Source organism: Salmo salar, chromosome 06, assembly GCF_965601325.2.
Source record: "Salmo salar chromosome 06, fSalSal1, whole genome shotgun sequence".
NCBI lineage: Eukaryota > Metazoa > Chordata > Actinopteri > Salmoniformes > Salmonidae > Salmo > Salmo salar.
In genome coordinates this window covers 92,227,200-92,371,378 of record NC_138296.1, presented here as the reverse complement: position 1 = coordinate 92,371,378, position 144,179 = coordinate 92,227,200, and the positions used below count along the sequence as shown (strand labels likewise).

The window sequence follows — 144,179 nt, the reverse complement described above, 5'->3', positions numbered from 1 at the left end:
CAAGCCCTCTCGGAAGGTTGTTTCGGTGGGCTCTCCCGTGGTTGAAAGGCTCTGATTGTCCACCAGAGGTCACAATGTCCTTCTTCTTAGTTGTCTGTGCTTGTAGTGGAGTGTTTTCACAGCAGATATTCAGACGCACCAATGATTATCTGAGATGGGATTTTATCCTTCCCACCTTGTGTCTTTAGTCTGAGTTTAAAGCACTTTACACGCACAGCTGCAGACTGGCAATGTTCAGGTCTACTCTGGGTCTTATCTTCTTCACCTCGGGATGAGGTTAAGTTGTAACCATTTTCAACATGTAGCTAACGCTCCACGCATTTCTGGTCTGGTATGTTAATTCTTAGCGTGTCCTTTTAGGCACTCAGGCCAAAGGGGGTGTTCCGTCATGCTGACATGAACTCTGAACTCACTTGGGGCGTGGCTAGTCACTGTGCATAGTTTATATGAAGAACAATTATCTCATTAGGAACTAAAATCTCATTCCTATCTTAACAAAAATAGTTTCATCCATTTTCATATCACACAGACAGCGTATTGGATGGAAACTGGACAGATAAAACATGTACACTTTCCGAGTTACAGTATTTTCTTGATAGCATTCTTAACCTGTTATGGCTAGGGGGCAGTATTTTCACGGCTGGATAAAAAACATACCCGATTTAATCTGGTTACCACTCCTACCCAGTAACTAGAATATGGATATACTTATTACATATGGATAGAAAACACCCTAAAGTTTCTAAAACTGTTTGAATGGTGTCTGTGAGTATAACAGAACTCAAATGGCAGGTCAAAACCTGAGAGATTCCTTTACAGGAAGTGGCCTGTCTGACCATTTCTTGAACTTCTTTTCCATCTCTATCTTTTACTAAGGATCTCTGCTCTAACGTGACACTTCCTACGTCGTCCATAGGCGCTCAGAGCCCGGGAAAAAAACAGAATGTCGTCATCCCAGCCCCAGGCTGAAACACATTATCGCCTTTCTCAAGTGGCCGATCAAGGGACTCTGGGCTTAGGCGCGTGACCCGACCGCCCCCGCCTTTGTGATTTTTTCTTCTGTTTGCCAAAAAGGAGATTCCCTGTCAGAATATTATCGCTTTTCTACGAGAAAAATTGCGTATAAATTGATTTTAAACAGCGGTTGACATGCTTCGAAGTAAGGTAATGGAATATTTCGAATTTCTTTGTCACGAATTGCGCCATGCGCACGACCCTTCTTTACCATTTCGGATAGTGTCTGGAACGCACGAACAAAACGCCGCTATTCGGATATAACGATGGATTATTTTGGACCAAACCAACATTTGTTATTGAAGTAGCAGTCCTGGGAGTGCATTCTGACGAAGACAACAAAAGGTAATGAAACTTTTATAATAGTAAAGCTGATATTGGTGAATGCTAAACTTGCCGGGTGTCTAAATAGCTAGCCCGTGATGCCTGGGCTATGTACTTAGAATATTGCAAAATGTGCTTTCACCAAAAAGCTATTTTAAAATCGGACATATCGAGTGCATAGAGGAGGTCTGTATCTATAATTCTTAAAATAATTGTTATGCTTTTTGTGAACGTTTATCGTGAGTAATTTAGTAAAATGTTAGCGAATTCCCCGGAAGTTTGCGGGGGGTATGCTAGTTCTGAACGTCACATGCTAATGTAAAAAGCTGGTTTTTGATATAAATATGAACTTGATTGAACAAAACATGCATGTATTGTATAACATAATGTCCTAGGGTTGTCATCTGATCAAGATCATAAAAGGTTAGTGCTGCATTTAGCTGTCTTCTGGGTTTTTGTGACATTATATGCTAGCTTGAAAAATGGGTGTCTGATTATTTCTGGCTTGGTACTCTGCTGACATAATCTAATGTTTTGCTTTCGTTGTAAAGCCTTTTTGAAATCGGACAGTGTGGTTAGATAAAGGAGAGTCTTATCTTTAAAATGCTGTGAAATAGTCATATGTTTGAAAAATTGAAGTTTTTGTATTTTAGAGGAGTTTGTATTTTGCGCCACGCCCATCATTGGATATTGGAGCAGGTGTTCCGCTAGCGGAACGTCTAGATGTAAGAGGTTAATGACATCACAAAATAATAAACAACGTGGCATGATTATTCTTTAGATCCCCATTGACCATTCCAAAAAGACGGATGTTAGAAATATTGTTCCAGTGTTTACTTTTTGGACGTTATAGTCTTAGCGGCAAAGGTCTTCCGTAGACAAAGGAACATTTCTTTCCCAATACTGAAGAGCAAGCGGGAGATTTCCCTCGAATTTTTGACAGAGTTTTAAGGTGTCAAAACCGGCCCAGCCCCCCCTCTCTTCTCTTATGTGGGTGAGATGGGTCTGGTCATCGTCAGCCATTTGCCAAGCTGATATGAGGCCTTGGATCCTCAGCCAGGAGAGTCATGACACCTTAAAGCTATATACTGGATTCTGTCCAGCTTCTAAAGCCAAGTCGTTGCCGCTTTTCCATAAACTATTTACCCGTAATCAATTGTCATCCTGATTCGAACTCTATAAATATCTTTCAACGATTGTCTGTCAGCACCCCATTCATAACCAGAGACCGAGCTCATAAGATTCAGCACCTTCTTACACTTTATTTCAACATTTATGACATGATCTTTCCATTTCCATTTCAATTGGTTCAATTTCCCTATTGGATTAGGTGCTCTGGATTTCATTCAGCTGGTGTACACTGGTGTGCTGGAGGGTGGAGTTTGCACATTGATATTGTTTTTTCATCTTTATTTAACCAAGTAGGCTAGGTGAGAACAAGTTCTCATTTACAACTGCGACCTGGCAAAGATAAAACAAAGCAGTGAGACACAAACAACAGAGTTACACATGGAATAAACAAACATGCAGTCGATAATACAATAGAGAAAAAGTCTATATACAGTGAGTGCAAATGAGGTAAGATAAATGAGGTAGACAATAAATAGGCCATAGTGGCGAAATAATTACAATTTAGCAATTAAACACTGGAGTGATAGATGTGCAAAAGATGAATGTGCAAGTAGAGATAGGTACTGGGGTGCAAAGGAGCAAAAAAATGAATAATAAATTATTTTATGGGGATGAGGTAGTTGGATGGGCTATTTACAGATGGGCTATGTACAGGTGCAGTGATCTGTGAGCTGCTCTGACAGCTGGTGCTTAAAGTTATTGAGGGAGAAATGGGTCTCCAGCTTCAGTGATTTTTGCAATTCGTTCCAGTCATTGGCAGCAGAGAACTGGAAGGAAAGGCGGCCAAACGAAGAATTGGCATTGGGGGTGACCAGTGAAATATACGTGCTGGAGCGCGTGCTACGGGTGGGTGCTGCTATGGTGACCAGTGAGCTGAGATAAAGCGGGGCTTTACCTAGCAAAGACTTATAGATGACCTGGAGCCAGTGGGTTTGGCGATGAATATGTAGCGAGGGCCAGCCAACGAGAGCATACAGGTCGCAGTGGTGGGAAGTATATGGGGCTTTGGTGACAAAACTGATTGCACTGTCATAGACTGCATCCAGTTTGCTTAGTAGAGTGTTGGAGGGTATTTTGTAAATGACATCGCCGAAGTCAAGGATCGGCAGAAAAGTCAGTTTTACGAGGGTATGTTCGGCAGCATGAGTGAAGGATGCTTTGTTGCAAAATAGGAAGCCGATTCTAGATTTAATTTTGGATTGGAGATGCTTCATGTGAGTCTGGAAGGAGAGTTTACAGTCTAACCAGATGCCTAGGTATTTGTAGTTGTGGACATATTCTAAGTCGGAACCGTCCAGAGTAGTGATACTGGACGGGCGGGCAGGTGCGGGCAGCGATCGGTTGAAGAGCATGCATTTAGTTTTACTTGCATTTAAGAGCAGTTGGAGGCCACAGAAGGAGAGTTGTATGGCATTGAAGCTCGTCTGGAGGTTAGTTAACAGTGTCCAAAGAAGAGCCAGAAGTGTACGGAATGGTGTCGTGTGCGTAGAGGTGGATCCGAGAATCACCAGCAGCAAGAGCGACATGATTGATGTATACAGAGAAAAGAGTCGGCTGGAGAATTGAACCCTGTGGCACCCCCATAGAGACTGCCAAAGGTCCGGACAACAGGCCCTCCGATTTGACACACTGAACTCTGTCTGAGAAGTAGTTGGTGAACCAGGCAATGCAGTCATTTGAGAAACCAAGGCTATTGAGTCTGCCGACAAGAATGTGGTGATTGACAGAGTCGAAAGCCTTGGCCAGGTCGATGAATACTGCTGCCCAGTATTGTCTCTTATCGATGGTGGTTATGATATCGTTTAGGACCTTGAGCGTGGCTGAGGTGCACTCATGACCAGCTCGGAAACCAGATTGCATAGCAGAGAAGGTACGGTGGGATTCGAAATGGTCGGTGATCTGTTTGTTAACTTGGCTTTCGAAGACCTTAGAAAGGCAGGGTAGGATAGATATAGGTCTGTAGCAGTTTAGGTCTAGAGTGTCTCCCCCTGTGAACAGGGGTATGACTGCGGCAGCTTTCCAATCTTTGGGGAACTCAGACGCTACGAAAGAGAGGTTGAACAGGTCTGGAGTTAACCACGGGATATATCTGTTCCTGGTTCAACATTTTTTGAATGGGGCATGCTTATTTGAGATTGTGAGGAAAGCACTTTTAAAGAATAACCAGGCATCTTCTACTGACGGAATGAGGTCAATATCCTTCCAGGATACCCGGGCCAGGTAGATTAGAAAGGCCTGCTCGCTGAGGTGTTTTAGGGAGCGTTTGACAGTGATGAGGGGTGGTCGTTTGACCGCAGACCCATTACGGACGCAATGAATGAGGCAGTGATCGCTGAGATCCTGGTTGAAGACAGCAGAGGTGTATTTGGAGGGAAGGTTGGTTAGGATGATATCTATGAGGGTGCCTGTGTTTACGGATTTGGGGTTGTACCTGGTAGGTTCATTGATAATTTGGGTGAGATTGAGGGCATCAAGCTTAGATTGTAGGATGGCCGGGGTGTTAAGCATGTCCCAGTTTAGGTCACCTAACAGCACGAGCTCTGAAGATAGATGGGGGGCAATCAGGTCACATATGGTGTCCAGGGCACAGCTGGGGGCAGTAGGTGGTCTATAGCAAGCGGCAATGGTTAGAGACTTGTTTCTGGAAAGGTGGATTTTTAAAAGTAGAAACTCAAATTGTTTGGGCACAGACCTGGATAGTAAGACAGAACTATGCATCACATCATGGACCAATCCGACAGGTTTTAAAAGGGTGAACTCTACCCACCCATTCTGGATTGAGCCAATTGTTTTTCAACAAGAGTCAACCGTTGACGTATGGTGAACAACAGAGATGATTGTATGACAAAAGAAACACCAAATTCAGTTCAACATTTTACAGAAAAACAGTCCGTTTAACATTCATCAATCCGTTACAGCTCAGACACACCGGTAGGATTGTCAAATGTTTGCCTGCCGATTAGTATTTAACACCTCCAATTATTGTCGGCAGTCAATCTCTTTTATGTTCACACAGAAAAGATAGTGAAGTCGTCAACCACTCAGCCTTGTTAAAATATTCCAAACCAGAAGCTTGCGTTTTTTGGTAATGCATGTCCGTGTGTGTTGCTTTATGTTCTAGTCAATGTTAGCTAGCTGTGCTGGTGTTGTAGAAAGACCTTGTTGATACTAGTCAGATGCCCACAGCTAGATAACTAGCTAGCAAGATGACAAAGAAACAATTTTATCCACTCTCCATAATTGCATACAGCCAAAATATACATTTTTTTAGCTACCTGGCTAAAGTTAGCTAAATGGTTACCATGATTCGCTAGCTAGCTAGCTGTTGTGCTAGCATTATGCTGCACTCACCACACCATTCGTTTCATATGAAGTGTGTGTGACTGCCTTGCTCAGTAGCTAACTAATAATCTAGTGTACATTATCAAACCTAACAAAAAATCCTTCTTCAAACACAAAACTCTTAGCTAGACATAAAATATATAAAGACTTGATATAGAAAAAAAAGTTGTATTATGCAGCATTATTGTTTTAGGTACAACAATTCTGATGAAAATTGCCTTCTTTTTTTCCTTTTTCTTGTCGCTTCCCCATATGGAGGTTCCTGCTCTCTGATTGGCTCAAAGTCAAGTTGTCAGCCAAAGTTAGGTTCATCCACACACAGCAAGTATGTCTTCTGTTCTAGCATGATAAGGAACGGCCTCCTACCGTGATAAGTACCAATCCGCACTCTGTCGACAGTCAGACAGTGAATGCTAGACATTAAAAGAAAGTTGATTTGAACAACTAGAGAGCACATATGAGTTTATAAAATATTTCCCTCAACATTTCTATGGTAGTATTTTGGCTTGGCTACCTTGAAGCAAGGTAAGACATGCCTCATAATATGAAGAACAAAGGTCCAGGTTTCAAACAATTAAGGAACGAATAAAATATAGAGATGGTAATGATAGACCTAACTGTCTTCTGGTAGATGGAAAGGCTTTCCCTAAAACCTTCTCTATTAAATGTTGACCAGCTACAAAGCTACAAAGTAGCCTATACCTACCTGTCAGAATGATATCATGTCTACTTGCATCAATCCAGTGGCCTTTTGTTCGGCAAACTCCATCTCATGTCTTCTACAGAAACACAGCTAACCCAACAACAGTGCTAGGTGCCTGTACTACAGAAACACTGCTAACCCAACAACAGTGCTAGGTGCCTGTACTACAGAAACACTGCTAACCCAACAACAGTGCTAGCTGCCTGTACTACAGAAACACAGCTAACCCAACAACAGTGCTAGGTGCCTGTTCTTCAGAAACACAGCTAACCCAACAACAGTGCTCGGTGACAGTACTACAGAAACACAGCTAACCCAACAACAGTGCTAGGTACCTGTACTAAAGAAACACAGCTAACCCAACAACAGTGCTAGGTGCCTGTTCTTCAGAAACACAGCTAACCCAACAACAGTGCTCGGTGCCTGTACTAAAGAAACACAGCTAACCCAACAACAGTGCTCGAGTACCTGTACTAAAGAAACACAGCTAACCCAACAACAGTGCTAGGTGCCTGTACTAAAGAAACACAGCTAACCCTAACCCAACAACAGTGCTAGCTGCCTGTACTACAGAAACACAGCTAACCCAACAACAGTACTCTGTGCCTGCTCACTTGAATTAATGGATAACTACACAAAAGAACAAATCTAAATTTCATAGGATTTTCCCAGACCTTAAAGGTGGTCTCCTGATTTTCTTTTTACTTTTTTGTGTACATCCAATGTTATTGTTTTTATATTAACAAAGGTTGATTTTGAAAGCAAAAACACGAAAATAAAAAAAATGTCAATAGTAGGCCTACCAACAGCCTACTTGCACAGTATAGAATGCTCACCCACTCTACCCATTGTGAGTGAAAATGCGCTTTGGTGATACAATTTTACTTTTAAATACATTTTTACCAAGACAGATATGAGTCTTCATGTTCTAAATCGTTCAGTGGGGTGTTTCTTTAGCATATCATTATACACAAATAGTCGGATTTCATCACCTTCTGTTGACAGAGCCACGCAGCTTTCTCTAATCATTTTTGTTTTGTTTTACACGTTGTGGTGATTGTCTTCAAAGTTGCTTCCGTGGGTCTCAAAAAGCAAAATGAACATGACAAGACCTGAATTAAATGTAAAAGGCCTTGAAAATAAAAAGCTTGTGGTACGCTCAGTGCTCCATTGACATTTCACAGAGATACGCTTGTTTTTGTGACAAATATTTTTAAAAGAACAGTAATTTTGCATTAATATGAAAAGCATATATTAAAATATTTACATGTCGTTAAATCGATATCCATCTTGCCTCTATACTGTTTTATGTCCTCTGGATTCTAGAAGAAAGATGACGAGTTCAACAGTAGCCTTAATTCTGACACGGCATCCAGTTTAGCTGACACGATGACATAGACAAGAGTTTCAGTAGTAGCGGTAATATTTAATTTGTGGATATAAACATAGTTGTAATACATTTAATTGCTATTAATGATTAAGACACATGCGTCCTCCGAAACACGACCCCGCCAAGCCGCGCTACTTTCTTGACACCTGCCCTCTTAACCCGGAAGCCAACTGCACCAATGTGTTGGATGAAACACAGTTCAACTGACGACTGAAGTCAGCCTGCAGGTGCCCGGCCAACCACAAGGAGTCGCTAGAGCGCAATGAGCCAAGTAAAGACATAGATCAATGTAATTGTCAACCAGTTTCACTGACTTCTGAACCAATATTTCCTTTTCTCTACCAAAGTTAGATCAACAACAGGATCTGGGAGTAACCATGGAGGAACATCCCCTATGACCACAGACGGGTCAACCTCCGACTCCCTCAAACCACTCACATCAGCAAGCTTTCCAACAGTCCAACCAAAACCACTACCTTGTCTACTAGTATATTCCCAACATTCATCTAGAACAGTAGCAGTGGTATGCTAAACCTCACAGCCTTTCAACCCAATAAGCTACTGACAATTTTTTGTATATCCAAAGGCATCTCACCTGCCTCCACTAGTAGACACATACAGATGTTGATTTAAATGCACCAATACATATCCTTTGTCGTGACGTGACTTTCATTAATGTGATGACTGTTATTTATTTAATCCACTAACTATGTTTAATTGTTAACCCGTTTAAATGAACTAATTAGGAATTTGGGGCAAAACGGAAGAAGTTGTTTAACAAGTTACCATCGCCCAAATTAAATTCTTGAAGAAATTATTTTTCGATAACAATCGCTTATTAATCATTGCCTCAAATCAGTCTCATTCTGAGCAGTCGTAACCTTCTTGGATCTGCAAGAACGCCAGCTTTACTGATTATTCAGTACTACACATTGATTTAATTATTTCTTTTCTAACTAACTAAATAATAACACAGACTACACATACACACTTACATGAGACAAAAGTCCCTAGTGGACTGACAAGATATGACGTCTTATTACACAGAGATAGAGAACGGGGTTGAGAAAACACAGAAAGAAAAAGTGGGAATTAATCGTGGATACATTCTATAACTATTCCCACAATAATCATATACCTTGCACATGAACCACCGCCCGTTTGGGGTAAGAAAATAACGAATGTATTTACGTGTTGAATGCTTTCATTAGTCGTCTATCTCGTTCAGAACCAAGCCCTCTCGTAAGGTTGTTTCGGTGGGCTCTCACGTGGTTGAAAGGCTCTGATTGTCCACCAGAGGTCACAACGTCCTTCTTCTTAGTTGTCTGTGCTTGTAGTGGAGTGTTTTCACAGCAGATATTCAGACACACCAATGATTACCTGAGATGGGATTTTATCCTTCCCACCTTGTGTCTTTAGTTTGAGTTTGAAGCACTTTACACACACAGCTGCAGGCTGGCAATGTTCAGGTCTAGTCTGGGCGTTATCTTCTTCACCTCGGGTTGAGGTTAAGTTGTAACCATTTTCAACATGTAGCTAACGCTCCACGCTTTTCTGGTCTGATATGTTAATTCTTAGCGTGTCCTTTTAGGCACTCTGGCCAAAGTGGGTGTTCCGGCATGCTGACACGTACTCTGAACTCACTTGGGGCGTGGCTAGTCACTGTACATAGTTTATATGAAGAACAATTATCTCATTAGGAACTACAATCTCATTCCTATTCTTAACAAAGAAAGAAATATAGATATATTGTTCCAGTGTTTACTTTTTGGACGTTATATACTGCTCAAAAAAATAAAGGGAACACTTAAACAACACATCCTAGATCTGAATGAAAGAAATAATCTTAATAAATACTTTTTTCTTTACATAGTTGAATGTGCTGACAACAAAATCACACAAAAATAATCAATGGAAATCCAATTTATCAACCCATGGAGGTCTGGATTTGGAGTCACACTCAAAATTAAAGTGGAAAACCACACTACAGGCTGATCCAACTTTGATGTAATGTCCTTAAAACAAGTCAAAATGAGGCTCAGTAGTGTGTGTGGCCTCCACGTGCCTGTATGACCTCCCTACAACGCCTGGGCATGCTCCTGATGAGGTGGCGGATGGTCTCCTGAGGGATCTCCTCCCAGACCTGGACTAAAGCATCCACCAACTCCTGGACAGTCTGTGGTGCAACGTGGCGTTGGTGGATGGAGCGAGACATGATGTCCCAGATGTGCTCAATTGGATTCAGGTCTGGGGAACGGGCGGCCAGTCCATAGCATCAATGCCTTCCTCTTGCAGGAACTGCTGACACACTCCAGCCACATGAGGTCTAGCATTGTCTTGCATTAGGAGGAACCCAGGGCCAACCGCACCAGCATATGGTCTCACAAGGGGTCTGAGGATCTCATCTCGGTACCTAATGGCAGTCAGGCTACCTCTGGCGAGCACATGGAGGGCTGTGCGGCCCACCAAAGAAATGCCACCCCACACCATGACTGACCCACTGCCAAACCGGTCATGCTGGAGGATGTTGCAGGCAGCAGAACGTTCTCCACGGCGTCTCCAGACTCTGTCACGTCTGTCACATGCTCAGTGTGAACCTGCTTTCATCTGTGAAGAGCACAGGGCGCCAGTGGCGAATTTGCCAATCTTGGTGTTCTCTGGCAAATGCCAAACGTCCTGCACGGTGTTGGGCTGTAAGCACAACCCCCACATGTGGACATCGGGCCCTCATAACACCCTCATGGAGTCTTTTTCTGACCGTTTGAGCAGACACATGCACATTTGTGGGCTGCTGGAGGTCATTTTGCAGGGCTCTGGCAGTGCTTCTCCTGCTCCTCCTTGCACAAAGGCGGAGGTAGCGGTCCTGCTGCTGGGTTGTTGCCCTCCTACGGCCTCCTCCACGTCTCCTGATGTACTGGCCTGTCTCCTGGTAGCGCCTCCATGCTCTGGACACTACGCTGACAGACACAGCAAACCTTCTTGCCACAGCTCGCATTGATGTGCCATCCTGGATGAGCTGCACTACCTGAGCCACTTGTGTGGGTTGTAGACTCCGTCTCATGCTACCACTAGAGTGAAAGCACCGCCAGCACTCTATAGTGATCAAAACATCAGCCAGGAAGCATAGGAACTGAGAAGTGGTCTGTGGTTACCACCTGCAGAACCACTCCTTTATTGGGGGTGTCTTGCTAATTGCCTATAATTTCCACCTGTTGTCTATTCCATTTGCACAACAGCATGTGAAATTTATTGTCAATCAGTGTTGCTTCCTAAGTGAACAGTTTGATTTCACAGAAGTGTGATTGACTTGGAGTTACATTGTGTTGTTTAAGTGTTCCCTTTATTTTTTTGAGCAGTGTAGTTTTAGCGGCAAATGTCTTCTGTAGACAAAGGAACATTCCTTTCCCAATACTGAAGAATTTTTTTTATGTGGGTGAGATGGGTCTGGTCATCGTCAGCCATTTGCCAAGCTGATATGAGGCCTTGGATCCTCAGCCTGGAGAGGCATGACACCTTTAAGCTATTTACTGGATTCAGCTTCTGAAGCCAAGTCTTTGCCGCTTTTCCATAAACTATTTACCCGTAATCAATTGTCGTCCTGATTCGAACTCTATAAATATCTTTCAACGATTGTCTGTCAGCACCCCATTCATAACCAGAGGCCGAGCTCATAAGATTCAGCACCTTCTTACACTTTATTTCAACATTTATGACATGATCTTTCCATTTACAGTACCAGTCAAAAGTTTAGACGCACCGACTCATTCCAAGGTTTTTCTTTATTTATACAACGTTCTACCTTGTAGAATAATATTGAAGTCATCAAAATTATTAAATAACACATACGGAATAATTTAGTAACCAAAAAGGTTTCAAACAAATCAAAATATATTTGAGATTGTTCTAAGTAGCCACCCTTTGCCTTGGTTGGCATTCTCTCAACCAGCTTCATGAGGTAGTCACCTGGAATGCATTTCAATTAACAGGTGTGCCTTGTTAAAAGTCCATTTGTGGAATTTCTTTCCTTCTTATTACTGAGTTTGAGTCAATCATTTGTATTGTGACAAGGTAGGGGTGGCATACAGAAGATAGCCTCATTTGGTAAAAGACCAAGTCCATATTATGGCAAGAACAGCTCAAATAAGAACATGAAGGTCAGTCAATCCAGAAAATGTCAAGAACTTTCAAAGTTTCTTCAATTGCAGTCGCAAAACCATCTAGCGCTATGATGAAACTAGCGCTATGATGAAACTAGGTCTCATGAAGACGGCCACAGGAAAGGAAAACCCCAAAATACCTCTGCTGCAGAGGATAAGTTCATTAGAGATACCAGCCTCAGAAATTGCTTCCTGATTAAATGCTTCATAAAGTTCAAGTAACAGACACATCTCAGACTGCGTGAATCAGGCCTTCATAGTTGAATTTCTTTAAAAAAACTACTAAGGACACCAATAATAAGAAGAGACTTGCTTGGGCCAAGAAACACGAGCAATGGACATTAGACCGGTGGAAATCTGTCCTTTGGTTTGATGAGTCCACAGCATTCTGCAGCGATACGGCATCCCATCTGGTTTGCGCTTAGTGGGACTATCATTTGTTTTTCAACAGGACAATGACCCAAAATACACCTCCAGGCTGTGAAAGGGCTATTTGACCAAGGAGAATGATGGAGTGCTGCACTACCCGACCTCTACCCAATTGAGATGGTTTGGGATGAGTTGGACCGCAGAGTGAAGGAATAGCAGCCAACAAGTGCTCAGCATATGAGGGAACTCCTTCAAAACTGTTGGAAAAGCATTCCAGGTGAAGCTGGTTGAGAGAATGCCAAGAGTGTGCAAAGCTGTCATCAAGGCAAAGGGTGGCAACTTTCAAGAATCTCATATAAAATATATTTTGATTTGATTAACACTGTTTTGGTTACTACATGATTCCATATGTGTTATTTCATAGTGTTGATGTCTTCTATTATTCTACAATGTAGAAAACAGTAAAAATAAAGAAAAACGCTTCAATGAGTAGGTTTGACCAAACTTTTGACTGGTACTGTACACTGAAAAAATATAAACACATATAAACACATTTAGAAGGTTGTAATCTATGGATTTCATAGGACTGGGCAGGGGCACAGCCGTGGGTGGGCCTGGCCCACTTGAGAGCCAAGCCCAGCCAATCAGTGACTTTTCAATGAGTTTTCCCCACAAAAGGGCTTTATTACAGACAGAAATACCCCTTCGTTTCATCAGCTGTCCGGATGGCTGGTCTCAGACGATCCCACAGGTAAAGAAGCCGGTTGTGGATGTCCTTGGTTGGCGTGGTTACACGTGGTCTATGATTGTGAGGCCGGTTGGACGTGCTGTTCTCTAAATCGAAGTTGGAGGCGGCTTATGGTAAAAAACTGAACATTAAATCCTCTGGCAACAGATCTTTTATTTTAGCTCATGAAACATGGGACCAACACTTTACAAGTTGCGTTTATTTTTGTTCACTACAGTTTACTCATGTCTCCCTATGAAAGTGTAGAAGTAGTACTGCAACCTGTCCAGTAGATGGCAAGGTGTAGGCCTGTTCATAGCACTCAAACTGGATTCTGTGACATGTGGATCAGATTGATGCCATCAGATTATTTTCTGAAAAAAATGTTTATAAACTCAGATCGATCTGATCATGGATAAATGATCACAGAATCCAAATCATTCAGACCCCCCCACCACCAAAAAAAAGTTTCAAAGCAGCGCCAGAGGACATGTACCTCTACCACAAATGTGGTGCTTTAATCAAACATTTTATTAGAGTCCACACTTGCAGCTTTAGATTTAATTCCTCTATGAACAAATTGTCAGTAACTAAACGTCCCTTTTTCAGGATCCTGTCTTTCAAAGATGAATTGTAAAAATCCAAATAACTTCACAGATCTTCATTGTAAAGGGTTTAAACATTGTTTCCCATGCTTGTTCAATGAACCATAAACAATTAATGAACATGCACCTGTCGAACGGTCGTTAAGACACTAACAGCTTACTGACGGTAGGCAATTAAGGTCACAGTTATGAAAACTTAAAACACAAAAGAGGCCTTTCTACTGACTCTGAAAAACACAAAAAGAAAGATGCCCAGGGTCCCAGCTCATCTGCATGAACGTGCCTTAGGTATGCTGCAAGGAGGCATGAGGACTGCAGATGTGGCCAGGGCAATAAATTGCAATGTTCGTACTGTGAGACGCCTAAGACAGCGCTACGGGGAGACAGGATGGACAGCTGATCGTCCTCGCAGTGGCAGACCACGTGTGACAACACCTGCACAGGATCGGGACATGGGAACATCACACCTGCGGGACAGGTACAGGAAGGCAACAACTGCTCGAGTTGCACCAGGTACGCACAATTTCTCCATCAGTGCTCAGCCTGTCCACAATAGGCTGAGAGAGGCTGGACTGAAGGCAGGTCCTCACCGATGTCGCCTATGGGCACAAACTCACCGTCGCTGGACAAGACAGGACTGGCAAAAAGTGCTCTTCACTGACGAGTCGCGGTTTTGTCTCACCAGGGGTGATGGTCGGATTCGCGTTTGAGCGTTACACCGAGGCCTGTACTCTGGAGCGGGATCGATTTGGAGGTGGAGGGTCCGTCGTGGTCTGGGGCGGTGTGTCACAGCATCATCGGACGGAGCTTATTGTCATTGCAGGCAATCTCAACGCTGCGTTACAGGGAGGACATCCTCCTCCCTCATGTGGTACCCTTCCTGCAGACTCATCCTGACATGACCCTCCAGCATGACAATGCCACCAGCCATACTGCTCGTTCTGTGCGTGATTTCCTGCAAGACAGGAATGTCAGTGTTCTGCCATTGCCAGCGAAGAGCCCGGACCTCAATCCCATTGAGCACGTCTAGGACCTGTTGGATCGGAGGGTGAGGGCTAGGGCCATTCCCCCCAGAAATGTCCGGGAACTTGCAGGTGCCTTGGTGGAAGAGTGGGGTAACATCTCACAAGAAAGAACTGGCAAATCTGGTGCAGTTCTTAATGCATCTGGTGTCCACAACACATTATTCCATTTGTTAGTCACATCTGTGGAACTTGTTCAGTTTGTCTCAGTTGTTGAATCTTATGTTCATACAAATCTTTGTATGTTAAGTTTGATGAAAATTAACACCTGACAGTGAGAATTCCCCCCCCCCAGTATAGTTGCTTGAAAATCCTAAAATATAAGAACGCTAAGTGTTTTTTGAAATTGTTTGAAGCCTTGATAACAAAAAAGCTAAAGTAGTTAGTCACCAGCCAGGCTTAAAGCTATATACTGGATTCTGTCCAGCTTCTGAAGCCAAGTCGTTGCCGCTTTTCCATAAACTATTTACCCGTAATCAATTGTCATCCTGATTCGAACTCTATAAATATCTTTCAACGATTGTCTGTCAGCACCCCATTCATAACCAGAGACCGAGCTCATAAGATTCAGCACCTTCTTACACTTTATTTCAACATTTATGACATGATCTTTCCATTTACAGTACCAGTCAAAAGTTTAGACGCACCGATTCATTCCAATGTTTTTCTTTATTTATACAACTTTCTACCTTGTAGAATAATATTGAAGACATCAAAATTATTAAATAACACATATGGAATAATTTAGTAACCAAAAAAGTTTCAAACAAATCAAAATATATTTGAGATTGTTCTAAGTAGCCACCCTTTGCCTTGGTTGGCATTATCTCAACCAGCTTCATGAGGTAGTCACCTGGAATGCATTTCAACCTGTTGGGGCTTCTGGTTAGCAATGAACCCCGAGCCGGGATTGCTAACAAGGCTGGAAATTCAAAACATCAAAAATCTAATAATTTCAATTTCTCAAACAATCAACTGTTTTACACAATTTAAATGATAAACATCTCCTTAATCTAACCACATTGTTCGATTTTCAAAGAGGCTTTACGGCAAAAGCATAAAGTTAGATTATGTTAGGACAGTACATAGCCACAAAAGTACAAACATCCATTTTCAATTCAAGGTCAGGCGTCACCAAAAGCAGAAACCAGCTTGAATTATGCACTAACTTTTGTCAATCTCCATCAGATGACACTCCTAGGACATTATGTTATACAATACATGCATTTTTTGTTCCATCAAGTTCATATTTATATCCAAAAACAGCATTTTACAGTAGCGTGAAATTCAGATTTTTTTCTTCTCTGAAATGCTTCCGGTGAACATAACAAAATTACTATTCGAAAACATTGGTAAATTATAATATTGTCATTCAAAGAATAATATATTATCATCTCGTAATTGCTACCGAATGGCCAGATCTCAAAATAACTTTACTGGGAAATCACATTTTGCAATAAACGGGGTGCTATGCTAAGAACAACAGGCTATGCTATACAGTTAGCATCATCTAAAATCGATAATAACATTGTAAATACCCCCTTACCTTTGATTATCTCCATCAGAAGGCAGGATCCCAGGTCCGGAAGGCATTCCAGGTCCGGAACAAATGTGGTTTCTTTTGACAAAGTTCATAATTTATGTCCAAATAACACCAAGTACTTAGCGTTCATTATGCTCCCACAAAACGTGGTGGGGGGCTGGTAAAATAACGCCGAAAAGCTAAAAAAACCTAGTAAATAATCTATTTATGTTCGTTCAAACATGTCAAATGTTGTTTAGCATTAATCTTTTGGTCCATTTTTAACGTTAAACATCAGTAATATTTTCACACAACCTATCCTATGTCTAGATAAAAAATGATGACAAACTCACGTTTCTCAGATTTATGAGCAGGCGCAAAAAAATGAACTGATGACATGTCAACTTCCTTGGATTCTAATTTGCTCTCTGTTTATCATAGACGCTTCAAACAACTTTATAAAGATCGTTGACATCTAGTGGAAGCCGTAGGTGTTGCGAAATGAATCCTTTCTCACTATGGTATCTATAAAACAATGACACTAAATAGTACAGTCACAAAATTCACATTTTTTTAAATCTATTTTTCACAGGTTTTTGCCTGCAATATGAGTTTTGTTATACTTACAGACACCATTCAAACTGTTTTAGAAAATTCAGAGTGTTTTCTATCCGAATGTGTTAATAATATGCATATCCTAGCTTCTGAGTTGGTGTAGGAGGCAGTTAAAAATGGGCACATATTTTTTTCAAAATGTCTCAATACTGCCCCCGAGCCCCAACAGGTTAAGGTGTCATGACTCTCCTGGCTGAGGATCCAAGGCCTCATATCAGCTTGGCAAATGGCTGACGATGACCAGACCCATCTCACCCACATAAGAGAAGAGAGGGGGGGCTGGGCCGGTTTTGACACCTTAACCTCTATGGGCTAGTTGGGACGCTAGCGTCCCCCCCGTGTTGCACTCCATCAACAGCAGGTGCATTTCAAGAGCGGCAAATTTGAAACCAAATAAATGTCAAAATTCAAATTTTTCAAACATACAACTATCTTACACCCTTTGAAAGATAAACATCTCCTTAATCTAACCACGTTGTCCGTTTTCAAAAAGGTTTTACGGCGAAAGCATAAAGTTAGATTATGTTAGGAGAGTACATTGACAATAGCTGTGTGTAATGTTTTGTCAATTCAAAGACAGGGTCACCAAAACCATAAAACCAGCTAAAATGATGCACTAACCTTTTACAATCTCCATCAGATGACACTCCTAGGACATTATGTTAGACAATGCATGCATTTTTAGTTCTATCAAGTTCATATTCATATCCAAAAACAGCGTTTTACTATGGCATTGATGTTGAGGAAATCGTTTCCCTCCAATAACCGGCAGTCAAGTCAGCACCACAAATTAAATAATTAAAATTAGAAAACATTGGTAAAATATTATATTGTCATTTAAAGAATTATAGATTTACATCTCTTGAACGCAATCAACTTGCCAGATTTAAAAATAACCTTACTAGGAAATCACACTTTGCAATAATCTGAGCACTGCGCCCAGAAAAATACGCGTTGCGATACAGACTAGCCGCCATGTTGGGGAGATCTAAAATCGAAAATACTATGTAAATAATCCATTACCTTTGATTCTCTTCATCAGATGTCACTTCCAGGTATCACAGGTCCATAACGAATGTAGTTTTGTTCAAAAAAGCTCATCATTTATGTCCAAAAATCTCCGTCTTGTTAGCACATGATCTAAGCCCGCCGGACTTCACTTCATGAACGAGGGGAAAAAATATATTTACGTTCGTTCAAACATGTCAAACGTTGTATAGCATAAATCATTAGGGCCTTTTTTAACCTGTTAGGGCTAGGGGGCAGCATTGACACGGCTGGATAAAAAACATACCCGATTTAATCTGGTTACCACTCCTACTCAGTAACTAGAATATGCATATACTTATTACATATGGATAGAAAACACCCTAAATTTTCTAAAACTGTTTGAATGGTGTCTGTGAGTATAACAGAACTCAAATGGCAGGTCAAAACCTGAGAGATTCCTTTACAGGAAGTGGCCTGTCTGACCATTTCTGGAACTTCTTTGCCATCTCTATCATTTACTAAGGATCTCTGCTCTAACGTGACACTTCCCACGTCGTCCATAGGCTCTCATAGCCCGGGAAAAAAGAGAATGTCGTCATTCCAGCCCCAGGCTGAAACACATTATCGCCTTTCTCAAGTGGCCCATCAAGAGACACTAGCTTATGCGCGTGACCCCGACCGCCCCCGCCTTTGGGATTTTTTCCTCTGTTTGCCGAAAAGGAGATTCCCTGTCGGAATTTTACCGCTTTTCTACGAGAAAAATGACGTAAAAATTGATTTTAAACAGCGGTTGACATGCTTCGACGTACGGCAATTGAATACTTTGAATTTTATTGTCAGGAATTGCGCCAAGCGCGCGACACTTCTTTACTATTTCGGATAGTGTCTGGAACGCACGAACAAAACGCCGCTATTCGGATATAACGATGGATTATTTTGGACCAAACCAACATTTGTTATTGAAGTAGACGTCCTGGGTGTGCATTCTGACGAAGACAACAAAAGGTAATGACATTTTTATAATAGTAAATATGATTATGGTGAGTGCTAAACTTGCCGGATGTCTAAATAGCGAGCCCGTGATGCCTGGGCTATATACTTAGAATATTGCAAAATGTGCTTTCACCAAAAAGCTATTTTAAAATCGGACATATCGAGTGCATAGAGGAGGTCTGTATCTATAATTCTTAAAATAATTGTTATGCTTTTTGTGAACGTTTATCGTGAGTAATTTAGTAAAATGTTAGCGAATTCCCCGTAAGTTTGCGGGGGGTATGCTAGTTCTGAACGTCACATGCTAATGTAAAAAGCTGGTTTTTGATATAAATATGAACTTGATTGAACAAAACATGCATGTATTGTATAACATAATGTCCTAGGGTTGTCATCTGATGAAGATCATCAAAGGTGAGTGCTGCATTTAGCTGTCTTCTGGGTTTTGGTGACATTATATGCTGGCTTGAAAAATGGGTGTCTGATTATTTCTGGCTTGGTACTCTGCTGACATAATCTAATGTTTTGCTTTCGTTGTAAAGCCTTTTTGAAATCGGACAGTGTGGTTAGATTAACGAGAGTCTTATCTTTAAATGGCTGTAAAATAGTCATATGTTTGAGAAATTGAAGTAATAGGATTTTGAAGATTTTGAAAATCGCGCCACAGGCTGGCAGTGGATGTTACGTAGGTGGGACGAATTCGTCCCGCCGGTCCCATAGAGGTTAACCAGAACATGAATAATATTCAAGGTGGACGAATGCATTCTCTTTTATAACGTATTGGAACGAGGGTACCCAACATGAACTCGCGCGCCAGAGTCTAATCGGCCATCACCGTTCCATGGCTCTTGTTCGGTCAGATCTCACAGTAAAAGACTCAAAATAGTTTGTAAAGGCTGGTGACATCTAGTGGAAGCAATAGGAAGTGCCAAAACATTAATCAACCCCTGTGTGTTTCAATGGCATAGGCTTAAAGGTAATTCAACACATCAGGTATCCACTTCCTGTCAGAAAATGTCTCAGGGTTTTGCCTGCCAAATGAGTTCTGTTATACTCACAGACACCATTCAAACAGTTTTAGAAACTTTAGGGTGTTTTCTATCCATATATAATAAGTATATGCATATTCTAGTTACTGGGTAGGATTAGTAACCAGATTAAATCGGGTACGTTTTTTTATCCAGCCGTGAAAATACTGCCCCCTAGCCCCAACAGGTTAAAACTCTGTCAAAAATTAGAGGGAAATCTCCCTCTTGCTCTTCAGTATTGGGAAAGAAATGTTCCTTTGTCTACGGAAGACCTTTGCCGCTAAGACTATAACGTCCAAAAAGTAAACACTGGAACAATATTTCTAACATCCGTCTTTTTGGAATGGTCAATGGGGATCTAAAGAATAATCATGCCACGTTGTTTATTATTTTGTGATGTCATTAAGAATGGTATCAAGAAAATACTGTAACTCGGAAAGTGTACATGTTTTATCTGTCCAGTTTCCATCCAATACGCTGTCTGTGTGATATGAAAATGGATGAAACTATTTTTGTTAAGATAGGAATGAGATTTTAGTTCCTAATGAGATAATTGTTCTTCATATAAACTATGCACAGTGACTAGCCACGCCCCAAGTGAGTTCAGAGTTCATGTCAGCATGACGGAACACCCCCTTTGGCCTGAGTGCCTAAAAGGACACGCTAAGAATTAACATACCAGACCAGAAATGCGTGGAGCGTTAGCTACATGTTGAAAATGGTTACAACTTAACCTCATCCCGAGGTGAAGAAGATAAGACCCAGAGTAGACCTGAACATTGCCAGTCTGCAGCTGTGCGTGTAAAGTGCTTCAAACTCAGACTAAAGACACAAGGTGGGAAGGATAAAATCCCATCTCAGATAATCATTGGTGCGTCTGAATATCTGCTGTGAAAACACTCCACTACAAGCACAGACAACTAAGAAGAAGGACATTGTGACCTCTGGTGGACAATCAGAGCCTTTCAACCACGGGAGAGCCCACCGAAACAACCTTCCGAGAGGGCTTGGTTCTGACCGAGATAGACGACTAATGAAGGCATTCAACACGTAAATACATTCGTTTTTTTCTTACCCCAAACGGGCGGTGGTTCATGTGCAAGGTATATGAATATTGTGGGAATAGGCATAGAATGTATCCACGATTAATTCCCTTTTTTTCTGTGTTTTCTCAACCCCCTTCTCTATCTCTGTGTAATAAGACGTCATATCTTGTCAGTCCACTAGGGACTTTTGTCTCATGTAAGTGTGTATGTGTAGTCTGTGTTATTATTTAGTTAGTTAGAAAATAAATAATTAAATCAATGTGTAGTACTGAATAATCAGTAAAGCTGGGGTTCTTGCAGATCCAAGAAGGTTACGACTGCTCAGAATGAGACTGATTTGAGGCAATGATTAATAAGCGATTGTTATCGAAAAATAATTTCTTCAAGAATTTAATTTGGGAGATGGTAACTTGTTAAACAACTTCTTCCGTTTTGCCCCAAATTCCTAATTAGTTCATTTAACCTCTTAGGGCTAGGGGCAGTATTTACAACGCCGGATAAAAAACGTACCCGATTTAATCTGGTTACTACTCCTACCCAGTAACTAGAATATGCATATACTTATTAGATATGGATAGAAAACACCCTAAAGTTTCTAAAACTGTTTGAATGGTGTCTGTGAGTATAACAGAACTCATATGGCAGGCAAAAACCTGAGAGATTCCTTTACAGGAAGTGGCCTGTCTGACCATTTATTTGCTTTCTTTGACATCTCTTTCCAAAACAAAGGATCTCTGCGGTAATGTGACACTTCCCACGGCTCCCATAGGCTCTCAGAGCCCGGGAAAAAGCTGAATGTCGTCATTCCAGCCCCAGGCTGAAACACATTATCGCCTTTGTCAAGTGGCCGATCAGGGGACAGTGGGCTTAGGCGCGTGCACTGGTCGCCCCCGTCTTTCTTTTTTTTCCTCTGTTTACCGAAACGCAGATTCCCGGTCGGAATATTATCGCTTTTTTACGAGATAAATTGCATAAAAATTGATTTTAAACAGCGGTTGACATGCTTCGAAGTACGGTAATGGAATATTTAGAATTTTTTTGTGACGAAATGCGCCTTGCTCGTAACCCTGATTTACCATTTCGGATAGTGTCTAGAACGCACGAACAAAACGCCGCTGTTTGGATATAACGATGGATTATTTGGGACCAAACCAACATTTGTTATTGAAGTAGAAGTCCTGGGAGTGCATTCTGACGAAGAACACCAAAGGTAATAACATTTTTGTTATAGTAAATCTGATTTTGGTGAAGGCTAAACTTGCTGGGTGTCTAAATAGCTAGCCCGTGATGGCTGGGCTATGTACTGAGAATATTGCAAAATGTGCTTTCACCAAAAAGCTATTTTAAAATCGGACATATCGAGTGCATAGAGGAGTTCTGTATCTATAATTCTTAAAATAATTGTTATGCTTTTTGTGAACGTTTATCGTGAGTAATTTAGTAAATTGTTAGTAAATTCCCCGGAAGTTTGCGGGGGGTATGCTAGTTCTGAACGTCACATGCTAATGTAAAAAGCTGTTTTTTGATATAAATATGAACTTGATTGAACAAAACATGCATGTATTGTCTAACATAATGTCCTAGGGTTGTCATCTGATGAAGATCATCAAAGGTTAGTGCTGCATTTAGCTGTGGTTTGGGTTTATGTGACATTATATGCTAGCTTGAAAAATGGGTGTCTGATTATTTCTGGCTGGGTACTCTGCTGACATAATCTAATGTTTTGCTTTCGTTGTAAAGCCTTTTTGAAATCGGACAGTGTGGTTAGATAAAGGAGAGTCTTGTCTTTAAAATGCTGTAAAATAGTTACATGTTTGAGAAATTGAAGTAATAGCATTTTTAAGGTATTTGAATATCGCGCCACGGGATTAGACTGGCTGTTGCGTAGGTGGGACGATTTGGTGCCACCTACCCTAGAGAGGTTAAACGGGTTAACAATTAAACATAGTTAGTGGATTAAATAAATAACAGTCATCACATTAATGAAAGTCACGCACGACAAGGATATGCATTGGTGCATTTAAATCAACATCTGTATGTGTCTACTAGTGGAGGCAGGTGAGATGCCTTTGGATATACAAAAAATTGTCAGTAGCTTATTGGGTTGAAAGGCTGTGAGGTTTAGCATACCACTGCTACTGTTCTAGATGAATGTTGGGAATATACTAGTAGACAAGGTAGTGGTTTTGGTTGGACTGTTGGAAAGCTTGCTGATGTGAGTGGTTTGAGGGACGTCGGAGGTTGACCCGTCTGTGGTCATAGGGGATGTTCCTCCATGGTTACTCCCAGATCCTGTTGTTGATCTAACTTTGGTAGAGAAAAGGAAATATTGGTTCAGAAGTCAGTGAAACTGGTTGACAATTACATTGATCTATGTCTTTACTTGGCTCATTGCGCTCTAGCGACTCCTTGTGGTTGGCCGGGCACCTGCAGGCTGACCTCAGTCGTCAGTTGAACTGTGTTTCATCCAACACATTGGTGCAGCTGGCTTCCGGGTTAAGAGGGCAGGTGTCAAGAAAGTAGCGCGGCTTGGCGGGGTCGTGTTTCGGAGGACGCATGTGTCTTAATCATTAATAGCAATTAAATGTATTACAACTATGTTTATATCCACAATTAAATATTACCGCTACTACTGAAACTCTTGTCTATGTCATCGTGTCAGCTAAACTGGATGCCGTGTCAGAATTAAGGCTACTGTTGAACTCGTCATCTTTCTTCTAGAATCCAGAGGACATAAAACAGTATAGAGGCAAGATGGATATCGATTTAACGACATGTAAATATTTTAATATATGCTTTTCATATTAATGCAAAATTACTGTTCTTTTAAAAATATTTGTCACAAAAACAAGCGTATCTCTGTGAAATGTCAATGGAGCACTGAGCGTACCACAAGCTTTTTATTTTCAAGGCCTTTTACATTTAATTCAGGTCTTGTCATGTTCATTTTGCTTTTTGAGACCCACGGAAGCAACTTTGAAGACAATCACCACAACGTGTAAAACAAAACAAAAATGATTAGAGAAAGCTGCGTGGCTCTGTCAACAGAAGGTGATGAAATCTGACTTTTTGTGTATAATGATATGCTAAAGAAACACCCCACTGAACGATTTAGAACATGAAGACTCATATCTGTCTTGGTAAAAATGTATTTAAAAGTAAAATTGTATCACCAAAGCGCATTTTCACTCACAATGGGTAGAGTGGGTGAGCATTCTATACTGTGCAAGTAGGCTGTTGGTAGGCCTACTATTGAAATTTTTTTTATTTTCGTGTTTTTGCTTTCAAAATCAACCTTTGTTAATATAAAAACAATAACATTGGATGTACACAAAAAAGTAAAAAGAAAATCAGGAGACCACCTTTAAGGTCTGGGAAAATCCTATGAAATTTAGATTTGTTATTTTGTGTAGTTATCCATTAATTCAAGTGAGCAGGCACAGAGTACTGTTGTTGGGTTAGCTGTGTTTCTGTAGTACAGGCAGCTAGCACTGTTGTTGGGTTAGCTGTGTTTCTTTAGTACAGGCACCTAGCACTGTTGTTGGGTTAGCTGTGTTTCTTTAGTACAGGTACCGAGCACTGTTGTTGGGTTAGCTGTGTTTCTGTAGTACAGGCACCGAGCACTGTTGTTGGGTTAGCTGTGTTTCTGAAGAACAGGCACCTAGCACTGTTGTTGGGTTAGTTGTGTTTCTGTAGTACAGGCAGCTAGCACTGTTGTTGGGTTAGCTGTGTTTCTTTAGTACAGGCACCGAGCACTGTTGTTGGGTTAGCTGTGTTTCTGAAGAACAGGCACCTAGCACTGTTGTTGGGTTAGTTGTGTTTCTGTAGTACAGGCAGCTAGCACTGTTGTTGGGTTAGCAGTGTTTCTGTAGTACAGGCACCTAGCACTGTTGTTGGGTTAGCAGTGTTTCTATAGTACAGGCACCTATCGCTGTTGTTGGGTTAGCTGTGTTTCTGTAGAAGACATGAGATGGAGTTTGCCGAACAAAAGGCCACTGGATTGATGCAAGTAGTCATGATATCATTCTGACAGGTAGGTATAGGCTACTTTGTAGCTTTGTAGCTGGTCAACATTTAATAGAGAAGGTTTTAGGGAAAGCCTTTCCATCTACCAGAAGACAGTTAGGTCTATCATTACCATCTCTATATTTTATTCGTTCCTTAATTGTTTGAAACCTGGACCTTTGTTCTTCATATTATGAGGCATGTCTTACCTTGCTTCAAGGTAGCCAAGCCAAAATACTACCATAAAAATGTTGAGGGAAATATTTTATAAACTCATATGTGCTCTCTAGTTGTTCAAATCAACTTTCTTTTAATGTCTAGCATTCATTGTCTGACTGTCGACAGAGTGCGGATTGGTACTTATCACGGTAGGAGGCCGTTCCTTATCATGCTAGAACAGAAGACATACTTGCTGTGTGTGGATGAACCTGACTTTGGCTGACAACTTGACTTTGAGCCAATCAGAGAGCAGGAACCTCCATATGGGGAAGCGACAAGAAAAAGGAAAAAAAGCATGCCATTTTCATCAGAATTGTTGTACCTAAAACAATAATGCTGCATAATACAACTTTTTTTTCTATATCAAGTCTTTCTATATTTTATGTCTAGCTAAGAGTTTTGTGTTTGAAGAAGGATTTTTTGTTAGGTTTGATAATGTACACTAGATTATTAGTTAGCTACTGAGCAAGGCAGTCACACACACTTCATATGAAACGAATGGTGTGGTGAGTGCAGCATAATGCTAGCACAACAGCTAGCTAGCTAGCGAATCATGGTAACCATTTAGCTAACTTTAGCCAGGTAGCTAAAAAAATGTATATTTTGGCTGTATGCAATTATGGAGAGTGGATAAAATTGTTTCTTTGTCATCTTGCTAGCTAGTTATCTAGCTGTGGGCATCTGACTAGTATCAACAAGGTCTTTCTACAACACCAGCACAGCTGGCTAACATTGACCAGAACATAAAGCAACACACACGGACATGCATTGCCAACAAACGCAAGCTTCTGGTTTGGAATATTTTAACAAGGCTGAGTGGTTGACGACTTCACAATCTTTTCTGTGTGAACATAAAAGAGATTGACTGCCGACAATAATTGGAGGTGTTAAATACTAATCGGCAGGCAAACATTTGACAATCCTACCGGTGTGTCTGAGCTGAAACGGATTGATGAATTTTAAACGGACTGTTTTTCTGTAAAATGTTGAACTGAATTTGGTGTTTCTGTTGTCATACAATCATCTCTGTTGTTCACCATATGTCAACGGTTGACTCTTGTTGAAAAACAATTGGCTCAATCCAGAATGGGTGGGTAGAGTTCACCCTTTTAAAACCTGTCGGATTGGTCCATGATGTGATGCAGAGTTCTGTCTTACTATCCAGGTCTGTGCCCAAACAATTTGAGTTTCTACTTTTAAAAATCCACCTTTCCAGAAACAAGTCTCTAACCATTGCCGCTTGCTATAGACCACCTACTGCCCCCAGCTGTGCCCTGGACACCATATGTGAATTGATTGCCCCCCATCTATCTTCAGAGCTCGTGCTGTTAGGTGACCTAAACTGGGACATGCTTAACACCCCGGCCATGCTACAATCTAAGCTTGATGCCCTCAATCTCACCCAAATTATCAATGAACCTACCAGGTACAACCCCAAATCCGTAAACACATGCACCCTCATAGATATCATCCTAACCAACCTTCCCTCCAAATACACCTCTGCTGTCTTCAACCAGGATCTCAGCGATCACTGCCTCATTCATTGCGTCCGTAATGGGTCTGCGGTCAAACGACCACCCCTCATCACTGTCAAACGCTCCCTAAAACACTTCAGCGAGCAGGCCTTTCTAATCTACCTGGCCCGGGTATCCTGGAAGGATATTGACATCATTCCGTCAGTAGAAGATGCCTGGTTATTCTTTAAAAGTGCTTTCCTCACAATCTCAAATAAGCATGCCCCATTCAAAAAATGTTGAACCAGGAACAGATATATCCCGTGGTTAACTCCAGACCTGTTCAACCTCTCTTTCGTAGCGTCTGAGTTCCCCAAAGATTGGAAAGCTGCCGCAGTCATACCCCTGTTCACAGGGGGAGACACTCTAGACCCAAACTACTACAGACCTATATCTATCCTACCCTGCCTTTCTAAGGTCTTCGAAAGCCAAGTTAACAAACAGATCACCGACCATTTCAAATCCCACCGTACCTTCTCTGCTATGCAATCTGGTTTCTGAGCTGGTCATGAGTGCACCTCAGCCACGCTCAAGGTCCTAAACGATATCATAACCACCATCGATAAGAGACAATACTGGGCAGCAGTATTCATCGACCTGGCCAAGGCTTTCGACTCTGTCAATCACCACATTCTTGTCGGCAGACTCAATAGCCTTGGTTTCTCAAATGACTGCCTCGCCTGGTTCACCAACTACTTCTCAGACAGAGTTCAGTGTGTCAAATCGGAGAGCCTGTTGTCCGGACCTTTGGCAGTCTCTATGGGGGTGCCACAGGGTTCAATTCTCCAGCCGACTCTTTTCTCTGTATACATCAATCATGTCGCTCTTGCTGCTGGTGATTCTCGGATCCACCTCTACGCACACGACACCATTCCGTATACTTCTGGCTCTTCTTTGGACACTGTGTTAACTAACCTCCAGACGAGCTTCAATGCCATACAACTCTCCTTCTGTGGCCTCCAACTGCTCTTAAATGCAAGTAAAACTAAATGCATGCTCTTCAACCGATCGCTGCCCGCACCTGCCCGCCCGTCCAGTATCACTTCTCTGGACGGTTCCGACTTAGAATATGTCGACAACTACAAATACCTAGGCATCTGGTTAGACTGTAAACTCTCCTTCCAGACTCACATGAAGCATCTCCAATCTAAAATTAAATCTAGAATCGGCTTCCTATTTTGCAACAAAGCATCCTTCACTCATGCTGCCGAACATACCCTCGTAAAACTGACTTTTCTGCCGATCCTTGACTTCGGCGATGTCATTTACAAAATAGCCTCCAACACTCTACTAAGCAAATTGGATGCAGTCTATCACAGTGCAGTCAGTTTTGTCACCAAAGCCCCATATACTTCCCACCACTGCGACCTGTATGCTCTCGTTGGCTGGCCCTCGCTACATATTCATCGCCAAACCCACTGGCTCCAGGTCATCTATAAGTCTTTGCTAGGTAAAGCCCCGCCTTATCTCAGCTCACTGGTCACCATAGCAGCACCCACCCATAGCACGCGCTCCAGCAGGTATATTTCACTGGTCACCCCCAAAGCCAATTCTTCGTTTGGCCGCCTTTCCTTCCAGTTCTCTGCTGCCAATGACTGGAACGAATTGCAAAAATCACTGAAGCTGGAGACCCATTTCTCCCTCAATAACTTTAAGCACCAGCTGTCAGAGCAGCTCACAGATCACTGCACCTGTACATAGCCCATCTGTAAATAGCCCATCCAACTACCTCATCCCCATAAAATAATTTATTATTCATTTTTTTACTCCTTTGCACCCCAGTACCTATCTCTACTTGCACATTCATCTTTTGCACATCTATCACTCCAGTGTTTAATTGCTAAATTGTAATTATTTCGCCACTATGGCCTATTCATTGTCTACCTCATTTATCTTACCTCATTTGCACTCACTGTATATAGACTTTTTCTCTATTGTATTATTGACTGCATGTTTGTTTATTCCATGTGCAACTCTGTGTTGTTTGTGTCTCACTGATTTGTTTTATCTTTGCCAGGTCGCAGTTGTAAATGAGAACTTGTTCTCACCTAGCCTACTTGTTTAAATAAAGATGAAAAAAGAATATCAATGTGCAAACTCCACCCTCCAGCACACCAGTGTACACCAGCTGAATGAAATCCAGAGCACCTAATCCAATTGGGAAATTGAACCAATTGAAATGAAGTTCATTGGCTAACAGCTGAACATAATTAGCCATCCAGGATAGAAGGGTCTGGGATTCCTTTATGAGGTGCAACCAAAACAGCTGTTTGACATAGCAACAGGGATATTCTGTCAAGGTGTCTCTCTAGCATTTGTTCTTAATACCGTTGTGGTTTTGATCACTAAAATGGCTGTGACTTTTGGACTCTCGTTGAGGTTAGTTTTTCAATGTAGTCATCTGGTTGGTTTACCTTGTCTTAAAGTTTTCACTGGTTACTTGTGTTTAACTGTCTGAATGTTTTGTAGTGTTTCTTGGATTTGCTGTCTGCTAATTGGAGGGATAACTTGTTTTACACTTAAAGGTGTGTTTTGGTTTACACTACTTCAGTTCAAATCAGTCTAGTTCCGATAGCTTAAGACTGGCATTTTACCACAATGTTTATTTTGTTTTCTAGGTAATTCTAATGGGCATCATGCCTACACTGGACCTGAACCAACTGGATCCTATGCCAAAGCAAGTGTGGTGCCTAGTCCAAATGCTAAAGCTACTGGCCACAATGCCACGTCAGCAGAAGCTACTGGCCACAATGCCACGTCAGCAGAAGCTACTGGCCACAATGCCACGTCAGCAGAAGCTACTGGCCACAATGCCACGCCAGCAGAATCTACTGGCCACAATGCCCCGTCAAGTGTGAAGTCCGGCGCCTCAGCAGAAGCGTCCGGCCCCGGCGCCTCAGCAGAAGCGTCCGGCCCCGGCGCCTCAGCAGAAGCGTCCGGCCCCGGCGCCTCAGCAGAAGCGTCCGGCCCCGGCGCCTCAGCAGAAGCGTCCGGCCCCGGCGCCTCAGCAGAAGCGTCCGGCCCCGGCGCCTCAGCAGAAGCGTCCGGCGCCTCAGCAGAAGCCTCAGCAGAAGCGTCCGGCCCCGGCGCCTCAGCAATAGCGTCCGGCCCCGGCGCCTCAGCAATAGCGTCCGGCGCCTCAGCAGAAGCGTCCGGCCCCGGCACCTCAGCAGAAGCGTCAAGCCTTGAACAGACCGCCCGACCACTCAACTAGGGAGATCATAATTTGGTTTGCATAACTCCTTAATTGTCGTTCCCCTGTTACTGTGCCTCCCTTTAGAAGAAAAGGTAACTGAGGTGGGGAAATGTGCCAACTAATGCTCTTGTTTGAAATGAGGATCTCCTTCACTTGTCCAGCGTCATGCAAATTGTTTACAGGGGTGGACACTACAATGGTATAAATGGTTTTTATAACCATACGACTAAAATTGACTTCTGACTTGCCAATATTGCTGACACACTTTTAGGTTCTACGGTTATGCTTTTGATTTAGCCTGGTGTTCCTGCTACTCTTCCATGATATGCTCAATAAACAATTTGACTTTCAATATACCTTGTCCTTAAAATATAATATTCTCTTCTGCCTGCCATGTGCTTGCTGTTTGGGAACAGACTGTGGGTCTGGAGTAAAAGGGAATGTGGATCACAACACTTGTGTAAACAGGTATGTTTACCTTTGTTTCTGGTAGTTCAAATGCTCAAGTTCTCTAAATTGTCAGAGCTCCCTCATATGTTCATACTTTACCTGTCCCTTTGTGAAGGGTGTTTGATTTACTGTAATCTGCCTGTTACCATAGGTGCCTAAAGAATGCGAGTGCAGTTTACCTCATCGTCCCATTGCCTGTTACTAACCTGTCCCAGGGACGCTAAAGTTTCTCCTTGGCCTTATTCAGAAACATTAAATCAACTTGACTCATTTTGCCTGTTCTACAATGTTGGTCTGGCCAGACACATGGATGCGTTCATCGCTTTCAGCTGTAAAAAATATGTCAACTCTCAATGTGGTCTTCTGCACAATCCATTTCTACCTGACCACAATGAGGTTGCACTTGCAGAACCCCCTGGCAGAAACTTTAGATTTTAAAAGGTGCACTTAATTTTGTACAAAGTGAGAGCTTATCTAGAGATGTAAATATGAATTGTTTCTTAAGCCTGGCTGGTGACTAACTACTGTAGCTTTTTTGTTATCAAGTCTTCAAACAATTTCAAAAAACACTTAGCGTTCTGATATTTTAGGATTTTCAAGCAACTATACTGGGGGGGGAATTCTCACTGTCAGGTGTTAATTTTCAGCAAACTTAACATACAAAGATTTGTATGAACATAAGATTCAACAACTGAGACAAACTGAACAAGTTCCACAGATGTGACTAACAAATGGAATAATGTGTTGTGGACACCAGATGCATTAAGAACTGCACCAGATTTGCCAGTTCTTTCTTGTGAGATGTTACCCCACTCTTCCACCAAGGCACCTGCAAGTTCCCGGACATTTCTGGGGGGAATGGCCCTAGCCCTCACCCTCCGATCCAACAGGTCCTAGACGTGCTCAATGGGATTGAGGTCCGGGCTCTTCGCTGGCAATGGCAGAACACTGACATTCCTGTCTTGCAGGAAATCACGCACAGAACGAGCAGTATGGCTGGTGGCATTGTCATGCTGGAGGGTCATGTCAGGATGAGTCTGCAGGAAGGGTACCACATGAGGGAGGAGGATGTCCTCCCTGTAACGCAGCGTTGAGATTGCCTGCAATGACAATAAGCTCCGTCCGATGATGCTGTGACACACCGCCCCAGACCACGACGGACCCTCCACCTCCAAATCGATCCCGCTCCAGAGTACAGGCCTCGGTGTAACGCTCAAACGCGAATCCGACCATCACCCCTGGTGAGACAAAACCGCGACTCGTCAGTGAAGAGCACTTTTTGCCAGTCCTGTCTTGTCCAGCGACGGTGAGTTTGTGCCCATAGGCGACATCGGTGAGGACCTGCCTTCAGTCCAGCCTCTCTCAGCCTATTGTGGACAGGCTGAGCACTGATGGAGAAATTGTGCGTACCTGGTGCAACTCGAGCAGTTGTTGCCTTCCTGTACCTGTCCCGCAGGTGTGATGTTCCCATGTCCCGATCCTGTGCAGGTGTTGTCACACGTGGTCTGCCACTGCGAGGACGATCAGCTGTCCATCCTGTCTCCCCGTAGCGCTGTCTTAGGCGTCTCACAGTACGAACATTGCAATTTATTGCCCTGGCCACATCTGCAGTCCTCATGCCTCCTTGCAGCATACCTAAGGCACGTTCATGCAGATGAGCTGGGACCCTGGGCATCTTTCTTTTTGTGTTTTTCAGAGTCAGTAGAAAGGCCTCTTTTGTGTTTTAAGTTTTCATAACTGTGACCTTAATTGCCTACCGTCAGTAAGCTGTTAGTGTCTTAACGACCGTTCGACAGGTGCATGTTCATTAATTGTTTATGGTTCATTGAACAAGCATGGGAAACAATGTTTAAACCCTTTACAATGAAGATCTGTGAAGTTATTTGGATTTTTACAATTCATCTTTGAAAGACAGGATCCTGAAAAAGGGACGTTTAGTTACTGACAATTTGTTCATAGAGGAATTAAATCTAAAGCTGCAAGTGTGGACTCTAATAAAATGTTTGATTAAAGCACTAAATTTGTGACAGAGGTACATGTCCTCTGGCGCTGCTTTGAAACTTTTTTTTGGTGGTGGGGGGGTCTGAATGATTTGGATTCTGTGATCATTTATCCATGATCAGATTGATCTGAGTTTATAAACATTTTTTTCAGAAAATAATCTGATGGCATCAATCTGATCCACATGTCACAGAATCCAGTTTGAGTGCTATGAACAGGCCTACACCTTGCCATCTACTGGACAGGTTGCAGTACTACTTCTACACTTTCATAGGGAGACATGAGTAAACTGTAGTGAACAAAAATAAACGCAACTTGTAAAGTGTTGGTCCCATGTTTCATGAGCTAAAATAAAAGATCTGTTGCCAGAGGATTTAATGTTCAGTTTTTTACCATAAGCCGCCTCCAACTTCGATTTAGAGAACTTGGCAGCACGTCCAACCAGCCTCACAATCATAGACCACGTGTAACCACGCCAACCAAGGACATCCACAACCGGCTTCTTTACCTGTGGGATCGTCTGAGACCAGCCATCCGGACAGCTGATGAAACGAAGGGGTATTTCTGTCTGTAATAAAGCCCTTTTGTGGGGAAAACTCATTGAAAAGTCACTGATTGGCTGGGCTTGGCTCTCAAGTGGGCCAGGCCCACCCACGGCTGTGCCCCTGCCCAGTCCTATGAAATCCATAGATTACAACCTTCTAAATGTGTTTATATGTGTTTATATTTTTTCAGTGTACAGTACCAGTCAAAAGTTTGGTCAAACCTACTCATTGAAGCGTTTTTCTTTATTTTTACTGTTTTCTACATTGTAGAATAATAGAAGACATCAACACTATGAAATAACACATATGGAATCATGTAGTAACCAAAACAGTGTTAATCAAATCAAAATATATTTTATATGAGATTCTTGAAAGTTGCCACCCTTTGCCTTGATGACAGTTTTGCACACTCTTGGCATTCTCTCAACCAGCTTCACCTGGAATGCTTTTCCAACAGTTTTGAAGGAGTTCCCACATATGCTGAGCACTTGTTGGCTGCTATTCCTTCACTCTGCGGTCCAACTCATCCCAAACCATCTCAATTGGGTAGAGGTCGGGTAGTGCAGCACTCCATCATTCTCCTTGGTCAAATAGCCCTTTCACAGCCTGGAGGTGTATTTTGGGTCATTGTCCTGTTGAAAAACAAATGATAGTCCCACTAAGCGCAAACCAGATGCGATGGCGTATCGCTGCAGAATGCTGTGGACTCATCAAACCAAAGGACAGATTTCCACCGGTCTAATGTCCATTGCTCGTGTTTCTTGGCCCAAGCAAGTCTCTTCTTATTATTGGTGTCCTTAGTAGTTTTTTTTAAGCAATTCAACTATGAAGGCCTGATTCACGCAGTCTGAGATGTGTCTGTTACTTGAACTTTGTGAAGCATTTAATCAGGAAGCAATTTCTGAGGCTGGTATCTCTAATGAACTTATCCTCTGCAGCAGAGGTATTTTGGGGTTTTCCTTTCCTGTGGCCGTCTTCATGAGACCTAGTTTCATCATAGCGCTAGTTTCATCATAGCGCTAGATGGTTTTGCGACTGCAATTGAAGAAACTTTGAAAGTTCTTGACATTTTCTGGATTGACTGACCTTCATGTTCTTATTTGAGCTGTTCTTGCCATAATATGGACTTGGTCTTTTACCAAATGAGGCTATCTTCTGTATGCCACCCCTACCTTGTCACAATACAAATGATTGACTCAAACTCAGTAATAAGAAGGAAAGAAATTCCACAAATGGACTTTTAACAAGGCACACCTGTTAATTGAAATGCATTCCAGGTGACTACCTCATGAAGCTGGTTGAGAGAATGCCAACCAAGGCAAAGGGTGGCTACTTAGAACAATCTCAAATATATTTTGATTTGTTTGAAACTTTTTTGGTTACTAAATTATTCCGTATGTGTTATTTAATAATTTTGATGACTTCAATATTATTCTACAAGGTAGAAAGTTGTATAAATAAAGAAAAACCTTGGAATGAGTCGGTGCGTCTAAACTTTTGACTGGTACTGTAAATGGAAAGATCATGTCATAAATGTTGAAATAAAGTGTAAGAAGGTGCTGAATCTTATGAGCTCGGTCTCTGGTTATGAATGGGGTGCTGACAGACAATCGTTGAAAGATATTTATAGAGTTCGAATCAGGACGACAATTGATTACGGGTAAATAGTTTATGGAAAAGCGGCAAAGACTTGGCTTCAGAAGCTGAATCCAGTAAATAGTTTAAAGGTGTCATGCCTCTCCAGGCTGAGGATCCAAGGCCTCATATCAGCTTGGCAAATGGCTGACGATGACCAGACCCATCTCACCCACATAAAAAAAATTCTTCAGTATTGGGAAAGGAATGTTCCTTTGTCTACAGAAGACATTTGCCGCTAAAACTACACTGCTCAAAAAAATAAAGGGAACACTTAAACAACACAATGTAACTCCAAGTCAATCACACTTCTGTGAAATCAAACTGTTCACTTAGGAAGCAACACTGATTGACAATAAATTTCACATGCTGTTGTGCAAATGGAATAGACAACAGGTGGAAATTATAGGCAATTAGCAAGACACCCCCAATAAAGGAGTGGTTCTGCAGGTGGTAACCACAGACCACTTCTCAGTTCCTATGCTTCCTGGCTGATGTTTTGATCACTATAGAGTGCTGGCGGTGCTTTCACTCTAGTGGTAGCATGAGACGGAGTCTACAACCCACACAAGTGGCTCAGGTAGTGCAGCTCATCCAGGATGGCACATCAATGCGAGCTGTGGCAAGAAGGTTTGCTGTGTCTGTCAGCGTAGTGTCCAGAGCATGGAGGCGCTACCAGGAGACAGGCCAGTACATCAGGAGACGTGGAGGAGGCCGTAGGAGGGCAACAACCCAGCAGCAGGACCGCTACCTCCGCCTTTGTGCAAGGAGGAGCAGGAGAAGCACTGCCAGAGCCCTGCAAAATGACCTCCAGCAGCCCACAAATGTGCATGTGTCTGCTCAAACGGTCAGAAAAAGACTCCATGAGGGTGTTATGAGGGCCCGATGTCCACATGTGGGGGTTGTGCTTACAGCCCAACACCGTGCAGGACGTTTGGCATTTGCCAGAGAACACCAAGATTGGCAAATTCGCCACTGGCGCCCTATGCTCTTCACAGATGAAAGCAGGTTCACACTGAGCATGTGACAGACGTGACAGAGTCTGGAGACGCCGTGGAGAACGTTCTGCTGCCTGCAACATCCTCCAGCATGACCGGTTTGGCAGTGGGTCAGTCATGGTGTGGGGTGGCATTTCTTTGGTGGGCCGCACAGCCCTCCATGTGCTCGCCAGAGGTAGCCTGACTGCCATTAGGTACCGAGATGAGATCCTCAGACCCCTTGTGAGACCATATGCTGGTGCGGTTGGCCCTGGGTTCCTCCTAATGCAAGACAATGCTAGACCTCATGTGGCTGGAGTGTGTCAGCAGTTCCTGCAAGAGGAAGGCATTGATGCTATGGACTGGCCGCCCGTTCCCCAGACCTGAATCCAATTGAGCACATCTGGGACATCATGTCTCGCTCCATCCACCAACGCCACGTTGCACCACAGACTGTCCAGGAGTTGGTGGATGCTTTAGTCCAGGTCTGGGAGGAGATCCCTCAGGAGACCATCCGCCACCTCATCAGGAGCATGCCCAGGCGTTGTAGGGAGGTCATACAGGCACGTGGAGGCCACACACACTACTGAGCCTCATTTTGACTTGTTTTAAGGACATTACATCAAAGTTGGATCAGCCTGTAGTGTGGTTTTCCACTTTAATTTTGAGTGTGACTCCAAATCCAGACCTCCATGGGTTGATAAATTGGATTTCCATTGATTATTTTTGTGTGATTTTGTTGTCAGCACATTCAACTATGTAAAGAAAAAAGTATTTATTAAGATTATTTCTTTCATTCAGATCTAGGATGTGTTGTTTAAGTGTTCCCTTTATTTTTTTGAGCAGTATATAACGTCCAAAAAGTAAACACTGGAACAATATATCTATATTTCTTTCTTTGTTAAGAATAGGAATGAGATTGTAGTTCCTAATGAGATAATTGTTCTTCATATAAACTATGTACAGTGACTAGCCACGCCCCAAGTGAGTTCAGAGTACGTGTCAGCATGCCGGAACACCCACTTTGGCCAGAGTGCCTAAAAGGACACGCTAAGAATTAACATATCAGACCAGAAAAGCGTGGAGCGTTAGCTACATGTTGAAAATGGTTACAACTTAACCTCAACCCGAGGTGAAGAAGATAACGCCCAGACTAGACCTGAACATTGCCAGCCTGCAGCTGTGTGTGTAAAGTGCTTCAAACTCAAACTAAAGACACAAGGTGGGAAGGATAAAATCCCATCTCAGGTAATCATTGGTGTGTCTGAATATCTGCTGTGAAAACACTCCACTACAAGCACAGACAACTAAGAAGAAGGACGTTGTGACCTCTGGTGGACAATCAGAGCCTTTCAACCACGTGAGAGCCCACCGAAACAACCTTACGAGAGGGCTTGGTTCTGAACGAGATAGACGACTAATGAAAGCATTCAACACGTAAATACATTCGTTATTTTCTTACCCCAAACGGGCGGTGGTTCATGTGCAAGGTATATGATTATTGTGGGAATAGTTATAGAATGTATCCACGATTAATTCCCTTTTTCTTTCTGTGTTTTCTCAACCCCGTTCTCTATCTCTGTGTAATAAGACGTCATATCTTGTCAGTCCACTAGGGACTTTTGTCTCATGTAAGTGTGTATGTGTAGTCTGTGTTATTATTTAGTTAGTTAGAAAAGAAATAATTAAATCAATGTGTAGTACTGAATAATCAGTAAAGCTGGCGTTCTTGCAGATCCAAGAAGGTTACGACTGCTCAGAATGAGACTGATTTGAGGCAATGATTAATAAGCGATTGTTATCGAAAAATAATTTCTTCAAGAATTTAATTTGGGCGATGGTAACTTGTTAAACAACTTCTTCCGTTTTGCCCCAAATTCCTAATTAGTTCATTTAAACGGGTTAACAATTAAACATAGTTAGTGGATTAAATAAATAACAGTCATCACATTAATGAAAGTCACGTCACGACAAAGGATATGTATTGGTGCATTTAAATCAACATCTGTATGTGTCTACTAGTGGAGGCAGGTGAGATGCCTTTGGATATACAAAAAATTGTCAGTAGCTTATTGGGTTGAAAGGCTGTGAGGTTTAGCATACCACTGCTACTGTTCTAGATGAATGTTGGGAATATACTAGTAGACAAGGTAGTGGTTTTGGTTGGACTGTTGGAAAGCTTGCTGATGTGAGTGGTTTGAGGGAGTCGGAGGTTGACCCGTCTGTGGTCATAGGGGATGTTCCTCCATGGTTACTCCCAGATCCTGTTGTTGATCTAACTTTGGTAGAGAAAAGGAAATATTGGTTCAGAAGTCAGTGAAACTGGTTGACAATTACATTGATCTATGTCTTTACTTGGCTCATTGCGCTCTAGCGACTCCTTGTGGTTGGCCGGGCACCTGCAGGCTGACTTCAGTCGTCAGTTGAACTGTGTTTCATCCAACACATTGGTGCAGTTGGCTTCCGGGTTAAGAGGGCAGGTGTCAAGAAAGTAGCGCGGCTTGGCGGGGTCGTGTTTCGGAGGACGCATGTGTCTTAATCATTAATAGCAATTAAATGTATTACAACTATGTTTATATCCACAAATTAAATATTACCGCTACTACTGAAACTCTTGTCTATGTCATCGTGTCAGCTAAACTGGATGCCGTGTCAGAATTAAGGCTACTGTTGAACTCGTCATCTTTCTTCTAGAATCCAGAGGACATAAAACAGTATAGAGGCAAGATGGATATCGATTTAACGACATGTAAATATTTTAATATATGCTTTTCATATTAATGCAAAATTACTGTTCTTTTAAAAATATTTGTCACAAAAACAAGCGTATCTCTGTGAAATGTCAATGGAGCACTGAGCGTACCACAAGCTTTTTATTTTCAAGGCCTTTTACATTTAATTCAGGTCTTGTCATGTTCATTTTGCTTTTTGAGACCCACGGAAGCAACTTTGAAGACAATCACCACAACGTGTAAAACAAAACAAAAATGATTAGAGAAAGCTGCGTGGCTCTGTCAACAGAAGGTGATGAAATCTGACTTTTTGTGTATAATGATATGCTAAAGAAACACCCCACTGAACGACTTAGAACATGAAGACTCATATCTGTCTTGGTAAAAATGTATTTAAAAGTAAAATTGTATCACCAAAGCGCATTTTCACTCACAATGGGTAGAGTGGGTGAGCATTCTATACTGTGCAAGTAGGCTGTTGGTAGGCCTACTATTGACATTTTTTTTATTTTCGTGTTTTTGCTTTCAAAATCAACCTTTGTTAATATAAAAACAATAACATTGGATGTACACAAAAAAGTAAAAAGAAAATCAGGAGACCACCTTTAAGGTCTGGGAAAATCCTATGAAATTTAGATTTGTTCTTTTGTGTAGTTATCCATTAATTCAAGTGAGCAGGCACAGAGTACTGTTGTTGGGTTAGCTGTGTTTCTGTAGTACAGGCAGCTAGCACTGTTGTTGGGTTAGCTGTGTTTCTTTAGTACAGGCACCTAGCACTGTTGTTGGGTTAGCTGTGTTTCTTTAGTACAGGTACCGAGCACTGTTGTTGGGTTAGCTGTGTTTCTTTAGTACAGGCACCGAGCACTGTTGTTGGGTTAGCTGTGTTTCTGAAGAACAGGCACCTAGCACTGTTGTTGGGTTAGTTGTGTTTCTGTAGTACAGGCAGCTAGCACTGTTGTTGGGTTAGCAGTGTTTCTGTAGTACAGGCACCTAGCACTGTTGTTGGGTTAGCAGTGTTTCTATAGTACAGGCACCTATCACTGTTGTTGGGTTAGCTGTGTTTCTGTAGAAGACATGAGATGGAATTTGCCGAACAAAAGGCCACTGGATTGATGCAAGTAGACATGATATCATTCTGACAGGTAGGTATAGGCTACTTTGTAGCTTTGTAGCTAGTCAACATTTAATAGAGAAGGTTTTAGGGAAAGCCTTTCCATCTACCAGAAGACAGTTAGGTCTATCATTACCATCTCTATATTTTATTCGTTCCTTAATTGTTTGAAACCTGGACCTTTGTTCTTCATATTATGAGGCATGTCTTACCTTGCTTCAAGGTAGCCAAGCCAAAATACTACCATAAAAATGTTGAGGGAAATATTTTATAAACTCATATGTGCTCTCTAGTTGTTCAAATCAACTTTCTTTTAATGTCTAGCATTCATTGTCTGACTGTCGACAGAGTGCGGATTGGTACTTATCACGGTAGGAGGCCGTTCCTTATCATGCTAGAACAGAAGACATACTTGCTGTGTGTGGATGAACCTGACTTTGGCTGACAACTTGACTTTGAGCCAATCAGAGAGCAGGAACCTCCATATGGGGAAGCGACAAGAAAAAGGAAAAAAAGAATGCAATTTTCATCAGAATTGTTGTACCTAAAACAATAATGCTGCATAATACAACTTTTTTTTCTATATCAAGTCTTTATATATTTTATGTCTAGCTAAGAGTTTTGTGTTTGAAGAAGGATTTTTTGTTAGGTTTGATAATGTACACTAGATTATTAGTTAGCTACTGAGCAAGGCAGTCACACACACTTCATATGAAACGAATGGTGTGGTGAGTGCAGCATAATGCTAGCACAACAGCTAGCTAGCTAACGAATCATGGTAACCATTTAGCTAACTTTAGCCAGGTAGCTAAAAAAATGTATATTTTGGCTGTATGCAATTATGGAGAGTGGATAAAATTGTTTCTTTGTCATATAGCTAGCTAGTTATCTAGCTGTGGGCATCTGACTAGTATCAACAAGGTCTTTCTACAACACCAGCACAGCTGGCTAACATTGACCAGAACATAAAGCAACACACACGGACATGCATTGCCAACAAACGCAAGCTTCTGGTTTGGAATATTTTAACAAGGCTGAGTGGTTGACGACTTCACAATCTTTTCTATGTGAACATAAAAGAGATTGACTGCCGACAATAATTGGAGGTGTTAAATACTAATCGGCAGGCAAACATTTGACAATCCTACCGGTGTGTCTGAGCTGAAACGGATTGATGAATTTTAAACGGACTGTTTTTCTGTAAAATGTTGAACTGAATTTGGTGTTTCTTTTGTCATACAATCATCTCTGTTGTTCACCATACGTCAACGGTTGACTCTTGTTGAAAAACAATTGGCTCAATCCAGAATGGGTGGGTAGAGTTCACCCTTTTAAAACCTGTCGGATTGGTCCATGATGTGATGCAGAGTTCTGTCTTACTATCCAGGTCTGTGCCCAAACAATTTGAGTTTCTACTTTTAAAAATCCACCTTTCCAGAAACAAGTCTCTAACCATTGCCGCTTGCTATAGACCACCTACTGCCCCCAGCTGTGCCCTGGACACCATATGTGAATTGATTGCCCCCCATCTATCTTCAGAGCTCGTGCTGTTAGGTGACCTAAACTGGGACATGCTTAACACCCCGGCCATCCTACAATCTAAGCTTGATGCCCACAATCTCACCCAAATTATCAATGAACCTACCAGGTACAACCCCAAATCCGTAAACACAGGCACCCTCATAGATATCATCCTAACCAACCTTCCCTCCAAATACACCTCTGCTGTCTTCAACCAGGATCTCAGCGATCACTGCCTCATTCATTGCGTCCGTAATGGGTCTGCGGTCAAACGACCACCCCTCATCACTGTCAAACGCTCCCTAAAACACCTCAGCGAGCAGGCCTTTCTAATCTACCTGGCCCGGGTATCCTGGAAGGATATTGACCTCATTCCGTCAGTAGAAGATGCCTGGTTATTCTTTAAAAGTGCTTTCCTCACAATCTCAAATAAGCATGCCCCATTCAAAAAATGTTGAACCAGGAACAGATATATCCCGTGGTTAACTCCAGACCTGTTCAACCTCTCTTTCGTAGCGTCTGAGTTCCCCAAAGATTGGAAAGCTGCCGCAGTCATACCCCTGTTCACAGGGGGAGACACTCTAGACCCAAACTGCTACAGACCTATATCTATCCTACCCTGCCTTTCTAAGGTCTTCGAAAGCCAAGTTAACAAACAGATCACCGACCATTTCGAATCCCACCGTACCTTCTCTGCTATGCAATCTGGTTTCCGAGCTGGTCATGAGTGCACCTCAGCCACGCTCAAGGTCCTAAACGATATCATAAACACCATCGATAAGAGACAATACTGGGCAGCAGTATTCATCGACCTGGCCAAGGCTTTCGACTCTGTCAATCACCACATTCTTGTCGGCAGACTCAATAGCCTTCGTTTCTCAAATGACTGCCTCGCCTGGTTCACCAACTACTTCTCAGACAGAGTTCAGTGTGTCAAATCGAAGGGCCTGTTGTCCGGACCTTTGGCAGTCTCTATGGGGGTGCCACAGGGTTCAATTCTCCAGCCGACTCTTTTCTCTGTATACATCAATCATGTCGCTCTTGCTGCTGGTGATTCTCGGATCCACCTCTATACACACGACACCATTCCGTATACTTCTGTCTCTTCTTTGGACACTGTGTTAACTAACCTCCAGACGAGCTTCAATGCCATACAACTCTCCTTCTGTGGCCTCCAACTGCTCTTAAATGCAAGTAAAACTAAATGCATGCTCTTCAACCGATCGCTGCCCGCACCTGCCCGCCCGTCCAGTATCACTACTCTGGACGGTTCCGACTTAGAATATGTCGACAACTACAAATACCTAGGCATCTGGTTAGACTGTAAACTCTCCTTCCAGACTCACATGAAGCATCTCCAATCCAAAATGAAATCTAGAATCGGCTTCCTATTTTGCAACAAAGCATCCTTCACTCATGCTGCCGAACATACCCTCGTAAAACTGACTTTTCTGCCGATCCTTGACTTCGGCGATGTCATTTACAAAATAGCCTCCAACACTCTACTAAGCAAACTGGATGCCGTCTATCACAGTGCAATCAGTTTTGTCACCAAAGCCCCATATACTTCCCACCACTGCGACCTGTATGCTCTCGTTGGCTGGCCCTCGCTACATATTCATCGCCAAACCCACTGGCTCCAGGTCATCTATAAGTCTTTGCTAGGTAAAGCCCCGCCTTATCTCAGCTCACTGGTCACCATAGCAGCACCCACCCGTAGCACGCGCTCCAGCAGGTATATTTCACTGGTCACCCCCAAAGCCAATTCTTCGTTTGGCCGCCTTTCCTTCCAGTTCTCTGCTGCCAATGACTGGAACGAATTGCAAAAATCACTGAAGCTGGAGACCCATTTCTCCCTCAATAACTTTAAGCACCAGCTGTCAGAGCAGCTCACAGATCACTGCACCTGTACATAGCCCATCTGTAAATAGCCCATCCAACTACCTCATCCCCATAAAATAATTTATTATTCATTTTTTTACTCCTTTGCACCCCAGTACCTATCTCTACTTGCACATTCATCTTTTGCACATCTATCACTCCAGTGTTTAATTGCTAAATTGTAATTATTTCGCCACTATGGCCTATTCATTGTCTACCTCGTTTATCTTACCTCATTTGCACTCACTGTATATAGACTTTTTCTCTATTGTATTATTGACTGCATGTTTGTTTATTCCATGTGCAACTCTGTGTTGTTTGTGTCTCACTGATTTGTTTTATCTTTGCCAGGTCGCAGTTGTAAATGAGAACTTGTTCTCACCTAGCCTACTTGGTTAAATAAAGATGAAAAAAGAATATCAATGTGCAAACTCCACCCTCCAGCACACCAGTGTACACCAGCTGAATGAAATCCAGAGCACCTAATCCAATTGGGAAATTGAACCAATTGAAATGAAGTTCATTGGCTAACAGCTGAACATAATTAGCCATCCAGGATAGAAGGGTCTGGGATTCCTTTATGAGGTGCAACCAAAACAGCTGTTTGACATAGCAACGGATATTCTGTCAAGGTGTCTCTCTAGCATTTGTTCTTAATACCGTTGTGGTTTTGATCACTAAAATGGCTGTGACTTTTGGACTCTCGTTGAGGTTAGTTTTTCAATGTAGTCATCTGGTTGGTTTACCTTGTCTTAAAGTTTTCACTGGTTACTTGTGTTTAACTGTCTGAATGTTTTGTAGTGTTTCTTGGATTTGCTGTCTGCTAATTGGAGGGATAACTTGTTTTACACTTAAAGGTGTGTTTTGGTTTACACTACTTCAGTTCAAATCAGTCTAGTTCCGATAGCTTAAGGCTGGCATTTTACCACAATGTTTATTTTGTTTTCTAGGTAATTCTAATGGGCATCATGCCTACACTGGACCTGAACCAACTGGATCCTATGCCAAAGCAAGTGTGGTGCCTAGTCCAAATGCTAAAGCTACTGGCCACAATGCCACGTCAGCAGAAGCTACTGGCCACAATGCCACGTCAGCAGAAGCTACTGGCCACAATGCCACGTCAGCAGAAGCTACTGGCCACAATGCCACGTCAGCAGAAGCTACTGGCCACAATGCCACGTCAGCAGAAGCTACTGGCCACAATGCCACGTCAGCAGAAGCTACTGGCCACAATGCCACGTCAGCAGAAGCTACTGGCCACAATGCCACGTCAGCAGAAGCTACTGGCCACAATGCCACGCCAGCAGAATCTACTGGCCACAATGCCCCGTCAAGTGTGAAGTCCGGCCCCGGCGCCTCAGCAGAAGCGTCCGGCCCCGGCGCCTCAGCAGAAGCGTCCGGCCCCGGCGCCTCAGCAGAAGCGTCCGGCCCCGGCGCCTCAGCAGAAGCGTCCGGCCCCGGCGCCTCAGCAGAAGCGTCCGGCCCCGGCGCCTCAGCAGAAGCGTCCGGCCCCGGCGCCTCAGCAGAAGCGTCCGGCCCCGGCGCCTCAGCAGAAGCGTCCGGCCCCGGCGCCTCAGCAGAAGCCTCAGCAGAAGCGTCCGGCCCCGGCGCCTCAGCAATAGCGTCCGGCCCCGGCGCCTCAGCAATAGCGTCCGGCCCCGGCGCCTCAGCAATAGCGTCCGGCCCCGGCGCCTCAGCAATAGCGTCCGGCGCCTCAGCAGAAGCGTCCGGCCCCGGCACCTCAGCAGAAGCGTCAAGCCTTGAACAGACCGCCCGACCACTCAACTAGGGAGATCATAATTTGGTTTGCATAACTCCTTAATTGTCGTTCCCCTGTTACTGTGCCTCCCTTTAGAAGAAAAGGTAACTGAGGTGGGGAAATGTGCCAACTAATGCTCTTGTTTGAAATGAGGATCTCCTTCACTTGTCCAGCGTCATGCAAATTGTTTACAGGGGTGGACACTACAATGGTATAAATGGTTTTTATAACCATACGACTAAAATTGACTTCTGACTTGCCAATATTGCTGACACACTTTTAGGTTCTACGGTTATGCTTTTGATTTAGCCTGGTGTTCCTGCTACTCTTCCATGATATGCTCAATAAACAATTTGACTTTCAATATACCTTGTCCTTAAAATATAATATTCTCTTCTGCCTGCCATGTGCTTGCTGTTTGGGAACAGACTGTGGGTCTGGAGTAAAAGGGAATGTGGATCACAACACTTGTGTAAACAGGTATGTTTACCTTTGTTTCTGGTAGTTCAAATGCTCAAGTTCTCTAAATTGTCAGAGCTCCCTCATATGTTCATACTTTACCTGTCCCTTTGTGAAGGGTGTTTGATTTACTGTAATCTGCCTGTTACCATAGGTGCCTAAAGAATGCGAGTGCAGTTTACCTCATCGTCCCATTGCTTGTCACTAACCTGTCCCAGGGACGCTAAAGTTTCTCCTTGGCCTTATTCAGAAACAAATCAACTTGACTCATTTTGCCTGTTCTACAATGTTGGTCTGGCCAGACACATGGATGCAATCGTGTATATGCGTTCATCGCTTTCAGCTGTAAAAAATACTCCACTTGGAGTCGTTCAGACATTCCTTATTTCAACTCTCAATGTGGTCTTCTGCACAATCCATTTCTACCTGACCACAATGAGGTTGCACTTGCAGAACCCCCCTGGCAGGAACTTTAGATTTTAAAAGGTGCACTTAAGCTCTCACTTTGTACGAAATTATCTAGAGATGTAAATATGGCCTGGCTGGTGACTAACTTCTTTAGCTTTTTTGTTATCAAGGCTTCAAACAATTTCAAAAAACACTTAGCGTTCTTATATTTTAGGATTTTCAAGCAACTATACTGGGGGGGGAATTCTCACTGTCAGGCGTTAATTTTCGGCAAACTTAACATACAAAGATTTGTATGAACATAAGATTCAACAACTGAGACAAACTGAACAAGTTCCACAGATGTGACTAACAAATGGAATAATGTGTTGTGGACACCAGATGCATTAAGAACTGCACCAGATTTGCCAGTTCTTTCTTGTGAGATGTTACCCCACTCTTCCACCAAGGCACCTGCAAGTTCCCGGACATTTCTGGGGGGAATGGCCCTAGCCCTCACCCTCCGATCCAACAGGTCCTAGACGTGCTCAGTCTGCAGGAAGGGTACCACATGAGGGAGGAGGATGTCCTCCCTGTAACGCACAGCGTTGAGATTGCCTGCAATGACAACAAGCTCCGTCCGATGATGCTGTGACACACCGCCCCAGACCACGACGGACCCTCCACCTTGTAAAGTGTAGGTCCCATGTTTCATGAGCTAAAATAAAAGATCTGTTGCCAGAGGATTTAATGTTAGGTTTTTTACGATAAGCCGCCTCAACTTCGATTTAGAGAACTTGGCAGCACATCCAACCGGCCTCACAACCACAGACCACGTGTAACCACATCAACCAAGGACATCCACAACCGGCTTCTTTACCTGTGGGATCGTCTGAGACCAGCCATCCGGAGAGCTGATGAAACTAAGGGGTATTTCTGTCTGTAATAAAGCCCTTTTGTGGGGAAAACTCATTCTGATTGGCTGGGCCTGGCTCTCAAGTGGGCCAGGCCCACCCACGGCTGTGCCCCTGCCCAGTCCTGTGAAATCCATAGATTACAACCTTCTAAATATATGTCAATTGAGTAATTTCCTTATATGAACTGTACACTGAGTAAATTTGATAATTGTTGCATGTTGTGTTTATATTTTTTCAGTGTACAGTACCAGTCAAAAGTTTGGACACACCTACTCATTGAAGCATTTTTCTTTATTTTTACTGTTTTCTACATTGTAGAATAATAGAAGACATCACCACTATGAAATAACACATATGGAATCATATAGTAACCAAAACAGTGTTAATCAAATCATAATATATTTTATATGAGATTCATCAAAGTTGCAACCCTTTGCCTTGATGACAGCTTTGCACACTTTTGGCATTCTCTCAACCAGCTTCACCTGGAATGCTTTTCCAACAGTATTGAAGGAGTTCACACATATGCTGAGCACTTGTTGGCTGCTATTCCTTCACTCTGCGGTCCAACTCATCCCAAACCATCTCAATTGGGTTGAGGTCGGGTATTGCAGCACTCCATCACTCTCCTTGGTCAAATGGACCTTAGACAGCCTGGAGGTGTATTGTGGGTCATTGTCCTGTTGAAAAACAAATGATAGTCCCACTAAGCGCAAACCAGATGGGAAGGCGTATCGCTGCAGAAGGCTGTGGACTCATTTGGACTCATCAAACCAAAGGACAGATTTCCACCGGTCTAATATCCATTGCTCGTGTTTCTTGGCCCAAGCAAGTCTCTTCTTATTATTGATGTCCTTAATAGTTTTTTTAAGCAATTCAACTATGAAGGCCTGATTCACGCAGTCTCCTATGAACAGTTGAAGTTGAGATGTGTCTGTTACTTGAACTTTGTGAAGCATTTAATCAGGAAGCAATTTCTGAGGCTGATATCTCTAATGAAGTTATCCTTTGCAGCAGAGGTATTTTTTGATTTTCCTTTCCTGTGGCCGTCTTCATGAGATCCAGTTTCATCATAGCGCTAGATGGTTATGCGACTGCAATTGAAGAAACTTTGAAAGTTCTTGACATTTTCTGGATTGACTGACCTTCATTTTCTTATTTGAGCTGTTCTTGCCATAATATGGACTTGGTCTTTTACCAAATAAGGCTATCTTCTGTATGCCACCCCTACCTTGTCACAATACAAATGATTGACTCAAACTCAGTAATAAGAAGGAATGAAATTCCACAAATGGACTTTTAACAAGGCACACCTGTTAAGAAACAATTCATATTTACATCTCTAGATAATTTCGTACAAAGTGAGAGCTTAAGTGCACCTTTTAAAATCTAAAGTTCCTGCCAGGGGGTTCTGCAAGTGCAACCTCATTGTGGTCAGGTAGAAATGGATTGTGCAGAAGACCACATTGAGAGTTGACATAAGGAATGTCTGAACGACTCCAAGTGGAGTATTTTTTACAGCTGAAAGCGATGAACGCATATACACGATTGCATCCATGTGTCTGGCCAGACCAACATTGTAGAACAGGCAAAATGAGTCAAGTTGATTTAATGTTTCTGAATAAGGCCAAGGAGAAACTTTAGCGTCCCTGGGACAGGTTAGTGACAGGCAATGGGACGATGAGGTAAACTGCACTCGCATTCTTTAGGCACCTATGGTAACAGGCAGATTACAGTAAATCAAACACCCTTCACAAAGGGACAGGTAAAGTATGAACATATGAGGGAGCTCTGACAATTTAGAGAACTTGAGCATTTGAACTACCAGAAACAAAGGTAAACATACCTGTTTACACAAGTGTTGTGATCCACATTCCCTTTTACTCCAGACCCACAGTCTGTTCCCAAACAGCAAGCACATGGCAGGCAGAAGAGAATATTATATTTTAAGGACAAGGTATATTGAAAGTCAAATTGTTTATTGAGCATATCATGGAAGAGTAGCAGGAACACCAGGCTAAATCAAAAGCATAACCATAGAACCTAAAAGTGTGTCAGCAATATTGGCAAGTCAGAAGTCAATTTTAGTCGTATGGTTATAAAAACCATTTATACCATTGTAGCGTCCACCCCTGTAAACAATTTGCATGACGCTGGACAAGTGAAGGAGATCCTCATTTCAAACAAGAGCATTAGTTGGCACATTTCTCCACCTCAGTTACCTTTTCTTCTAAAGGGAGGCACAGTAACAGGGGAACGACGATTAAGGAGTTGGGCAAACCAAATTATGATCTCCCTAGTTGAGTGGTCGGGCCGTCTGTTCAAGGCTTGACGCTTCTGCTGAGGCGCCGGGGCCGGACGCTTCTGCTGAGGCGCCGGGGCCGGACGCTATTGCTGAGGCGCCGGGGCCGGACGCTATTGCTGAGGCGCCGGGGCCGGACGCTATTGCTGAGGCGCCGGGGCCGGACGCTATTGCTGAGGCGCCGGGGCCGGACGCTTCTGCTGAGGCGCCGGGGCCGGACGCGTCTGCTGAGGCGCCGGGGCCAGACTTCACACTTGACGGGGCATTGTGGCCAGTAGCTTCTGCTGACGTGGCATTGGGGCCAGTAACTGCTGACGTGGCATTGGGGCCAGTAACTTCTGCTGACGTGGCATTGTGGCCAGAAGCTTTAGCATTTGGACTAGGCACCACACTTGCTTGGGCATAGGATCCAGTTGGTTCAGGTCCAGTGTAGGCAGGATGCCCATAAGAATTACCTAGAAAACAAAATAAACATTGTGGTAAAATGCCAGCCTTAAACTATCGGAACTAGACTGATTTGAACTGAAGTAGTGTAAACCAAAACACACCTTTAAGTGTAAAACAAGTTATCCCTCCAATTAGCAGGCAGCAAATCCAAGAAACACTACAAAACATTCAGACAGTTAAACACAAGTAACCAGTGAAAACTTTAAGACAAGGTAAACCAACCAGATGACTACATTGAAAAACTAACCTCAACGAGAGTCCAAAAGTCACAGCCATTTTAGTGATCAAAACCACAACGGTATTAAGAACAAATGCTAGAGAGACACCTTGACCGAATATCCCTGTTGCTATGTCAAACAGCTGTTTTGGTTGCACCTCATAAAGGAATCCCAGACCCTTCTATCCTGGATGGCTAATTATGTACAGCTGTTAGCCAATGAACTTCATTTCAATTGGTTCAATTTCCCTATTGGATTAGGTGCTCTGGATTTCATTCAGCTGGTGTACACTGGTGTGCTGGAGGGTGGAGTTTGCATATCATGGACCAATCCGACGGTTTTAAAGAGTGAACTCTACCCACCCATTCCGGATTGAGCAAATTGTTTTTCAACAGGAGTCATCCGTTGACGTATGGTGAACAACAGAGATGATTGGACGACAAAAGAAAACCACCAAATTCAGCTCAACATTTTACAGAAAACAGACAATTGAAGAATGCATGTTCAATTTCATACATGTTCTTGAGTCTATAGCTGCCAAATTCTGATCTTTTTCCTTCTAATTGGTCTTTTCACCAATCAGATCAGCTGTTTTGCCCATAACTTAAGTTTAGAGACACTACTAACAAAAATCTGCACCGGCAATAAGAAACTGTCCAGGCAGTTGTCGTAGTCCTCTTTTTCTTCTATGATATAACGGCGGTCCGCAAACCAATGTTAAAAGGTGCATGCCGCCACCTACTGTGCTGCAGTGTCAATCGCTGTTTACAACATTTATAAATCCCCCTTCCTAACTCAGTACTTCTGAGAAAATAAAAAGAACCCTACTAACTTCTAATAGACCCTCCCCATCCCCCAAATCCCTTCCAACCCCCCCCCCCCCCCCCAACCCAGTCCAACCTCAATGATCCTACACTTCAGTCTTTACCTCTCTTCAACATACATACAACAATATAACAACACATTGTCCAACGTTTCATCAACCATACACTCCAGGCTATAGTAGGCTATATAGTAGGTAATCCAGACACAAACCATTCACATGTTTTCCAACCAGATGTAATGACGAGGTCAATGTACAATAACCTAAACGCAAACGAGCAAACACCACCTCTCCCTTCCTAATCTGACCTTTGAATCTTGGTCCACCAAAATGTCTTTGGAGGGCATATAAATTCCGGCCCTTGTGCTCAGAGTCTCATCTCTTCTGCCACACATCTATCAACATGGCTTTGATCTTACATTTGGCCTCACCTCTACCCAGTAGGACACCCACTGGAGGGCAACTATTATCACCAACAGTTCAACAGAGTAAACTGACAGTTCATCTGTTAGTCTTCTACATATCTGCACATCAAATTCAGAAACGTAAACACCTGCTCCTGTGAGACCAATATCTGGGTCCTTGGAGCCATCTGTGAAAAGCTGTATGAAAGCCTAAAAAACATAGATCAATGTAAATGTCATCCAGTTTCACTGACTTCTGACCAATATTTCCTTTTCTCTACCAAGGTTAGATCAACAACAGGATCTGGGAGTAACCATGGAGGAACATCCCCTATGACCACAGACGGGTCAACCTCCGACTCCCTCAAACCACTCACATCAGTAAGATTTCCAACAGTCCAACCAAAACCACTACCTTGTCTACTAGTATATTCCCAACATTCATCTAGAACAGTAGCAGTGGTATGCTAAACCTCACAGCCTTTCAACCCAATAAGCTACTGTCATGACGTTGCCCTCTTTGAGTACAGGGAGGACAGTTGACCCCCCCCCTCTTGCACCATCCCCCAACCTACCTCCCCCCACCCAGGCCCTGTGTGAAGGGGTTGTAAAATTCTAGAGCAGAATCTCCTACCACATGGCCCAGTTGAGACACAGAGGGGTTTCATAGAGAGACACAGGAAATTCTTCCAACTCACAGAATTGGGGAACCAAACGCCATTTATGTTCTGGAGAAGGTATAAAAGATTGGTGAAGAATCCAGCTACGAACTGGTCCACTTGGTACAATTTTGTGATACTCAGAAGAGCCAATATAGCCATATTACCATAATACTGTTTATATAATAGCCTCAGCTATGGGACTTGCATCAAAATGGTTGTATAAAATGTATTAATAAGGATAAAGCTATTTGTAATACATTGAGATGCTATGTACTGATGTTAATGCGATAGAATGTATTTCCGTTCAAAGATTAAATCAGTCATCGGCACGCCCCCAGGGACACAGACAGGACCAGGCATCATGTGACAAGTCTGTTCTATGTTCACGTATAAAACCCCACCCTGATTTACTTTCTGGAGACCAGCTTACCTCAGAAGAGAGCCAAGGTTTGACCACCCAATTCCTCTACTGAAAGTTACCTATACCACGTGGTTAAACTTTTAGACTATCGAGACCGACAGAATAGGATCAAGTCTTTGATATTAATTATTAGTCTGCAGCTAAGTAAATTATATCATTGAACTGCGAAGACCAACGAAACATACATTCTATAACGACATTAATGAATGTCGCTTTGAAAGATCCATTCTAACTTCGAGAGAGAGAGAGAGAGAGAGAGAGAGAGAGAGAGAGAGAGAGAACTCTCCAACAGAACGACTCTCCAACAAGGATGCCGACGACACACTGAGGGTAAATATATATTGATTGCAATTGTTCCCGAATGAGTGAGCGTTCATCTGCAAAGGATTAGCATATCAATTGTTAATATTAATGAACTCTGTGTGCCTCCTCAGCTGTCCTTTATGACCCTTTGTTTAACAAGACACCAGCCATGTTTAGCCCACTAGGGCACATTACTCTACCAATTCTTTGTGACGATAATTACTGTTTGTATACTTTCTGTGAATTACTTAGTTTAGTAAATAAATGATTTTAAGACAATTGATGTATGGATGACTTTAGTAAAGGCTGGATTCGTGCAGATACAACAATTTACGACGTTTGGAATGAGACTCGACGCGAGGTAAAATACACCATTTAAACCAGAAGATAATCGGCCTATTCTATAATAGAATATAATATATAATGTTATAATTTTGGAAAGTTATATTAGGAAAATTATAATTTTGTAATCTGAATATTTTCCTTGGTGCCCCGATCTCCTAGTTAATTACAATTAAACGATTAATCAGTTTAATCGCATGATAATAATTACAGGGAGTTAATTGATCATTGATAAACATGTCTTCAGTTTAACCTGTTAGGGCTAGGGGGCAGTATTTGCACGGCTGGATAAAAAAATGTACCCGATTTAATCTGGTTACTAATCCTACCCAGTAACTAGAATATGCATATACTTATTATATATGGATAGAAAACACCCTAAAGTTTCTAAAACTGTTTGAATGGTGTCTGTGAGTATAACAGAACTCATTTGGCAGGCAAAACCCTGAGACAGATTCTGACAGGAAGTGGATACCTGATGTGTTGTATTACCTTTAAACCTATGCCATTGAAAAACACAGGGGCTGAGGAATATTTTGGCACTTCCTATTGCTTCCACTAGATGTCACCAGCCTTTACAAAGTGTTTTGAGTCTTCTGGAGGGAGATCTGACCGAACAAGAGCCATGGAACGATGATGGCCCATTAGACACCTGGCGCGCGAGTTCATGTTGGGTACCCTCGTTCCAATACGTTATAAAAGAGAATGCATTCGTCCACCTTGAATATTATTCATGTTCTGGTTAAAAAAGGCCCTAATGATTTATGCTATACAACGTTTGACATGTTTGAACGAACGTAAATATATTTTTTCCCCTCGTTCATGAAGTGAAGTCCGGCGGGCTTAGATCATGTGCTAACAAGACGGAGATTTTTGGACATAAATGATGAGCTTTTTTGAACAAAACTACATTCGTTATGGACCTGTGATACCTGGAAGTGACATCTGATGAAGAGAATCAAAGGTAATGGATTATTTACATAGTATTTTCGATTTTAGATCTCCCCAACATGGCGGCTAGTCTGTATCGCAACGCGTATTTTTCTGGGCGCAGTGCTCAGATTATTGCAAAGTGTGATTTCCCAGTAAGGTTATTTTTAAATCTGGCAAGTTGATTGCGTTCAAGAGATGTAAATCTATAATTCTTTAAATGACAATATAATATTTTACCAATGTTTTCTAATTTTAATTATTTAATTTGTGGTGCTGACTTGACTGCCGGTTATTGGAGGGAAACGATTTCCTGAACATCAACGCCACAGTAAAACGCTGTTTTTGGATATAAATATGAACTTGATAGAACTAAAAATGCATGCATTGTCTAACACAATGTCCTAGGAGTGTCATCTGTTGGAGATTGTAAAAGGTTAGTGCATAATTTTAGCTGATTTTATGGTTTTGGTGACGCCTGTCTTTGAAATGGCACAACATTACACACAACTCTTGTAAATGTACTGTCCTAACATACTCTAAATTGATGCTTTCGCCATAAAACCTTTTTGAAATCGTAAAACGTGGTTAGATTAACCTCTCTAGGCTAGGCGGGACGAATTCGTCCCACCTACGTAACAGCCACTGCTATCCTGTGGCGCGATTTTCAAAACCTTAAAAATCCTATTACTTCAATTTCTCAAACATATGACTATTTTACAGCCATTTAAAGACAAGACTCTCGTTAATCTAACCACACTGTCCGATTTCAAAAAGGCTTTACAACGAAAGCAAAACATTAGATTATGTCAGCAGAGTACCAAGCCAGAAATAATCAGACACCCATTTTTCAAGCCAGCATATAATGTCACCAAAACCCAGAAGACAGCTAAATGCAGCACTCACCTTTGATGATCTTCATCAGATGACAACCCTAGGACATTATGTTATACAATACATGCATGTTTTGTTCAATCAAGTTCATATTTATATCAAAAACCAGCTTTTTACATTAGCATGTGACGTTCAGAACTAGCATACCCCCCGCAAACTTCCGGGGAATTCGCTAACATTTTACTAAATTACTCACGATAAACGTTCACAAAAAGCATAAAAATTATTTTAAGAATTATAGATACAGACCTCCTCTATGCACTCGATATGTCCGATTTTAAAATAGCTTTTTGGTGAAAGCACATTTTGCAATATTCTAAGTACATAGCCCAGGCATCACGGGCTCGCTATTTAGACACCCGGCAAGTTTAGCACTCACCATAATCATATTTACTATTATAAAATTTCATTACCTTTTGTTGTCTTCGTCAGAATACACACCCAGGACTGCTACTTCAATAACAAATGTTGGTTTGGTCCAAAATAATCCATCGTTATATCCGAATAGCGGCGTTTTGTTCGTGCGTTCCAGACACTATCCGAAATAGTAAAGAAGTGTCACGCGCATGGCGCAATTCGTGACAATAAAATTCTAAGTATTCCATTACCGTACTTCGAAGCATGTCAACCGCTGTTTAAAATCAATTTTTACGACATTTTTCTCGTAGAAAAGCGATAATATTCCGACAGGGAATCTCCTTTTCGGCAAACAGAGGAAAAAATCCCAAAGGCGGGGGCGGTCGGGGTCACGCGCATAAGCTAGTGTCTCTTGATCGGCCACTTGAGAAAGGCGATAATGTGTTTCAGCCTGGGGCTGGAATGACGACATTCTGTTTTTTCCCGGGCTCTGAGCGCCTATGGACGACGTGGGAAGTGTCACGTTAGAGCAGAGATCCTTAGTAAATGATAGAGATGGAAAAGAAGTTCAACAAATGGTCAGACAGGCCACTTCCTGTAAAGGAATCTCTCAGGTTTTGACCTGCCATTTGAGTTCTGTTATACTCACAGACACCATTCAAACAGTTTTAGAAAATTTAGGGTGTTTTCTATCCATATGTAATAAGTATATGCATATTCTAGTTACTGGGTAGGAGTGGTAACCAGATTAAATCGGGTATGTTTTTTATCCAGCCGTGTCAATGCTGCCCCCTAGCCCTAACAGGTTAAGGAGATGTTTATCTTTCAAAGGGTGTAAAATAGTTGTGTGTTTGAAAAATTTGAATTTTGACATTTATTTGGATTCAAATTTGCCGCTCTTGAAATGCACCTGCTGTTGATGGAGTGCACCACGGGTGGGACGCTTGCGTCCCACCTAGCCCATAGAGGTTAATGGTGCCCCAAAGACACAACACTACTGACAATTGTTTGTATATCCAAAGGCATCTCACCTGCCTCCACTAGTAGACACATACAGATGTTGATTTAAATGCACCAATACATATCTTTTGTCGTGATATGACTTTCATTCATGTGATGACTGTTATTTATTTAATCCACTAACTATGTTTAATTGTTAACCCGTTTAAATGAACTAATTAGAAATTTGGGGCAACACGGAAGAAGTTGTTCAACGAGTTACCATCTCCCAAATTAAATTCTTGAAGAAATTATTTTTCGATAACAGTCGCTTATTAATCATTGCCTCATATCAGTCTCATTCTGAGCAGTCGTAACCTTCTTGGATCTGCAAGAACCCCACCTTTGCTGATTATTCAGTACTACACATTGATTTAATTATTTACTAACTAACTAAATAATAACACAGACTACACATACACACTTACATGAGACGAAAGTCCCTAGTGGACTGACAAGATATGACGTCTTATTAAACAGAGATAGAGAAGGGGGTTGGGAAAATAGAGAGAGAAAAAGGGAATTAATCGTGGATACATTCTATGCCTATTCCCACAATAATCATATACCTTGCACATGAACCACCGCCCGTTTGGGGTAAGAAAAAAACGAATGTATTTACGTGTTGAATGCCTTCATTAGTCGTCTATCTCGGTCAGAACCAAGCCCTCTCGGAAGGTTGTTTCGGTGGGCTCTCCCGTGGTTGAAAGGCTCTGATTGTCCACCAGAGGTCACAATGTCCTTCTTCTTAGTTGTCTGTGCTTGTAGTGGAGTGTTTTCACAGCAGATATTCAGACGCACCGACGAGGGGCCCCCACCGGCAGCGGGCACACCGCCGCTGCAGCTGGCTGCAGGCCTCGGGCACCCCCCGGGATGGGAGTTGTCCTCACTGGCCGCCCCGCCGGCGGTGTTCGCGTGCCAGGCCTCGGCCGGGGGTGCCGCAGCGACTGAACTCTGAACTCACTTGGGGCGTGGCTAGTCACTGTGCATAGTTTATATGAAGAACAATTATCTCATTAGGAACTAAAATCTCATTCCTATCTTAACAAAAATAGTTTCATCCATTTTCATATCACACAGACAGCGTATTGGATGGAAACTGGACAGATAAAACATGTACACTTTCCGAGTTACAGTATTTTCTTGATAGCATTCTTAACCTGTTATGGCTAGGGGGCAGTATTTTCACGGCTGGATAAAAAACATACCCGATTTAATCTGGTTACCACTCCTACCCAGTAACTAGAATATGGATATACTTATTACATATGGATAGAAAACACCCTAAAGTTTCTAAAACTGTTTGAATGGTGTCTGTGAGTATAACAGAACTCAAATGGCAGGTCAAAACCTGAGAGATTCCTTTACAGGAAGTGGCCTGTCTGACCATTTCTTGAACTTCTTTTCCATCTCTATCTTTTACTAAGGATCTCTGCTCTAACGTGACACTTCCTACGTCGTCCATAGGCGCTCAGAGCCCGGGAAAAAAACAGAATGTCGTCATCCCAGCCCCAGGCTGAAACACATTATCGCCTTTCTCAAGTGGCCGATCAAGGGACTCTGGGCTTAGGCGCGTGACCCGACCGCCCCCGCCTTTGTGATTTTTTTCTTCTGTTTGCCAAAAAGGAGATTCCCTGTCAGAATATTATCGCTTTTCTACGAGAAAAATTGCGTATAAATTGATTTTAAACAGCGGTTGACATGCTTCGAAGTAAGGTAATGGAATATTTCGAATTTCTTTGTCACGAATTGCGCCATGCGCACGACCCTTCTTTACCATTTCGGATAGTGTCTGGAACGCACGAACAAAACGCCGCTATTCGGATATAACGATGGATTATTTTGGACCAAACCAACATTTGTTATTGAAGTAGCAGTCCTGGGAGTGCATTCTGACGAAGACAACAAAAGGTAATGAAACTTTTATAATAGTAAAGCTGATATTGGTGAATGCTAAACTTGCCGGGTGTCTAAATAGCTAGCCCGTGATGCCTGGGCTATGTACTTAGAATATTGCAAAATGTGCTTTCACCAAAAAGCTATTTTAAAATCGGACATATCGAGTGCATAGAGGAGTTCTGTATCTATAATTCTTAAAATAATTGTTATGCTTTTTGTGAACGTTTATCGTGAGTAATTTAGTAAATTGTTAGTAAATTCCCCGGAAGTTTGCGGGGGGTATGCTAGTTCTGAACGTCACATGCTAATGTAAAAAGCTGTTTTTTGATATAAATATGAACTTGATTGAACAAAACATGCATGTATTGTCTAACATAATGTCCTAGGGTTGTCATCTGATGAAGATCATCAAAGGTTAGTGCTGCATTTAGCTGTGGTTTGGGTTTATGTGACATTATATGCTAGCTTGAAAAATGGGTGTCTGATTATTTCTGGCTGGGTACTCTGCTGACATAATCTAATGTTTTGCTTTCGTTGTAAAGCCTTTTTGAAATCGGACAGTGTGGTTAGATAAAGGAGAGTCTTGTCTTTAAAATGCTGTAAAATAGTTACATGTTTGAGAAATTGAAGTAATAGCATTTTTAAGGTATTTGAATATCGCGCCACGGGATTAGACTGGCTGTTGCGTAGGTGGGACGATTTGGTGCCACCTACCCTAGAGAGGTTAAACGGGTTAACAATTAAACATAGTTAGTGGATTAAATAAATAACAGTCATCACATTAATGAAAGTCACGACAAAGGATATGCATTGGTGCATTTAAATCAACATCTGTATGTGTCTACTAGTGGAGGCAGGTGAGATGCCTTTGGATATACAAAAAATTGTCAGTAGCTTATTGGGTTGAAAGGCTGTGAGGTTTAGCATACCACTGCTACTGTTCTAGATGAATGTTGGGAATATACTAGTAGACAAGGTAGTGGTTTTGGTTGGACTGTTGGAAAGCTTGCTGATGTGAGTGGTTTGAGGGACGTCGGAGGTTGACCCGTCTGTGGTCATAGGGGATGTTCCTCCATGGTTACTCCCAGATCCTGTTGTTGATCTAACTTTGGTAGAGAAAAGGAAATATTGGTTCAGAAGTCAGTGAAACTGGTTGACAATTACATTGATCTATGTCTTTACTTGGCTCATTGCGCTCTAGCGACTCCTTGTGGTTGGCCGGGCACCTGCAGGCTGACCTCAGTCGTCAGTTGAACTGTGTTTCATCCAACACATTGGTGCAGCTGGCTTCCGGGTTAAGAGGGCAGGTGTCAAGAAAGTAGCGCGGCTTGGCGGGGTCGTGTTTCGGAGGACGCATGTGTCTTAATCATTAATAGCAATTAAATGTATTACAACTATGTTTATATCCACAATTAAATATTACCGCTACTACTGAAACTCTTGTCTATGTCATCGTGTCAGCTAAACTGGATGCCGTGTCAGAATTAAGGCTACTGTTGAACTCGTCATCTTTCTTCTAGAATCCAGAGGACATAAAACAGTATAGAGGCAAGATGGATATCGATTTAACGACATGTAAATATTTTAATATATGCTTTTCATATTAATGCAAAATTACTGTTCTTTTAAAAATATTTGTCACAAAAACAAGCGTATCTCTGTGAAATGTCAATGGAGCACTGAGCGTACCACAAGCTTTTTATTTTCAAGGCCTTTTACATTTAATTCAGGTCTTGTCATGTTCATTTTGCTTTTTGAGACCCACGGAAGCAACTTTGAAGACAATCACCACAACGTGTAAAACAAAACAAAAATGATTAGAGAAAGCTGCGTGGCTCTGTCAACAGAAGGTGATGAAATCTGACTTTTTGTGTATAATGATATGCTAAAGAAACACCCCACTGAACGATTTAGAACATGAAGACTCAGTAAGTAAAATTGTATCACCAAAGCGCATTTTCACTCACAATGGGTAGAGTGGGTGAGCATTCTATACTGTGCAAGTAGGCTGTTGGTAGGCCTACTATTGACACTTTTTTTATTTTCCTGTTTTTGCTTTCAAAATCAATCTTTGTTAATATAAAAACAATAACATTGGATGTACACAAAAAAGTAAAAAGAAAATCAGGAGACCACCTTTAAGGTCTGGGAAAATCCTATGAAATTTAGATTTGTTCTTTTGTGTAGTTATTCATTAATTCAAGTGAGCAGGCACAGAGTACTGTTGTTGGGTTAGCTGTATTTCTGTAGTACAGGCAGCTAGCACTGTTGTTGGGTTAGCTGTATTTCTGTATTACAGGCAGCTAGCACTGTTGTTGGGTTAGCTGTGTTTCTTTAGTACAGGCACCTAGCACTGTTGTTGGGTTAGCTGTGTTTCTTTAGTACAGGTACCTAGCACTGTTGTTGGGTTAGCTGTGTTTCTGTAGTACAGGCACGAGCACTGTTGATGGGTTAGCTGTGTTTCTGAAGAACAGGCACCTAGCACTGTTGTTGGGTTAGCTGTGTTTCTGTAGTACAGGCAGCTAGCACTGTTGTTGGGTTAGCAGCGTTTCTGTAGTACAGGCACCTAGCACTGTTGTTGGGTTAGCAGTGTTTCTGTAGTACAGGCACCTAGCACTGTTGTTGGGTTAGCTGTGTTTCTGTAGAAGACATGAGATGGAGTTTGCCGAACAAAAGGCCACTGGATTGATGCAAGTAGTCATGATATCATTCTGACAGGTAGGTATAGGCTACTTTGTAGCTTTGTAGCTGGTCAACATTTAATAGAGAAGGTTTTAGGGAAAGCCTTTCCATCTACCAGAAGACAGTTAGGTCTATCATTACCATCTCTATATTTTATTCGTTCCTTAATTGTTTGAAACCTGGACCTTTGTTCTTCATATTATGAGGCATGTCTTACCTTGCTTCAAGGTAGCCAAGCCAAAATACTACCATAAAAATGTTGAGGGAAATATTTTATAAACTCATATGTGCTCTCTAGTTGTTCAAATCAACTTTCTTTTAATGTCTAGCATTCATTGTCTGACTGTCGACAGAGTGCGGATTGGTACTTATCCCGGTAGGAGGCCGTTCCTTATCATGCTAGAACAGAAGACATACTTGCTGTGTGTGGATGAACCTGACTTTGGCTGACAACTTGACTTTGAGCCAATCAGAGAGCAGGAACCTCCATATGGGGAAGCGACAAGAAAAAGGAAAAAAGAATGCAATTTTCATCAGAATTGTTGTACCTAAAACAATAATGCTGCATAATACAACTTTTTTTTCTATATCAAGTCTTTCTATATTTTATGTCTAGCTAAGAGTTTTGTGTTTGAAGAAGGATTTTTTGTTAGGTTTGATAATGTACACTAGATAATTAGTTAGCTACTGAGCAAGGCAGTCACACACACTTCATATGAAACGAATGGTGTGGTGATTGCAGCATAATGCTAGCACAACAGCTAGCTAGCTAGCGAATCATGGTAACCATTTAGCTAACTTTAGCCAGGTAGCTAAAAAAATGTAGATTTTGGCTGTATGCAATTATGGAGAGTGGATAAAATTGTTTCTTTGTCATCTTGCTAGCTAGTTATCTAGCTGTGGGCATCTGACTAGTATCAACAAGGTCTTTCTACAACACCAGCACAGCTAGCTAACATTGACTAGAACATAAAGCAACACACACGGACATGCATTGCCAACAAACGCAAGCTTCTGGTTTGGAATATTTTAACAAGGCTGAGTGGTTGACGACTTCACAATCTTTTCTGTGTGAACATAAAAGAGATTGACTGCCGACAATAATAGGAGGTGTTAAATACTAATCGGCAGGCAAACATTTGACAATCCTACCGGTGTGTCTGAGCTGTAACGGATTGATGAATGTTAAACGGACTGTTTTTCTGTAAAATGTTGAACTGAATTTGGTGTTTCTTTTGTCATACAATCATCTCTGTTGTTCACCATACGTCAACGGTTGACTCTTGTTGAAAAACAATTGGCTCAATCCAGAATGGGTGGGTAGAGTTCACCCTTTTAAAACCTGTCGGATTGGTCCATGATGTGATGCAGAGTTCTGTCTTACTATCCAGGCCTGTGCCCAAACAATTTGAGTTTCTACTTTTAAAAATCCACCTTTCCAGAAACAAGTCTCTAACCATTGCCGCTTGCTATAGACCAGCTACTGCCCCCAGCTGTGCCCTGGACACCATATGTGAATTGATTGCCCCCCATCTATCTTCAGAGCTCGTGCTGTTAGGTGACCTAAACTGGGACATGCTTAACACCCCGGCCATCCTACAATCTAAGCTTGATGCCCTCAATCTCACCCAAATTATCAATGAACCTACCAGGTACAACCCCAAATCCGTAAACACAGGCACCCTCATAGATATCATCCTAACCAACCTTCCCTCCAAATACACCTCTGCTGTCTTCAACCAGGATCTCAGCGATCACTGCCTCATTCATTGCGTCCGTAATGGGTCTGCGGTCAAACGACCACCCCTCATCACTGTCAAACGCTCCCTAAAACACTTCAGCGAGCAGGCCTTTCTAATCTACCTGGCCCGGGTATCCTGGAAGGATATTGACCTCATTCCGTCAGTAGAAGATGCCTGGTTATTCTTTAAAAGTGCTTTCCTCACAATCTCAAATAAGCATGCCCCATTCAAAAAATGTTGAACCAGGAACAGATATATCCCGTGGTTAACTCCAGACCTGTTCAACCTCTCTTTCGTAGCGTCTGAGTTCCCCAAAGATTGGAAAGCTGCCGCAGTCATACCCCTGTTCACAGGGGGAGACACTCTAGACCCAAACTACTACAGACCTATATCTATCCTACCCTGCCTTTCTAAGGTCTTCGAAAGCCAAGTTAACAAACAGATCACCGACCATTTCGAATCCCACCGTACCTTCTCTGCTATGCAATCTGGTTTCTGAGCTGGTCATGAGTGCACCTCAGCCACGCTCAAGGTCCTAAACGATATCATAACCACCATCGATAAGAGACAATACTGGGCAGCAGTATTCATCGACCTGGCCAAGGCTTTCGACTCTGTCAATCACCACATTCTTGTCGGCAGACTCAATAGCCTTGGTTTCTCAAATGACTGCCTCGCCTGGTTCACCAACTACTTCTCAGACAGAGTTCAGTGTGTCAAATCGGAGAGCCTGTTGTCCGGACCTTTGGCAGTCTCTATGGGGGTGCCACAGGGTTCAATTCTCCAGCCGACTCTTTTCTCTGTATACATCAATCATGTCGCTCTTGCTGCTGGTGATTCTCGGATCCACCTCTACGCACACGACACCATTCCGTATACTTCTGGCTCTTCTTTGGACACTGTGTTAACTAACCTCCAGACGAGCTTCAATGCCATACAACTCTCCTTCTGTGGCCTCCAACTGCTCTTAAATGCAAGTAAAACTAAATGCATGCTCTTCAACCGATCGCTGCCCGCACCTGCCCGCCCGTCCAGTATCACTACTCTGGACGGTTCCGACTTAGAATATGTCGACAACTACAAATACCTAGGCATCTGGTTAGACTGTAAACTCTCCTTCCAGACTCACATGAAGCATCTCCAATCTAAAATTAAATCTAGAATCGGCTTCCTATTTTGCAACAAAGCATCCTTCACTCATGCTGCCGAACATACCCTCGTAAAAATGACTTTTCTGCCGATCCTTGACTTCGGCGATGTCATTTACAAAATAGCCTCCAACACTCTACTAAGCAAATTGGATGCAGTCTATCACAGTGCAGTCAGTTTTGTCACCAAAGCCCCATATACTTCCCACCACTGCGACCTGTATGCTCTCGTTGGCTGGCCCTCGCTACATATTCATCGCCAAACCCACTGGCTCCAGGTCATCTATAAGTCTTTGCTAGGTAAAGCCCCGCCTTATCTCAGCTCACTGGTCACCATAGCAGCACCCACCCGTAGCACGCGCTCCAGCAGGTATATTTCACTGGTCACCCCCAAAGCCAATTCTTCGTTTGGCCGCCTTTCCTTCCAGTTCTCTGCTGCCAATGACTGGAACGAATTGCAAAAATCACTGAAGCTGGAGACCCATTTCTCCCTCAATAACTTTAAGCACCAGCTGTCAGAGCAGCTCACAGATCACTGCACCTGTACATAGCCCTCTGTAAATAGCCCATCCAACTACCTCATCCCCATAAAATAATTTATTATTCATTTTTTTGCTCCTTTGCACCCCAGTACCTATCTCTACTTGCACATTCATCTTTTGCACATCTATCACTCCAGTGTTTAATTGCTAAATTGTAATTATTTCGCCACTATGGCCTATTTATTGTCTACCTCATTTATCTTACCTCATTTGCACTCACTGTATATAGACTTTTTCTCTATTGTATTATTGACTGCATGTTTGTTTATTCCATGTGTAACTCTGTTGTTTGTGTCTCACTGCTTTGTTTTATCTTTGCCAGGTCGCAGTTGTAAATGAGAACTTGTTCTCACCTAGCCTACTTGGTTAAATAAAGATGAAAACAAAATATCAATGTGCAAACTCCACCCTCCAGCACACCAGTGTACACCAGCTGAATGAAATCCAGAGCACCTAATCCAATTGGGAAATTGAACCAATTGAAATGAAGTTCATTGGCTAACAGCTGAACATAATTAGCCATCCAGGATAGAAGGGTCTGGGATTCCTTTATGAGGTGCAACCAAAACAGCTGTTTGACATAGCAACAGGGATATTCGGTCAAGGTGTCTCTCTAGCATTTGTTCTTAATACCGTTGTGGTTTTGATCACTAAAATGGCTGTGACTTTTGGACTCTCGTTGAGGTTAGTTTTTCAATGTAGTCATCTGGTTGGTTTACCTTGTCTTAAAGTTTTCACTGGTTACTTGTGTTTAACTGTCTGAATGTTTTGTAGTGTTTCTTGGATTTGCTGCCTGCTAATTGGAGGGATAACTTGTTTTGGTTTACACTACTTCAGTTCAAATCAGTCTAGTTCCGATAGCTTAAGGCTGGCATTTTACCACAATGTTTATTTTGTTTTCTAGGTAATTCTAATGGGCATCATGCCTACACTGGACCTGAACCAACTGGATCCTATTCCAAAGCAAGTGTGGTGCCTAGTCCAAATGCTAAAGCTACTGGCCACAATGCCACGTCAGCAGAAGCTACTGGCCACAATGCCACGTCAGCAGAAGCTACTGGCCACAATGCCACGCCAGCAGAATCTACTGGCCACAATGCCCCGTCAAGTGTGAAGTCCGGCCCCAGCGCCTCAGCAGAAGCGTCCGGCCCCGGCGCCTCAGCAGAAGCGTCCGGCGCCTCAGCAGAAGCGTCCGGCCCCGGCGCCTCAGCAGAAGCGTCCGGCGCCTCAGCAGAAGCGTCCGGCCCCGGCGCCTCAGCAGAAGCGTCCGGCCCCGGCGCCTCAGCAATAGCGTCCGGCGCCTCAGCAGAAGCGTCCGGCCCCGGCGCCTCAGCAGAAGCGTCAAGCCTTGAACAGACCGCCCGACCACTCAACTAGGGAGATCATAATTTGGTTTGCATAACTCCTTAATTGTTGTTCCCCTGTTACTGTGCCTCCCTTTAGAAGAAAAGGTAACTGAGGTGGGGAAATGTGCCAACTAAGGCTCTTGTTTGAAATGAGGATCTCCTTCACTTGTCCAGCGTCATGCAAATTGTTTACAGGGGTGGACGCTACAATGGTATAAATGGTTTTTATAACCATACGACTAAAATTGACTTCTGACTTGCCAATATTGCTGACACACTTTTAGGTTCTACGGTTATGCTTTTGATTTAGCCTGGTGTTCCTGCTACTCTTCCATGATATGCTCAATAAACAATTTGACTTTCAATATACCTTGTCCTTAAAATATAATATTCTCTTCTGCCTGCCATGTGCTTGCTGTTTGGGAACAGACTGTGGGTCTGGAGTAAAAGGGAATGTGGATCACAACACTTGTGTAAACAGGTATGTTTACCTTTGTTTCTGGTAGTTCAAATGCTCAAGTTCTCTAAATTGTCAGAGCTCCCTCATATGTTCATACTTTACCTGTCCCTTTGTGAAGGGTGTTTGATTTACTGTAATCTGCCTGTTACCATAGGTGCCTAAAGAATGCGAGTGCAGTTTACCTCATCGTCCCATTGCCTGTCACTAACCTGTCCCAGGGACGCTAAAGTTTCTCCTTGGCCTTATTCAGAAACATTAAATCAACTTGACTCATTTTGCCTGTTCTACAATGTTGGTCTGGCCAGACACATGGATGCAATCGTGTATATGCGTTCATCGCTTTCAGCTGTAAAAAATATGTCAACTCTCAATGTGGTCTTCTGCACAATCCATTTCTACCTGACCACAATGAGGTTGCACTTGCAGAACCCCCTGGCAGAAACTTTAGATTTTAAAAGGTGCACTTAATTTTGTACAAAGTGAGAGCTTATCTAGAGATGTAAATATGAATTGTTTCTTAAGCCTGGCTGGTGACTAACTACTTTTGCTTTTTTGTTATCAAGGCTTCAAACAATTTCAAAAAACACTTAGCGTTCTGATATTTTAGGATTTTCAAGCAACTATACTGGGGGGGGAATTCTCACTGTCAGGTGTTAATTTTCAGCAAACTTAACATACAAAGATTTGTATGAACATAAGATTCAACAACTGAGACAAACTGAACAAGTTCCACAGATGTGACTAACAAATGGAATAATGTGTTGTGGACACCAGATGCATTAAGAACTGCACCAGATTTGCCAGTTCTTTCTTGTGAGATGTTACCCCACTCTTCCACCAAGGCACCTGCAAGTTCCCGGACATTTCGATCCAACAGGTCCTAGACGTGCTCAATGGGATTGAGGTCCGGGCTCTTCGCTGGCAATGGCAGAACACTGACATTCCTGTCTTGCAGGAAATCATGCACAGAACGAGCAGTATGGCTGGTGGCATTGTCATGCTGGAGGGTCATGTCAGGATGAGTCTGCAGGAAGGGTACCACATGAGGGAGGAGGATGTCCTCCCTGTAACGCACAGTGATGAGATTGCCTTCAATGACAACAAGCTCCGTCCGATGATGCTGTGACACGACGGACCCTCCACCTCCAAATCGATCCCGCTCCAGAGTACAGGCCTCGGTGTAACGCTCAAACGCAAATCCGACCATCACCCCTGGTGAGACAAAACCGCGACTCGTCAGTGAAGAGCACTTTTTGCCAGTCCTGTCTTGTCCAGCGACGGTGAGTTTGTGCCCATAGGCGACATCGATGAGGACCTGCCTTCAGTCCAGCCTCTCTCAGCCTATTGTGGACAGGCTGAGCACTGATGGAGAAATTGTGCGTACCTGGTGCAACTCGAGCAGTTGTTGCCTTCCTGTACCTGTCCCGCAGGTGTGATGTTCCCATGTCCCGATCCTGTGCAGGTGTTGTCACACGTGGTCTGCCACTGCGAGGACGATCAGCTGTCCATCCTGTCTCCCCGTAGCGCTGTCTTAGGCGTCTCACAGTACGAACATTGCAATTTATTGCCCTGGCCACATCTGCAGTCCTCATGCCTCCTTGCAGCATACCTAAGGCACGTTCATGCAGATGAGCTGGGACCCTGGGCATCTTTCTTTTTGTGTTTTTCAGAGTCAGTAGAAAGGCCTCTTTTGTGTTTTAAGTTTTCATAACTGTGACCTTAATTGCCTACCGTCAGTAAGCTGTTAGTGTCTTAACGACCGTTCGACAGGTGCATGTTCATTAATTGTTTATGGTTCATTGAACAAGCATGGGAAACAATGTTTAAACCCTTTACAATGAAGATCTGTGAAGTTATTTGGATTTTTACAATTCATCTTTGAAAGACAGGATCCTGAAAAAGGGACGTTTAGTTACTGACAATTTGTTCATAGAGGAATTAAATCTAAAGCTGCAAGTGTGGACTCTAATAAAATGTTTGATTAAAGCACTACATTTGTGACAGAGGTACATGTCCTCTGGCGCTGCTTTGAAACTTTTTTTTGGTGGTGGGGGGGTCTGAATGATTTGGATTCTGTGATCATTTATCCATGATCAGATCGATCTGAGTTTATAAACATTTTTTTCAGAAAATAATCTGATGGCATCAATCTGATCCACATGTCACAGAATCCAGTTTGAGTGCTATGAACAGGCCTACACCTTGCCATCTACTGGACAGGTTGCAGTACTACTTCTACACTTTCATAGGGAGACATGAGTAAACTGTAGTGAACAAAAATAAACGCAACTTGTAAAGTGTTGGTCCCATGTTTCATGAGCTAAAATAAAAGATCTGTTGCCAGAGGATTTAATGTTCAGTTTTTTACCATAAGCCGCCTCCAACTTCGATTTAGAGAACTTGGCAGCACGTCCAACCGGCCTCACAATCATAGACCACGTGTAACCACGCCAACCAAGGACATCCACAACCGGCTTCTTTACCTGTGGGATCGTCTGAGACCAGCCATCCGGACAGCTGATGAAACGAAGGGGTATTTCTGTCTGTAATAAAGCCCTTTTGTGGGGAAAACTCATTGAAAAGTCACTGATTGGCTGGGCTTGGCTCTCAAGTGGGCCAGGCCCACCCACGGCTGTGCCCCTGCCCAGTCCTATGAAATCCATAGATTACAACCTTCTAAATGTGTTTATATGTGTTTATATTTTTTCAGTGTACAGTACCAGTCAAAAGTTTGGTCAAACCTACTCATTGAAGCGTTTTTCTTTATTTTTACTGTTTTCTACATTGTAGAATAATAGAAGACATCAACACTATGAAATAACACATATGGAATCATGTAGTAACCAAAACAGTGTTAATCAAATCAAAATATATTTTATATGAGATTCTTGAAAGTTGCCACCCTTTGCCTTGATGACAGCTTTGCACACTCTTGGCATTCTCTCAACCAGCTTCACCTGGAATGCTTTTCCAACAGTTTTGAAGGAGTTCCCACATATGCTGAGCACTTGTTGGCTGCTATTCCTTCACTCTGCGGTCCAACTCATCCCAAACCATCTCAATTGGGTAGAGGTCGGGTAGTGCAGCACTCCATCATTCTCCTTGGTCAAATAGCCCTTTCACAGCCTGGAGGTGTATTTTGGGTCATTGTCCTGTTGAAAAACAAATGATAGTCCCACTAAGCGCAAACCAGATGGGATGGCGTATCGCTGCAGAATGCTGTGGACTCATCAAACCAAAGGACAGATTTCCACCGGTCTAATGTCCATTGCTCGTGTTTCTTGGCCCAAGCAAGTCTCTTCTTATTATTGGTGTCCTTAGTAGTTTTTTTTAAGCAATTCAACTATGAAGGCCTGATTCACGCAGTCTGAGATGTGTCTGTTACTTGAACTTTGTGAAGCATTTAATCAGGAAGCAATTTCTGAGGCTGGTATCTCTAATGAACTTATCCTCTGCAGCAGAGGTATTTTGGGGTTTTCCTTTCCTGTGGCCGTCTTCATGAGACCTAGTTTCATCATAGCGCTAGTTTCATCATAGCGCTAGATGGTTTTGCGACTACAATTGAAGAAACTTTGAAAGTTCTTGACATTTTCTGGATTGACTGACCTTCATGTTCTTATTTGAGCTGTTCTTGCCATAATATGGACTTGGTCTTTTACCAAATGAGGCTATCTTCTGTATGCCACCCCTACCTTGTCACAATACAAATGATTGACTCAAACTCAGTAATAAGAAGGAAAGAAATTCCACAAATGGACTTTTAACAAGGCACACCTGTTAATTGAAATGCATTCCAGGTGACTACCTCATGAAGCTGGTTGAGAGAATGCCAACCAAGGCAAAGGGTGGCTACTTAGAACAATCTCAAATATATTTTGATTTGTTTGAAACCTTTTTGGTTACTAAATTATTCCGTATGTGTTATTTAATAATTTTGATGACTTCAATATTATTCTACAAGGTAGAAAGTTGTATAAATAAAGAAAAACCTTGGAATGAGTCGGTGCGTCTAAACTTTTGACTGGTACTGTAAATGGAAAGATCATGTCATAAATGTTGAAATAAAGTGTAAGAAGGTGCTGAATCTTATGAGCTCGGTCTCTGGTTATGAATGGGGTGCTGACAGACAATCGTTGAAAGATATTTATAGAGTTCGAATCAGGACGACAATTGATTACGGGTAAATAGTTTATGGAAAAGCGGCAAAGACTTGGCTTCAGAAGCTGAATCCAGTAAATAGCTTAAAGGTGTCATGCCTCTCCAGGCTGAGGATCCAAGGCCTCATATCAGCTTGGCAAATGGCTGACGATGATCAGACCCATCTCACCCACATAAGAGAAGAGGGGGGGGGGGGCGGTTTTGACACCGTAAAACTGTCAAAAATTCTTCAGTATTGGGAAAGGAATGTTCCTTTGTCTACAGAAGACATTTGCCGCTAAAACTACACTGCTCAAAAAAATAAAGGGAACACATAAACAACACAATGTAACTCCAAGTCAATCACACTTCTGTGAAATCAAACTGTTCACTTAGGAAGCAACACTGATTGACAATAAATTTCACATGCTGTTGTGCAAATGGAATAGACAACAGGTGGAAATTATAGGCAATTAGCAAGACACCCCCAATAAAGGAGTGGTTCTGCAGGTGGTAACCACAGACCACTTCTCAGTTCCTATGCTTCCTGGCTGATGTTTTGGTCACTTTTGAATGCTGGCGGTGCTTTCACTCTAGTGGTAGCATGAGACGGAGTCTACAACCCACACAAGTGGCTCAGGTAGTGCAGCTCATCCAGGATGGCACATCAATGCGAGCTGTGGCAAGAAGGTTTGCTGTGTCTGTCAGCGTAGTGTCCAGAGCATGGAGGCGCTACCAGGAGACAGGCCAGTACATCAGGAGACGTGGAGGAGGCCGTAGGAGGGCAACAACCCAGCAGCAGGACCGCTACTTCCGCCTTTGTGCAAGGAGGAGCAGGAGAAGCACTGCCAGAGCCCTGCAAAATGACCTCCAGCAGCCCACAAATGTGCATGTGTCTGCTCAAACGGTCAGAAACAGACTCCATGAGGGTGTTATGAGGGCCCGATGTCCACATGTGGGGGTTGTGCTTACAGCCCAACACCGTGCAGGACGTTTGGCATTTGCCAGAGAACACCAAGATTGGCAAATTGCCACTGGCGCCCTGTGCTCTTCACAGATGAAAGCAGGTTCACACTGAGCATGTGACAGACGTGACAGAGTCTGGAGACGCCGTGGAGAACGTTCTGCTGCCTGCAACATCCTCCAGCATGACCGGTTTGGCAGTGGGTCAGTCATGGTGTGGGGTGGCATTTTTTTGGTGGGCCGCACAGCCCTCCATGTGCTCGCCAGAGGTAGCCTGACTGCCATTAGGTACCGAGATGAGATCCTCAGACCCCTTGTGAGACCATATGCTGGTGCGGTTGGCCCTGGGTTCCTCCTAATGCAAGACAATGCTAGACCTCATGTGGCTGGAGTGTGTCAGCAGTTCCTGCAAGAGGAAGGCATTGATGCTATGGACTGGCCCGCCCGTTCCCCAGACCTGAATCCAATTCAGCACATCTGGGACATCATGTCTCGCTCCATCCACCAACGCCACGTTGCACCACAGACTGTCCAGGAGTTGGTGGATGCTTTAGTCCAGGTCTGGGAGGAGATCCCTCAGGAGACCATCCGCCACCTCATCAGGAGCCTGCCCAGGCGTTGTAGGGAGGTCATACAGGCACGTGGAGGCCACACACACTACTGAGCCTCATTTTGACTTGTTTTAAGGACATTACATCAAAGTTGGATCAGCCTGTAGTGTGGTTTTCCACTTTAATTTTGAGTGTGACTCCAAATCCAGACCTCCATGGGTTGATAAATTGGATTTCCATTGATTATTTTTGTGTGATTTTGTTGTCAGCACATTCAACTATGTAAAGAAAAAAGTATTTATTAAGATTATTTCTTTCATTCAGATCTAGGATGTGTTGTTTAACCTGTTGGGACTAGGGGGCAGTATTTTCACGGCTGGATAAAAAAAACGTACCCGATTTAATCTGGTTACTAATCCTACCCAGTAACTAGAATATGCATATACTTATTATATATGGATAGAAAACACCCTAAAGTTTCTAAAACTGTTTGAATGGTGTCTGTGAGTATAACAGAACTCATTTGGCAGGCAAAACCCTGAGACATTTTCTGACAGGAAGTGGATACTGATGTGTTGAATTACCTTTAAGCCTATGCCATTGAAACACACAGGGGTTGATGAATGTTTTGGCACTTCCTATTGCTTCCACTAGATGTCGCCAGCCTTTACAAAGTGTTTTGAGTCTTTTACTGTGAGATCTGACCGAACAAGAGCCATGGAACGGTGATGGCCGATTAGACTCTGGCGCGCGAGTTGATGTTGGGTACCATTGTTCCAGTACGTTATAAAAGAGAATGCATTCGTCCACCTTGACTATTATTCATGTTCTGGTTAAAAAAGGCACTAATGATTCATGCTATACAACGTTTGACATGTTTGAACGAACGTAAATATATTTTTTCCCCTCGTTCATGACGAGAAGTCCGGCTGGCTTAGATCATGTGCTAACAACACGGAGCTTTTTGGATATAAATGATGAGCTTTTTTGAACAAAACTACATTTGTTATGGACCTGGGATTCCTGGAAGTGACATCTGATGAAGAGAATCAAAGGTAATGGATTATTTACATAGTATTTTCGATTTTAGATCTCTCCAACATGGCCGTTTCTCTGTATAGCAAAGCGTATTTTTCTGGGCGCAGTGCTCAGATTATTGCAAAGTGTGATTTCCCAGTAAGGTTATTTTTAAATCTGGCAAGTTGAAAGATAAAACATAAAAGAGATTGACTGCCGACAATAATTGGAGGTGTTAAATACTAATCGGCAGGCAAACATTTGACAATCCTACCGGTGTGTCTGAGCTGTAATGGATTGATGAATGTTAACCTCTATTTTCACGGCTGGATAAAAAACGTACCCGATTTAATCTTATTATTACTCCTGCCCAGAAACTAGAATATGCATATAATTATTGGCTTTGGATAGAAAACACCCTAAAGTTTCTAAAACTCTTTGAATGGTGTCTGTGAGTATAACAGAACTCATATGGCAGGGCAAAACCTGAGAAGATTCTGTACAGGAAGTACCCTGTCTGACCATTTCTTTGCCTTCTTTGTCATATCTATCCATTACAAAGGATCTCTGCTATTACGTGACACTTCCTACGGCTTCCATGGGCGCTCAGAGCCCGGGAAAAAGCTGAATGACGTAATTCAAAGCCCTGGCTGAAACACACGAGCGCTTTTGCTAAGTGGTCTATCAGAGGACAAAGGGCTTAGGCGCGTGCACTGGCCGCCCCCGTCTTTCTGTTTTTCCCTCTATTTACCGAAAAGCAGATTCCCAGTCGTAATATTATCGCTTTTTTACGAGATAAATTGCATAAAAATTGATTTTAAACAGCGGTTGACATGCTTCGAAGTACGGTAATGGAATATTTAGAATTTTTTTGTCACGAAATGCGCCATGTGCGCGATCCTGATTTACCCTTTCAGATAGTGTCTAGAACGCACGAACAAAACGCCGCTATTTGGATATAACGATGGATTATTTTGGACCATACCAACATTTGTTATTGAAGTAGAAGTCCTGGGAGTGCATTCTGACGAAGAACAGGAAAGGTAATAACATTTTTCTTATAGTAAATCTGATTTTGGTGAAGGCTAAACTTGCCGGGTGTCTAAAAGCTAGCCCGTGATGGCTGGTCTATGTACTTAGAATATTGCAAAATGTGCTTTCACCAAAAAGCAATTTTAAAATCGGACATATCGAGTGCATAGAGGAGTTCTGTATCTATAATTCTTAAAATAATTGTTATGCTTTTTGTGAACGTTTATCGTGAGTAATTTAGTGAATTGTTAGTAAATTCCCCGGAAGTTTGCGGGGGGTATGCTAGTTCTGAACGTCACATGCTAATGTAAAAAGCTGTTTTTTGATATAAATATGAACTTGATTGAACAAAACATGCATGTATTGTATAACATAATGTCCTAGGTGTGTCATCTGATGAAGATCATCAAAGGTTAGTGCTGCATTTAGCTGTCTTCTGGGTTTTTGTGACATTATATGCTAGCTTGAAAAATGGGTGTCTGATTATTTCTGGCTGGGTACTCTGCTGACATAATCTAATGTTTTGCTTTCGCTGTAAAGCCTTTTTGAAATCGGACAGTGTGGTTAGATTAACGAAAGTCTTGTCTTTAAAATGCTGTAAAATAGTCATATGTTTGAAAAATGGAAGTTTTCGGATTTTAGAGGAATTTGTATTTCGCGCCACTCCCATCATTGGATATTGGAGCAGGTGTTCCGCTAGCGGAACGTCTAGATGTAAGAGGTTAACAAACAGATCACCGACCATTTCGAATCCCACCGTACCTTCTCAGCTATGCAATCTGGTTTCCGAGCTGGTCATGAGTGCACATCAGCCACGCTCAAGGTCCTAAACGATATCATAACCACCATCGATAAGAGACAATACTGGGCAGCTGTTGTCATCGACCTGGCCAAGGCTTTCGACTCTGTCAATCACCACATTCTTGTCGGCAGACTCAATAGCCTTGGTTTCTCAAATGACTGCCTCGCCTGGTTCACCAACTACTTCTCAGACAGAGTTCAGTGTGTCAAATCGGAGGGCCTGTTGTCCGGACCTTTGGCAGTCTCTATGGGGGTGCCACAGGGTTCAATTCTCCAGCCGACTCTTTTCTCTGTATACATCAATCATGTCGCTCTTGCTGCTGGTGATTCTCGGATCCACCTCTACGCACACGACACCATTCCGTATACTTCTGGCTCTTCTTTGGACACTGTGTTAACTAACCTCCAGACGAGCTTCAATGCCATACAACTCTCCTTCTGTGGCCTCCAACTGCTCTTAAATGCAAGTAAAACTAAATGCATGCTCTTCAACCGATCGCTGCCCGCACCTGCCCGCCCGTCCAGTATCACTACTCTGGACGGTTCCGACATAGAATATGTCGACAACTACAAATACCTAGGCATCTGGTTAGACTGTAAACTCTCCTTCCAGACTCACATGAAGCATCTCCAATCCAAAATTAAATGTAGAATCGGCTTCCTATTTTGCAACAAAGCATCCTTCACTCATGCTGCCGAACATACCCTCGTAAAACTGACTTTTCTGCCGATCCTTGACTTCGGCAATGTCATTTACAAAATAGCCTCCAACACTCTACTAAGCAAATTGGATGCAGTCTATCACAGTGCAATCAGTTTTGTAACCAAAGCCCCATATACTTCCCACCACTGCGACCTGTATGCTCTCGTTGGCTGGCCCTCGCTACATATTCATCGCCAAACCCACTGGCTCCAGGTCATCTATAAGTCTTTGCTAGGTAAAGCCCCGCCTTATCTCAGCTCACTGGTCACCATAGCAGCACCCACCCGTAGCACGCGCTCCAGCAGGTATATTTCACTGGTCACCCCCAAAGCCAATTCTTCGTTTGGCCGCCTTTCCTTCCAGTTCTCTGCTGCCAATGACTGGAACGAATTGCAAAAATCACTGAAGCTGGAGACCCATTTCTCCCTCAATAACTTTAAGCACCAGCTGTCAAAGCAGCTCACAGATCACTGCACCTGTACATAGCCCATCTGTAAATAGCCCATCCAACTACCTCATCCCCATAAAATAATGTATTATTCATTTTTTTGCTCCTTTGCACCCCAGTACCTATCTCTACTTGCACATTCATCTTTTGCACATCTATCACTCCAGTGTTTAATTGCTAAATTGTAATTATTTCGCCACTATGGCCTATTTATTGTCTACCTAATTTATCTTACCTCATTTGCACTCACTGTATATAGACTTTTTCTCTATTGTATTATTGACTGCATGTTTGTTTATTCCATGTGCAACTCTGTGTTGTTTGTGTCTCACTGCTTTGTTTTATCTTTGCCAGGTCGCAGTTGTAAATGAGAACTTGTTCTCACCTAGCCAACTTGGTTAAATAAAGATGAAAAAAAAATATCAATGTGCAAACTCCACCCTCCAGCACACCAGTGTACACCAGCTGAATGAAATCCAGAGCACCTAATCCAATTGGGAAATTGAACCAATTGAAATGAAGTTCATTGGCTAACAGCTGTACATAATTAGCCATCCAGGATAGAAGGGTCTGGGATTCCTTTATGAGGTGCAACCAAAACAGCTGTTTGACATAGCAACAGGGATATTCGGTCAAGGTGTCTCTCTGGCATTTGTTCTTAATACCGTTGTGGTTTTGATCACTAAAATGGCTGTGACTTTTGGACTCTCGTTGAGGTTAGTTTTTCAATGTAGTCATCTGGTTGGTTTACCTTGTCTTAAAGTTTTCACTGGTTACTTGTGTTTAACTGTCTGAATGTTTTGTAGTGTTTCTTGGATTTGCTGTCTGCTAATTGGAGGGATAACTTGTTTTACACTTAAAGGTGTGTTTTGGTTTACACTACTTCAGTTCAAATCAGTCTAGTTCCGATAGCTTAAGGCTGGCATTTTACCACAATGTTTATTTTGTTTTCTAGGTAATTCTAATGGGCATCATGCCTACACTGGACCTGAACCAACTGGATCCTATGCCAAAGCAAGTGTGGTGCCTAGTCCAAATGCTAAAGCTACTGGCCACAATGCCACGTCAGCAGAAGCTACTGGCCACAATGCCACGTCAGCAGAAGCTACTGGCCACAATGCCACGTCAGCAGAATCTACTGGCCACAATGCCACGTCAGCAGAATCTACTGGCCACAATGCCCCGTCAAGTGTGAAGTCCGGCCCCGGCGCCTCAGCAGAAGCGTCAGGCCCCGGCGCCTCAGCAGAAGCGTCAGGCCCCGGCGCCTCAGCAGAAGCGTCAGGCCCCGGCGCCTCAGCAGAAGCGTCAGGCCCCGGCGCCTCAGCAGAAGCGTCAGGCCCCGGCGCCTCAGCAGAAGCGTCAGGCCCCGGCGCCTCAGCAGAAGCGTCAGGCCCCGGCGCCTCAGCAGAAGCGTCAGGCCCCGGCGCCTCAGCAGAAGCGTCAGGCCCCGGCGCCTCAGCAGAAGCGTCAGGCCCCGGCGCCTCAGCAGAAGCGTCCGGCCCCGGCGCCTCAGCAGAAGCCTCAGCAATAGCGTCCGGCGCCTCAGCAATAGCGTCCGGCGCCTCAGCGGAAGCGTCAAGCCTTGAACAGACCGCCCGACCACTCAACTAGGGAGATCATAATTTGGTTTGCATAACTCCTTAATTGTCGTTCCCCTGTTACTGTGCCTCCCTTTAGAAGAAAAGGTAACTGAGGTGGGGAAATGTGCCAACTAAGGCTCTTGTTTGAAATGAGGATCTCCTTCACTTGTCCAGCGTCATGCAAATTGTTTACAGGGGTGGACGCTACAATGGTATAAATGGTTTTTATAACCATACGACTAAAATTGACTTCTGACTTGCCAATATTGCTGACACACTTTTAGGTTCTACGGTTATGCTTTTGATTTAGCCTGGTGTTCCTGCTACTCTTCCATGATATGCTCAATAAACAATTTGACTTTAAATATACCTTGTCCTTAAAATATAATATTCTCTTCTGCCTGCCATGTGCTTGCTGTTTGGGAACAGACTGTGGGTCTGGAGTAAAAGGGAATGTGGATCACAACACTTGTGTAAACAGGTATGTTTACCTTTGTTTCTGGTAGTTCAAATGCTCAAGTTCTCTAAATTGTCAGAGCTCCCTCATATGTTCATACTTTACCTGTCCCTTTGTGTAGGGTGTTTGATTTACTGTAATCTGCCTGTTACCATAGGTGCCTAAAGAATGCGAGTGCAGTTTACCTCATCGTCCCATTGCCTGTCACTAACCTGTCCCAGGGACGCTAAAGTTTCTCCTTGGCCTTATTCAGAAACATTAAATCAACTTGACTCATTTTGCCTGTTCTCCAATGTTGGTCTGGCCAGACACATGGATGCAATCGTGTATATGCGTTCATCGCTTTCAGCTGTAAAAAATATGTTTACTCTCAATGTGGTCTTCTGCACAATCCATTTCTACCTGACCACAATGAGGTTGCACTTGCAGAACCCCCTGGCAGAAACTTTAGATTTTAAAAGGTGCACTTAATTTTGTACAAAGTGAGAGCTTATCTAGAGATGTAAATATGAATTGTTTCTTAAGCCTGGCTGGTGACTAACTACTTTTGCTTTTTTGTTATCAAGGCTTCAAACAATTTCAAAAAACACTTAGCGTTCTGATATTTTAGGATTTTCAAGCAACTATACTGGGGGGGGAATTCTCACTGTCAGGTGTTAATTTTCAGCAAACTTAACATACAAAGATTTGTATGAACATAAGATTCAACAACTGAGACAAACTGAACAAGTTCCACAGATGTGACTAACAAATGGAATAATGTGTTGTGGACACCAGATGCATTAAGAACTGCACCAGATTTGCCAGTTCTTTCTTGTGAGATGTTACCCCACTCTTCCACCAAGGCACCTGCAAGTTCCCGGACATTTCGATCCAACAGGTCCTAGACGTGCTCAATGGGATTGAGGTCCGGGCTCTTCGCTGGCAATGGCAGAACACTGACATTCCTGTCTTGCAGGAAATCATGCACAGAACGAGCAGTATGGCTGGTGGCATTGTCATGCTGGAGGGTCATGTCAGGATGAGTCTGCAGGAAGGGTACCACATGAGGGAGGAGGATGTCCTCCCTGTAACGCACAGTGATGAGATTGCCTTCAATGACAACAAGCTCCGTCCGATGATGCTGTGACACACCGCCCCAGACCACGACGGACCCTCCACCTCCAAATCGATCCCGCTCCAGAGTACAGGCCTCGGTGTAACGCTCAAACGCGAATCCGACCATCACCCCTGGTGAGACAAAACCGCGACTCGTCAGTGAAGAGCACTTTTTGCCAGTCCTGTCTTGTCCAGCGACGGTGAGTTTGTGCCCATAGGCGACATCGATGAGGACCTGCCTTCAGTCCAGCCTCTCTCAGCCTATTGTGGACAGGCTGAGCACTGATGGAGAAATTGTGCGTACCTGGTGCAACTCGAGCAGTTGTTGCCTTCCTGTACCTGTCTCGCAGGTGTGATGTTCCCATGTCCCGATCCTGTGCAGGTGTTGTCACACGTGGTCTGCCACTGCGAGGACGATCAGCTGTCCATCCTGTCTCCCCGTAGCGCTGTCTTAGGCGTCTCACAGTACGAACATTGCAATTTATTGCCCTGGCCACATCTGCAGTCCTCATGCCTCCTTGCAGCATACCTAAGGCACGTTCATGCAGATGAGCTGGGACCCTGGGCATCTTTCTTTTTGTGTTTTTCAGAGTCAGTAGAAAGGCCTCTTTTGTGTTTTAAGTTTTCATAACTGTGACCTTAATTGCCTACCGTCAGTAAGCTGTTAGTGTCTTAACGACCGTTCGACAGGTGCATGTTCATTAATTGTTTATGGTTCATTGAACAAGCATGGGAAACAATGTTTAAACCCTTTACAATGAAGATCTGTGAAGTTATTTGGATTTTTACAATTCATCTTTGAAAGACAGGATCCTGAAAAAGGGACGTTTAGTTACTGACAATTTGTTCATAGAGGAATTAAATCTAAAGCTGCAAGTGTGGACTCTAATAAAATGTTTGATTAAAGCACTAAATTTGTGACAGAGGTACATGTCCTCTGGCGCTGCTTTGAAACTTTTTTTTGGTGGTGGGGGGGTCTGAATGATTTGGATTCTGTGATCATTTATCCATGATCAGATCGATCTGAGTTTATAAACATTTTTTTCAGAAAATAATCTGATGGCATCAATCTGATCCACATGTCACAGAATCCAGTTTGAGTGCTATGAACAGGCCTACACCTTGCCATCTACTGGACAGGTTGCAGTACTACTTCTACACTTTCATAGGGAGACATGAGTAAACTGTTGTGAACAAAAATAAACGCAACTTGTAAAGTGTTGGTCCCATGTTTCATGAGCTAAAATAAAAGATCTGTTGCCAGAGGATTTAATGTTCAGTTTTTTACCATAAGCCGCCTCCAACTTCGATTTAGAGAACTTGGCAGCACGTCCAACCGGCCTCACAATCATAGACCACGTGTAACCACGCCAACCAAGGACATCCACAACCGGCTTCTTTACCTGTGGGATCGTCTGAGACCAGCCATCCGGACAGCTGATGAAACGAAGGGGTATTTCTGTCTGTAATAAAGCCCTTTTGTGGGGAAAACTAATTGAAAAGTCACTGATTGGCTGGGCTTGGCTCTCAAGTGGGCCAGGCCCACCCACGGCTGTGCCCCTGCCCAGTCCTATGAAATCCATAGATTACAACCTTCTAAATGTGTTTATATGTGTTTATATTTTTTCAGTGTACAGTACCAGTCAAAAGTTTGGTCAAACCTACTCATTGAAGCGTTTTTCTTTATTTTTACTGTTTTCTACATTGTAGAATAATAGAAGACATCAACACTATGAAATAACACATATGGAATCATGTAGTAACCAAAACAGTGTTAATCAAATCAAAATATATTTTATATGAGATTCTTGAAAGTTGCCACCCTTTGCCTTGATGACAGCTTTGCACACTCTTGGCATTCTCTCAACCAGCTTCACCTGGAATGCTTTTCCAACAGTTTTGAAGGAGTTCCCTCATATGCTGAGCACTTGTTGGCTGCTATTCCTTCACTCTGCGGTCCAACTCATCCCAAACCATCTCAATTGGGTAGAGGTCGGGTAGTGCAGCACTCCATCATTCTCCTTGGTCAAATAGCCCTTTCACAGCCTGGAGGTGTATTTTGGGTCATTGTCCTGTTGAAAAACAAATGATAGTCCCACTAAGCGCAAACCAGATGGGATGCCGTATCGCTGCCGAATGCTGTGGACTCATCAAACCAAAGGACAGATTTCCACCGGTCTAATGTCCATTGCTCGTGTTTCTTGGCCCAAGCAAGTCTCTTCTTATTATTGGTGTCCTTAGTAGTTTTTTTAAAGAAATTCAACTATGAAGGCCTGATTCACGCAGTCTGAGATGTGTCTGTTACTTGAACTTTATGAAGCATTTAATCAGGAAGCAATTTCTGAGGCTGGTATCTCTAATGAACTTATCCTCTGCAGCAGAGGTATTTTGGGGTTTTCCTTTCCTGTGGCCGTCTTCATGAGACCTAGTTTCATCATAGCGCTAGTTTCATCATAGCGCTAGATGGTTTTGCGACTGCAATTGAAGAAACTTTGAAAGTTCTTGACATTTTCTGGATTGACTGACCTTCATGTTCTTATTTGAGCTGTTCTTGCCATAATATGGACTTGGTCTTTTACCAAATGAGGCTATCTTCTGTATGCCACCCCTACCTTGTCACAATACAAATGATTGACTCAAACTCAGTAATAAGAAGGAAAGAAATTCCACAAATGGACTTTTAACAAGGCACACCTGTTAATTGAAATGCATTCCAGGTGACTACCTCATGAAGCTGGTTGAGAGAATGCCAACCAAGGCAAAGGGTGGCTACTTAGAACAATCTCAAATATATTTAGATTTGTTTGAAACCTTTTTGGTTACTAAATTATTCCGTATGTGTTATTTAATAATTTTGATGACTTCAATATTATTCTACAAGGTAGAACGTTGTATAAATAAAGAAAAACCTTGGAATGAGTCGGTGCGTCTAAACTTTTGACTGGTACTGTAAATGGAAAGATCATGTCATAAATGTTGAAATAAAGTGTAAGAAGGTGCTGAATCTTATGAGCTCGGTCTCTGGTTATGAATGGGGTGCTGACAGACAATCGTTGAAAGATATTTATAGAGTTCGAATCAGGACGACAATTGATTACGGGTAAATAGTTTATGGAAAAGCGGCAAAGACTTGGCTTCAGAAGCTGAATCCAGTAAATAGCTTAAAGGTGTCATGCCTCTCCAGGCTGAGGATCCAAGGCCTCATATCAGCTTGGCAAATGGCTGACGATGACCAGACCCATCTCACCCACATAAGAGAAGAGGGGGGGGGGGGGGGGGGGGTTGACACCTTAAAACTCTGTCAAAAATTCTTCAGTATTGGGAAAGGAATGTTCCTTTGTCTACAGAAGACCTTTGCCGCTAAAACTATAACGTCCAAAAAGTAAACACTGGAACAATATATCTATATTTCTTTCTTTGTTAAGAATAGGAATGAGATTGTAGTTCCTAATGAGATAATTGTTCTTCATATGAACTATGCACAGTGACTAGCCACGCCCCAAGTGAGTTCAGAGTACGTGTCAGCATGCCGGAACACCCCCTTTGGCCAGAGTGCCTAAAAGGACACGCTAAGAATTAACATACCAGACCAGAAAAGCGTGGAGCGTTAGCTTCATGTTGAAAATGGTTACAACTTAACCTGAACCCGAGGTGAAGAAGATAACGCCCAGACTAGACCTGAACATTGCCAGCCTGCAGCTGTGCGTGTAAAGTGCTTCAAACTCAGACTAAAGACACAAGGTGGGAAGGATAAAATCCCATCTCAGATAATCATTGGTGCGTCTGAATATCTGCTGTGAAAACACTCCACTACAAACACAGACAACTAAGAAGAAGGACGTTGTGACCTCTGGTGGACAATCAGAGCCTTTCAACCACGTGAGAGCCCGCCGAAACAACCTTCCGAGAGGGCTTGGTTCTGACCGAGATAGACGACTAACGAAAGCATTCAACACGTAAATACAGTCGTTATTTTCTTACCCCAAACGGGCGGTGGTTCATGTGCAAGGTATATGATTATTGTGGGAATAGTTATAGAATGTATCCACGATTAATTCCCTTTTTCTCTCTGTGTTTTCTCAACCCCCTTCTCTATCTCTGTGTAATAAGACGTCATATCTTGTCAGTCCACTAGGGACTTTTGTCTCATGTAAGTGTGTATGTGTAGTCTGTGTCATTATTTAGTTAGTTAGAAAATAAATAATTAAATCAATGTGTAGTACTGAATAATCAGTAAAGCTGGGGTTCTTGCAGATCCAAGAAGGTTACGACTGCTCAGAATGAGACTGATTTGAGGCAATGATTAATAAGCAGCAATAACTGTTGTCGAAAAATAATTTCTTCAAGAATTTAATTTGGGAGATGGTAACTTGTTAAACAACTTCTTCCGTTTTGCCCCAAATTCCTAATTAGTTCATTTAAACGGGTTAACAATTAAACATAGTTAGTGGATTAAATAAATAACAGTCATCACATTAATGAAAGTCACGTCACGACAAAGGATATGTATTGGTGCATTTAAATCAACATCTGTATGTGTCTACTAGTGGAGGCAGGTGAGATGCCTTTGGATATACAAAAAATTGTCAGTAGCTTATTGGGTTGAAAGGCTGTGAGGTTTAGCATACCACTGCTACTGTTCTAGATGAATGTTGGGAATATACTAGTAGACAAGGTAGTGGTTTTGGTTGGACTGTTGGAAAGCTTGCTGATGTGAGTGGTTTGAGGGACGTCGGAGGTTGACCCGTCTGTGGTCATAGGGGATGTTCCTCCATGGTTACTCCCAGATCCTGTTGTTGATCTAACTTTGGTAGAGAAAAGGAAATATTGGTTCAGAAGTCAGTGAAACTGGTTGACAATTACATTGATCTATGTCTTTACTTGGCTCATTGCGCTCTAGCGACTCCTTGTGGTTGGCCGGGCACCTGCAGGCTGACTTCAGTCTTCAGTTTAACTGTGTTTCATCCAACACATTGGTGCAGCTGGCTTCCGGGTTAAGAGGGCAGGTGTCAAGAAAGTAGCGCGGCTTGGCGGGGTCGTGTTTCAGAGGACGCATGTGTCTTAATCATTAATAGCAATTAAATATATTACAACTATGTTTATATCCACAATTAAATATTACCGCTACTACTGAAACTCTTGTCTATGTCATCGTGTCAGCTAAACTGGATGCCGTGTCAGAATTAAGGCTACTGTTGAACTCGTCATCTTTCTTCTAGAATCCAGAGGACATAAAACAGTATAGAGGCAAGATGGATATCGATTTAACGACATGTAAATATTTTAATATATGCTTTTCATATTAATGCAAAATTACTGTTCTTTTAAAAATATTTGTCACAAAAACAAGCGTATCTCTGTGAAATGTCAATGGAGCACTGAGCGTACCACAAGCTTTTTATTTTCAAGGCCTTTTTTGGTTACTACATGATTCCATATGTGTTATTTCATTGTTTTGATGTCTTCACTATTATTCTACAATGTAGAAAATAGTGAAAATAAAGAAAAACCCTTGAATGAGTAGGTGTGTCCAAATAAATGCAACATGCAACAATTTCAACAATTTTACTGAGTTACAGTTCATATAAGGAAATCAGTAAATTGAAATAAATTAATTTGGCTGTAATCTATGGATTCCACATGACTGGGCAGGGGTGCACCCAAACATACACTACCGGTCAAAAGTTTTAGAACACCTACTAATTCAAGGGTTTTTCGTAATTTTGACTATTTTCTACACTGTAGAATAATAGTGAAGACATCAAAACTATGAAAAAACACATTTCGTAGTCACATAATCATGTAGTAAACAAAAAAAAGTGTTAAATCAAAATCTATTTTATATTTGAGATTGTTCAAAGTGGCCACCCTTTGCCTTGATGACAGCTTTGCACACTATGTTTTTGTTGGATGGTGTATACCATGTGTATTCTGTACATACGACTAACAAAACTTGAAACATGGAAAACAGATGTATGTTTCTGGAGGATGTACCTCTGACAACATGACTGAGTGCTGCAGATTACTGTACACAGTGTGTAGTGGTGTCTGGAGAAGTTAAGAAATATTTGAGGTTTTACCCTTGTAGGATGGCCAAGCTTTAATTGGCTCATTGAACTGTAGTGACACCTCGTGGTGGGCCGGGCGCCTGCAGTCTTCAGTTGTCAGTTGAACAGTATTTCCTCCAACACATTGGTGGGCTGGCTTAAGCGGGCGGGTGTCAAAAAGCAGTGTGGCTTGGCGGGGTCGTGTTTCGGAGGATGCATGGCTCTCGACCTTTGCCTCTCCTGAGTCCATAAGGGAGTTGTAGCCTATAACTACCAATTGGATATCATGAAAAATGGGGGAAAGAAATAAGTACTTAATCATTAATAGCAATTAAATGTATTACACCTATGTTTATATCCACAATGAAATATTACCTCTACTACTGAAACTCTTGTCTATGTCATGGTGTCAGCTAAACTGGATACCGTGTCAGAATTAAGGCTACTGTTGAACTCGTCATCTTTCTTCTAGAATCCAGAGGACATAAAACAGTATAGAGGCAAGATGGATATCGATTTAATGACATGTAAATATTTTAATATATGCTGTTCATATTAATGCAAAATTACTGTTCTTTTAAAAATATTTGTCACAAAAACAAGGGTATCTCTGTGAAATGTCAATGGAGCACTGAGCGTACCACAAGCTTTTTATTTTCAAGGCCTTTTACATTTAATTCAGGTCTTGTCATGTTCATTTTGCTTTTTGAGACCCACGGAAGCAACTTTGAAGACAATCACCACAACGTGTAAAACAAAACAAAAATGATTAGAGAAAGCTGCGTGGCTCTGTCAACAGAAGGTGATGAAATCTGACTTTTTGTGTATAATGATATGCTAAAGAAACACCCCACTGAACGATTTAGAACATGAAGACTCATATCTGTCTTGGTAAAAATGTATTTAAAAGTAAAATTGTATCACCAAAGCGCATTTTCACTCACAATGGGTAGAGTGGGTGAGCATTCTATACTGTGCAAGTAGGCTGTTGGTAGGCCTACTATTGACATTTTTTTTATTTTCGTGTTTTTGCTTTCAAAATCAACCTTTGTTAATATAAAAACAATAACATTGGATGTACACAAAAAAGTAAAAAGAAAATCAGGAGACCACCTTTAAGGTCTGGGAAAATCCTATGAAATTTAGATTTGTTCTTTTGTGTAGTTATCCATTAATTCAAGTGAGCAGGCACAGAGTACTGTTGTTGGGTTTGCTGTGTTTCTGTAGTACAGGCAGCTAGCACTGTTGTTGGGTTAGCTGTGTTTCTTTAGTACAGGTACCTAGCACTGTTGTTGGGTTAGCTGTGTTTCTGTAGTACAGGCAGCTAGTACTGTTGTTGGGTTAGCTGTGTTTCTTTAGTACAGGTACCTAGCACTGTTGTTGGGTTAGCTGTGTTTCTTTAGTACAGGCACCTAGCACTGTTGTTGGGTTAGCTGTGTTTCTTTAGTACAGGTACCGAGCACTGTTGTTGGGTTAGCTGTGTTTCTGTAGTACAGGCACCGAGCACTGTTGTTGGGTTAGCTGTGTTTCTGAAGAACAGGCACCTAGCACTGTTGTTGGGTTAGCTGTGTTTCTTTAGTACAGGTACCTAGCACTGTTGTTGGGTTAGCTGTGTTTCTGTAGTACTGTCACCGAGCACTGTTGTTGGGTTAGCTGTGTTTCTGAAGAACAGGCACCTAGCACTGTTGTTGGGTTAGCTGTGTTTCTGTAGTACAGGCAGCTAGCACTGTTGTTGCGTTAGCAGTGTTTCTGTAATACAGGCACCTAGCACTGTTGTTGGGTTAGCTGTGTTTCTGTAGAAGACATGAGATGGAGTTTGCCGAACAAAAGGCCACTGGATTGATGCAAGTAGTCATGATATCATTCTGACAGGTAGGTATAGGCTACTTTGTAGCTTTGTAGCTGGTCAACATTTAATAGAGAAGGTTTTAGGGAAAGCCTTTCCATCTACCAGAAGACAGTTAGGTCTATCATTACCATCTCTATATTTTATTCGTTCCTTAATTGTTTGAAACCTGGACCTTTGTTCTTCATATTATGAGGCATGTCTTACCTTGCTTCAAGGTAGCCAAGCCAAAATACTACCATAGAAATGTTGAGGGAAATATTTTATAAACTCATATGTGCTCTCTAGTTGTTCAAATCAACTTTCTTTTAATGTCTAGCATTCATTGTCTGACTGTCGACAGAGTGCGGATTGGTACTTATCACGGTAGGAGGCCGTTCCTTATCATGCTAGAACAGAAGACATACTTGCTGTGTGTGGATGAACCTAACTTTGGCTGACAACTTGACTTTGAGCCAATCAGAGAGCAGGAACCTCCATATGGGGAAGCGACAAGAAAAAGGAAAAAAAGAAGGCAATTTTCATCAGAATTGTTGTACCTACAGTGCCTTGCGAAAGTATTCGGCCCCCTTGAACTTTTCGACCTTTTGCCACATTTCAGCCTTTAAACATAAAGATATAAAACTGTAATTTTTTGTGAAGAATCAACACCAAGTGGGACACAATCATGAAGTGGAACGAAATTTATTGGATATTTCTAACTTTTTTAACAAATAAAAAACTGGAAAATTGGGCGTGCACAATTATTCAGCCCCCTTAAGTTAATACTTTGTAGCGCCACCTTTTGCTGCGATTACAGCTGTAAGTCGCTTGGGGTATGTCTCTATCAGTTTTGCACATCGAGAGACTGACATTTTTGCCCATTCCTCCTTGCAAAACAGCTCGAGCTCAGTGAGGTTGGATGGAGAGCGTTTGTGAACAGCAGTTTTCAGTTCTTTCCACAGATTCTCGATTGGATTCAGGTATGGACTTTGACTTGGCCATTCTAACACCTGGATATGTTTATTTGTGAACCATTCCATTGTAGATTTTGCTTTATGTTTTGGATCATTGTCTTGTTGGAAGACAAATCTCCGTCCCAGTCTCAGGTCTTTTGCAGACTCCATCAGGTTTTCTTCCAGAATGGTCCTGTATTTGGCTCCATCCATCTTCCCATCAATTTTAACCATCTTCCCTGCCCCTGCTGAAGAAAAGCAGGCCCAAACCATGATGCTGCCACCACCATGTTTGACAGTGGGGATGGTGTGTTCAGGGTGATGAGCTGTGTTGCTTTTACGCCAAACATAACGTTTTGCATTGTTGCCGAAAAGTTCGATTTTGGTTTCATCTGACCAGAGCACCTTCTTCCACATGTTTGGTGTGTCTCCCAGGTGGCTAGTGGCAAACTTTAAACGACACATTTTATGGATATCTTTAAGAAATGGCTTTCTTCTTGCCACTCTTCCATAAAGGCCAGATTTGTGCAGTATACGACTGATTGTTGTCCTATGGACAGAGTCTCCCACCTCAGCTGTAGATCTCTGCAGTTCATCCAGAGTGATCATGGGCCTCTTGGTTGCATCTCTGATCAGTCTTCTCCTTGTATGAGCTGAAAGTTTAGAGGGACGGCCGGGTCTTCGTAGATTTGCAGTGGTCTGATACTCCTCCCATTTCAATATTATCGCTTGCACAGTGCTCCTTGGGATGTTTAAAGCTTGGGAAATCTTTTTGTATCCAAATCCGGCTTTAAACTTCTCCACAACAGTATCTCGGACCTGCCTGGTGTGTTCCTTGTTCTTCATGATGCTCTCTGCGCTTTAAACGGACCTCTGAGACTATCACAGAGCAGGTGCATTTATACGGAGACTTGATTACACACAGGTGGATTCTATTTATCATCATTAGTCATTTAGGTCAACATTGGATCATTCAGAGATCCTCACTGAACTTCTGGAGAGAGTTTGCTGCACTGAAAGTAAAGGGGCTGAATAATTTTGTACGGACAATTTTTCAGTTTTTTATTTGTTAAAAAAGTTTGAAATATCCAATAAATTTCGTTCCACTTCATAATTGTGTCCCACTTGTTGTTGATTCTTCACAAAAAATTACAGTTTTATATCTTTATGTTTGAAGCCTGAAATGTGGCAAAAGGTCGAAAAGTTCAAGGGGGCCGAATACTTTCGCAAGGCACTGTAAAACAATAATGCTGCATAATACAACTTTTTTTTCTATATCAAGTCTTTATATATTTTATGTCTAGCGAAGAGTTTTGTGTTTGAAGAAGGATTTTTTGTTAGGTTTGATAATGTACACTAGATTATTAGTTAGCTACTGAGCAAGGCAGTCACACACACTTCATATGAAACGAATGGTGTGGTGAGTGCAGCATAATGCTAGCACAACAGCTAGCTAGCGAGCCAATCATGGTAACCATTTAGCTAACTTTAGCCAGGTAGCTAAAAAAATGTATATTTTGGCTGTATGCAATTATGGAGAGTGGATACAATTGTTTCTTTGTCATCTTGCTAGCTAGTTATCTAGCTGTGGGCATCTGACTAGTATCAACAAGGTCTTTCTACAACACCAGCACAGCTAGCTAACATTGACTAGAACATAAAGCAACACACACGGACATGCATTGCCAACAAATGCAAGCTTCTGGTTTGGAATATTTTAACAAGGCTGAGTGGTTGACGACTTCACAATCTTTTCTGTGTGAACATAAAAGAGATTGACTGCCGACAATAATTGGAGGTGTTAAATACTAATCGGCAGGCAAACATTTGACAATCCTACCGGTGTGTCTGAGCTGTAACGGATTGATGAATGTTAAACGGACTGTTTTTCTGTAAAATGTTGAACTGAATTTGGTGTTTCTTTTGTCATACAATCATCTCTGTTGTTCACCATACGTCAACGGTTGACTCTTGTTGAAAAACAATTGGCTCAATCCAGAATGGGTGGGTAGAGTTCACCCTTTTAAAACCTGTCGGATTGGTCCATGATGTGATGCAGAGTTCTGTCTTACTATCCAGGCCTGTGCCCAAACAATTTGAGTTTCTACTTTTAAAAATCCACCTTTCCAGAAACAAGTCTCTAACCATTGCCGCTTGCTATAGACCACCTACTGCCCCCAGCTGTGCGCTGGACACCATATGTGAATTGATTGCCCCCCATCTATCTTCAGAGCTCGTGCTGTTAGGTGACCTAAACTGGGACATGATTAACACACCGGCCATCCTACAATCTAAGCTTGATGCCCTCAATCTCACCCAAATTATCAATGAACCTACCAGGTACAACCCCAAATTCTTTAAACACAGGCACCCTCATAGATATCATCCTAACCAACCTTCCCTCCAAATACACCTCTGCTGTCTTCAACCAGGATCTCAGCGATCACTGCCTCATTCATTGCGTCCGTAATGGGTCTGCGGTCAAACGACCACCCCTCATCACTGTCAAACGCTCCCTAAAACACTTCAGCGAGCAGGCCTTTCTAATCTACCTGGCCCGGGTATCCTGGAAGGATATTGACCTCATTCCGTCAGTAGAAGATGCCTGGTTATTCTTTAAAAGTGCTTTCCTCACAATCTCAAATAAGCATGCCCCATTCAAAAAATGTTGAACCAGGAACAGATATATCCCGTGGTTAACTCCAGACCTGTTCAACCTCTCTTTCGTAGCGTCTGAGTTCCCCAAAGATTGGAAAGCTGCCGCAGTCATACCCCTGTTCACAGGGGGAGACACTCTAGACCCAAACTGCTACAGACCTATATCTATCCTACCCTGCCTTTCTAAGGTCTTCGAAAGCCAAGTTAACAAACAGATCACCGACCATTTCGAATCCCACCGTACCTTCTCTGCTATGCAATCTGGTTTCTGAGCTGGTCATGAGTGCACCTCAGCCACGCTCAAGGTCCTAAACGATATCATAACCACCATCGATAAGAGACAATACTGGGCAGCAGTATTCATCGACCTGGCCAAGGCTTTCGACTCTGTCAATCACCACATTCTTGTCGGCAGACTCAATAGCCTTGGTTTCTCAAATGACTGCCTCGCCTGGTTCACCAACTACTTCTCAGACAGAGTTCAGTGTGTCAAATCGGAGGGCCTGTTGTCCGGACCTTTGGCAGTCTCTATGGGGGTGCCACAGGGTTCAATTCTCCAGCCGACTCTTTTCTCTGTATACATCAATCATGTCGCTCTTGCTGCTGGTGATTCTCGGATCCACCTCTACGCACACGACACCATTCCGTATACTTCTGGCTCTTCTTTGGACACTGTGTTAACTAACCTCCAGACGATCTTCAATGCCATACAACTCTCCTTCTGTGGCCTCCAACTGCTCTTAAATGCAAGTAAAACTAAATGCATGCTCTTCAACCGATCGCTGCCCGCACCTGCCCGCCCGTCCAGTATCACTACTCTGGACGGTTCCGACATAGAATATGTCGACAACTACAAATACCTAGGCATCTGGTTAGACTGTAAACTCTCCTTCCAGACTCACATGAAGCATCTCCAATCTAAAATTAAATCTAGAATCGGCTTCCTATTTTGCAACAAAGCATCCTTCACTCATGCTGCCGAACATACCCTCGTAAAAATGACTTTTCTGCCGATCCTTGACTTCGGCGATGTCATTTACAAAATAGCCTCCAACACTCTACTAAGCAAATTGGATGCAGTCTATCACAGTGCAGTCAGTTTTGTCACCAAAGCCCCATATACTTCCCACCACTGCGACCTGTATGCTCTCGTTGGCTGGCCCTCGCTACATATTCATCGCCAAACCCACTGGCTCCAGGTCATCTATAAGTCTTTGCTAGGTAAAGCCCCGCCTTATCTCAGCTCACTGGTCACCATAGCAGCACCCACCCGTAGCACGCGCTCCAGCAGGTATATTTCACTGGTCACCCCCAAAGCCAATTCTTCGTTTGGCCGCCTTTCCTTCCAGTTCTCTGCTGCCAATGACTGGAACGAATTGCAAAAATCACTGAAGCTGGAGACCCATTTCTCCCTCAATAACTTTAAGCACCAGCTGTCAGAGCAGCTCACAGATCACTGCACCTGTACATAGCCCATCTGTAAATAGCCCATCCAACTACCTCATCCCCATAAAATAATGTATTATTCATTTTTTTGCTCCTTTGCACCCCAGTACCTATCTCTACTTGCACATTCATCTTTTGCACATCTATCACTCCAGTGTTTAATTGCTAAATTGTAATTATTTCGCCACTATGGCCTATTTATTGTCTACCTCATTTATCTTACCTCATTTGCACTCACTGTATATAGACTTTTACTCTATTGTATTATTGACTGCATGTTTGTTTATTCCATGTGTAACTCTGTTGTTTGTGTCTCACTGCTTTGTTTTATCTTTGCCAGGTCACAGTTGTAAATGAGAACTTGTTCTCACCTAGCCTACTTGGTTAAATAAAGATGAAAAAAAAATATCAATGTGCAAACTCCACCCTCCAGCACACCAGTGTACACCAGCTGAATGAAATCCAGAGCACCTAATCCAATTGGGAAATTGAACCAATTGAAATGAAGTTCATTGGCTAACAGCTGAACATAATTAGCCATCCAGGATAGAAGGGTCTGGGATTCCTTTATGAGGTGCAACCAAAACAGCTGTTTGACATAGCAACAGGGATATTCTGTCAAGGTGTCTCTCTAGCATTTGTTCTTAATACCGTTGTGGTTTTGATCACTAAAATGGCTGTGACTTTTGGACTCTCGTTGAGGTTAGTTTTTCAATGTAGTCATCTGGTTGGTTTACCTTGTCTTAAAGTTTTCACTGGTTACTTGTGTTTAACTGTCTGAATGTTTTGTAGTGTTTCTTGGATTTGCTGTCTGCTAATTGGAGGGATAACTTGTTTTACACTTAAAGGTGTGTTTTGGTTTACACTACTTCAGTTCAAATCAGTCTAGTTCCGATAGCTTAAGGCTGGCATTTTACCACAATGTTTATTTTGTTTTCTAGGTAATTCTAATGGGCATCATGCCTACACTGGACCTGAACCAACTGGATCCTATGCCAAAGCAAGTGTGGTGCCTAGTCCAAATGCTAAAGCTACTGGCCACAATGCCACGTCAGCAGAAGCTACTGGCCACAATGCCACGTCAGCAGAAGCTACTGGCCACAATGCCACGTCAGCAGAAGCTACTGGCCACAATGCCACGTCAGCAGAAGCTACTGGCCACAATGCCACGTCAGCAGAAGCTACTGGCCACAATGCCACGTCAGCAGAAGCTACTGGCCACAATGCCACGTCAGCAGAAGCTACTGGCCCCAGCGCCTCGGCAGACGCGTACCGGCCCCGGCGCCTCAGCAGAAGCGTCCGGCCCCAAGGCGCCCGTCAGCAGAAGCGTCCGGCCCCGGCGCCTCAGCAGAAGCGTCCGGCGCCTCAGCAGAAGCGTCCGGCCCAGAAGCCTCAGGAGAAGCGTCCGGCGCCTCAGCAGAAGCCTCAGGAGAAGCGCCTCAGCAGAAGCGTCCGGCCCCGGCGCCTCAGCAGAAGCGTCCGGCCCCGGCGCCTCAGCAATAGCATCCGGCCCCGGCGCCTCAGCAATAGCGCCTCAGCAGAAGCGTCCGGCCCCGGCGCCTCACCAGAAGCGTCAAGCCTTGAACAGACCACCCGACCACTCAACTAGGGAGATCATAATTTGGTTTGCCCAACTCCTTAATCGTCGTTCCCCTGTTACTGTGCCTCCCTTTAGAAGAAAAGGTAACTGAGGTGGAGAAATGTGCCAACTAATGCTCTTGTTTGAAATGAGGATCTCCTTCACTTGTCCAGCGTCATGCAAATTGTTTACAGGGGTGGACGCTACAATGGACTAAAATTGACTTCTGACTTGCCAATATTGCTGACACACTTTGGTTCTATGGTTATGCTTTTGATTTAGCCTGGTGTTCCTGCTACTCTTCCATGATCTGCTCAATAAACAATTTGACTTTCAATATACCTTGTCCTTAAAATATAATATTCTCTTCTGCCTGCCATGTGCTTGCTGTTTGGGAACAGACTGTGGGTCTGGAGTAAAAGGGAATGTGGATCACAACACTTGTGTAAACAGGTATGTTTACCTTTGTTTCTGGTAGTTCAAATGCTCAAGTTCTCTAAATTGTCAGAGCTCCCTCATATGTTCATACTTTACCTGTCCCTTTGTGAAGGGTGTTTGATTTACTGTAATCTGCCTGTTACCATAGGTGCCTAAAGAATGCGAGTGCAGTTTACCTCATCGTCCCATTGCCTGTCACTAACCTGTCCCAGGGACGCTAAAGTTTCTCCTTGGCCTTATTCAGAAACATTAAATCAACTTGACTCATTTTGCCTGTTCTACAATGTTGGTCTGGCCAGACACATGGATGCAATCGTGTATATGCGTTCATCGCTTTCAGCTGTAAAAAATATGTCAACTCTCAATGTGGTCTTCTGCACAATCCATTTCTACCTGACCACAATGAGGTTGCACTTGCAGAACCCCCTGGCAGAAACTTTAGATTTTAAAAGGTGCACTTAATTTTGTACAAAGTGAGAGCTTATCTAGAGATGTAAATATGAATTGTTTCTTAAGCCTGGCTGGTGACTAACTACTTTTGCTTTTTTGTTATCAAGGCTTCAAACAATTTCAAAAAACACTTAGCGTTCTGATATTTTAGGATTTTCAAGCAACTATACTGGGGGGGGAATTCTCACTGTCAGGTGTTAATTTTCAGCAAACTTAACATACAAAGATTTGTATGAACATAAGATTCAACAACTGAGACAAACTGAACAAGTTCCACAGATGTGACTAACAAATGGAATAATGTGTTGTGGACACCAGATGCATTAAGAACTGCACCAGATTTGCCAGTTCTTTCTTGTGAGATGTTACCCCACTCTTCCACCAAGGCACCTGCAAGTTCCCGGACATTTCGATCCAACAGGTCCTAGACGTGCTCAATGGGATTGAGGTCCGGGCTCTTCGCTGGCAATGGCAGAACACTGACATTCCTGTCTTGCAGGAAATCATGCACAGAACGAGCAGTATGGCTGGTGGCATTGTCATGCTGGAGGGTCATGTCAGGATGAGTCTGCAGGAAGGGTACCACATGAGGGAGGAGGATGTCCTCCCTGTAACGCACAGTGATGAGATTGCCTTCAATGACAACAAGCTCCGTCCGATGATGCTGTGACACGACGGACCCTCCACCTCCAAATCGATCCCGCTCCAGAGTACAGGCCTCGGTGTAACGCTCAAACGCAAATCCGACCATCACCCCTGGTGAGACAAAACCGCGACTCGTCAGTGAAGAGCACTTTTTGCCAGTCCTGTCTTGTCCAGCGACGGTGAGTTTGTGCCCATAGGCGACATCGATGAGGACCTGCCTTCAGTCCAGCCTCTCTCAGCCTATTGTGGACAGGCTGAGCACTGATGGAGAAATTGTGCGTACCTGGTGCAACTCGAGCAGTTGTTGCCTTCCTGTACCTGTCCCGCAGGTGTGATGTTCCCATGTCCCGATCCTGTGCAGGTGTTGTCACACGTGGTCTGCCACTGCGAGGACGATCAGCTGTCCATCCTGTCTCCCCGTAGCGCTGTCTTAGGCGTCTCACAGTACGAACATTGCAATTTATTGCCCTGGCCACATCTGCAGTCCTCATGCCTCCTTGCAGCATACCTAAGGCACGTTCATGCAGATGAGCTGGGACCCTGGGCATCTTTCTTTTTGTGTTTTTCAGAGTCAGTAGAAAGGCCTCTTTTGTGTTTTAAGTTTTCATAACTGTGACCTTAATTGCCTACCGTCAGTAAGCTGTTAGTGTCTTAACGACCGTTCGACAGGTGCATGTTCATTAATTGTTTATGGTTCATTGAACAAGCATGGGAAACAATGTTTAAACCCTTTACAATGAAGATCTGTGAAGTTATTTGGATTTTTACAATTCATCTTTGAAAGACAGGATCCTGAAAAAGGGACGTTTAGTTACTGACAATTTGTTCATAGAGGAATTAAATCTAAAGCTGCAAGTGTGGACTCTAATAAAATGTTTGATTAAAGCACTACATTTGTGACAGAGGTACATGTCCTCTGGCGCTGCTTTGAAACTTTTTTTTGGTGGTGGGGGGGTCTGAATGATTTGGATTCTGTGATCATTTATCCATGATCAGATCGATCTGAGTTTATAAACATTTTTTTCAGAAAATAATCTGATGGCATCAATCTGATCCACATGTCACAGAATCCAGTTTGAGTGCTATGAACAGGCCTACACCTTGCCATCTACTGGACAGGTTGCAGTACTACTTCTACACTTTCATAGGGAGACATGAGTAAACTGTAGTGAACAAAAATAAACGCAACTTGTAAAGTGTTGGTCCCATGTTTCATGAGCTAAAATAAAAGATCTGTTGCCAGAGGATTTAATGTTCAGTTTTTTACCATAAGCCGCCTCCAACTTCGATTTAGAGAACTTGGCAGCACGTCCAACCGGCCTCACAATCATAGACCACGTGTAACCACGCCAACCAAGGACATCCACAACCGGCTTCTTTACCTGTGGGATCGTCTGAGACCAGCCATCCGGACAGCTGATGAAACGAAGGGGTATTTCTGTCTGTAATAAAGCCCTTTTGTGGGGAAAACTCATTGAAAAGTCACTGATTGGCTGGGCTTGGCTCTCAAGTGGGCCAGGCCCACCCACGGCTGTGCCCCTGCCCAGTCCTATGAAATCCATAGATTACAACCTTCTAAATGTGTTTATATGTGTTTATATTTTTTCAGTGTACAGTACCAGTCAAAAGTTTGGTCAAACCTACTCATTGAAGCGTTTTTCTTTATTTTTACTGTTTTCTACATTGTAGAATAATAGAAGACATCAACACTATGAAATAACACATATGGAATCATGTAGTAACCAAAACAGTGTTAATCAAATCAAAATATATTTTATATGAGATTCTTGAAAGTTGCCACCCTTTGCCTTGATGACAGCTTTGCACACTCTTGGCATTCTCTCAACCAGCTTCACCTGGAATGCTTTTCCAACAGTTTTGAAGGAGTTCCCACATATGCTGAGCACTTGTTGGCTGCTATTCCTTCACTCTGCGGTCCAACTCATCCCAAACCATCTCAATTGGGTAGAGGTCGGGTAGTGCAGCACTCCATCATTCTCCTTGGTCAAATAGCCCTTTCACAGCCTGGAGGTGTATTTTGGGTCATTGTCCTGTTGAAAAACAAATGATAGTCCCACTAAGCGCAAACCAGATGGGATGGCGTATCGCTGCAGAATGCTGTGGACTCATCAAACCAAAGGACAGATTTCCACCGGTCTAATGTCCATTGCTCGTGTTTCTTGGCCCAAGCAAGTCTCTTCTTATTATTGGTGTCCTTAGTAGTTTTTTTTAAGCAATTCAACTATGAAGGCCTGATTCACGCAGTCTGAGATGTGTCTGTTACTTGAACTTTGTGAAGCATTTAATCAGGAAGCAATTTCTGAGGCTGGTATCTCTAATGAACTTATCCTCTGCAGCAGAGGTATTTTGGGGTTTTCCTTTCCTGTGGCCGTCTTCATGAGACCTAGTTTCATCATAGCGCTAGTTTCATCATAGCGCTAGATGGTTTTGCGACTGCAATTGAAGAAACTTTGAAAGTTCTTGACATTTTCTGGATTGACTGACCTTCATGTTCTTATTTGAGCTGTTCTTGCCATAATATGGACTTGGTCTTTTACCAAATGAGGCTATCTTCTGTATGCCACCCCTACCTTGTCACAATACAAATGATTGACTCAAACTCAGTAATAAGAAGGAAAGAAATTCCACAAATGGACTTTTAACAAGGCACACCTGTTAATTGAAATGCATTCCAGGTGACTACCTCATGAAGCTGGTTGAGAGAATGCCAACCAAGGCAAAGGGTGGCTACTTAGAACAATCTCAAATATATTTTGATTTGTTTGAAAGCTTTTTGGTTACTAAATTATTCCGTATGTGTTATTTAATAATTTTGATGACTTCAATATTATTCTACAAGGTAGAAAGTTGTATAAATAAAGAAAAACCTTGGAATGAGTCGGTGCGTCTAAACTTTTGACTGGTACTGTAAATGGAAAGATCATGTCATAAATGTTGAAATAAAGTGTAAGAAGGTGCTGAATCTTATGAGCTCGGTCTCTGGTTATGAATGGGGTGCTGACAGACAATCGTTGAAAGATATTTATAGAGTTCGAATCAGGACGACAATTGATTACGGGTAAATAGTTTATGGAAAAGCGGCAAAGACTTGGCTTCAGAAGCTGAATCCAGTAAATAGCTTAAAGGTGTCATGCCTCTCCAGGCTGAGGATCCAAGGCCTCATATCAGCTTGGCAAATGGCTGACGATGACCAGACCCATCTCACCCACATAAGAGAAGAGGGGGGGGGGGGGGGGGGTTTTGACACCGTAAAACTGTCAAAAATTCTTCAGTATTGGGAAAGGAATGTTCCTTTGTCTACAGAAGACATTTGCCGCTAAAACTACACTGCTCAAAAAAATAAAGGGAACACTTAACCTCTCTGGGCTAGGCGGGACGAATTCGTCCCACCTACGCAACAGCCAGTGTAATCCAGTGGCGCGATTTTCAAATACCTTAAAAATCCTATTACTTCAATTTCTCAAACATATGACTATTTTACAGCTATTTAAAGACAAGACTCTCGTTAACCTCTTACATCTAGACGTTCCGCTAGCGGAACACCTGCTCCAACATCCAATGATAGGCGTGGCGCGAATTACAAATTCCTCAAAAATACAAAAACTTCAATTTTTCAAACATATGACTATTTCACAGCATTTTAAAGACAAGACTCTCCTTTAACTAACCACACTGTCCGATTTCAAAAAGGCTTTACAGCGAAAGCAAAACATTAGATTATGTCAGCAGAGTACCAAGCCAGAAATAATCAGACACCCATTTTTCAAGCTAGCATATAATGTCACAAAAACCCAGAAGACAGCTAAATGCAGCACTAACCTTTGATGATCTTCATCAGATGACACACCTAGGACATTATGTTATACAATACATGCATGTTTTGTTCAATCAAGTTCATATTTATATCAAAAAACAGCTTTTTACATTAGCATGTGACGTTCAGAACTAGCATACCCCCCGCAAACTTCCGGGAGGAATTTGCTAACATTTTACTAAATTACTCACGATAAACGTTCACAAAAAGCATAACAATTATTTTAAGAATTATAGATACAGAACTCCTCTATGCACTCGATATGTCCGATTTTAAAATAGCTTTTTGGTGAAAGCACATTTTGCAATATTCTAAGTACATAGCCCAGGCATCACGGGCTAGCTATTTAGACACCCGGCAGGTTTAGCCTTCACCAAAATCAGATTTACTATTATAAAAGTTTGATTACCTTTTGTTGTCTTCGTCAGAATGCACTCCCAGGACTGCTACTTCAATAACAAATGTTGGTTTGGTCCAAAAAAATCCATTGTTATATCCAAATTGCGGCGTTTTGTTCGTGCGTTCCAGACACTATCTGAAAGGGTAAATAAGGGTCGCGCGCATGGCGCAATTCGTGACAAAAAAAATCTAAATATTCCATTACCGTACTTCGAAGCATGTCAACCGCTGTTTAAAATCCATTTTATGCCATTTTTCTCGTAAAAAAGCGATAATATTCCGACAGGGAATGTCCATTTACCTAAACAGAGGAAAGTAAACAAAGCTTTCGGTCGACGCGGGCACGAGCCTGAGTCTCACAGTACTGTAACCAGCCACTACCCAAACGCGCTACTTTTTTTCAGCCAGAGCCTGCAAAGCCACAATTCAGCTTTTTACCGCCTTCTGAGACCCTATGGCAGCCGTAGGAAGTGTCACGGGACAGCTAAGATCCTCACTCTTCAATAAACAGAGACAAGAAGAACGACACCTTGTCAGACAGGCCACTTCCTGAATGAAACCTCAGATTTTGGCCTGCCATATGAGTTCTGTTATACTCACAGACACCATTCAAACAGTTTTAGAAACTTTAGGGTGTTTTCTATCCATATGTAATAAGTATATGCATATTCTAGTTACTAGGTAGGAGTGGTAACCAGATTAAATAGGGTACGTTTTTTATCCAGCCGTGAAAATACTGCCCCCTAGCCATAACAGGTTAAACAACACAATGTAACTCCAAGTCAATCACACTTCTGTGAAATCAAACTGTTCACTTAGGAAGCAACACTGATTGACAATAAATTTCACATGCTGTTGTGCAAATGGAATAGACAACAGGTGGAAATTATAGGCAATTAGCAAGACACCCCCAATAAAGGAGTGGTTCTGCAGGTGGTAACCACAGACCACTTTTCAGTTCCTATGCTTCCTGGCTGATGTTTTGGTCACTTTTGAATGCTGGCGGTGCTTTCACTCTAGTGGTAGCATGAGACAGAGTCTACAACCCACACAAGTGGCTCAGGTAGTGCAGCTCATCCAGGATGGCACATCAATGCGAGCTGTGGCAAGAAGGTTTGCTGTGTCTGTCAGCGTAGTGTCCAGAGCATGGAGGCGCTACCAGGAGACAGGCCAGTACATCAGGAGACGTGGAGGAGGCCGTAGGAGGGCAACAACCCAGCAGCAGGACCGCTACCTCCGCCTTTGTGCAAGGAGGAGCAGGAGAAGCACTGCCAGAGCCCTGCAAAATGACCTCCAGCAGCCCACAAATGTGCATGTGTCTGCTCAAACGGTCAGAAACAGACTCCATGAGGGTGTTATGAGGGCCCGATGTCCACATGTGGGGGTTGTGCTTACAGCCCAACACCGTGCAGGACGTTTGGCATTTGCCAGAGAACACCAAGATTGGCAAATTCCCCACTGGCGCCCTGTGCTCTTCACAGATGAAAGCAGGTTCACACTGAGCATGTGACAGACGTGACAGAGTCTGGAGACGCCGTGGAGAACGTTCTGCTGCCTGCAACATCCTCCAGCATGACCAGTTTGGCAGTGGGTCAGTCATGGTGTGGGGTGGCATTTCTTTGGTGGGCCGCACAGCCCTCCATGTGCTCGCCAGAGGTAGCCTGACTGCCATTAGGTACCGAGATGAGATCCTCAGACCCCTTGTGAGACCATATGCTGGTGCGGTTGGCCCTGGGTTCCTCCTAATGCAAGACAATGCTAGACCTCATGTGGCTGGAGTGTGTCAGCAGTTCCTGCAAGAGGAAGGCATTGATGCTATGGACTGGCCCGCCCGTTCCCCAGACCTGAATCCAATTGAGCACATCTGGGACATCATGTCTCGCTCCATCCACCAACGCCACGTTGCACCACAGACTGTCCAGGAGTTGGTGGATGCTTTAGTCCAGGTCTGGGAGGAGATCCCTCAGGAGACCATCCGCCACCTCATCAGGAGCATGCCCAGGCATTGTAGGGAGGTCATACAGGCACGTGGAGGCCACACACACTACTGAGCCTCATTTTGACTTGTTTTAAGGACATTACATCAAAGTTGGATCAGCCTGTAGTGTGGTTTTCCACTTTAATTTTGAGTGTGACTCCAAATCCAGACCTCCATGGGTTGATAAATTGGATTTCCATTGATTATTTTTGTGTGATTTTTTTGTCAGCACATTCAACTATGTAAAGAAAAAAGTATTTATTAAGATTATTTCTTTCATTCAGATCTAGGATGTGTTGTTTAAGTGTTCCCTTTATTTTTTTGAGCAGTATATAACGTCCAAAAAGTAAACACTGGAACAATATATCTATATTTCTTTCTTTGTTAAGAATAGGAATGAGATTGTAGTTCCTAATGAGATAATTGTTCTTCATATAAACTATGTACAGTGACTAGCCACGCCCCAAGTGAGTTCAGAGTACGTGTCAGCATGCCGGAACACCCACTTTGGCCAGAGTGCCTAAAAGGACACGCTAAGAATTAACATATCAGACCAGAAAAGCGTGGAGCGTTAGCTACATGTTGAAAATGGTTACAACTTAACCTCAACCCGAGGTGAAGAAGATAACGCCCAGACTAGACCTGAACATTGCCAGCCTGCAGCTGTGTGTGTAAAGTGCTTCAAACTCAGACTAAAGACACAAGGTGGGAAGGATAAAATCCCATCTCAGGTAATCATTGGTGCGTCTGAATATCTGCTGTGAAAACACTCCACTACAAGCACAGACAACTAAGAAGAAGGACGTTGTGACCTCTGGTGGACAATCAGAGCCTTTCAACCACGTGAGAGCCCACCGAAACAACCTTACGAGAGGGCTTGGTTCTGAACGAGATAGACGACTAATGAAAGCATTCAACACGTAAATACATTCGTTATTTTCTTACCCCAAACGGGCGGTGGTTCATGTGCAAGGTATATGATTATTGTGGGAATAGTTATAGAATGTATCCACGATTAATTCCCTTTTTCTTTCTGTGTTTTCTCGACCCCGTTCTCTATCTCTGTGTAATAAGACGTCATATCTTGTCAGTCCACTAGGGACTTTTGTCTCATGTAAGTGTGTATGTGTAGTCTGTGTTATTATTTAGTTAGTTAGAAAAGAAATAATTAAATCAATGTGTAGTACTGAATAATCAGTAAAGCTGGCGTTCTTGCAGATCCAAGAAGGTTACTGCTCAGAATGAGACTGATTTGAGGCAATGATTAATAAGCGATTGTTATCGAAAAATAATTTCTTCAAGAATTTAATTTGGGCGATGGTAACTTGTTAAACAACTTCTTCCGTTTTGCCCCAAATTCCTAATTAGTTCATTTAAACGGGTTAACAATTAAACATAGTTAGTGGATTAAATAAATAACAGTCATCACATTAATGAAAGTCACGTCACGACAAAGGATATGTATTGGTGCATTTAAATCAACATCTGTATGTGTCTACTAGTGGAGGCAGGTGAGATGCCTTTGGATATACAAAAAATTGTCAGTAGCTTATTGGGTTGAAAGGCTGTGAGGTTTAGCATACCACTGCTACTGTTCTAGATGAATGTTGGGAATATACTAGTAGACAAGGTAGTGGTTTTGGTTGGACTGTTGGAAAGCTTGCTGATGTGAGTGGTTTGAGGGACGTCGGAGGTTGACCCGTCTGTGGTCATAGGGGATGTTCCTCCATGGTTACTCCCAGATCCTGTTGTTGATCTAACTTTGGTAGAGAAAAGGAAATATTGGTTCAGAAGTCAGTGAAACTGGTTGCCAATTACATTGATCTATGTCTTTACTTGGCTCATTGCGCTCTAGCGACTCCTTGTGGTTGGCCGGGCACCTGCAGGCTGACTTCAGTCGTCAGTTGAACTGTGTTTCATCCAACACATTGGTGCAGCTGGCTTCCGGGTTAAGAGGGCAGGTGTCAAGAAAGTAGCGCGGCTTGGCGGGGTCGTGTTTCGGAGGACGCATGTGTCTTAATCATTAATAGCAATTAAATGTATTACAACTATGTTTATATCCACAATTAAATATTACCGCTACTACTGAAACTCTTGTCTATGTCATCGTGTCAGCTAAACTGGATGCCGTGTCAGAATTAAGGCTACTGTTGAACTCGTCATCTTTCTTCTAGAATCCAGAGGACATAAAACAGTATAGAGGCAAGATGGATATCGATTTAACGACATGTAAATATTTTAATATATGCTTTTCATATTAATGCAAAATTACTGTTCTTTTAAAAATATTTGTCACAAAAACAAGCGTATCTCTGTGAAATGTCAATGGAGCACTGAGCGTACCACAAGCTTTTTATTTTCAAGGCCTTTTACATTTAATTCAGGTCTTGTCATGTTCATTTTGCTTTTTGAGACCCACGGAAGCAACTTTGAAGACAATCACCACAACGTGTAAAACAAAACAAAAATGATTAGAGAAAGCTGCGTGGCTCTGTCAACAGAAGGTGATGAAATCTGACTTTTTGTGTATAATGATATGCTAAAGAAACACCCCACTGAACGATTTAGAACATGAAGACTCATATCTGTCTTGGTATAAATGTATTTAAAAGTAAAATTGTATCACCAAAGCGCATTTTCACTCACAATGGGTAGAGTGGGTGAGCATTCAATACTGTGCAAGTAGGCTGTTGGTAGGCCTACTATTGACATTTTTTTTATTTTCGTGTTTTTGCTTTCAAAATCAACCTTTGTTAATATAAAAACAATAACATTGGATGTACACAAAAAAGTAAAAAGAAAATCAGGAGACCACCTTTAAGGTCTGGGAAAATCCTATGAAATTTAGATTTGTTCTTTTGTGTAGTTATCCATTAATTCAAGTGAGCAGGCACAGAGTACTGTTGTTGGGTTAGCTGTGTTTCTTTAGTACAGGCACCTAGCACTGTTGTTGGGTTAGCTGTGTTTCTTTAGTACAGGTACCGAGCACTGTTGTTGGGTTAGCTGTGTTTCTTTAGTACAGGCACCGAGCACTGTTGTTGGGTTAGCTGTGTTTCTGAAGAACAGGCACCTAGCACTGTTGTTGGGTTAGTTGTGTTTCTGTAGTACAGGCAGCTAGCACTGTTGTTGGGTTAGCAGTGTTTCTGTAGTACAGGCACCTAGCACTGTTGTTGGGTTAGCAGTGTTTCTATAGTACAGGCACCTAGCACTGTTGTTGGGTTAGCTGTGTTTCTGTAGAAGACATGAGAGGGAGTTTGCCGAACAAAAGGCCACTGGATTGATGCAAGTAGTCATGATATCATTCTGACAGGTAGGTATAGGCTACTTTGTAGCTTTGTAGCTGGTCAACATTTAATAGAGAAGGTTTTAGGGAAAGCCTTTCCATCTACCAGAAGACAGTTAGGTCTATCATTACCATCTCTATATTTTATTCGTTCCTTAATTGTTTGAAACCTGGACCTTTGTTCTTCATATTATGAGGCATGTCTTACCTTGCTTCAAGGTAGCCAAGCCAAAATACTACCATAAAAATGTTGAGGGAAATATTTTATAAACTCATATGTGCTCTCTAGTTGTTCAAATCAACTTTCTTTTAATGTCTAGCATTCATTGTCTGACTGTCGACAGAGTGCGGATTGGTACTTATCACGGTAGGAGGCCGTTCCTTATCATGCTAGAACAGAAGACATACTTGCTGTGTGTGGATGAACCTGACTTTGGCTGACAACTTGACTTTGAGCCAATCAGAGAGCAGGAACCTCCATATGGGGAAGCGACAAGAAAAAGGAAAAAAAGAATGCAATTTTCATCAGAATTGTTGTACCTAAAACAATAATGCTGCATAATACAACTTTTTTTTCTATATCAAGTCTTTCTATATTTTATGTCTAGCTAAGAGTTTTGTGTTTGAAGAAGGATTTTTTGTTAGGTTTGATAATGTACACTAGATTATTAGTTAGCTACTGAGCAAGGCAGTCACACACACTTCATATGAAACGAATGGTGTGGTGAGTGCAGCATAATGCTAGCACAACAGCTAGCTAGCTAGCGAATCATGGTAACCATTTAGCTAACTTTAGCCAGGTAGCTAAAAAAATGTATATTTTGGCTGTATGCAATTATGGAGAGTGGATAAAATTGTTTCTTTGTCATCTTGCTAGCTAGTTATCTAGCTGTGGGCATCTGACTAGTATCAACAAGGTCTTTCTACAACACCAGCACAGCTGGCTAACATTGACCAGAACATAAAGCAACACACAAGGACATGCATTGCCAACAAACGCAAGCTTCTGGTTTGGAATATTTTAACAAGGCTGAGTGGTTGACGACTTCACAATCTTTTCTGTGTGAACATAAAAGAGATTGACTGCCGACAATAATTGGAGGTGTTAAATACTAATCGGCAGGCAAACATTTGACAATCCTACCGGTGTGTCTGAGCTGAAACGGATTGATGAATTTTAAACGGACTGTTTTTCTGTAAAATGTTGAACTGAATTTGGTGTTTCTTTTGTCATACAATCATCTCTGTTGTTCACCATATGTCAACGGTTGACTCTTGTTGAAAAACAATTGGCTCAATCCAGAATGGGTGGGTAGAGTTCACCCTTTTAAAACCTGTCGGATTGGTCCATGATGTGATGCAGAGTTCTGTCTTACTATCCAGGTCTGTGCCCAAACAATTTGAGTTTCTACTTTTAAAAATCCACCTTTCCAGAAACAAGTCTCTAACCATTGCCGCTCGCTATAGACCACCTACTGCCCCCAGCTGTGCCCTGGACACCATATGTGAATTGATTGCCCCCCATCTATCTTCAGAGCTCGTGCTGTTAGGTGACCTAAACTGGGACATGCTTAACACCCCGGCCATCCTACAATCTAAGCTTGATGCCCTCAATCTCACCCAAATTATCAATGAACCTACCAGGTACAACCCCAAATCCGTAAACACAGGCACCCTCATAGATATCATCCTAACCAACCTTCCCTCCAAATACACCTCTGCTGTCTTCAACCAGGATCTCAGCGATCACTGCCTCATTCATTGCGTCCGTAATGGGTCTGCGGTCAAACGACCACCCCTCATCACTGTCAAACGCTCCCTAAAACACCTCAGCGAGCAGGCCTTTCTAATCTACCTGGCCCGGGTATCCTGGAAGGATATTGACCTCATTCCGTCAGTAGAAGATGCCTGGTTATTCTTTAAAAGTGCTTTCCTCACAATCTCAAATAAGCATGCCCCATTCAAAAAATGTTGAACCAGGAACAGATATATCCCGTGGTTAACTCCAGACCTGTTCAACATCTCTTTCGTAGCGTCTGAGTTCCCCAAAGATTGGAAAGCTGCCGCAGTCATACCCCTGTTCACAGGGGGAGACACTCTAGACCCAAACTGCTACAGACCTATATCTATCCTACCCTGCCTTTCTAAGGTCTTCGAAAGCCAAGTTAACAAACAGATCACCGACCATTTCGAATCCCACCGTACCTTCTCTGCTATGCAATCTGGTTTCCGAGCTGGTCATGAGTGCACCTCAGCCACGCTCAAGGTCCTAAACGATATCATAAACACCATCGATAAGAGACAATACTGGGCAGCAGTATTCATCGACCTGGCCAAGGCTTTCGACTCTGTCAATCACCACATTCTTGTCGGCAGACTCAATAGCCTTCGTTTCTCAAATGACTGCCTCGCCTGGTTCACCAACTACTTCTCAGACAGAGTTCAGTGTGTCAAATCGGAGGGCCTGTTGTCCGGACCTTTGGCAGTCTCTATGGGGGTGCCACAGGGTTCAATTCTCCAGCCGACTCTTTTCTCTGTATACATCAATCATGTCGCTCTTGCTGCTGGTGATTCTCGGATCCACCTCTACGCACACGACACCATTCCGTATACTTCTGGCTGTTCTTTGGACACTGTGTTAACCTGTTGGGTCTAGGGGGCAGCATTTGCACGTCTGGATAAAAAAAATGTACCCGATTTAATCTGGTTACTAATCCTACCCAGTAACTAGAATATGCATATACTTATTATATATGGATAGAAAACACTCTAAAGTTTCTAAAACTGTTTGAATGGTGTCTGTGAGTATAACAGAACTCATTTGGCAGGCAAAACCCTGAGACATTTTCTGACAGGAAGTGGATACCTGATGTGTTGTATTGACTTTAAACCTATCCCATTGAAAAACACAGGGGCTTAGGAATATTTTGGCACTTCCTATTGCTTCCACTAGATGTCACCAGCCTTTACAAAGTGTTTTGAGTCTTCTGGAGGGAGATCTGACCGAACAAGAGCCATGGAACGATGATGTCCCATTAGACACCTGGCGCGCGAGTTCATGTTGGGTACCCTCGTTCCAATACGTTATAAAAGAGTATGCATTCGTCCACCTTGAATATTATTCATGTTCTGGTTAAAAAAGGCCCTAATGATTTATGCTATACAACGTTTGACATGTTTGAACGAACGGAAATATATTTTTTCCCCTCGTTCATGACGAGAAGTCCGGCTGGCTTACATCATGTGCTAACGAGACGGAGATTTTTGGACATAAATGATGAGCTTTTTTGAACAAAACTACATTCGTTATGGACCTGTGATACCTGGAAGTGACATCTGATGAAGAGAATCAAAGGTAATGGATTATTTACATAGTATTTTCGATTTTAGATCTCCCCAACATGACGTCTAGTCTGTATCGCAACGCGTATTTTTCTGGGCGCAGTGCTCAGATTATTGCAAAGTGTGATTTCCCAGTAAGGTTATTTTTAAATCTGGCAAGTTGATTGCGTTCAAGAGATGTAAATCTATAATTCTTTAAATGACAATATAATATTTTACCAATGTTTTCTAATTTTAATTATTTAATTTGTGACGCTGACTTGACTGCCGGTTATTGGAGGGAAACGATTTCCTCAACATCAATGCCATAGTAAAACGCTGTTTTTGGATATAAATATGAACTTGATAGAACTAAAAATGCATGCATTGTCTAACATAATGTCCTAGGAGTGTCATCTGATGGAGATTGTAAAAGGTTAGTGCATCATTTTAGCTGGTTTTATGGTTTTGGTGACCCTGTCTTTGACTTGACAAAACATTACACACAACTCTTGTAAATGTACTGTCCTAACATACTCTAAATTTATGCTTTCGCCGTAAAATCTTTTTGAAATCGTAAAACGTGGTTAGATTAAGGAGATGTTTATCTTTCAAATGGTGTAAAATAGTTGTATTTTTGAAAAATTTGAATTTTGACATTTATTTGGATTCAAATTTGCCGCTCTTGAAATGCACCTGCTGTTGATGGAGTGCACCACGGGTGGCACGCTAGCGTCCCACCTAGCCCCAAGAGGTTAACTAACCTCCAGACGAGCTTCAATGCCATACAACTCTCCTTCTGTGGCCTCCAACTGCTCTTAAATGCAAGTAAAACTAAATGCATGCTCTTCAACCGATCGCTGCCCGCACCTGCCCGCCCGTCCAGTATCACTACTCTGGACGGTTCCGACTTAGAATATGTCGACAACTACAAATACCTAGGCATCTGGTTAGACTGTAAACTCTCCTTCCAGACTCACATGAAGCATCTCCAATCTAAAATTAAATCTAGAATCGGCTTCCTATTTTGCAACAAAGCATCCTTCACTCATGCTGCCGAACATACCCTCGTAAAAATGACTTTTCTGCCGATCCTTGACTTCGGCGATGTCATTTACAAAATAGCCTCCAACACTCTACTAAGCAAATTGGATGCAGTCTATCACAGTGCAGTCAGTTTTGTCACCAAAGCCCCATATACTTCCCACCACTGCGACCTGTATGCTCTCGTTGGCTGGCCTTCGCTACATATTCATCGCCAAACCCACTGGCTCCAGGTCATCTATAAGTCTTTGCTAGGTAAAGCCCCGCCTTATCTCAGCTCACTGGTCACCATAGCAGCACCCACCCGTAGCACGCGCTCCAGCAGGTATATTTCACTGGTCACCCCCAAAGCCAATTCTTCGTTTGGCCGCCTTTCCTTCCAGTTCTCTGCTGCCAATGACTGGAACGAATTGCAAAAATCACTGAAGCTGGAGACCCATTTCTCCCTCAATAACTTTAAGCACCAGCTGTCTGAGCAGCTCACAGATCACTGCACCTGTACATAGCCCATCTGTAAATAGCCCATCCAACTACCTCATCCCCATAAAATAATGTATTATTCATTTTTTTGCTCCTTTGCACCCCAGTACCTATCTCTACTTGCACATTCATCTTTTGCACATCTATCACTCCAGTGTTTAATTGCTAAATTGTAATTATTTCGCCACTATGGCCTATTTATTGTCTACCTCATTTATCTTACCTCATTTGCACTCACTGTATATAGACTTTTACTCTATTGTATTATTGACTGCATGTTTGTTTATTCCATGTGTAACTCTGTTGTTTGTGTCTCACTGCTTTGTTTTATCTTTGCCAGGTCACAGTTGTAAATGAGAACTTGTTCTCACCTAGCCTACTTGGTTAAATAAAGATGAAAAAAAAATATCAATGTGCAAACTCCACCCTCCAGCACACCAGTGTACACCAGCTGAATGAAATCCAGAGCACCTAATCCAATTGGGAAATTGAACCAATTGAAATGAAGTTCATTGGCTAACAGCTGAACATAATTAGCCATCCAGGATAGAAGGGTCTGGGATTCCTTTATGAGGTGCAACCAAAACAGCTGTTTGACATAGCAACAGGGATATTCTGTCAAGGTGTCTCTCTAGCATTTGTTCTTAATACCGTTGTGGTTTTGATCACTAAAATGGCTGTGACTTTTGGACTCTCGTTGAGGTTAGTTTTTCAATGTAGTCATCTGGTTGGTTTACCTTGTCTTAAAGTTTTCACTGGTTACTTGTGTTTAACTGTCTGAATGTTTTGTAGTGTTTCTTGGATTTGCTGTCTGCTAATTGGAGGGATAACTTGTTTTACACTTAAAGGTGTGTTTTGGTTTACACTACTTCAGTTCAAATCAGTCTAGTTCCGATAGCTTAAGGCTGGCATTTTACCACAATGTTTATTTTGTTTTCTAGGTAATTCTAATGGGCATCATGCCTACACTGGACCTGAACCAACTGGATCCTATGCCAAAGCAAGTGTGGTGCCTAGTCCAAATGCTAAAGCTACTGGCCACAATGCCACGTCAGCAGAAGCTACTGGCCACAATGCCACGTCAGCAGAAGCTACTGGCCACAATGCCACGTCAGCAGAAGCTACTGGCCACAATGCCACGTCAGCAGAAGCTACTGGCCACAATGCCACGTCAGCAGAAGCTACTGGCCACAATGCCACGTCAGCAGAAGCTACTGGCCACAATGCCACGTCAGCAGAAGCTACTGGCCACAATGCCACGTCAGCAGAAGCTACTGGCCACAATGCCACGTCAGCAGAATCTACTGGCCACAATGCCCCGTCAAGTGTGAAGTCCGGCCCCGGCGCCTCAGCAGAAGCGTCCGGCGCCTCAGCAGAAGCGTCCGGCGCCTCAGCAGAAGCGTCCGACGCCTCAGCAGAAGCGTCCGGCGCCTCAGCAGAAGCGTCCGGCGCCTCAGCAGAAGCGTCCGGCGCCTCAGCAGAAGCCTCAGGAGAAGCGTCCGGCGCCTCAGGAGAAGCGCCTCAGCAGAAGCGTCCGGCCCCGGCGCCTCAGCAGAAGCGTCCGGCCCCGGCGCCTCAGCAATAGCATCCGGCCCCGGCGCCTCAGCAATAGCGCCTCAGCAGAAGCGTCCGGCCCCGGCGCCTCACCAGAAGCGTCAAGCCTTGAACAGACCACCCGACCACTCAACTAGGGAGATCATAATTTGGTTTGCCCAACTCCTTAATCGTCGTTCCCCTGTTACTGTGCCTCCCTTTAGAAGAAAAGGTAACTGAGGTGGAGAAATGTGCCAACTAATGCTCTTGTTTGAAATGAGGATCTCCTTCACTTGTCCAGCGTCATGCAAATTGTTTACAGGGGTGGACGCTACAATGGACTAAAATTGACTTCTGACTTGCCAATATTGCTGACACACTTTTAGGTTCTATGGTTATGCTTTTGATTTAGCCTGGTGTTCCTGCTACTCTTCCATGATATGCTCAATAAACAATTTGACTTTCAATATACCTTGTCCTTAAAATATAATATTCTCTTCTGCCTGCCATGTGCTTGCTGTTTGGGAACAGACTGTGGGTCTGGAGTAAAAGGGAATGTGGATCACAACACTTGTGTAAACAGGTATGTTTACCTTTGTTTCTGGTAGTTCAAATGCTCAAGTTCTCTAAATTGTCAGAGCTCCCTCATATGTTCATACTTTACCTGTCCCTTTGTGAAGGGTGTTTGATTTACTGTAATCTGCCTGTTACCATGGGTGCCTAAAGAATGCGAGTGCAGTTTACCTCATCGTCCCATTGCTTGTCACTAACCTGTCCCAGGGACGCTAAAGTTTCTCCTTGGCCTTATTCAGAAACATTAAATCAACTTGACTCATTTTGCCTGTTCTACAATGTTGGTCTGGCCAGACACATGGATGCAATCGTGTATATGCGTTCATCGCTTTCAGCTGTAAAAAATATGTCTACTCTCAATGTGGTCTTCTGCACAATCCATTTCTACCTGACCACAATGAGGTTGCACTTGCAGAACCCCCTGGCAGAAACTTTAGATTTTAAAAGGTGCACTTAAGCTCTCACTTTGTACGAAATTATCTAGAGATGTAAATATGAATTGTTTCTTAAGCCTGGCTGGTGACTAACTACTTTTAGCTTTTTTGTTATCAAGGCTTCAAACAATTTCAAAAAACACTTAGCGTTCTTATATTTTAGGATTTTCAAGCAACTATACTGGGGGGGGAATTCTCACTCTCAGGTGTTAATTTTCAGCAAACTTAACATACAAAGATTTGTATGAACATAAGATTCAACAACTGAGACAAACTGAACAAGTTCCACAGATGTGACTAACAAATGGAATAATGTGTTGTGGACACCAGATGCATTAAGAACTGCACCAGATTTGCAAGTTCTTTCTTGTGAGATGTTACCCCACTCTTCCACCAAGGCACCTGCAAGTTCCCGGACATTTCTGGGGGGAATGGCCCTAGCCCTCACCCTCCGATCCAACAGGTCCTAGACGTGCTCAATGGGATTGAGGTCCGGGCTCTTCGCTGGCAATGGCAGAACACTGACATTCCTGTCTTGCAGGAAATCACGCACAGAACGAGCAGTATGGCTGGTGGCATTGTCATGCTGGAGGGTCATGTCAGGATGAGTCTGCAGGAAGGGTACCACATGAGGGAGGAGGATGTCCTCCCTGTAACGCACAGCGTTGAGATTGCCTGCAATGACAACAAGCTCCGTCCGATGATGCTGTGACACACCGCCCCAGACCACGACGGACCCTCCACCTCCAAATCGATCCCGCTCCAGAGTACAGGCCTCGGTGTAACGCTCAAACGCGAATCCGACCATCACCCCTGGTGAGACAAAACCGCGACTCGTCAGTGAAGAGCACTTTTTGCCAGTCCTGTCTTGTCCAGCGACGGTGAGTTTGTGCCCATAGGCGACATCGGTGAGGACCTGCCTTCAGTCCAGCCTCTCTCAGCCTATTGTGGACAGGCTGAGCACTGATGGAGAAATTGTGCGTACCTGGTGCAACTCGAGCAGTTGTTGCCTTCCTGTACCTGTCCCGCAGGTGTGATGTTCCCATGTCCCGATCCTGTGCAGGTGTTGTCACAGTGGTCTGCCACTGCGAGGACGATCAGCTGTCCATCCTGTCTCCCCGTAGCGCTGTCTTAGGCGTCTCACAGTACGAACATTGCAATTTATTGCCCTGGCCACATCTGCAGTCCTCATGCCTCCTTGCAGCATACCTAAGGCACGTTCATGCAGATGAGCTGGGACCCTGGGCATCTTTCTTTTTGTGTTTTTCAGAGTCAGTAGAAAGGCCTCTTTTGTGTTTTAAGTTTTCATAACTGTGACCTTAATTGCCTACCGTCAGTAAGCTGTTAGTGTCTTAACGACCGTTCGACAGGTGCATGTTCATTAATTGTTTATGGTTCATTGAACAAGCATGGGAAACAATGTTTAAACCCTTTACAATGAAGATCTGTGAAGTTATTTGGATTTTTACAATTCATCTTTGAAAGACAGGATCCTGAAAAAGGGACGTTTAGTTACTGACAATTTGTTCATAGAGGAATTAAATCTAAAGCTGCAAGTGTGGACTCTAATAAAATGTTTGATTAAAGCACTAAATTTGTGACAGAGGTACATGTCCTCTGGCGCTGCTTTGAAACTTTTTTTTGGTGGTGGGGGGGTCTGAATGATTTGGATTCTGTGATCATTTATCCATGATCAGATCGATCTGAGTTTATAAACATTTTTTTCAGAAAATAATCTGATGGCATCAATCTGATCCACATGTCACAGAATCCAGTTTGAGTGCTATGAACAGGCCTACACCTTGCCATCTACTGGACAGGTTGCAGTACTACTTCTACACTTTCATAGGGAGACATGAGTAAACTGTAGTGAACAAAAATAAACGCAACTTGTAAAGTGTTGGTCCCATGTTTCATGAGCTAAAATAAAAGATCTGTTGCCAGAGGATTTAATGTTCAGTTTTTTACCATAAGCCGCCTCCAACTTCGATTTAGAGAACTTGGCAGCACGTCCAACCGGCCTCACAATCATAGACCACGTGTAACCACGCCAACCAAGGACATCCACAACCGGCTTCTTTACCTGTGGGATCGTCTGAGACCAGCCATCCGGACAGCTGATGAAACGAAGGGGTATTTCTGTCTGTAATAAAGCCCTTTTGTGGGGAAAACTCATTGAAAAGTCACTGATTGGCTGGGCTTGGCTCTCAAGTGGGCCAGGCCCACCCACGGCTGTGCCCCTGCCCAGTCCTATGAAATCCATAGATTACAACCTTCTAAATGTGTTTATATGTGTTTATATTTTTTCAGTGTACAGTACCAGTCAAAAGTTTGGTCAAACCTACTCATTGAAGCGTTTTTCTTTATTTTTACTGTTTTCTACATTGTAGAATAATAGAAGACATCAACACTATGAAATAACACATATGGAATCATGTAGTAACCAAAACAGTGTTAATCAAATCAAAATATATTTTATATGAGATTCTTGAAAGTTGCCACCCTTTGCCTTGATGACAGCTTTGCACACTCTTGGCATTCTCTCAACCAGCTTCACCTGGAATGCTTTTCCAACAGTTTTGAAGGAGTTCCCACATATGCTGAGCACTTGTTGGCTGCTATTCCTTCACTCTGCGGTCCAACTCATCCAAAACCATCTCAATTGGGTAGAGGTCGGGTAGTGCAGCACTCCATCATTCTCCTTGGTCAAATAGCCCTTTCACAGCCTGGAGGTGTATTTTGGGTCATTGTCCTGTTGAAAAACAAATGATAGTCCCACTAAGCGCAAACCAGATGGGATGGCGTATCGCTGCAGAATGCTGTGGACTCATCAAACCAAAGGACAGATTTCCACCGGTCTAATGTCCATTGCTCGTGTTTCTTGGCCCAAGCAAGTCTCTTCTTATTATTGGTGTCCTTAGTAGTTTTTTTTTAAGCAAGTCAACTATGAAGGCCTGATTCACGCAGTCTGAGATGTGTCTGTTACTTGAACTTTGTGAAGCATTTAATCAGGAAGCAATTTCTGAGGCTGGTATCTCTAATGAACTTAATCTCTGCAGCAGAGGTATTTTGGGGTTTTCCTTTCCTGTGGCCGTCTTCATGAGACCTAGTTTCATCATAGCGCTAGTTTCATCATAGCGCTAGATGGTTTTGCGACTGCATTTGAAGAAACTTTGAAAGTTCTTGACATTTTCTGGATTGACTGACCTTCATGTTCTTATTTGAGCTGTTCTTGCCATAATATGGACTTGGTCTTTTACCAAATGAGGCTATCTTCTGTATGCCACCCCTACCTTGTCACAATACAAATGATTGACTCAAACTCAGTAATAAGAAGGAAAGAAATTCCACAAATGGACTTTTAACAAGGCACACCTGTTAATTGAAATGCATTCCAGGTGACTACCTCATGAAGCTGGTTGAGAGAATGCCAACCAAGGCAAAGGGTGGCTACTTAGAACAATCTCAAATATATTTTGATTTGTTTGAAAGCTTTTTGGTTACTAAATTATTCCGTATGTGTTATTTAATAATTTTGATGACTTCAATATTATTCTACAAGGTAGAAAGTTGTATAAATAAAGAAAAACCTTGGAATGAGTCGGTGCGTCTAAACTTTTGACTGGTACTGTAAATGGAAAGATCATGTCATAAATGTTGAAATAAAGTGTAAGAAGGTGCTGAATCTTATGAGCTCGGTCTCTGGTTATGAATGGGGTGCTGACAGACAATCGTTGAAAGATATTTATAGAGTTCGAATCAGGACGACAATTGATTACGGGTAAATAGTTTATGGAAAAGCGGCAAAGACTTGGCTTCAGAAGCTGAATCCAGTAAATAGCTTAAAGGTGTCATGCCTCTCCAGGCTGAGGATCCAAGGCCTCATATCAGCTTGGCAAATGGCTGACGATGACCAGACCCATCTCACCCACATAAGAGAAGAGGGGGGGGGGGGGGGGGGGGTTTTGACACCGTAAAACTGTCAAAAATTCTTCAGTATTGGGAAAGGAATGTTCCTTTGTCTACAGAAGACATTTGCCGCTAAAACTACACTGCTCAAAAAAATAAAGGGAACACTTAACCTCTCTGGGCTAGGCGGGACGAATTCGTCCCACCTACGCAACAGCCAGTGTAATCCAGTGGCGCGATTTTCAAATACCTTAAAAATCCTATTACTTCAATTTCTCAAACATATGACTATTTTACAGCTATTTAAAGACAAGACTCTCGTTAACCTCTTACATCTAGACGTTCCGCTAGCGGAACACCTGCTCCAACATCCAATGATAGGCGTGGCGCGAATTACAAATTCCTCAAAAATACAAAAACTTCAATTTTTCAAACATATGACTATTTCACAGCATTTTAAAGACAAGACTCTCCTTTAACTAACCACACTGTCCGATTTCAAAAAGGCTTTACAGCGAAAGCAAAACATTAGATTATGTCAGCAGAGTACCAAGCCAGAAATAATCAGACACCCATTTTTCAAGCTAGCATATAATGTCACAAAAACCCAGAAGACAGCTAAATGCAGCACTAACCTTTGATGATCTTCATCAGATGACACACCTAGGACATTATGTTATACAATACATGCATGTTTTGTTCAATCAAGTTCATATTTATATCAAAAAACAGCTTTTGACATTAGCATGTGACGTTCAGAACTAGCATACCCCCCGCAAACTTCCGGGAGGAATTTGCTAACATTTTACTAAATTACTCACGATAAACGTTCACAAAAAGCATAACAATTATTTTAAGAATTATAGATACAGAACTCCTCTATGCACTCGATATGTCCGATTTTAAAATAGCTTTTTGGTGAAAGCACATTTTGCAATATTCTAAGTACATAGCCCAGGCATCACGGGCTAGCTATTTAGACACCCGGCAGGTTTAGCCTTCACCAAAATCAGATTTACTATTATAAAAGTTTGATTACCTTTTGTTGTCTTCGTCAGAATGCACTCCCAGGACTGCTACTTCAATAACAAATGTTGGTTTGGTCCAAAAAAATCCATTGTTATATCCAAATTGCGGCGTTTTGTTCGTGCGTTCCAGACACTATCTGAAAGGGTAAATAAGGGTCGCGCGCATGGCGCAATTCGTGACAAAAAAAATCTAAATATTCCATTACCGTACTTCGAAGCATGTCAACCGCTGTTTAAAATCCATTTTATGCCATTTTTCTCGTAAAAAAGCGATAATATTCCGACAGGGAATGTCCATTTACCTAAACAGAGGAAAGTAAACAAAGCTTTCGGTCGACGCGGGCACGAGCCTGAGTCTCACAGTACTGTAACCAGCCACTACCCAAACGCGCTACTTTTTTTCAGCCAGAGCCTGCAAAGCCACAATTCAGCTTTTTACCGCCTTCTGAGACCCTATGGCAGCCGTAGGAAGTGTCACGGGACAGCTAAGATCCTCACTCTTCAATAAACAGAGACAAGAAGAACGACACCTTGTCAGACAGGCCACTTCCTGAATGAAACCTCAGATTTTGGCCTGCCATATGAGTTCTGTTATACTCACAGACACCATTCAAACAGTTTTAGAAACTTTAGGGTGTTTTCTATCCATATGTAATAAGTATATGCATATTCTAGTTACTAGGTAGGAGTGGTAACCAGATTAAATAGGGTACGTTTTTTATCCAGCCGTGAAAATACTGCCCCCTAGCCATAACAGGTTAAACAACACAATGTAACTCCAAGTCAATCACACTTCTGTGAAATCAAACTGTTCACTTAGGAAGCAACACTGATTGACAATAAATTTCACATGCTGTTGTGCAAATGGAATAGACAACAGGTGGAAATTATAGGCAATTAGCAAGACACCCCCAATAAAGGAGTGGTTCTGCAGGTGGTAACCACAGACCACTTTTCAGTTCCTATGCTTCCTGGCTGATGTTTTGGTCACTTTTGAATGCTGGCGGTGCTTTCACTCTAGTGGTAGCATGAGACAGAGTCTACAACCCACACAAGTGGCTCAGGTAGTGCAGCTCATCCAGGATGGCACATCAATGCGAGCTGTGGCAAGAAGGTTTGCTGTGTCTGTCAGCGTAGTGTCCAGAGCATGGAGGCGCTACCAGGAGACAGGCCAGTACATCAGGAGACGTGGAGGAGGCCGTAGGAGGGCAACAACCCAGCAGCAGGACCGCTACCTCCGCCTTTGTGCAAGGAGGAGCAGGAGAAGCACTGCCAGAGCCCTGCAAAATGACCTCCAGCAGCCCACAAATGTGCATGTGTCTGCTCAAACGGTCAGAAACAGACTCCATGAGGGTGTTATGAGGGCCCGATGTCCACATGTGGGGGTTGTGCTTACAGCCCAACACCGTGCAGGACGTTTGGCATTTGCCAGAGAACACCAAGATTGGCAAATTCGCCACTGGCGCCCTGTGCTCTTCACAGATGAAAGCAGGTTCACACTGAGCATGTGACAGACGTGACAGAGTCTGGAGACGCCGTGGAGAACGTTCTGCTGCCTGCAACATCCTCCAGCATGACCAGTTTGGCAGTGGGTCAGTCATGGTGTGGGGTGGCATTTCTTTGGTGGGCCGCACAGCCCTCCATGTGCTCGCCAGAGGTAGCCTGACTGCCATTAGGTACCGAGATGAGATCCTCAGACCCCTTGTGAGACCATATGCTGGTGCGGTTGGCCCTGGGTTCCTCCTAATGCAAGACAATGCTAGACCTCATGTGGCTGGAGTGTGTCAGCAGTTCCTGCAAGAGGAAGGCATTGATGCTATGGACTGGCCCGCCCGTTCCCCAGACCTGAATCCAATTGAGCACATCTGGGACATCATGTCTCGCTCCATCCACCAACGCCACGTTGCACCACAGACTGTCCAGGAGTTGGTGGATGCTTTAGTCCAGGTCTGGGAGGAGATCCCTCAGGAGACCATCCGCCACCTCATCAGGAGCATGCCCAGGCATTGTAGGGAGGTCATACAGGCACGTGGAGGCCACACACACTACTGAGCCTCATTTTGACTTGTTTTAAGGACATTACATCAAAGTTGGATCAGCCTGTAGTGTGGTTTTCCACTTTAATTTTGAGTGTGACTCCAAATCCAGACCTCCATGGGTTGATAAATTGGATTTCCATTGATTATTTTTGTGTGATTTTTTTGTCAGCACATTCAACTATGTAAAGAAAAAAGTATTTATTAAGATTATTTCTTTCATTCAGATCTAGGATGTGTTGTTTAAGTGTTCCCTTTATTTTTTTGAGCAGTATATAACGTCCAAAAAGTAAACACTGGAACAATATATCTATATTTCTTTCTTTGTTAAGAATAGGAATGAGATTGTAGTTCCTAATGAGATAATTGTTCTTCATATAAACTATGTACAGTGACTAGCCACGCCCCAAGTGAGTTCAGAGTACGTGTCAGCATGCCGGAACACCCACTTTGGCCAGAGTGCCTAAAAGGACACGCTAAGAATTAACATATCAGACCAGAAAAGCGTGGAGCGTTAGCTACATGTTGAAAATGGTTACAACTTAACCTCAACCCGAGGTGAAGAAGATAACGCCCAGACTAGACCTGAACATTGCCAGCCTGCAGCTGTGTGTGTAAAGTGCTTCAAACTCAGACTAAAGACACAAGGTGGGAAGGATAAAATCCCATCTCAGGTAATCATTGGTGCGTCTGAATATCTGCTGTGAAAACACTCCACTACAAGCACAGACAACTAAGAAGAAGGACGTTGTGACCTCTGGTGGACAATCAGAGCCTTTCAACCACGTGAGAGCCCACCGAAACAACCTTACGAGAGGGCTTGGTTCTGAACGAGATAGACGACTAATGAAAGCATTCAACACGTAAATACATTCGTTATTTTCTTACCCCAAACGGGCGGTGGTTCATGTGCAAGGTATATGATTATTGTGGGAATAGTTATAGAATGTATCCACGATTAATTCCCTTTTTCTTTCTGTGTTTTCTCGACCCCGTTCTCTATCTCTGTGTAATAAGACGTCATATCTTGTCAGTCCACTAGGGACTTTTGTCTCATGTAAGTGTGTATGTGTAGTCTGTGTTATTATTTAGTTAGTTAGAAAAGAAATAATTAAATCAATGTGTAGTACTGAATAATCAGTAAAGCTGGCGTTCTTGCAGATCCAAGAAGGTTACTGCTCAGAATGAGACTGATTTGAGGCAATGATTAATAAGCGATTGTTATCGAAAAATAATTTCTTCAAGAATTTAATTTGGGCGATGGTAACTTGTTAAACAACTTCTTCCGTTTTGCCCCAAATTCCTAATTAGTTCATTTAAACGGGTTAACAATTAAACATAGTTAGTGGATTAAATAAATAACAGTCATCACATTAATGAAAGTCACGTCACGACAAAGGATATGTATTGGTGCATTTAAATCAACATCTGTATGTGTCTACTAGTGGAGGCAGGTGAGATGCCTTTGGATATACAAAAAATTGTCAGTAGCTTATTGGGTTGAAAGGCTGTGAGGTTTAGCATACCACTGCTACTGTTCTAGATGAATGTTGGGAATATACTAGTAGACAAGGTAGTGGTTTTGGTTGGACTGTTGGAAAGCTTGCTGATGTGAGTGGTTTGAGGGAGTCGGAGGTTGACCCGTCTGTGGTCATAGGGGATGTTCCTCCATGGTTACTCCCAGATCCTGTTGTTGATCTAACTTTGGTAGAGAAAAGGAAATATTGGTTCAGAAGTCAGTGAAACTGGTTGCCAATTACATTGATCTATGTCTTTACTTGGCTCATTGCGCTCTAGCGACTCCTTGTGGTTGGCCGGGCACCTGCAGGCTGACTTCAGTCGTCAGTTGAACTGTGTTTCATCCAACACATTGGTGCAGCTGGCTTCCGGGTTAAGAGGGCAGGTGTCAAGAAAGTAGCGCGGCTTGGCGGGGTCGTGTTTCGGAGGACGCATGTGTCTTAATCATTAATAGCAATTAAATGTATTACAACTATGTTTATATCCACAATTAAATATTACCGCTACTACTGAAACTCTTGTCTATGTCATCGTGTCAGCTAAACTGGATGCCGTGTCAGAATTAAGGCTACTGTTGAACTCGTCATCTTTCTTCTAGAATCCAGAGGACATAAAACAGTATAGAGGCAAGATGGATATCGATTTAACGACATGTAAATATTTTAATATATGCTTTTCATATTAATGCAAAATTACTGTTCTTTTAAAAATATTTGTCACAAAAACAAGCGTATCTCTGTGAAATGTCAATGGAGCACTGAGCGTACCACAAGCTTTTTATTTTCAAGGCCTTTTACATTTAATTCAGGTCTTGTCATGTTCATTTTGCTTTTTGAGACCCACGGAAGCAACTTTGAAGACAATCACCACAACGTGTAAAACAAAACAAAAATGATTAGAGAAAGCTGCGTGGCTCTGTCAACAGAAGGTGATGAAATCTGACTTTTTGTGTATAATGATATGCTAAAGAAACACCCCACTGAACGATTTAGAACATGAAGACTCATATCTGTCTTGGTATAAATGTATTTAAAAGTAAAATTGTATCACCAAAGCGCATTTTCACTCACAATGGGTAGAGTGGGTGAGCATTCAATACTGTGCAAGTAGGCTGTTGGTAGGCCTACTATTGACATTTTTTTTATTTTCGTGTTTTTGCTTTCAAAATCAACCTTTGTTAATATAAAAACAATAACATTGGATGTACACAAAAAAGTAAAAAGAAAATCAGGAGACCACCTTTAAGGTCTGGGAAAATCCTATGAAATTTAGATTTGTTCTTTTGTGTAGTTATCCATTAATTCAAGTGAGCAGGCACAGAGTACTGTTGTTGGGTTAGCTGTGTTTCTGTAGTACAGGCAGCTAGCACTGTTGTTGGGTTAGCTGTGTTTCTTTAGTACAGGCACCTAGCACTGTTGTTGGGTTAGCTGTGTTTCTTTAGTACAGGTACCGAGCACTGTTGTTGGGTTAGCTGTGTTTCTTTAGTACAGGCACCGAGCACTGTTGTTGGGTTAGCTGTGTTTCTGAAGAACAGGCACCTAGCACTGTTGTTGGGTTAGTTGTGTTTCTGTAGTACAGGCAGCTAGCACTGTTGTTGGGTTAGCAGTGTTTCTGTAGTACAGGCACCTAGCACTGTTGTTGGGTTAGCAGTGTTTCTATAGTACAGGCACCTAGCACTGTTGTTGGGTTAGCTGTGTTTCTGTAGAAGACATGAGATGGAGTTTGCCGAACAAAAGGCCACTGGATTGATGCAAGTAGTCATGATATCATTCTGACAGGTAGGTATAGGCTACTTTGTAGCTTTGTAGCTGGTCAACATTTAATAGAGAAGGTTTTAGGGAAAGCCTTTCCATCTACCAGAAGACAGTTAGGTCTATCATTACCATCTCTATATTTTATTCGTTCCTTAATTGTTTGAAACCTGGACCTTTGTTCTTCATATTATGAGGCATGTCTTACCTTGCTTCAAGGTAGCCAAGCCAAAATACTACCATAAAAATGTTGAGGGAAATATTTTATAAACTCATATGTGCTCTCTAGTTGTTCAAATCAACTTTCTTTTAATGTCTAGCATTCATTGTCTGACTGTCGACAGAGTGCGGATTGGTACTTATCACGGTAGGAGGCCGTTCCTTATCATGCTAGAACAGAAGACATACTTGCTGTGTGTGGATGAACCTGACTTTGGCTGACAACTTGACTTTGAGCCAATCAGAGAGCAGGAACCTCCATATGGGGAAGCGACAAGAAAAAGGAAAAAAAGAATGCAATTTTCATCAGAATTGTTGTACCTAAAACAATAATGCTGCATAATACAACTTTTTTTTCTATATCAAGTCTTTCTATATTTTATGTCTAGCTAAGAGTTTTGTGTTTGAAGAAGGATTTTTTGTTAGGTTTGATAATGTACACTAGATTATTAGTTAGCTACTGAGCAAGGCAGTCACACACACTTCATATGAAACGAATGGTGTGGTGAGTGCAGCATAATGCTAGCACAACAGCTAGCTAGCTAGCGAATCATGGTAACCATTTAGCTAACTTTAGCCAGGTAGCTAAAAAAATGTATATTTTGGCTGTATGCAATTATGGAGAGTGGATAAAATTGTTTCTTTGTCATCTTGCTAGCTAGTTATCTAGCTGTGGGCATCTGACTAGTATCAACAAGGTCTTTCTACAACACCAGCACAGCTGGCTAACATTGACCAGAACATAAAGCAACACACAAGGACATGCATTGCCAACAAACGCAAGCTTCTGGTTTGGAATATTTTAACAAGGCTGAGTGGTTGACGACTTCACAATCTTTTCTGTGTGAACATAAAAGAGATTGACTGCCGACAATAATTGGAGGTGTTAAATACTAATCGGCAGGCAAACATTTGACAATCCTACCGGTGTGTCTGAGCTGAAACGGATTGATGAATTTTAAACGGACTGTTTTTCTGTAAAATGTTGAACTGAATTTGGTGTTTCTTTTGTCATACAATCATCTCTGTTGTTCACCATATGTCAACGGTTGACTCTTGTTGAAAAACAATTGGCTCAATCCAGAATGGGTGGGTAGAGTTCACCCTTTTAAAACCTGTCGGATTGGTCCATGATGTGATGCAGAGTTCTGTCTTACTATCCAGGTCTGTGCCCAAACAATTTGAGTTTCTACTTTTAAAAATCCACCTTTCCAGAAACAAGTCTCTAACCATTGCCGCTTGCTATAGACCACCTACTGCCCCCAGCTGTGCCCTGGACACCATATGTGAATTGATTGCCCCCCATCTATCTTCAGAGCTCGTGCTGTTAGGTGACCTAAACTGGGACATGCTTAACACCCCGGCCATCCTACAATCTAAGCTTGATGCCCTCAATCTCACCCAAATTATCAATGAACCTACCAGGTACAACCCCAAATCCGTAAACACAGGCACCCTCATAGATATCATCCTAACCAACCTTCCCTCCAAATACACCTCTGCTGTCTTCAACCAGGATCTCAGCGATCACTGCCTCATTCATTGCGTCCGTAATGGGTCTGCGGTCAAACGACCACCCCTCATCACTGTCAAACGCTCCCTAAAACACTTCAGCGAGCAGGCCTTTCTAATCTACCTGGCCCGGGTATCCTGGAAGGATATTGACCTCATTCCGTCAGTAGAAGATGCCTGGTTATTCTTTAAAAGTGCTTTCCTCACAATCTCAAATAAGCATGCCCCATTCAAAAAATGTTGAACCAGGAACAGATATATCCCGTGGTTAACTCCAGACCTGTTCAACCTCTCTTTCGTAGCGTCTGAGTTCCCCAAAGATTGGAAAGCTGCCGCAGTCATACCCCTGTTCACAGGGGGAGACACTCTAGACCCAAACTGCTACAGACCTATATCTATCCTACCCTGCCTTTCTAAGGTCTTCGAAAGCCAAGTTAACAAACAGATCACCGACCATTTCGAATCCCACCGTACCTTCTCTGCTATGCAATCTGGTTTCCGAGCTGGTCATGAGTGCACCTCAGCCACGCTCAAGGTCCTAAACGATATCATAAACACCATCGATAAGAGACAATACTGGGCAGCAGTATTCATCGACCTGGCCAAGGCTTTCGACTCTGTCAATCACCACATTCTTGTCGGCAGACTCAATAGCCTTCGTTTCTCAAATGACTGCCTCGCCTGGTTCACCAACTACTTCTCAGACAGAGTTCAGTGTGTCAAATCGGAGGGCCTGTTGTCCGGACCTTTGGCAGTCTCTATGGGGGTGCCACAGGGTTCAATTCTCCAGCCGACTCTTTTCTCTGTATACATCAATCATGTCGCTCTTGCTGCTGGTGATTCTCGGATCCACCTCTACGCACACGACACCATTCCGTATACTTCTGGCTGTTCTTTGGACACTGTGTTAACCTGTTGGGTCTAGGGGGCAGCATTTGCACGTCTGGATAAAAAAAATGTACCCGATTTAATCTGGTTACTAATCCTACCCAGTAACTAGAATATGCATATACTTATTATATATGGATAGAAAACACTCTAAAGTTTCTAAAACTGTTTGAATGGTGTCTGTGAGTATAACAGAACTCATTTGGCAGGCAAAACCCTGAGACATTTTCTGACAGGAAGTGGATACCTGATGTGTTGTATTGACTTTAAACCTATCCCATTGAAAAACACAGGGGCTTAGGAATATTTTGGCACTTCCTATTGCTTCCACTAGATGTCACCAGCCTTTACAAAGTGTTTTGAGTCTTCTGGAGGGAGATCTGACCGAACAAGAGCCATGGAACGATGATGTCCCATTAGACACCTGGCGCGCGAGTTCATGTTGGGTACCCTCGTTCCAATACGTTATAAAAGAGTATGCATTCGTCCACCTTGAATATTATTCATGTTCTGGTTAAAAAAGGCCCTAATGATTTATGCTATACAACGTTTGACATGTTTGAACGAACGGAAATATATTTTTTCCCCTCGTTCATGACGAGAAGTCCGGCTGGCTTACATCATGTGCTAACGAGACGGAGATTTTTGGACATAAATGATGAGCTTTTTTGAACAAAACTACATTCGTTATGGACCTGTGATACCTGGAAGTGACATCTGATGAAGAGAATCAAAGGTAATGGATTATTTACATAGTATTTTCGATTTTAGATCTCCCCAACATGACGTCTAGTCTGTATCGCAACGCGTATTTTTCTGGGCGCAGTGCTCAGATTATTGCAAAGTGTGATTTCCCAGTAAGGTTATTTTTAAATCTGGCAAGTTGATTGCGTTCAAGAGATGTAAATCTATAATTCTTTAAATGACAATATAATATTTTACCAATGTTTTCTAATTTTAATTATTTAATTTGTGACGCTGACTTGACTGCCGGTTATTGGAGGGAAACGATTTCCTCAACATCAATGCCATAGTAAAACGCTGTTTTTGGATATAAATATGAACTTGATAGAACTAAAAATGCATGCATTGTCTAACATAATGTCCTAGGAGTGTCATCTGATGGAGATTGTAAAAGGTTAGTGCATCATTTTAGCTGGTTTTATGGTTTTGGTGACCCTGTCTTTGACTTGACAAAACATTACACACAACTCTTGTAAATGTACTGTCCTAACATACTCTAAATTTATGCTTTCGCCGTAAAATCTTTTTGAAATCGTAAAACGTGGTTAGATTAAGGAGATGTTTATCTTTCAAATGGTGTAAAATAGTTGTATTTTTGAAAAATTTGAATTTTGACATTTATTTGGATTCAAATTTGCCGCTCTTGAAATGCACCTGCTGTTGATGGAGTGCACCACGGGTGGCACGCTAGCGTCCCACCTAGCCCCAAGAGGTTAACTAACCTCCAGACGAGCTTCAATGCCATACAACTCTCCTTCTGTGGCCTCCAACTGCTCTTAAATGCAAGTAAAACTAAATGCATGCTCTTCAACCGATCGCTGCCCCCACCTGCCCGCCCGTCCAGTATCACTACTCTGGACGGTTCCGACTTAGAATATGTCGACAACTACAAATACCTAGGCATCTGGTTAGACTGTAAACTCTCCTTCCAGACTCACATGAAGCATCTCCAATCTAAAATTAAATCTAGAATCGGCTTCCTATTTTGCAACAAAGCATCCTTCACTCATGCTGCCGAACATACCCTCGTAAAAATGACTTTTCTGCCGATCCTTGACTTCGGCGATGTCATTTACAAAATAGCCTCCAACACTCTACTAAGCAAATTGGATGCAGTCTATCACAGTGCAGTCAGTTTTGTCACCAAAGCCCCATATACTTCCCACCACTGCGACCTGTATGCTCTCGTTGGCTGGCCTTCGCTACATATTCATCGCCAAACCCACTGGCTCCAGGTCATCTATAAGTCTTTGCTAGGTAAAGCCCCGCCTTATCTCAGCTCACTGGTCACCATAGCAGCACCCACCCGTAGCACGCGCTCCAGCAGGTATATTTCACTGGTCACCCCCAAAGCCAATTCTTCGTTTGGCCGCCTTTCCTTCCAGTTCTCTGCTGCCAATGACTGGAACGAATTGCAAAAATCACTGAAGCTGGAGACCCATTTCTCCCTCAATAACTTTAAGCACCAGCTGTCTGAGCAGCTCACAGATCACTGCACCTGTACATAGCCCATCTGTAAATAGCCCATCCAACTACCTCATCCCCATAAAATAATGTATTATTCATTTTTTTGCTCCTTTGCACCCCAGTACCTATCTCTACTTGCACATTCATCTTTTGCACATCTATCACTCCAGTGTTTAATTGCTAAATTGTAATTATTTCGCCACTATGGCCTATTTATTGTCTACCTCATTTATCTTACCTCATTTGCACTCACTGTATATAGACTTTTACTCTATTGTATTATTGACTGCATGTTTGTTTATTCCATGTGTAACTCTGTTGTTTGTGTCTCACTGCTTTGTTTTATCTTTGCCAGGTCACAGTTGTAAATGAGAACTTGTTCTCACCTAGCCTACTTGGTTAAATAAAGATGAAAAAAAAATATCAATGTGCAAACTCCACCCTCCAGCACACCAGTGTACACCAGCTGAATGAAATCCAGAGCACCTAATCCAATTGGGAAATTGAACCAATTGAAATGAAGTTCATTGGCTAACAGCTGAACATAATTAGCCATCCAGGATAGAAGGGTCTGGGATTCCTTTATGAGGTGCAACCAAAACAGCTGTTTGACATAGCAACAGGGATATTCTGTCAAGGTGTCTCTCTAGCATTTGTTCTTAATACCGTTGTGGTTTTGATCACTAAAATGGCTGTGACTTTTGGACTCTCGTTGAGGTTAGTTTTTCAATGTAGTCATCTGGTTGGTTTACCTTGTCTTAAAGTTTTCACTGGTTACTTGTGTTTAACTGTCTGAATGTTTTGTAGTGTTTCTTGGATTTGCTGTCTGCTAATTGGAGGGATAACTTGTTTTACACTTAAAGGTGTGTTTTGGTTTACACTACTTCAGTTCAAATCAGTCTAGTTCCGATAGCTTAAGGCTGGCATTTTACCACAATGTTTATTTTGTTTTCTAGGTAATTCTAATGGGCATCATGCCTACACTGGACCTGAACCAACTGGATCCTATGCCAAAGCAAGTGTGGTGCCTAGTCCAAATGCTAAAGCTACTGGCCACAATGCCACGTCAGCAGAAGCTACTGGCCACAATGCCACGTCAGCAGAAGCTACTGGCCACAATGCCACGTCAGCAGAAGCTACTGGCCACAATGCCACGTCAGCAGAAGCTACTGGCCACAATGCCACGTCAGCAGAAGCTACTGGCCACAATGCCACGTCAGCAGAAGCTACTGGCCACAATGCCACGTCAGCAGAATCTACTGGCCACAATGCCCCGTCAAGTGTGAAGTCCGGCCCCGGCGCCTCAGCAGAAGCGTCCGGCGCCTCAGCAGAAGCTTCCGGCGCCTCAGCAGAAGCGTCCGGCGCCTCAGCAGAAGCGTCCGGCGCCTCAGCAGAAGCCTCAGGAGAAGCGTCCGGCGCCTCAGGAGAAGCGCCTCAGCAGAAGCGTCCGGCCCCGGCGCCTCAGCAGAAGCGTCCGGCCCCGGCGCCTCAGCAATAGCGTCCGGCCCCGGCGCCTCAGCAATAGCACCTCAGCAGAAGCGTCCGGCCCCGGCGCCTCACCAGAAGCGTCAAGCCTTGAACAGACCACCCGACCACTCAACTAGGGAGATCATAATTTGGTTTGCCCAACTCCTTAATCGTCGTTCCCCTGTTACTGTGCCTCCCTTTAGAAGAAAAGGTAACTGAGGTGGAGAAATGTGCCAACTAATGCTCTTGTTTGAAATGAGGATCTCCTTCACTTGTCCAGCGTCATGCAAATTGTTTACAGGGGTGGACGCTACAATGGACTAAAATTGACTTCTGACTTGCCAATATTGCTGACACACTTTTAGGTTCTATGGTTATGCTTTTGATTTAGCCTGGTGTTCCTGCTACTCTTCCATGATATGCTCAATAAACAATTTGACTTTCAATATACCTTGTCCTTAAAATATAATATTCTCTTCTGCCTGCCATGTGCTTGCTGTTTGGGAACAGACTGTGGGTCTGGAGTAAAAGGGAATGTGGATCACAACACTTGTGTAAACAGGTATGTTTACCTTTGTTTCTGGTAGTTCAAATGCTCAAGTTCTCTAAATTGTCAGAGCTCCCTCATATGTTCATACTTTACCTGTCCCTTTGTGAAGGGTGTTTGATTTACTGTAATCTGCCTGTTACCATGGGTGCCTAAAGAATGCGAGTGCAGTTTACCTCATCGTCCCATTGCCTGTCACTAACCTGTCCCAGGGACGCTAAAGTTTCTCCTTGGCCTTATTCAGAAACATTAAATCAACTTGACTCATTTTGCCTGTTCTACAATGTTGGTCTGGCCAGACACATGGATGCAATCGTGTATATGCGTTCATCGCTTTCAGCTGTAAAAAATATGTCTACTCTCAATGTGGTCTTCTGCACAATCCATTTCTACCTGACCACAATGAGGTTGCACTTGCAGAACCCCCTGGCAGAAACTTTAGATTTTAAAAGGTGCACTTAAGCTCTCACTTTGTATGAAATTATCTAGAGATGTAAATATGAATTGTTTCTTAAGCCTGGCTGGTGACTAACTACTTTTAGCTTTTTTGTTATCAAGGCTTCAAACAATTTCAAAAAACACTTAGCGTTCTTATATTTTAGGATTTTCAAGCAACTATACTGGGGGGGGAATTCTCACTCTCAGGTGTTAATTTTCAGCAAACTTAACATACAAAGATTTGTATGAACATAAGATTCAACAACTGAGACAAACTGAACAAGTTCCACAGATGTGACTAACAAATGGAATAATGTGTTGTGGACACCAGATGCATTAAGAACTGCACCAGATTTGCAAGTTCTTTCTTGTGAGATGTTACCCCACTCTTCCACCAAGGCACCTGCAAGTTCCCGGACATTTCTGGGGGGAATGGCCCTAGCCCTCACCCTCCGATCCAACAGGTCCTAGACGTGCTCAATGGGATTGAGGTCCGGGCTCTTCGCTGGCAATGGCAGAACACTGACATTCCTGTCTTGCAGGAAATCACGCACAGAACGAGCAGTATGGCTGGTGGCATTGTCATGCTGGAGGGTCATGTCAGGATGAGTCTGCAGGAAGGGTACCACATGAGGGAGGAGGATGTCCTCCCTGTAACGCACAGCGTTGAGATTGCCTGCAATGACAACAAGCTCCGTCCGATGATGCTGTGACACACCGCCCCAGACCACGACGGACCCTCCACCTCCAAATCGATCCCGCTCCAGAGTACAGGCCTCGGTGTAACGCTCAAACGCGAATCCGACCATCACCCCTGGTGAGACAAAACCGCGACTCGTCAGTGAAGAGCACTTTTTGCCAGTCCTGTCTTGTCCAGCGACGGTGAGTTTGTGCCCATAGGCGACATCGGTGAGGACCTGCCTTCAGTCCAGCCTCTCTCAGCCTATTGTGGACAGGCTGAGCACTGATGGAGAAATTGTGCGTACCTGGTGCAACTCGAGCAGTTGTTGCCTTCCTGTACCTGTCCCGCAGGTGTGATGTTCCCATGTCCCGATCCTGTGCAGGTGTTGTCACACGTGGTCTGCCACTGCGAGGACGATCAGCTGTCCATCCTGTCTCCCCGTAGCGCTGTCTTAGGCGTCTCACAGTACGAACATTGCAATTTATTGCCCTGGCCACATCTGCAGTCCTCATGCCTCCTTGCAGCATACCTAAGGCACGTTCATGCAGATGAGCTGGGACCCTGGGCATCTTTCTTTTTGTGTTTTTCAGAGTCAGTAGAAAGGCCTCTTTTGTGTTTTAAGTTTTCATAACTGTGACCTTAATTGCCTACCGTCAGTAAGCTGTTAGTGTCTTAACGACCGTTCGACAGGTGCATGTTCATTAATTGTTTATGGTTCATTGAACAAGCATGGGAAACAATGTTTAAACCCTTTACAATGAAGATCTGTGAAGTTATTTGGATTTTTACAATTCATCTTTGAAAGACAGGATCCTGAAAAAGGGACGTTTAGTTACTGACAATTTGTTCATAGAGGAATTAAATCTAAAGCTGCAAGTGTGGACTCTAATAAAATGTTTGATTAAAGCACTAAATTTGTGACAGAGGTACATGTCCTCTGGCGCTGCTTTGAAACTTTTTTTTGGTGGTGGGGGGGTCTGAATGATTTGGATTCTGTGATCATTTATCCATGATCAGATCGATCTGAGTTTATAAACATTTTTTTCAGAAAATAATCTGATGGCATCAATCTGATCCACATGTCACAGAATCCAGTTTGAGTGCTATGAACAGGCCTACACCTTGCCATCTACTAGACAGGTTGCAGTACTACTTCTACACTTTCATAGGGAGACATGAGTAAACTGTAGTGAACAAAAATAAACGCAACTTGTAAAGTGTTGGTCCCATGTTTCATGAGCTAAAATAAAAGATCTGTTGCCAGAGGATTTAATGTTCAGTTTTTTACCATAAGCCGCCTCCAACTTCGATTTAGAGAACTTGGCAGCACGTCCAACCGGCCTCACAATCATAGACCACGTGTAACCACGCCAACCAAGGACATCCACAACCGGCTTCTTTACCTGTGGGATCGTCTGAGACCAGCCATCCGGACAGCTGATGAAACGAAGGGGTATTTCTGTCTGTAATAAAGCCCTTTTGTGGGGAAAACTCATTGAAAAGTCACTGATTGGCTGGGCTTGGCTCTCAAGTGGGCCAGGCCCACCCACGGCTGTGCCCCTGCCCAGTCCTATGAAATCCATAGATTACAACCTTCTAAATGTGTTTATATGTGTTTATATTTTTTCAGTGTACAGTACCAGTCAAAAGTTTGGTCAAACCTACTCATTGAAGCGTTTTTCTTTATTTTTACTGTTTTCTACATTGTAGAATAATAGAAGACATCAACACTATGAAATAACACATATGGAATCATGTAGTAACCAAAACAGTGTTAATCAAATCAAAATATATTTTATATGAGATTCTTGAAAGTTGCCACCCTTTGCCTTGATGACAGCTTTGCACACTCTTGGCATTCTCTCAACCAGCTTCACCTGGAATGCTTTTCCAACAGTTTTGAAGGAGTTCCCACATATGCTGAGCACTTGTTGGCTGCTATTCCTTCACTCTGCGGTCCAACTCATCCCAAACCATCTCAATTGGGTAGAGGTCGGGTAGTGCAGCACTCCATCATTCTCCTTGGTCAAATAGCCCTTTCACAGCCTGGAGGTGTATTTTGGGTCATTGTCCTGTTGAAAAACAAATGATAGTCCCACTAAGCGCAAACCAGATGGGATGGCGTATCGCTGCAGAATGCTGTGGACTCATCAAACAAAAGGACAGATTTCCACTGGTCTAATGTCCATTGCTCGTGTTTCTTGGCCCAAGCAAGTCTCTTCTTATTATTGGTGTCCTTAGTAGTTTTAGCAATTCAACTATGAAGGCCTGATTCACGCAGTCTGAGATGTGTCTGTTACTTGAACTTTGTGAAGCATTTAATCAGGAAGCAATTTCTGAGGCTGGTATCTCTAATGAACTTATCCTCTGCAGCAGAGGTATTTTGGGGTTTTCCTTTCCTGTGGCCGTCTTCATGAGACCTAGATTCATCATAGCGCAAGTTTCATCATAGCGCTAGATGGTTTTGCGACTACAATTGAAGAAACTTTGAAAGTTCTTGACATTTTCTGGATTGACTGACCTTCATGTTCTTATTTGAGCTGTTCTTGCCATAATATGGACTTGGTCTTTTACCAAATGAGGCTATCTTCTGTATGCCACCCCTACCTTGTCACAATACAAATGATTGACTCAAACTCAGTAATAAGAAGGAAAGAAATTCCACAAATGGACTTTTAACAAGGCACACCTGTTAACGTTAAAAATCAGTTTGCTATGCTAAGAACAATAAGCTATGCTATACAGTTAGCATCATCTAATATCGATAATAACATTGTAAATATCCCCTTACCTTTGATTATCTCCATCAGAAGGCACTGCCAGGAATCCCAGGTCCGGAACAAATGTGGTTTCTTTTGACAAAGTTCATAATTTATGTCCAAATAACACCAAGTAGTTAGCGTTCATTATGCTCCCACAAAACGTGGTGGGGGGGGTTGTAAAATCACGCCGAAAAGCTAAAAAAACCTAGTAAATAATCTATTTAGGTTCGTTCAAACATGTCAAACGTTGTTTAGCATTAATCTTTTGGTCCATTTTTAACGTTAAACATCAGTAATATTTTCACACAACCTATCCTATGTCTTGATAAACAATTAATGACAAACTCACGCTTCTCAGATTTATGCGCAGGCACAAAAAATGAAGTGACGACATGTCAACTTCCTTGCATTCTAATTTGCTCTCTGTTTATCATAGATGCTTCAAACAACTTTATAAAGATCGTTGACATCTAGTGGAAGCCGTAGGTGTTGCGAAATTAATCCTTTCTCACTATGGTATCTATAAAACAATGACACTAAATAGTACAGTCACAAAATTCACATTTTTTTAAATCTATTTTTCACAGGTTTTTGCCTGCAATATGAGTTTTGTTATACTTACAGACACCATTCAAACTGTTTTAGAAAATTCAGAGTGTTTTCTATCCGAATGTGTTAATAATATGCATATCCTAGCTTCTGAGTTGGTGTAGGAGGCAGTTAAAAATGGGCACATATTTTTTTCAAAATTTCTCAATACTGCCCCCGAGCCCCAACAGGTTAATTGAAATGCATTCCAGGTGACTACCTCATGAAGCTGGTTGAGAGAATGCCAACCAAGGCAAAGGGTGGCTACTTAGAACAATCTCAAATATATTTTGATTTGTTTGAAACCTTTTTGGTTACTAAATTATTCCGTATGTGTTATTTAATAATTTTGATGACTTCAATATTATTCTACAAGGTAGAAAGTTGTATAAATAAAGAAAAACCTTGGAATGAGTCGGTGCGTCTAAACTTTTGACTGGTACTGTAAATGGAAAGATCATGTCATAAATGTTGAAATAAAGTGTAAGAAGGTGCTGAATCTTATGAGCTCGGTCTCTGGTTATGAATGGGGTGCTGACAGACAATCGTTGAAAGATATTTATAGAGTTCGAATCAGGACGACAATTGATTACGGGTAAATAGTTTATGGAAAAGCGGCAAAGACTTGGCTTCAGAAGCTGAATCCAGTAAATAGCTTAAAGGTGTCATGCCTCTCCAGGCTGAGGATCCAAGGCCTCATATCAGCTTGGCAAATGGCGGACGATGATCAGACCCATCTCACCCACATAAGAGAAGAGGGGGGGGGGGGGGGGCGGTTTTGACACCGTAAAACTGTCAAAAATTCTTCAGTATTGGGAAAGGAATGTTCCTTTGTCTACAGAAGACATTTGCCGCTAAAACTACACTGCTCAAAAAAATAAAGGGAACACTTAACCTCTCTGGGCTAGTCGGGACGAATTCGTCCCACCTACGCAACAGCCAGTGTAATCCAGTGGCGCGATTTTCAAATACCTTAAAAATCCTATTACTTCAATTTCTCAAACATATGACTATTTTACAGCTATTTAAAGACAAGACTCTCGTTAACCTCTTACATCTAGTCGTTCCGCTAGCGGAACACCTGCTCCAACATCCAATGATAGGCGTGGCGCGAATTACAAATTCCTCAAAAATACAAAAACTTCAATTTTTCAAACAAATGACTATTTCACAGCATTTTAAAGACAAGACTCTCCTTTATCTAACCACACTGTCCGATTTCAAAAAGGCTTTACAGCGAAAGCAAAACATTAGATTATGTCAGCAGAGTACCAAGCCAGAAATAATCAGACACCCATTTTTCAAGCTAGCATATAATGTCACAAAAACCCAGAAGACAGCTAAATGCAGCACTAACCTTTGATGATCTTCATCAGATGACACACCTAGGACATTATGTTATACAATACATGCATGTTTTGTTCAATCAAGTTCATATTTATATCAAAAAACAGCTTTTTACATTAGCATGTGACGTTCAGAACTAGCATACCCCCCGCAAACTTCCGGAGGAATTTGCTAACATTTTACTAAATTACTCACGATAAACGTTCACAAAAAGCATAACAATTATTTTAAGAATTATAGATACAGAACTCCTCTATGCACTCGATATGTCCGATTTTAAAATAGCTTTTTGGTGAAAGCACATTTTGCAATATTCTAAGTACATAGCCCAGGCATCACGGGCTAGCTATTTAGACACCCGGCAGGTTTAGCCTTCACCAAAATCAGATTTACTATTATAAAAGTTTGATTACCTTTTGTTGTCTTCGTCAGAATACACTCCCAGGACTGCTACTTCAATAACAAATGTTGGTTTGGTCCAAAATAATCCATCGTTATATCCAAATTGCGGCGTTTTGTTCGTGCGTTCCAGACACTATCTGAAAGGGTAAATAAGGGTCGAGCGCATGGCGCAATTCGTGACAAAAAAAATCTAAATATTCCATTACCGTACTTCGAAGCATGTCAACCGCTGTTTAAAATCAATTTTTATGCCATTTTTCTCGTAAAAAAGCGATAATATTCCGACCGGGAATGTCCATTTACCTAAACAGAGGAAAGTAAACAAAGCTTTCGGTCGACGCGGGCACGAGCCTGAGTCTCACAGTACTGTAACCAGCCACTACCCAAACGCGCTACTTTTTTTCAGCCAGAGCCTGCAAAGCCACAATTCAGCTTTTTACCGCCTTCTGAGACCCTATGGCAGCCGTAGGAAGTGTCACGGGACAGCTAAGATCCTCACTCTTCAATAAACAGAGACAAGAAGAACGACACCTTGTCAGACAGGCCACTTCCTGAATGAAACCTTCTCAGATTTTGGCCTGCCATATGAGTTCTGTTATACTCACAGACACCATTCAAACAGTTTTAGAAACTTTAGAGTGTTTTCTATCCATATGTAATAAGTATATGCATATTCTAGTTACTAGGTAGGAGTGGTAACCAGATTAAATAGGGTACTTTTTTATCCAGCCGTGAAAATACTGCCCCCTAGCCATAACAGGTTAAACAACACAATGTAACTCCAAGTCAATCACACTTCTGTGAAATCAAACTGTTCACTTAGGAAGCAACACTGATTGACAATAAATTTCACATGCTGTTGTGCAAATGGAATAGACAACAGGTGGAAATTATAGGCAATTAGCAAGACACCCCCAATAAAGGAGTGGTTCTGCAGGTGGTAACCACAGACCACTTCTCAGTTCCTATGCTTCCTGGCTGATGTTTTGATCACTATAGAGTGCTGGCGGTGCTTTCACTCTAGTGGTAGCATGAGACGGAGTCTACAACCCACACAAGTGGCTCAGGTAGTGCAGCTCATCCAGGATGGCACATCAATGCGAGCTGTGGCAAGAAGGTTTGCTGTGTCTGTCAGCGTAGTGTCCAGAGCATGGAGGCGCTACCAGGAGACAGGCCAGTACATCAGGAGACGTGGAGGAGGCCGTAGGAGGGCAACAACCCAGCAGCAGGACCGCTACCTCCGCCTTTGTGCAAGGAGGAGCAGGAGAAGCACTGCCAGAGCCCTGAAAAATGACCTCCAGCAGCCCACAAAAGTGCATGTGTCTGCTCAAACGGTCAGAAATAGACTCCATGAGGGTGTTATGAGGGCCCGATGTCCACATGTAGGGGTTGTGCTTACAGCCCAACACCGTGCAGGACGTTTGGCATTTGCCAGAGAACACCAAGATTGGCAAATTCGCCACTGGCGCCCTGTGCTCTTCACAGATGAAAGCAGGTTCACACTGAGCATGTGACAGACGTGACAGAGTCTGGAGACGCCGTGGAGAACGTTCTGCTGCCTGCAACATCCTCCAGCATGACCGGTTTGGCAGTGGGTCAGTCATGGTGTGGGGTGGCATTTCTTTGGTGGGCCGCACAGCCCTCCATGTGCTCGCCAGAGGTAGCCTGACTGCCATTAGGTACCGAGATGAGATCCTCAGACCCCTTGTGAGACCATATGCTGGTGCGGTTGGCCCTGGGTTCCTCCTAATGCAAGACAATGCTAGACCTCATGTGGCTGGAGTGTGTCAGCAGTTCCTGCAAGAGGAAGGCATTGATGCTATGGACTGGCCCACCCGTTCCCCAGACCTGAATCCAATTCAGCACATCTGGGACATCATGTCTCGCTCCATCCACCAACGCCACGTTGCACCACAGACTGTCCAGGAGTTGGTGGATGCTTTAGTCCAGGTCTGGGAGGAGATCCCTCAGGAGACCATCCGCCACTTTTTTTCATTTTTTCATTTTAGTCATTTTAGCAGACGCTCTTATCCAGAGCGACTTACAGTAGTGAATGCATACATTTCATAAATTTTTTTCCCCGTACTGATCCCCCGTGGGAATCGAACCCACAACCCTGGCGTTGCAAACACCATGCTCTACCAACTGAGCCACACGGGACATACGCCACCTCATCAGGAGCATGCCCAGGCGTTGTAGGGAGGTCATACAGGCACGTGGAGGCCACACACACTACTGAGCCTCATTTTGACTTGTTTTAAGGACATTACATCAAAGTTGGATCAGCCTGTAGTGTGGTTTTCCACTTTAATTTTGAGTGTGACTCCAAATCCAGACCTCCATGGGTTGATAAATTGGATTTACATTGATTATTTTTGTGTGATTTTGTTGTCAGCACATTCAACTATGTAAAGAAAAAAGTATTTATTAAGATTATTTCTTTCATTCAGATCTAGGATGTGTTGTTTAAGTGTTCCCTTTATTTTTTTGAGCAGTATATAACGTCCAAAAAGTAAACACTGGAACAATATATCTATATTTCTTTCTTTGTTAAGAATAGGAATGAGATTGTAGTTCCTAATGAGATAATTGTTCTTCATATAAACTATGTACAGTGACTAGCCACGCCCCAAGTGAGTTCAGAGTACGTGTCAGCATGCCGGAACACCCACTTTGGCCAGAGTGCCTAAAAGGACACGCTAAGAATTAACATATCAGACCAGAAAAGCGTGGAGCGTTAGCTACATGTTGAAAATGGTTACAACTTAACCTCAACCCGAGGTGAAGAAGATAACGCCCAGACTAGACCTGAACATTGCCAGCCTGCAGCTGTGTGTGTAAAGTGCTTCAAACTCAAACTAAAGACACAAGGTGGGAAGGATAAAATCCCATCTCAGGTAATCATTGGTGTGTCTGAATATCTGCTGTGAAAACACTCCACTACAAGCACAGACAACTAAGAAGAAGGACGTTGTGACCTCTGGTGGACAATCAGAGCCTTTCAACCACGTGAGAGCCCACCGAAACAACCTTACGAGAGGGCTTGGTTCTGAACGAGATAGACGACTAATGAAAGCATTCAACACGTAAATACATTCGTTATTTTCTTACCCCAAACGGGCGGTGGTTCATGTGCAAGGTATATGATTATTGTGGGAATAGTTATAGAATGTATCCACGATTAATTCCCTTTTTCTTTCTGTGTTTTCTCAACCCCGTTCTCTATCTCTGTGTAATAAGACGTCATATCTTGTCAGTCCACTAGGGACTTTTGTCTCATGTAAGTGTGTATGTGTAGTCTGTGTTATTATTTAGTTAGTTAGAAAAGAAATAATTAAATCAATGTGTAGTACTGAATAATCAGTAAAGCTGGCGTTCTTGCAGATCCAAGAAGGTTACGACTGCTCAGAATGAGACTGATTTGAGGCAATGATTAATAAGCGATTGTTATCGAAAAATAATTTCTTCAAGAATTTAATTTGGGCGATGGTAACTTGTTAAACAACTTCTTCCGTTTTGCCCCAAATTCCTAATTAGTTCATTTAAACGGGTTAACAATTAAACATAGTTAGTGGATTAAATAAATAACAGTCATCACATTAATGAAAGTCACGTCACGACAAAGGATATGTATTGGTGCATTTAAATCAACATCTGTATGTGTCTACTAGTGGAGGCAGGTGAGATGCCTTTGGATATACAAAAAATTGTCAGTAGCTTATTGGGTTGAAAGGCTGTGAGGTTTAGCATACCACTGCTACTGTTCTAGATGAATGTTGGGAATATACTAGTAGACAAGGTAGTGGTTTTGGTTGGACTGTTGGAAAGCTTGCTGATGTGAGTGGTTTGAGGGAGTCGGAGGTTGACCCGTCTGTGGTCATAGGGGATGTTCCTCCATGGTTACTCCCAGATCCTGTTGTTGATCTAACTTTGGTAGAGAAAAGGAAATATTGGTTCAGAAGTCAGTGAAACTGGTTGACAATTACATTGATCTATGTCTTTACTTGGCTCATTGCGCTCTAGCGACTCCTTGTGGTTGGCCGGGCACCTGCAGGCTGACTTCAGTCGTCAGTTGAACTGTGTTTCATCCAACACATTGGTGCAGTTGGCTTCCGGGTTAAGAGGGCAGGTGTCAAGAAAGTAGCGCGGCTTGGCGGGGTCGTGTTTCGGAGGACGCATGTGTCTTAATCATTAATAGCAATTAAATGTATTACAACTATGTTTATATCCACAAATTAAATATTACCGCTACTACTGAAACTCTTGTCTATGTCATCGTGTCAGCTAAACTGGATGCCGTGTCAGAATTAAGGCTACTGTTGAACTCGTCATCTTTCTTCTAGAATCCAGAGGACATAAAACAGTATAGAGGCAAGATGGATATCGATTTAACGACATGTAAATATTTTAATATATGCTTTTCATATTAATGCAAAATTACTGTTCTTTTAAAAATATTTGTCACAAAAACAAGCGTATCTCTGTGAAATGTCAATGGAGCACTGAGCGTACCACAAGCTTTTTATTTTCAAGGCCTTTTACATTTAATTCAGGTCTTGTCATGTTCATTTTGCTTTTTGAGACCCACGGAAGCAACTTTGAAGACAATCACCACAACGTGTAAAACAAAACAAAAATGATTAGAGAAAGCTGCGTGGCTCTGTCAACAGAAGGTGATGAAATCTGACTTTTTGTGTATAATGATATGCTAAAGAAACACCCCACTGAACGACTTAGAACATGAAGACTCATATCTGTCTTGGTAAAAATGTATTTAAAAGTAAAATTGTATCACCAAAGCGCATTTTCACTCACAATGGGTAGAGTGGGTGAGCATTCTATACTGTGCAAGTAGGCTGTTGGTAGGCCTACTATTGACATTTTTTTTATTTTCGTGTTTTTGCTTTCAAAATCAACCTTTGTTAATATAAAAACAATAACATTGGATGTACACAAAAAAGTAAAAAGAAAATCAGGAGACCACCTTTAAGGTCTGGGAAAATCCTATGAAATTTAGATTTGTTCTTTTGTGTAGTTATCCATTAATTCAAGTGAGCAGGCACAGAGTACTGTTGTTGGGTTAGCTGTGTTTCTGTAGTACAGGCAGCTAGCACTGTTGTTGGGTTAGCTGTGTTTCTTTAGTACAGGCACCTAGCACTGTTGTTGGGTTAGCTGTGTTTCTTTAGTACAGGTACCGAGCACTGTTGTTGGGTTAGCTGTGTTTCTTTAGTACAGGCACCGAGCACTGTTGTTGGGTTAGCTGTGTTTCTGAAGAACAGGCACCTAGCACTGTTGTTGGGTTAGTTGTGTTTCTGTAGTACAGGCAGCTAGCACTGTTGTTGGGTTAGCAGTGTTTCTGTAGTACAGGCACCTAGCACTGTTGTTGGGTTAGCAGTGTTTCTATAGTACAGGCACCTATCACTGTTGTTGGGTTAGCTGTGTTTCTGTAGAAGACATGAGATGGAATTTGCCGAACAAAAGGCCACTGGATTGATGCAAGTAGACATGATATCATTCTGACAGGTAGGTATAGGCTACTTTGTAGCTTTGTAGCTAGTCAACATTTAATAGAGAAGGTTTTAGGGAAAGCCTTTCCATCTACCAGAAGACAGTTAGGTCTATCATTACCATCTCTATATTTTATTCGTTCCTTAATTGTTTGAAACCTGGACCTTTGTTCTTCATATTATGAGGCATGTCTTACCTTGCTTCAAGGTAGCCAAGCCAAAATACTACCATAAAAATGTTGAGGGAAATATTTTATAAACTCATATGTGCTCTCTAGTTGTTCAAATCAACTTTCTTTTAATGTCTAGCATTCATTGTCTGACTGTCGACAGAGTGCGGATTGGTACTTATCACGGTAGGAGGCCGTTCCTTATCATGCTAGAACAGAAGACATACTTGCTGTGTGTGGATGAACCTGACTTTGGCTGACAACTTGACTTTGAGCCAATCAGAGAGCAGGAACCTCCATATGGGGAAGCGACAAGAAAAAGGAAAAAAAGAATGCAATTTTCATCAGAATTGTTGTACCTAAAACAATAATGCTGCATAATACAACTTTTTTTTCTATATCAAGTCTTTATATATTTTATGTCTAGCTAAGAGTTTTGTGTTTGAAGAAGGATTTTTTGTTAGGTTTGATAATGTACACTAGATTATTAGTTAGCTACTGAGCAAGGCAGTCACACACACTTCATATGAAACGAATGGTGTGGTGAGTGCAGCATAATGCTAGCACAACAGCTAGCTAGCTAACGAATCATGGTAACCATTTAGCTAACTTTAGCCAGGTAGCTAAAAAAATGTATATTTTGGCTGTATGCAATTATGGAGAGTGGATAAAATTGTTTCTTTGTCATATAGCTAGCTAGTTATCTAGCTGTGGGCATCTGACTAGTATCAACAAGGTCTTTCTACAACACCAGCACAGCTGGCTAACATTGACCAGAACATAAAGCAACACACACGGACATGCATTGCCAACAAACGCAAGCTTCTGGTTTGGAATATTTTAACAAGGCTGAGTGGTTGACGACTTCACAATCTTTTCTATGTGAACATAAAAGAGATTGACTGCCGACAATAATTGGAGGTGTTAAATACTAATCGGCAGGCAAACATTTGACAATCCTACCGGTGTGTCTGAGCTGAAACGGATTGATGAATTTTAAACGGACTGTTTTTCTGTAAAATGTTGAACTGAATTTGGTGTTTCTTTTGTCATACAATCATCTCTGTTGTTCACCATACGTCAACGGTTGACTCTTGTTGAAAAACAATTGGCTCAATCCAGAATGGGTGGGTAGAGTTCACCCTTTTAAAACCTGTCGGATTGGTCCATGATGTGATGCAGAGTTCTGTCTTACTATCCAGGTCTGTGCCCAAACAATTTGAGTTTCTACTTTTAAAAATCCACCTTTCCAGAAACAAGTCTCTAACCATTGCCGCTTGCTATAGACCACCTACTGCCCCCAGCTGTGCCCTGGACACCATATGTGAATTGATTGCCCCCCATCTATCTTCAGAGCTCGTGCTGTTAGGTGACCTAAACTGGGACATGCTTAACACCCCGGCCATCCTACAATCTAAGCTTGATGCCCACAATCTCACCCAAATTATCAATGAACCTACCAGGTACAACCCCAAATCCGTAAACACAGGCACCCTCATAGATATCATCCTAACCAACCTTCCCTCCAAATACACCTCTGCTGTCTTCAACCAGGATCTCAGCGATCACTGCCTCATTCATTGCGTCCGTAATGGGTCTGCGGTCAAACGACCACCCCTCATCACTGTCAAACGCTCCCTAAAACACCTCAGCGAGCAGGCCTTTCTAATCTACCTGGCCCGGGTATCCTGGAAGGATATTGACCTCATTCCGTCAGTAGAAGATGCCTGGTTATTCTTTAAAAGTGCTTTCCTCACAATCTCAAATAAGCATGCCCCATTCAAAAAATGTTGAACCAGGAACAGATATATCCCGTGGTTAACTCCAGACCTGTTCAACCTCTCTTTCGTAGCGTCTGAGTTCCCCAAAGATTGGAAAGCTGCCGCAGTCATACCCCTGTTCACAGGGGGAGACACTCTAGACCCAAACTGCTACAGACCTATATCTATCCTACCCTGCCTTTCTAAGGTCTTCGAAAGCCAAGTTAACAAACAGATCACCGACCATTTCGAATCCCACCGTACCTTCTCTGCTATGCAATCTGGTTTCCGAGCTGGTCATGAGTGCACCTCAGCCACGCTCAAGGTCCTAAACGATATCATAAACACCATCGATAAGAGACAATACTGGGCAGCAGTATTCATCGACCTGGCCAAGGCTTTCGACTCTGTCAATCACCACATTCTTGTCGGCAGACTCAATAGCCTTCGTTTCTCAAATGACTGCCTCGCCTGGTTCACCAACTACTTCTCAGACAGAGTTCAGTGTGTCAAATCGAAGGGCCTGTTGTCCGGACCTTTGGCAGTCTCTATGGGGGTGCCACAGGGTTCAATTCTCCAGCCGACTCTTTTCTCTGTATACATCAATCATGTCGCTCTTGCTGCTGGTGATTCTCGGATCCACCTCTACACACACGACACCATTCCGTATACTTCTGTCTCTTCTTTGGACACTGTGTTAACTAACCTCCAGACGAGCTTCATTGCCATACAACTCTCCTTCTGTGGCCTCCAACTGCTCTTAAATGCAAGTAAAACTAAATGCATGCTCTTCAACCGATCGCTGCCCGCACCTGCCCGCCCGTCCAGTATCACTACTCTGGACGGTTCCGACTTAGAATATGTCGACAACTACAAATACCTAGGCATCTGGTTAGACTGTAAACTCTCCTTCCAGACTCACATGAAGCATCTCCAATCCAAAATGAAATCTAGAATCGGCTTCCTATTTTGCAACAAAGCATCCTTCACTCATGCTGCCGAACATACCCTCGTAAAACTGACTTTTCTGCCGATCCTTGACTTCGGCGATGTCATTTACAAAATAGCCTCCAACACTCTACTAAGCAAACTGGATGCCGTCTATCACAGTGCAATCAGTTTTGTCACCAAAGCCCCATATACTTCCCACCACTGCGACCTGTATGCTCTCGTTGGCTGGCCCTCGCTACATATTCATCGCCAAACCCACTGGCTCCAGGTCATCTATAAGTCTTTGCTAGGTAAAGCCCCGCCTTATCTCAGCTCACTGGTCACCATAGCAGCACCCACCCGTAGCACGCGCTCCAGCAGGTATATTTCACTGGTCACCCCCAAAGCCAATTCTTCGTTTGGCCGCCTTTCCTTCCAGTTCTCTGCTGCCAATGACTGGAACGAATTGCAAAAATCACTGAAGCTGGAGACCCATTTCTCCCTCAATAACTTTAAGCACCAGCTGTCAGAGCAGCTCACAGATCACTGCACCTGTACATAGCCCATCTGTAAATAGCCCATCCAACTACCTCATCCCCATAAAATAATTTATTATTCATTTTTTTACTCCTTTGCACCCCAGTACCTATCTCTACTTGCACATTCATCTTTTGCACATCTATCACTCCAGTGTTTAATTGCTAAATTGTAATTATTTCGCCACTATGGCCTATTCATTGTCTACCTCATTTATCTTACCTCATTTGCACTCACTGTATATAGACTTTTTCTCTATTGTATTATTGACTGCATGTTTGTTTATTCCATGTGCAACTCTGTGTTGTTTGTGTCTCACTGATTTGTTTTATCTTTGCCAGGTCGCAGTTGTAAATGAGAACTTGTTCTCACCTAGCCTACTTGGTTAAATAAAGATGAAAAAAGAATATCAATGTGCAAACTCCACCCTCCAGCACACCAGTGTACACCAGCTGAATGAAATCCAGAGCACCTAATCCAATTGGGAAATTGAACCAATTGAAATGAAGTTCATTGGCTAACAGCTGAACATAATTAGCCATCCAGGATAGAAGGGTCTGGGATTCCTTTATGAGGTGCAACCAAAACAGCTGTTTGACATAGCAACGGATATTCTGTCAAGGTGTCTCTCTAGCATTTGTTCTTAATACCGTTGTGGTTTTGATCACTAAAATGGCTGTGACTTTTGGACTCTCGTTGAGGTTAGTTTTTCAATGTAGTCATCTGGTTGGTTTACCTTGTCTTAAAGTTTCACTGGTTACTTGTGTTTAACTGTCTGAATGTTTTGTAGTGTTTCTTGGATTTGCTGTCTGCTAATTGGAGGGATAACTTGTTTTACACTTAAAGGTGTGTTTTGGTTTACACTACTTCAGTTCAAATCAGTCTAGTTCCGATAGCTTAAGGCTGGCATTTTACCACAATGTTTATTTTGTTTTCTAGGTAATTCTAATGGGCATCATGCCTACACTGGACCTGAACCAACTGGATCCTATGCCAAAGCAAGTGTGGTGCCTAGTCCAAATGCTAAAGCTACTGGCCACAATGCCACGTC

General features: G+C 42.7%; 3 protein-coding genes and 5 long non-coding RNA genes across 8 annotated transcripts in view; 6 read left to right on the top strand and 2 right to left on the bottom strand.

Moving 5' to 3' along the window:
- The first annotated feature begins 28,972 nt into the window (after positions 1-28,972).
- On the top strand, positions 28,973-29,460 carry LOC145879886 (uncharacterized). Its single transcript, XR_014392747.1, has 3 exons — positions 28,973-29,095; positions 29,186-29,241; positions 29,335-29,460. It is a non-coding gene; the product is annotated as an uncharacterized LOC145879886 (long non-coding RNA).
- A 281-nt stretch (positions 29,461-29,741) lies between these two features.
- Positions 29,742-110,651, bottom strand: LOC145879887 (uncharacterized). The gene is made up of 3 exons (XR_014392748.1): positions 109,886-110,651; positions 92,319-92,487; positions 29,742-29,779 (listed from the first exon to the last, which is right to left on the bottom strand). It is a non-coding gene; the product is annotated as an uncharacterized LOC145879887 (long non-coding RNA).
- LOC106591683 (uncharacterized) lies at positions 43,358-44,643 on the top strand. The gene is made up of 3 exons (XM_045713927.2): positions 43,358-43,476; positions 43,567-43,622; positions 43,716-44,643. The coding sequence occupies exons 1-3, from the start codon at positions 43,448-43,450 to the stop codon at positions 44,552-44,554; spliced, it is 924 nt and encodes a 307-aa protein (XP_045569883.2). The 5' UTR covers positions 43,358-43,447; the 3' UTR covers positions 44,555-44,643.
- LOC145879765 (uncharacterized) lies at positions 48,977-49,425 on the bottom strand. The gene is made up of 3 exons (XR_014392520.1): positions 49,284-49,425; positions 49,138-49,193; positions 48,977-49,044 (listed from the first exon to the last, which is right to left on the bottom strand). It is a non-coding gene; the product is annotated as an uncharacterized LOC145879765 (long non-coding RNA).
- LOC123739886 (uncharacterized) lies at positions 75,454-76,796 on the top strand. The gene is made up of 3 exons (XM_082976135.1): positions 75,454-75,576; positions 75,667-75,722; positions 75,816-76,796. Exons 1-3 carry the CDS (start codon positions 75,548-75,550, stop codon positions 76,469-76,471), a joined length of 741 nt encoding a protein of 246 aa, XP_082832261.1. The 5' UTR covers positions 75,454-75,547; the 3' UTR covers positions 76,472-76,796.
- LOC106597537 (uncharacterized) lies at positions 91,536-92,154 on the top strand. The gene is made up of 3 exons (XR_006770355.2): positions 91,536-91,629; positions 91,720-91,775; positions 91,869-92,154. It is a non-coding gene; the product is annotated as an uncharacterized LOC106597537 (long non-coding RNA).
- Positions 110,652-126,584: 15,933 nt separating the features above from the next.
- LOC123743562 (uncharacterized) lies at positions 126,585-127,277 on the top strand. Its single transcript, XR_006770419.2, has 3 exons — positions 126,585-126,708; positions 126,799-126,854; positions 126,948-127,277. It is a non-coding gene; the product is annotated as an uncharacterized LOC123743562 (long non-coding RNA).
- Positions 127,278-143,708: 16,431 nt separating this feature from the next.
- LOC145879764 (uncharacterized) overlaps positions 143,709-144,179 on the top strand; it is a 1,254-nt gene continuing 783 nt past the window's right edge. The window contains exons 1-3 of the mRNA XM_082976134.1: positions 143,709-143,829; positions 143,919-143,974; positions 144,068-144,179. The exon at positions 144,068-144,179 is cut by the window's right edge and continues 783 nt beyond it. Of these exons, the coding sequence (XP_082832260.1) occupies positions 143,801-143,829; positions 143,919-143,974; positions 144,068-144,179 (197 nt within the window). The 5' untranslated portion in view covers positions 143,709-143,800. The remainder of the gene's footprint in view (positions 143,830-143,918; positions 143,975-144,067) is intronic.

Bases quoted from the DNA above. Each gene is read 5' to 3' on its own strand.
- LOC106591683 (XM_045713927.2), top strand. From the start codon at position 43,448: ATGGCTGTGACTTTTGGACTCTCGTTGAG. The intron at 43,477-43,566 runs GTTAGTTTTTCA...AATGTTTTGTAG, and splicing joins ACTTTTGGACTCTCGTTGAG to TGTTTCTTGGATTTGCTGTC. The intron at 43,623-43,715 runs GTGTGTTTTGGT...TTTGTTTTCTAG, and splicing joins AACTTGTTTTACACTTAAAG to GTAATTCTAATGGGCATCAT.
- LOC123739886 (XM_082976135.1), top strand. From the start codon at position 75,548: ATGGCTGTGACTTTTGGACTCTCGTTGAG. The intron at 75,577-75,666 runs GTTAGTTTTTCA...AATGTTTTGTAG, and splicing joins ACTTTTGGACTCTCGTTGAG to TGTTTCTTGGATTTGCTGTC. The intron at 75,723-75,815 runs GTGTGTTTTGGT...TTTGTTTTCTAG, and splicing joins AACTTGTTTTACACTTAAAG to GTAATTCTAATGGGCATCAT.